General features: G+C 44.7%; 1 protein-coding gene across 1 annotated transcript; it reads right to left on the bottom strand.

Annotated features, from left to right (window-relative positions):
- Window positions 1–24,415: 24,415 nt before the first annotated feature.
- Window positions 24,416–141,111, bottom strand: LOC126176046 (CD151 antigen-like). The gene is made up of 6 exons (XM_049923177.1): window positions 140,957–141,111; window positions 96,567–96,680; window positions 53,869–54,060; window positions 31,101–31,274; window positions 24,979–25,134; window positions 24,416–24,806 (listed from the first exon to the last, which is right to left on the bottom strand). Exons 1-6 carry the CDS (start codon window positions 140,996–140,998, stop codon window positions 24,657–24,659), a joined length of 828 nt encoding a protein of 275 aa, XP_049779134.1. The 5' UTR covers window positions 140,999–141,111; the 3' UTR covers window positions 24,416–24,656.
- Between the last annotated feature and the right edge of the window lie 3,068 nt (window positions 141,112–144,179).

Below are 144,179 nucleotides of genomic sequence, written 5' to 3'. Positions count from 1 at the left end.
CCTAGACCGCTCGGCTAGTTGCGCGCGGCGTAAAAGAGCAGTCAAGTCTTGTGTTTGGTTAAAGTGCAAATTAAATATCTGAAGATTGACACAAAACTGTTTTCTTGATGATGTGACAATTAAGAAGAAGTATATGTGAATTTACAAGAAGTTTAATAAACATGTAGATCGTGAACAGCAAGTCAAAAATTATTTCTACCATACCATTGTTCTGATTTGGGATTGTTTGACCATTAAGAATTTCCTGAAAAACGCATTTCTTAGGCCTTCAAATATTGCTAAAATACAGATCTGGACCTTCTAGCAGTCGAAGTGGAATTACCCTAGAATCAACAAGATGAGCCATTACAACTTCGACGAAATCTACGTGGGAATCCATTCAAGATAAGCGCCAAAATTAATGACTTTTTTACAGTGACTTCATTATTTCCATTCTGACGATACCATCCACAGTCAATAACTTTGTTGTTGCCCGATAAAGCGAACTTATGCTGCGTGAGCAACATTATTAATCTAATTTCTAACCTACTTTCCAAATGGTGGTATTGTTAGATTGTATTGTCATGCTAGCTGACTTGGAATATTGACCCTGGCTCCTTGACATCAGAATCCGAGGCTTGGAATACGAGCACTAGCCTAACTGTGATGTCGGAATCCAATATGGATGACCTGCAATACCAGATGGCTATCGAACATGGCGACCGGGGCACAGCTCTATGACTTCACAATTCAACCCAGACCTGTCAGGCTATCTATAACAGTGTAGAATTCCAGCATACTGGTCCAGACTTGAGGTACTGGGGCATTTTGGAATACTGATCCTGGCTCTATGATGTCACAATACAGCTCAGACTGGTTGGGCTATTTTTGTAACAGTGTGGAATTCCAGCACACTGGCTCAGACTTCCTCTACTTGCTTTTAGCATCTGCAAATGAAAATGTAAAGCATAAGAGTACTAGAGGACCATGAATTTAGGAAGACAGTGTAATGGTTCAGATCCATTTGAACTGATGAATGATCATAGTCGAGATAATCACCTAGGCTAATATATACAAGTATTTGTATGGAGTGTAGCCATGTATGGAAGTGAAACATGGATGATAAATACACTCCTGGAAATTGAAATAAGAACACCGTGAATTCATTGTCCCAGGAAGGGGAAACTTTATTGACACATTCCTGGGGTCATATACATCACATGATCACACTGACAGAACCACAGGCACATAGACACAGGCAACAGAGCATGCACAATGTCGGCACTAGTACAGTGTATATCCACCTTTCGCAGCAATGCAGGCTGCTATTCTCCCATGGAGACGATCGTAGAGATGCTGGATGTAGTCCTGTGGAACGGCTTGCCATGCCATTTCCACCTGGCGCCTCAGTTGGACCAGCGTTCGTGCTGGACGTGCAGACCGCGTGAGACGACGCTTCATCCAGTCCCAAACATGCTCAATGGGGGACAGATCCGGAGATCTTGCTGGCCAGGGTAGTTGACTTACACCTTCTAGAGCACGTTGGGTGGCACGGGATACATGCGGACGTGCATTGTCCTGTTGGAACAGCAGGTTCCCTTGCTGGTGTAGGAATGGTAGAACGATGGGTTCGATGACGATTTGGATGTGCACTATTCAGTGTCCCCTCGACGATCACCAGTGGTGTACGGCCAGTGTAGGAGATCGCTCCCCACACCATGATGCCGGGTGTTGGCCCTGTGTGCCCCGGTCGTATGCAGTCCTGATTGTGGCGCTTACCTGCACGGCGCCAAACACGCATACGACCATCATTGGCACCAAGGCAGAAGCGACTCTCATCGCTGAAGACGACACGTCTCCATTCGTCCCTCCATTCACGCCTGTCGCGACACCACTGGAGGCGGGTTGCACGATGTTGGGGCGTGAGCGGAAGACGGCCTAACGGTGTGCGGGACCGTAGCCCAGCTCCATGGAGACGGTTGCGAATGGTCCTCGCCGATACCCCAGGAGCAACAGTGTCCCTAATTTGCTGGGAAGTGGCGGTGCGGTCCCCTACGGCACTGCGTAGGATCCTACGGTCTTGGCGTGCATCCGTGCGTCGCTGCGGTCCGGTCCCAGGTCGACGGGCACGTGCACCTTCCGCCGACCACTGGCGACAACATCGATGTACTGTGGAGACCTCACGCCCCACGTGTTGAGCAATTCGGCGGTACGTCCACCCGGCCTCCCGCATGCCCACTATACGCCCTCGCTCAAAGTCCGTCAACTGCACATACGGTTCACGTCCACGCTGTCGCGGCATGCTACCAGTGTTAAAGACTGCGATGGAGCTCCGTATGCCACGGCAAACTGGCTGACACTGACGGCGGCGGTGCACAAATGCTGCGCAGCTAGCGCCATTCGACGGCCAACACCGCGGTTCCTGGTGTGTCCGCTGTGCCGTGCGTGTGATCATTGCTTGTACAGCCCTCTCGCAGTGTCCGGAGCAAGTATGGTGGGTCTGACACACCGGTGTCAATGTGTTCTTTTTTCCATTTCCAGGAGTGTAGTTTGGACAAGAAGAGAATAGAAGCTTCCGAAATGTGGTGCTACAGAAGAATGCTGAAGATTAGATGCGTAGATTACATAACTAATGAGGAGGTATTGAATAGAATTGGGGAGAAGAGGAGTTAGTGGCACAACTTGACTAGAAGAAGGGATCAGTTGGTAGGGCATGTTCTGAGGCATCAAGGGATCACCAATTTAGTATTGGAGGGCAGTGTGGAGAGTAAAAATCGTAGAGGGAGACCAAGAGATGAATACACTAAGCAGATTCAGAAGGATGTAGGCTGCACTACATACTGGGAGATGAAGCACCTTGCACAGGATAGAGTAGCATGGAGAGCTGCATCAAACCAGTGACAGGACTGAAGACCACAGTAACAACAACATACAAGTCACGACATAAGGACAGTTGACTGACCGAGAGACCATTCACAACTATTGTTACCTTCACGTGACGAGTGTGCCGTAATATGTCTTTGGAAGGATGGCATACCAGTGTACCTTAGATACAATTTTCACCAAAGAGGTCAGAGTTCTCCAGTGGTTTGGTCGAATATAGCGACCGAACACTGGCTCGATCCTACAATAAGCTACTGCTCACTTGCAAGTGACTGGTCATGACTTCCCTTAACACTAAGTTTGGATCTCTCCCCGTGCATCTTTTAAATAAAAACAGGGAGGGACAACAACTTCCAGATACATTTATTCCACCAAATTAAAGTCCAAACCGTATGCTGTCTAGTAGGAACACTTCTTCAAAACAAAGACCTTCCCAGGAAGAACTGTCTATTCCGCAGCTGTAAAGTTCATGATCACCTGACAGTCGAGAAGCCTGCCACCACCCCACCTACAATGCCCCCGCTAAGAGACAAATCTCCTTTGAGTCGTACCACCATGCACTGGTGAAGGCTCTGTTAAGAGAGAAACATACATACTACCGACTAGATAATCAGATAGGAAATGCACTATGCAAGGGGTTTCACAATTCATGTTACACAATTCTAGAGGTCGTAGAGGGGACTTCATAGATCAAGTTTTACATAGGAACCCAGGTCCGGAATGGTCATCCAACCCTGCTACAGAGTGTCAAAGTTACAGGCACCATGGCCTGTAAATGTATCTATATACAGGCTGATTCCATGATGATGTTACAGACTTTATGGTTGATGGAGAAGGATAAATGTATAGTTTGAGGTAAGGGTTCCTTTACCACAAACGAACGAATCGAATGTTATAAGCCTCTTACAGTGGAATACTTGTTCCAGTACTGTTTTTGCTAAGACTGCAGAGTAGTCAAATTTCAGAGGTGGTAATATGGACCAATACAAGAAAAAATATCTAATGAACAAGGACTCTAAAACGAATACCTTAAGGGCTATGAACACTTGTTCGATAGAGGAGATGTGTTTCAGACTAGCGAAGATCAACAAGTGCCTATAGCTCCTCATGTATGCATTTTAGAACTAATATTTACTGAACACTCTTTATTGTCTTGGCCCATAATACCACTTCTGAAGGTTGCATACCCCATATTCTTAGCAACAACAGTACCAGTACAAACACACATAAAAAAAGTTTTGCGTCACCTCGGATCCGAGCATTCTGGAACTCATACAGAAAATTGGAATAGAGATCGACATAAACATCATTTACGCCCTTTTTATTGGTCATGAAAACCACACATTGCATGTTGTACCACCATACAGTGAGACCTTTAGAGGTGGTGGTCCAGATTGCTGTACATACCGGTACCTCTAATACCCAGCAGCACTTCCTCTTGCATTGACGATGGCCTGTATTCATCATGGCATACTATCCACGAGTTCATCAAGGCTCTGTTGGTCCAGATTGTATCATTCCTCAACGGCGATTCGGCGTAGATTCCTGAGAGTGGTTGGTGGGCCACATCGTCCACATACAGCCCTTTTCAATCTATCCCAGGCGTGTTCGATAGGGTTAATGTCTGGAGAACATGCTGGCCACTCTAGTCGAGTGATGTCGTTATCCTGAAGGAAACCATTCACAAGATGTGCACGATTTGGGCGCGAATTGTCGTCCATGAAGACGAATGTCTCGCCAATGTGCTGCCGATATGGTTGCACTATCAGTCGGAGGACGGATTCAAGTATCGTACAGCCGTTACGGCGCCTTTCATGGCCACCAGCGGCGTACGTCGGCTCTTATAATGCCACCCCAAAACATCAGGGAACCTCCACCTTGCTGCACTCGCTGGACAGTGTGACTAAGGCGTTCAGCCTGACAGGGTTGCCTCCAAACATGTCTCAGATGATAGTCTGGTTGAAGGCATATGCGATACTCATCGGTGAAGAGAACGTGATGCCAATCGTGAGCGGTCCATTCGGCATGTTGTTGGGCCCATCTGTACCGCGCTGCATGATGTGGTTGCAAAGGTGGACCTCGCCATGGACGTCGGGAGTGAAGTTGCGCGTAATGCAGCACACAGGTTGAGTTGTAACACTACGTCCTGTGGCTGCACGTAAAGCATTATTAAACATGGTGGCGCTGCTGTCATTGTCCCTCCGAGCGATAATGTGTAGTTAGCGGTCATCCAGTGCAGTAGTTGCAATTGAGCGGCCTGAGCGAGGCATGTAGTCGACAGTACCTGTCTCTCTGTATTTCCTCCATGTCCGAACAACATCGCATTGGTTCACTCCGAGATGCCTGGACACTTCCCTAGTTGAGAGGCCTTCCTGGCACAAAGTAACAAAAAAATGGTTCAAATAGCTCTGAGCACTATGGGACTTTAACATCAGAGGTCATCAGTCCCCTAGAACTTGTTGTTGTTGTTGTGGTCTTCAGTCCTGAGACTGGTTTGATGCAGCTCTCCATGCTAGTCTATCCTGTGCAAGCTTCTTCATCTCCCAGTACCTACTGCAACCTACATCCTTCTGAATCTGCTTAGTGTATTCATCTCTTGGTCTCCCCCTACGATTTTTACCCTCCACGCTGCCCTCCAATACTAAATTGGTGATCCCTTGATGCCTCAGAACATGTCCTACCAACCGATCCCTTCTTCTGGTCAAGTTGTGCCACAAACTTCTCTTCTCCCCAATCCTATTCAATACTTCCTCATTAGTTATGTGATCTACCCATCTAATCTTCAGCATTCTTCTGTAGCACCACATTTCGAAAGCTTCTATTCTCTTCTTGTCCAAACTATTTACCGTCCATGTTTCACTTCCATACATGGCTACACTCCATACAAATACTTTCAGAAATGACTTCCTGACACTTAAATCTATACTCGATGTTAACAAATTTCTCTTCTTCAGAAACGCTTTCCTTGCCATTGCCAGTGTACATTTTATATCCTCTCTACTTCGACCATCATCAGTTATTTTGCTCCCCAAATAGCAAAACTCCTTTACTACTTTAAGTGTCTCATTTCCTAATCTAATACCCTCAACATCACCCGACTTAATTCGACTACATTCCATTATTCTCGTTTTGCTTTTGTTGATGTTCATCTTATATCCTCCCTTCAAGACACTATCCATTCCGTTCAACTGCTCTTCCAAGTCCTTTGCTGTCTCTGACAGAATTACAATGTCATCGGCGAACCTCAACGTTTTTATTTCTTCTCCATGGATTTTAATACCTACTCCGAATTTTTCTTTTGTTTCCTTTACTGCTTTCTCAATATACAGATTGAATAGCATCGGGGAGAGGCTACAACCCTGTCTTACTCCCTTCCCAACCACTGCTTCTCTTTCATGCCCCTCGACTTTTATAACTGCCATCTGGTTTCTATACAAATTGTAAATAGCCTTTCGCTCCCTGTATTTTACCCCTGCCACCTTTAGAATTTGAAACAGAGTATTTCAGTCAACATTGTCAAAAGCTTTCTCTAAGTCTACAAATGCTAGGAACGTAGGTTTGCCTTTCCTTAATCTTTCTTCTAAGATAAGTCGTAAGGTCAGTATTGCCTCACGTGTTCCACTATTTCTACGGAATCCAAACTGATCTTCCCCGAGGTCGGCTTCTACTAGTTTTTCCATTCGTCTGTAAAGAATTCGTGTTAGTATTTTGCAGCTGTGGCTTATTAAACTGATTGTTCTGTAATTTTCACATCTGTCCACACCTTCTTTCTTTGGGATTGGAATTATTATATTCTTCTTGAAGTCTGAGGGTATTTCACCTGTTTCATACATCTTGCTCACCAGATGGTAGAGTTTTGTCAGGACTGGGTCTCCCAAGGCCGTCAGTAGTTCCCATGGAACGTTGTCTACTCCGAGGGCCTTGTTTCGACTCAGGTCTGTCAGTGCTCTGTCAAACTCTTCACGCAGTATCGTATCTCCCATTTCATCTTCATCTACATCCTCTTCCATTTCCATAATATTGTCCTCAAGTGCATCGCCCTTGTATAGACCCTCTATATACTCCTTCCACCTTTCTGCTTTCCCTTCTTTGCTTAGAACTGGGTTTCCATCTGAGCTCTTGATGTTCATACAAGTGGTTCTCTTATCTCCAAAGGTCTCTTTAATTTTCCTGTAGGCAGTATCTATCTTACCCCTAGTGAGATAAGCCTCCACATCCTTACATTTGTCCTCTAGCCATGCCTGCTTAGCCATTTTGCACTTCCTCTCGATCTCATTTTTTAGACGTTTGTATTCCTTGTTGCCTGCTTCACTTACTGCATTTTTATATTTTCTCCTTTCATCAATTAAATTCAATATTTCTTCTGTTACCCAAGGATTTCTACTAGCCCTCTTCTTTTTACCTACTTGATCCTCTGCTGCCTTCACTACTTCATCCCTCAAAGCTACCCATTCTTCTTCTACTGTATTTCTTTCCCCCATTCCTGTCAATTGTTCCCTTATGCTCTCCCTGAAACTCTATACAACCTCTGGTTCTTTCAGTTTATCCAGGTCCCATCTCCTTACATTCCCAACTTTTTGCAGTTTCTTCAGTTTTAATCTACAGGTCATATCCAATAAATTGTGGTCAGAGTCCACATCTGCCCCTGGAAATGTCTTACAATTTAAAACCTGGTTCCTAAATCTCTGTCTTACCATTATATAATCTATCTGATACCTTTTAGTATCTCCAGGGTTCTTCCATGTATACAACCTTCTATCATGATTCTAAAACCAAGAGTTAGCTATGATTAAGTTGTGCTCTGTGAAAAATTCTACCAGGTGGCTTCCTCTTTCATTTCTTAGCCCCAATCCATATTCACCTACTACGTTTTCTTCTCTCCCTTTTCCTACACTCAAATTCCAGTCACCCATCACTATTAAATTTTCTCCTCCCTTCACTGTCTGAATAATTTCTTTTATTTCATCATACATTTCTTCAATTCCTTCGTCATCTGCAGAGCTAGTTGGCATATAAACTTGTACTACTGTAGTAGGTGTGGGCTTCGTATCTATCTTGGCCACAATAATGCGTTCACTATGCTGTTTGTAGTAGCTTACCCGCATTCCTATTTTCCTATTCATTATTAAACCTACTCCTGCATTACCCCTATTTGACTTTGTGTTTATAACCCTGTAGTCACCTGACCAGAAGTCTTGTTCCTCCTGCCACCGAACTTCACCAATTCCCACTATATCTTACTTTAACCTATCCATTTCCATTTTTAAATTTTCTAACATACCTGCCCGATTAAGGGATCTGACATTCCACGCTCCGATCCGTAGAACGCCAGTTTTCTTTCTCCTGATAACGACATCCTCTTGAGTAGTCCCCGCCCGGAGATCCGAATGGGGGACTATTTTACCTCCGGAATATTTTACCCAAGAGGACGCCATCGTCATTTAATCATACAGTAAAGCTGCATGCCCTCGGGAAAAATTACGGCCGTAGTTTCCCCTTGCTTTCAGCCGTTCGCAGTACCAGCACAGCAAGGCCGTTTTGGTTATTGTTACAAGGCCAGATCAGTCAATCATCCAGACTGTTGCCCTTGCAACTACTGAAAATGCTGCTGCCCCTCTTCAGGAACCACACGTTTGTCTGGCCTCTCAACAGATACCCCTCCGTTGTGGTTGTACCTACGGTACGGCTATCTGTATCGCTGAGTCACACAAGCCTCCCCACCAACGGCAAGGTCCATGGTTCATGGGGGGGCCCTAGAACTTAGAGCTACTTAAACCTAACTAACCTAAGGACATCACAAACATCCATACCCGAGGCAGTATTCGAACCTGCGACCGTAGTGGTCGCGCGGTTCCAGACTGAAGCGCCTAGAACCGCTCGGCCACATCGGCCGGCGCAAAGTAACAATGCAGACGCGATCGAACCGCCGTATTGACCGCGTAGGCATTTTTGAACTACAGACAACACGAGCCATGTACTTCCTTCTCGGTGGAATGACTGGAACTGATAGGCTGTCGGACTCCTCCGTGTAATATGCACTGCTCATGCATGGTTGTTTACATCTTTGGGCGGGTTTAGTGACATCTCGGAACAGTCAAAGGGACTGTGTCTGTGATACAATATCCACAGTCCACGTCTGTCTTCAGGAGTTCTGGGAACAGGGGTGATGCAAATTTGTTTTTGATGTGTGTATATTCCACTGTCAGAGGTATCACAATAATTTTCGCTTGTAACTTTAACTCATTCATTTACATATCAGGGACTCGAATTGATACATTAATCCGTCTACATTTTATCAGACTACATTATCCTTGAATGTTTGGAACATCATCGCCCTGTATATTTACACCCGGCGGCACCTATAACATTGACGCTCTGAAGCATCGTTGGATGACATTTCCGGGCATGTGTTCCTATGTAAAACTTGAGGTACTAAACTTCCTCTACAACCTCTAGAAGTCTGTAACATGAATTGTGAAATATCCTGTCAAAGTTCCCGTTCCCAAATCCAGGATGCTATTGTGACAGCACTGCTACCTTAGCCTGTATGACTAGAGTTAAAACGATGGGAAACATGAAAACTGCACGAAATACATTTATAGTTTAATCCAAATGACGTAAATTGAAATAACCTATAACACACATGTACATTCTGCATGGAAATTAAAAGTTCTAGGGATGCACATTCGTCTCCTGATGATGGGGACTTGTGCGGTGCCTATGAAGCACAAATAAATAAATAAATAAAAATAATGATAATAACAAATATAAAATACGCTGCCACAAAAATTAGTACATCTGGAGAGACGACGACGATTTTTACTCAATGGCGGCATATGCTGCGTGGGGCTTAATAGATGGACTGATAATAATTTCAGTCTCGTCCACCAGCAGACAGCGTAGTGGTAAAGCTACCTGGGCGCCATCTGTGGCTACCGATTAATAAGGAATGCTCCCAGCCAGAAGGCTCATTGTGGTGCAATCGTGTGAAGCAAGCAGGACCCATGCCACAGAGATGCACTCGTGCTTCCTACAGCCAACTTGACCCAATTTGAAAGGGATCAAATTGTGGTCTTCTGAGTGGCGGGACGGCCCCTTCGAAGAACTACTATGCAAATTGGACGTGCTGCATCAGTTTTGCAAAGATTCTGGTATCAGTGGTCATGTGAATGTTCTCTTACCCACAGAAGAGGGTTTGTACGCCCAGTGGTGTCAACACGAACTGTTGTGAACCAGTTACTAACAGTTGGACTACGGGCGTGCACACCCCTAGCCCATCTCCCACTCACGTCACAACATCAATGTGCACAGCTCGTCTGGTGCCGTCAGAGAATCAGTTGGAAAAGGAATGATACGCCATGGTCATCGTCAGTGAAAGTAAATTTCTCCTGCATGCAAGTAATGATTGTTTGTGTGTAAGACGTAGACCTGATGAGTGCTGTCTTATAGAGTGCATTCATCCAAGACACACTGGCCCTACCCTAGGACCTTTGGTGTGGGGTGTGATAAGCTAAAGCTCTCGTTCACTTTTGGTGTTTCTGGAGGGGACTGCAAACAGCACTCGGTATGGTTCAAATGGCTCTGAGCACTATGGGACTTAACATCTGAGGTCATCAGCCCCCTAGAACTTAGAACTACTTAAACCTAACTAACCTAAGGACATCACACACATCCATGCCCGAGGCAGGATTTGAACCTGCGACTGTAGCGGTCACGCGGTTCCAGACTGAAGCGCCTAGAACTGCTCGGCCACACCGGCCGGTGCACTCGGTATGTTCAGTGTGTTGTTAGACCTGTACTTCTGCCATTCTTACAACAGCAAGGTGACGTGTTGTTGCAGAAGGATAATGGCCACCCACACACTGCCCATAAAACTCGGTGTCCTCTGCAGGATGTGCAGCAACCTCCCTGGCTAACACAATGTCTGGACTTGACTCCTATCGACCACGCATTGAATATGGTGGAACGAGAAGTGACTTGTGTGACTCATGAACCAACAACTCTTGACAGAATACATGAACAGATCGAAGAGGCCAGGAAAGTATTCGCCATCTGTATAAATGACTGGATCTCATTACTGCTTGTGGAGGCTACGCCATGTACTAATATGGGTGTTTTAGTATGGGTCAATACCTAGTACCTCAGAAATGCTTGTACTATTGATCTGTAAATGTTATAATTTCATGTCCTCCATTTGCACTGTTGCAACAACAGAACTTGAGTGAATTGGAAACCTCTAAAAGTATGTACTAATTATTTTTCTGGTAGTGTAGTTTGAGGTAATATGCTTGTAAAATTCATGACAGAAAGTTATGTGGTGAAATGGATAATGGAAATTTCACAACAGTACCATAACCATAGTATTGGGACAAGACTGATTCTAGCCCACTCTGCATTGTTGATAGATATATCCAAGATGGTGGTGATGACGTCATCCAAGATTTCAGCATGTAGATTTGGCAACAGCACATGACACAATACAGGATGGCGGCCATGACATCACTGATGACATACGTGCCACACCCCCTGCCATGCCCCCCCCCCCCTGGTGGGAAGTTTGAATTTTGGCAGGAAGGTAGGACAATTGGGCTACGTCCACTGACTTAACCCGCACCCTAGAAAAATGGCGGATTTTGGCGGGAGTTTGAATTTTGGTGGGAAGATGTGGAAACTGGGCTACCTCCACAAACCTAACCCCCTCCCTCCCCTAACCCAGAAAAATGGCTGGAAGTTCAAATTCCAACAGGATAATGCAACATGACATGGTTATCTCTACTAACGTATGAAAATTGCAGGAAGATAGGTCACTTGGGCTACCTCCACTAACCTAAGTCACCTGAGTGCCACCTCTTCCAAGGCACTGGCGTCAAGTTTGAATTTTGGTGGTAAAGGAAGGTCAATTCGCGTATCTCTACTAACCTAAGAAAATGGTGTGATAGAAAGGACACTTGGACTACTTCCACTAATCTAAGTCACTCGACCGCCACCTCCTTCTAGGTATTCGTGGGAAAAGGACGTGACCAGTGCTGGACATAAGTCTTTATTATTTTGCATGCACTATTTTATTTAAACAATTAGAGGAACTACCACCATACAGTGTGTTCGCCAAGGGATCTGGACTCAAACTGGCCTAGTACACAGTACCACCACCAGAATGACCTCTCATTGCGACATAACCCAAGATGGTGGGGGAAAATGTGTGACAGACGGTGTCTCCACCAAGAGATCTAGAGTCCAACTGATCTAGTAAACAGTACTGCCATCAGAGGGTGCTGTCATTCCTCCTGTGATGTAATCCAAGATGGTGGTCTGGAGAGCGAAAATGGCTGTAAAATGACTCAGCCTGCACTGGGCTGCTAGAGAGAGTAAGTAAGGAGTGTACTTTATTTATTTTGGAACAATTTATTTAAGGATGGAGTACATTTATCACACTGATACAAAACACATGCTTGGGCTCACAATACACAGTCTGCGGACCTGTAAACTACTACTAAAGAATGCTCTGCAGACATGAAAACAACTTCTAACTTACTGAAATAATTTCAGTACAGACCTGCAAACTGCTCCTAAATAATGCAGCACCGTGATGTGTAGGCACACTCAGTACTTGTAAACTGATCAAATAGCGCATAGCACAGCCTACAGACCCACTTGCAAAATAATGCAACAGACACACGCAGACACCGTCCGCTGCCCCCTGTCCATTGGACCGCACACACTCCCAGAAGTCGGGATGCACCGGCAGCCCCGCGAAGTGATGTGGCCGTCAGCTGTCAAATCACACATCTGGGTCCCTCACGTATGAGGGGGCAGCATCCCTTTCACACTCAACACCTGAGAAATTCCTCTTGAGATATGTGCTCATCTAGGCGCCGTTGATGACAAGATTGGATGGGAGCAAAGATGTATATACAAAGTGCAGACGCTCCACGGTGGTCCACACACACGTTTTCACCACTGCTGGCATGAACCCTTCCTCTACCTGTGGTCGGGCGAAGAGCTTATTGCCAAGCAACACTGCAGAAATCCGTTCCAGAATAGCACAAGATGCTTTCTCCCTAGAAATTGCAACAGACCATACGTGACATGCGACTGACGCATCACTGTGAGTAGCTACATACCATCATTGCAAGTGCATCTAGGAACATTCTCAGTGTAAACTGAAGCCACATGGCTATCTAAAATAATAACCAAGTCGAACTCTAGCAAACTGCATAGTGTCCCAGAAATACTTAACGTGCACTTTTGTAGGAGTTTTCATGATGTCTCAGCTTGTATGCACGGAAATTTTTTCCCTAACAGAACCTGTTTACGAAAATAGCGCAGAATAACATCGAATGCCCTCTTCCCAGCGGTCCTAACATGATACCCTTCCTGCTCTCAACATACGCAAACGTTTTCACCGCTGTGTAGAGACTCCTATACCCCAGCACAAAGGATGTCTTGTGAATGAATTGAGCATTACGATTAGCTCTTATCAAATTTACCCGCTGAATTACTGATGCCGTCAGTATTGAAGCACCATCCACCTTTTCTTTCTTCCTGCAGATGGGACTTTCAGCAGTAAAATTATTTTGCACAGATCACTAAATTGCATTGACAGTTAAACCCGCAAAGTTGTCTACAGATCATCAAATACATATGAGACTCACAAGAATATTGGAAGCCAGGAACATATTACCAGAGTAATTACAATTAAATATTACGATTGCTGCTACAGTCTGACACCGATCTTGACGCCTGTGGTTCTGGAACAAATCTCAGTATCTATAGCACACATAATTTTCCACGTAAAAAATCTCTCTCAAACCCTCGCGGTTATTGATGTGCTGAATCTATACGTCCCTCACGATAGGACACACAGTCATCTTCTCTAGGCATGCCACAACATAAACCACAGTAACTTTACGATGGAGTATATACACATTTTACACAGCATAAGCCACAGTAACTTTACAATGCAGTGTATGAGGTACAACAATAAAGTAATGAGACTGATGTGAAAAAAAATGTTACGTTTTTAGTCAAGTTTATTATTGTCTCCTTCAAAGTAGTACGCTTTTTCCAGCTCTTCTGCCATTGATGGTAACATTTCTGGAATTTATTTTCTGTAATATCCTCCAAGACCCTACCCACAGCTTTTTGGACATTTTGTGTTGTTTGAAAATGGTGTCCCTAGACCGCCGTTTTGACTTTTGAAAATAGAAAAAAGTCGCATGGAGCGATATCTGGTGAATAAGGTGGCTGTGGTAGAACTGAAATTTGATTTGAGGTTAAAAATTGCTATACTGACAGAGCAATATGGGATGGCGCATTATCATGATGCAGAATCCAATTATCAGCAATGTTGGCACAGACACAAAGAACTCTTCTACGAAGTCATTCTAAAACTTCTTTGTAGTAATATTGGTTAACTGTTTGTCCAGGAGGTACCCACTCAGTATGAACAATTCCCTTGGAATCAAAGAAGCAGCAAGCATGCATTTCACTTTTGAATTTGACATGAGAGTTTTTTGTAGTATGTGTGATCCCTTTGAGCATCGTTGCGAACTTTCGCGTTTTGTTTCTGGATCGTACAGAAAAAAACAACTTTCATCACCAGTGATAATATGGCTAAACAATTCTAGATTGATTCCCGTTTGCTCTAACAGATCGGCTGCCACATTTTTCCATGTTTCTCGCTATTGTGGTGTGAGATTTTTGGGGACTATTTTTGCACAAATCTTTCTCATACCAAGATCTTCAGTTATTATTAGACGAACCGTTTCTCGATTGACGTTCAGTTCTTCTGCAATCATTTTCACGTATAATCTTTGATCAGATCGTGTGAGTTCACACACCCTGGCCCAGTTGACATTCGTCCATTAGGTTGATGGTCGTCCACTGCAGTCTTCATCTTCAACATTCGTTCTGCCTTCACTAAACATTTTATGCCCATGAAAAACTTGAGCTCTTGACATAACTTCCTCTCCAAAAGCCTACTGAAGCTTACTGTAAGTTGTCGTCGCGTTTTCACCCAATTTAACGCAAAAAGAAATGGCATACTGTTGCGGAATATTATGTGGTTCCATTTCCGTGATGAGAGACACAAACACGTGTCAGCTTATTACAGCACAACTCACGATGGAACAGTTGCATCGATGAGCTGCTTGGACTAGAAGCAGCTTATAGACCAAGGTTAAAGATATTGTGCCTACGCAAGCCTGCAGGGTTGCCACACCTTGCAAAGACAATCAGTCTCATTACTTTATTGTCGCACCTCGTATACGCATTGTACACAAACAGTGCAGATTCCTTTCATATCTGTACAGCACTCTAAAAAAACTGATCGCCATATTGCACTGACAACTAAACCTACATATCGTCAAATACAGAAAGACTTTTACTCAATTACACTGCTCTCCCACTGAGGACAGGAGATTGAATAGTGAAGCATGAAACCGATATCCAATCCAGAAATATATCACCTTATATCGTGTCGATGTAGTAAACATACAATTCATATCCTTTGCCATACAAAATCATCCCTCTTACATCAGAAAGCTGTCAGTGGATCGAGGTCACTCTCAGAACTGTTCTACAAATTCGGCCTTGTTACCCCTTCCGCACAAACGCATTACTGTTCCTGGTCCAGTCAGTTACTAACAATGCCGGCCCAAACATTGACAGAAAACCTTTGTTGATGACTTGCTTCAACAGTTACGTGAGGACTGTTGTCTACCCATACACGCCGATTGTGAAAATTTTAAAATCTGATCTCACCGGAATGATGCCTCATCTGCGAACAGCACAGTTACACTAAAATTAGGATTGACACTTTGTTGATTAAACCATCCACAGAAGAGTACTTATGCAGGAAAATCAGGAGCTGATAGTGCCTGCACACACTGTAGATGGTATGGATACAGCTGGTCCTTGTGTAACACTTGCCAAATAGTCACGTGATCAACAGTCCCTGTTTCAGCTATGCGTCTTGTACTGACACTGGGGTCATCGTGAGCTGCATGAAGAACTGCCACCTCTTGTTGCAGTGTCCTCGTCCTGCTAGGCCTCCCCCAGTCGCGAGTGCAGGCTTAAATGCCCCATGTTCCCCAAGACGAAAATCAATGGCTTCAAACGTTTTCCTGTCATTGAAATATCTTCAGTACAAATGTTGAGTGTGAACGGTATTGCTATCAGCTAATCCATACATTAAATGGGCATCTGCCATCTCTGCATTTGTGTACACAGGCATTGCATAAGCCAAGTCTGAGATTAACTCTATGTAATAACCAGTGTGCTTGCAATGATTGTACTGATCGCTGGAACAGTTGATGTTAACTGTACCTAAGCAATGACATAGGGACATGTAAAACAAAAAACAGGCAGTGCCCAATGTAACCAGACGTCACCAAGAGTGCATCTTCCCCATGCTTCTAACGTTCTTTTCTTGTGTGTTTTACGTTTAATGAGTTGGAGAAAATGAGTTGAAACATGGAAACAAAGTGTTTCCAGACCCAGATCCATGTTCATATAATATAATTTCTTCGTCTACATGTGAGGAATGTGTCCTGCAATTTCTGCCATACATTTTTGTTACACCCTATGTTAGACAAACCTTTAAATATTTATAATGAGTAAAGTAAAACGTTGTAAGCAATGCAGCCACTTCTTGAAAAAAGTTGACTGTTCATGATAAAGATTATGAATGAACTATGCAAATACTTCTTACATGGAAATTGGTATTAGCATGTACATGGGTGTCCATTCATGATAAAGATTATGAATGAACTATGCAAATACTTCTTACATGGAAATTGGTATTAGCATGTACATGGGTATCCACTTTTCAAACCAAAATCGAAATACATTTTTACATTCTTGCTATATGATATGATGTGATGCATTGTCCACACATATCCACATAATACTCCGCAAGCCAGCTGATGGATTGTTGTTGAAGGTACTAAGTGTCTCATTGCCCCTTCCCCACTTCCCTGTTCCTGTCACAAAGGTTTCATGGTAAGGATGGTTGCTGCTAAGTCTCCTTATGAACTCGAATCTTTCTTATTTTACCTTCATGGTCTTTTCTCCATGTATACGTAGGATGAAGCGATATATTGATCGACACTTCTAGGAACGTACAGGGGTTGACAAAAATATGGAATCATAAAAGAACATAGCACATAGCACATTGCCATGCCTAATAAGGTGTAGGAAAACAGCTCGAATTCAAAATAGCTCCCAGTCGCCTCATTTGCTAGAATCTCATACCATTTTCGCAGTACTTCTCGATATCAAACACAATATCAATATCGCTTGCATAGCAGTACCGCTCAGGCGATATAATTCCGAAGATATAGACCAGAAATTATTTCTCTGGTAACCCGAAACTTTAGCTAGGTGGGGCGTGCTGTAAACCACTAACTAACTAGAAACCTGTCATGTCTGCGAAGACATTTACTCAGCAACTCGAAGCAAATAGAGGAAGCTGTTATTTCCACTCTCGAATACCGATGTTGGTGATGTTTAGATTCCAAATCATCCCTGTAATTTACAAGGTCAACTAAAGTGTTTCTCATGGCTAGAGAACCGGCAAAAGTGTCTTCCACATGCTTGATGCACACACCACAATCGATCTTCCCTCAACTAAATAAAGGCGTGAAATGTGCAGAAGTGTCAACCGAACAATTTACATGGCTGGGAAAAACTTTCCAGCAGAAACGCACGTCCATATCCAATCGTATCAAATTTACACGCAACCATGAAAGCTATCCAACACACACTAAGTATTAGTTCGCTATTAGATCGTCTAGAGGACAACATGGTTAGTTCATCTACATTCCTACACACCAGCAGGCCTCTCCATTCTGACAGCTCCTACTGTTAACGGGAAACGTGAATCACCTGTGTACAGGTCAGCTAGCCCAAATGCTCTGATCAGGAGATGTAATATAGCACTGTACTCGACTGTATCCAGTCACCTCCACATTTGCAGGGCGTTTGCTCTGCTTTCTGTACGTCGGTGTATATTCATGTCTTGTGGAAGGTTCAAATGGTTCAAATGGCTCTGAGCACTATGGGACTCAACATCTTAGGTCATAAGTCCCCTAGAACTTAGAACTACTTAAACCTAACTAACCTAAGGACATCACACACACCCATGCCCGAGGCAGGATTCGAACCTGCGACCGTAGCCGTCCCGTGGTTCCGGACTGCAGCGCCAGAACCGCTAGACCACCGCGGCCGGCCTTGTGGAAGGCTCCCAGGACCCGTAGTAGACTCGAGTTAGTGTTCAATTGAGAATCTGCTGTGCATTATATCTGGAGCCATGTTGAGATGCGGATCCACAGTATGCCACGCACCCGATAGGGTTTGAAGGTTGATCCACCATGTGCAATGTACGAAGCAGTGCTGGGATGCAGATCCACAATTACCACATCTGAGTTAACGTTCGAGTCTGGATCTGCTGCGGACAATGAATCTGGACCAATGTTCAGAGGCAGATCCACCACATGTCACATCTGTGATAGGGTTTGCGGGTGGACCAACCATTCATTACGTCTGGACACGTATTCTGTGTACGATGTTTGGTCCACCAGAGGAGGGGACTCGGTCCGGGGAGCCGTCCACGAGGCACGCATATACACAAACATACAGAAAACAGAGCACTCTATATTACACCTCCTGATCAGGGGATTTGGGCTAGGTGTAGGCAGCTGTGCTACATTAATGGCACTTTTAGAACACCGAACGAGAGGTTATGTCATCATCGCATGGATAGATCTGACATAAAATCGATAGAATTGCGAAACATGACGAGGGAATAGGTATAAATTGACTGAGTATACATCGAAATGCTGGGGAAATTAAGGAAGTACTTGCGTATCTTCTGGTTCACACAAACTCAACCGACAAAGTTATAATATTGTAGAGAATGTTCTACCTGATCTGCTAGCAGATGTGCCTTTATCTGTGTGACGAAACATGTACTTCATGCATAATGGAGCACCTACTCATTTTAATGTTAATATCTGTCAGCTTCTGAATAACAGACTTAGTAATAGATGGAGAAGTTGAGATGGACCAATTGCCTGGCCTCCACACTGTCTGGACCTACACCCATTGGTCTTTATTTGCAGGAGCATTTAAAGCTCTTGTGTGTGGAATGCTAGTACAGGATATTCAGAGTCTCCTTGCCCATATTGTGGAAGGCTGCAAAACGATACGCAATTTCTCCTGAGATACGTCAGCGCATCTGAGATTAACTACAATGGCGGATTGATGCATGTATCAGTGCCCATGGGGGGCATACTGAACATCTCGTGTGAAGCAGAGTTGCATTTGGAATGCTGGTGCTTTCTGTTCATGTGTGTTTCCCATGATTAATGTGTTGGAGAAAATGAGTTGTAACATGGAAACAAATTTCTTCCTCTACGTGTGAGGAACATGTCCTGCAATTTGTGCCATACATTCTTGTTACACCCTGTATAGTAACTAATGTTAGAATACAGTACTCGTAGTGTACTATTTGACACAGCCACGTAGATTAAATGTCTGGGCATAGCACTGCAAACTGTTAGGAAATAGAAATAGCACAAAAGGTGTGTTACAGGGAAGGGAAATGGTCGAACTGTAGGAAAGTTTAGCTCATCTATAAAGATGACCCACTCATGCAAAATTAGTCTACCTATTCTTGAGTACTGCTTATGTGGTTGGTGTCCTCATCAGGTCGGATTAAAAGAACACAGTGAAACCAATTCAGAGGCAAGCTGCTAATTTGTTACCAGTCGGTTTGATCAACATGTGAGTATTACAGAAATGCTCCTTGAAGTGAAATGGAAATCCCTGCACAGAAGATGGATTTCTTCTCTTTAGAAAATGTTCAACTCTGTGTGAATTCCTGACGGACCAAACTGCTGAGGTCATCAGTCCCTAGACTTACACACTACTTAAGCTAACTTACGCTTAGGACAGCACACACACCCATCCCCATGCTTGAGGGAGGACTCGGCCCTCCAGTGAGATGGTTAAGAGAACCAGCATCTGTGGCTTTCTGCAGAGCAATTCTACTGCCACCAATGTACATTCCTCATGAGGAGTGGACTGCGAAGACGAAATCAGTGATGTTAGGGTTGTACAGAGGCATTTAGAAAGTAGTTTTACCCTCCATATGGCTGCTTGCAGAATATGGATGGAGATGTAGATATTGATTCTATTTAGTGTCATGCAGTTCTTTTGCACGACAATGGAATGCATGGATAAAGTACAAGTGAAATAAAGTAGAATCCGGCTCCTGACCAGCCTGTCTATGTACTTATTACACTAATGTTTTGAAATGCTACACCAGAACCGACATAATTCTTTGTCAGTTGGGTTTAAAACAATTCATTTTATTCTTCAAAGAAGTCTGGACATTCAAAGTAATAGTGCTATGTATAGAAACATAAACAGAAATCATTGGCTTCTGTATTCTACTAACACTTCATACAGGGTGTTTCAAAAATGACCGGTATATTTGAAACGGCAATAAAAACTAAACGAGCAGCGATAGAAATACACCGTTTGTTGCAATATGCTTCGGACAACACTACATTTTCAGGCGGACAAACTTTCGAAATTACAGTAGTTACAATTTTCAACAACAGTTGGCGCTGCAAGTGATGTGAAAGATATAGAAGACAACGCAGTCTGTGGGTGCGCCATTCTGTACGTCGTCTTTCTGCTGTAAGTGTGTGCTGTTCACAACGTGCAAGTGTGCTGTAGACAACATGGTTTATTCCTTAGAACAGAGGATTTTTCTGGTGTTGGAATTCCACCGCCTAGAACACAGTGTTGTTGCAACAAGACGAAGTTTTCAACGGATGTTTAATGTAACCAAAGGACCGAAAAGCGATACAATAAAGGATCTGTTTGAAAAATTTCAACGGACTGGGAACGTGACGGATGAACGTGCTGGAAAGGTAGGGCGACCGCGTACGGCAACCACAGAGGGCAATGCGCAGCTAGTGCAGCAGGTGATCCAACAGCGGCCTCGGGTTTCTGTTCGCCGTGTTGCAGCTGCGGTCCAAATGACGCCAACGTCCACGTATCGTCTCATGCGCCAGAGTTTACACCTCTATCCATACAAAATTCAAACACGGCATCCCCTCAGCGCCGCTACCATTGCTGCACGAGAGACATTCGCTAACGATATAGTGCACAGGATTGATGACGGCGATATGCATGTGGGCAGCATTTGGTTTACTGACGAAGCTTATTTTTACCTGGACGGCTTCGTCAATAAACAGAACTGGTGCATATGGGGAACCGAAAAGCCCCATGTTGCAGTCCCATCGTCCCTGCATCCTCAAAAAGTGCTGGTCTGGGCCGCCATTTCTTCCAAAGGAATCATTGGCCCATTTTTCAGATCCGAAACGATTACTGCATCACACTATCTGGACATTCTTCATGAATTTGTGGCGGTACAAACTGCCTTAGACGACACTGCGAACACCTCGTGGTTTATGCAAGATGGTGCCCGGCCACATCGCACGGCCGACGTCTTTAATTTCCTGAATGAATATTTTGATGATCGTGTGATTGCTTTGGGCTATCCGAAACATACAGGAGGCGGCGTGGATTGGCCTCCCTATTCGCCAGACATGAACCCCTGTGACTTCTTTCTGTGGGGACACTTGAAAGACCAGGTGTACCGCCAGAATCCAGAAACAATTGAACAGCTGAAGCAGTACATCTCATCTGCATGTAAAGCCATTCCGCCAGACACGTTGTCAAAGGTTTCGGGTAATTTCATTCAGAGACTACGCCATATTATTGCTACGCTTGGTGGATATGTGGAAAATATCGTACTATAGAGTTTCCCAGACCGCAGCGCCATCTGTTGTTGAAAATTGTAACTACTGTAATTTCGAAAGTTTGTCTGCCTGAAAATGTACTGTTGTCCCAAGCATATTGCAACAAACGGTGTATTTCTATCGCTGCTCGTTTAGTTTTTATTGCCGTTTCAAATATACCGGTCATTTTTGAAACACCCTGTAGTTGCCATGCTGTAGTTAGGCAAGAAATGAAGTTGCACTACCATCATACACTGTTAAAGGGAAAAACCAATAAAAAGGTGAATATAATGGTGGTTATAACTATCACCCTTACCAAGTGGCCCTCAATTAGATTTCATAGAGGTAAAAGGTATATGGCCAGTGTGTCTACGTTAGTGTCCTCAGTGTTACCTGGGTTTAGTAAGAGCAAATATATAGCAATCATATTTTCAGATGTCTCAAAAGCCTACGATAATGTTCAGATAAACATCTCATTAGATACACGTTGTTACAGTTAGGAGCACCACTTTAGTTTGTAGAAGAAATGTTGACATTAATAAGTGAACGAACTATATATATTAGAAAGTGTACAATGGACAGTGGTGTACCATAAGGATCAATACTCAGTCCATTACAATATGCAATATATGCCTGCAATATGCAAGTGTGTTAACTCAGTTAGTATTGCTCAGTTGACATGTGTGTGTTTACTTGTGGCTGTGTAATCTGATGATGGTGCTGGAGAAACCTTCGGTAGTCATATTCATTATGAAGAGTGACTACCAAGAAATTGTTTAACGCATGTGGATGATAAGATAACGCAGGTGAAGGCACATATTCGATTTTTAGGAATAACTCTGAATAGTAAGCTTACTTGAGCAGTGCATGTCAATACCTTGATTTAAAATAGCGAATAGATGCTGAATATTATCAGATTCCTTACCAGAACATGGATGGGGACACATTCTTCAGTTCTGTCACTACTGTACTGCTCTCTTCCGATCCAGATTGGTTTAGGGATGTATAGTCTACAAGTACATGAGCAGCAAGCTGTTAGAGAAGTTAGATAGATTTCAGTGCTGTTGTAGATGCACCTGCTTAGGACCAATGAAATCCACACTGATAAATGTACTGTGGTGGAAGGACCTTTATATAAGGAGATAGATGTTCATCATCAAATACACCAAATTCTGCAACTGTGCTGTACACCCCAAGGAAATCGGAACAAAAAGCCAAATGATTTCATTTCGACATATAACAATTTGGCAGGTATGTGCAGAGATATTGCTTCGAACATACAGTGGCCAGTCTACCAATACAGCTATTTCAGGAATCACATTTCATTCCAAACGATGAAACATGATTTTTTGGAGATGACTGCACCATTGAGAATGTGACTGGACAAACAGGAAACTGTGTAATCTACATATACACACACAGTTCAAAATGCACACAGCGTAAAAATTAAGTTACTAGCAATACCTCTAACTACCTGACTGAGACTATTGTAGTTTTAAAGGCAATACAGTGTTGTATAAACCAGAAGTACTCATCTTTTGCAATATTATCAGCCTCTGTTAGTATGCTATGAGAGAAATCTAGTATAAAAGTCTCAAAAATTATGAATGAATACCTATCCCAAGTTGGCTTCTGGTATGATGAATACCTAAGAAGGCAGACCTACATCACATTTATGTAGAAGAAAGCCTACTGGGGATTCCTGGACAGCGAAAAAAACAGATGAATTGGCAAAACAGATTGCAAGTGACAGGACATCACTAGACATAATACTAAACCATGGGGAACTCCCAGAGCACTTCAACTCCACCTTATCCAAACATCTGTCTTTGATGGTATCATTCCTGGAGACACATACCAAATCTTACTACAATGCCCAAAATAGAAGGTAATAAGGAAAATGTTGTTAACATACCTCATCAATAATACAGTACCATAAACAATGTCAAGTAAGTTGTTGCTAGAGTCAAGCAATATAAGAACCTACAACATCATAATCAAATTCTTATTTGATGCAAAATGTAAAGATTTAAATGTTGATAATAAACTGTAATGGGCATTCAAGATTCATCTGCACCGAAGGAAGTGAATATTGTGTGTACAGAGTAATAATTATCATGTAGTTATTAATGAATGGCTGGTATACTGAGGCAGCTACATTTTGACGTCTAGTTCAGGAGGAGGTAGCCAGATACCTCACTTACCACTTGGCACTGTTGTTCCTGGCAATGGCTGTACACAGTGTGGTCTGATAAATCTAGTTGCTGTACATTCAGCTCATTATACTTGCAAGGAAATGAAGACTAAAGTGAAAATAAAAGAATCTGTCATGCAGACAATGATAAATAGTTTAACATTTAAGTAAGACATCAGTTCAGTTTTAATTGTTAGTAGCTGCACTGTAATATTGCTGATACAGTAATGGAATGAAGGATGGGTAGCAGTCACCACATACTCAGTATAAAGATAATTTGTTAGCTATGCTCTACAACAGAATAATGTTGAGATATCTCTCAAATATTTGCTTTTCAGGAACACATTAACTTAACTTAAGAGTCATTAGAGGAAGAGGATTAGGCAGATTGTCACAACATTAAATCTCTCATTAGCCAAACCTTAATCTATTAATATTATTTTATTATGTAACTTTAGGTATATTATTTACAGTAATAACTTTATAATATAATTTAATAATATTGTAAATCTTGTCAATATATATGATGTATATATATATATATATATATATATATATGTTTTTTACAGTTATGTTGATATGATTAGTAGGTTGTTTGTTTGTGATTTTGATGTGAAATGCACTTCATTTCAGTTCAAGAAGTAATGACATGTAATGAAACATAAAAAATATAAATACAGTCTTCTAATAAATATGCATATTTACACACACACACACACACACACACACACTGTGAATACTGCTAACACAGTCCAGAAAGTGTAGCACTATCATCTACAATTGTGTCAGTCCATGTTATCAACATCCTTCAGCTTTATATAAAGCCAGCAACTTAGGATCATGCCAAAAATTTGAATTACGCATATTCCCAGTCCAACAGCGCCTAAAATTAACAAATGAGCTTGTATCTCCTCTGCCAAGCGGTATATACATCCCTGTAAAAAAATAAATCATGTATACACATTTCCAACACTGAATTGAGGCTGATTTCAAAATTATCTAATTAAGTTATGTGCTCTCTCTAAACGAATTTGAAAATATTCAGGGATACCCACATAGTATTCTCAGTCAATATGGTACAGCTGACTTCTGTATTAAAAAACTTACATTGTAGTAAATGTTGCTCGGGTGATCACGTTTCCCACATAGGGCAGAAGGTGTTTTGCAGCATGAGTCAGGAACTTTGCTTGGTGTATCAGGATTATTTTTTAACCATGTGCTGTACTGCCAGTCCTCAAACCTTACAGCTCCACAGCACTTGAACTGCAACAGAAAGAAAGATGCAATGCATTCGCATATGAGTTCTGTGCATCAGTAAAACTTTCTGCAATACTCCTCTACATGTATAATTACTGTGTATAATTACACACACGTGTGTGTGTGTGTGTGTGTATGTGTGTTTGTGTGTGTGTGTATTTTATGCTGATTTCTTGAAACATCTGTGTCTTACAGTCATGTAGTAAATGAATATAAAATTATGAATGGCTGTAGAGCAAATCGTTATTAACATTCAGAGTGCAGATAGTGCAACACAAGTTGTGGAGTTTACTTATATACGTACTCAGAACGTTAATATTATCTGGTCATAATTTTAAGTACTGTAAATGTTTATAGAATCAGACTTAATACTGAACTGTTTTCACGCTTGTGCTCAGCACATCAGTCCTTCACCTTGGAGTAAGAGTTAATATGAAACAATATTTCAGTATGAATTATTATTGAATATTATGATTATGAGACATTAGTACTGTAAATAGAAATACACTCCTGGAAATTGAAATAAGAACACCGTGAATTCATTGTTCCAGGAAGGGGAAACTTTATTGACACATTCCTGGGGTCAGATACATCACATGATCACACTGACAGAACCACAGGCACATAGACACAGGCAACAGAGCATGCACAATGTCGGCACTAGTACAGTGTATATCCACCTTTTGCAGCAATGCAGGCTGCTATTCTCCCATGGAGACGATCGTAGAGATGCTGGATGTAGTCCTGTGGAACGGCTTGCCATGCCATTTCCACCTGGCGCCTCAGTTGGACCAGCGTTCGTGCTGGACGTGCAGACCGCGTGAGACGACGCTTCATCCAGTCCCAAACATGCTCAATGGGGGACAGATCCGGAGATCTTGCTGGCCAGGGTAGTTGACTTACACCTTCTAGAGCACGTTGGGTGGCACGGGATACATGCGGACGTGCATTGTCCTGTTGGAACAGCAAGTTCCCTTGCCGGTCTAGGAATGGTAGAACGATGGGTTCGATGACGGTTTGGATGTACCGTGCACTATTCAGTGTCCCCTCGACGATCACCAGTGGTGTACGGCCAGTGTAGGAGATTGCTCCCCACACCATGATGCCGGGTGTTGGCCCTGTGTGCCTCGGTCGTATGCAGTCCTGATTGTGGCGCTCACCTGCACGGCGCCAAACACGCATACGACCATCATTGGCACCAAGGCAGAAGCGATTCTCATCGCTGAAGACGACACGTCTCCATTCGTCCCTCCATTCACGCCTGTCGCGACACCACTGGAGGCGGGCTGCACGATGTTGGGGCGTGAGCGGAAGACGGCCTAACGGTGTGCGGGACCGTAGCCCAGCTTCATGGAGACGGTTGCGAATGGTCCTCGCCGATACCCCAGGAGCAACAGTGTCCCTAATTTGCTGGGAAGTGGCGGTGCGGTCCCCTACGGCACTGCGTAGGATCCTACGGTCTTGGCGTGCATCCGTGCGTCGCTGCGGTCCGGTCCCAGGTCGACGGGCACGTGCACCTTCCGCCGACCACTGGCGACAACATCGATGTACTGTGGAGACCTCACGCCCCACGTGTTGAGCAATTCGGCGGTACGTCCAACCGGCCTCCCGCATGCCCACTATACGCCCTCGCTCAAAGTCCGTCAACTGCACATACGGTTCACGTCCACGCTGTCGCGGCATGCTACCAGTGTTAAAGACTGCGATGGAGCTCCGTATGCCACGGCAAACTGGCTGACACTGACGGCGGCGGTGCACAAATGCTGCGCAGCTAGCGCCATTCGACGGCCAACACCGCGGTTCCTGGTGTGTCCGCTGTGCCGTGCGTGTGATCATTGCTTGTACAGCCCTCTCGCAGTGTCCGGAGCAAGTATGGTGGGTCTGACACACCGGTGTCAATGTGTTCTTTTTTCCATTTCCAGGAGTGTATATCTAGGCAGTTTTGTAGGGGACTACAAGTTGTTGGTGTCTGTAGACTTTATTTTGATCGTTTATAGCGCCAATTAATTTCATTTTTGAAATGAATATAGTAGCACTTTGACATTCCATACATCCAATATTTAAACCATAAAACATTTAGTCTCAAGCTTTTGAAACATTACGTTCTTGTTAGAACGAATCTTTCATTTTGCTGCAAACTTCATTAAAAAGTCCTTTGACATTAAAGTTCAACAGTTGTCTTCTGGTATATAATGCTAATACAAACTGATTGTTCAAAACACAACCCACTGCCCAACTCAAGGCTTCAGTCTGCCAGTACTTCTCGTGTATTGTTTGTATTTCAGACTGGCTTCCTTGCGTACCATAATGGAGTAGTAAGCATGAAAGGAAAGACAACAAAGGTCATGGCAGATAGAAACTTGTAGTTGGGCTGAGGAGTGTTTCTGGATACTTGATTTGCTTTGAGCACAGAAAAAAGGGCTGAGTGTCGAGAATCCTGGATGCACATTCAAACGATGTTTATAAATCCCTTCCCATGAAGTTGATGAAAAGGAGCAGAGAAGAAGCAAACTGTAGCAACCTCGCAGCGATTTTGCAAGATCATGAGTCAACCGACATTGATGCACTGGTGTTGAGGGAAGAACTAAAAGTGCTTTCAACGTTGTTGAAACCTGGAATAGGTCCAAAAGAGACTCTGAAGTTTATAGACAGACATAATTTTTGCCCTAATGTTAACACTGCTCTGGGAATTCTCCTAACACTCCCAGTGACAATTGCGAGTGGAGAAAGAAGTTTCTCAAAACTGAAAGTGATAAAGACATACCTCCGATCAACGATGAGCCAAACTCGCTTGAATGATCTTGCAACAATATCGATTGAGCACGAGCTTCCAGAGGACTTAAATTACACAGATCATATGAAGGAGTTTGCACAAGCAAGGGCCAGAAAAGTTCGATTTGTCTAGTATTTTTTAAAAATTTTATATTATGATCAGTGTCTTGGTTATTTACTGTGTTGTTTCTTATTTTGTTCAACATTAGTTATTGCAAATATTATTGTTCAAACCAAATTATCGTTAATTTGTAAATATATTTTGTTTTCCGTTGAATACATTATCTGTTCACAACCATCGAAAAATGTTTATTTACGTTAACTGGAAGTTCATGCCACGCGGGATTGGCCAAGCGGTCTAAGGCGCTGCATTCATGGACTGTGCAGCTGGTCCCGGCGGAGGTTCGAGTCCTCCATAGGGCATGGGTGTGTGTTTGTCCTTAGGATAATTTAGGTTAAGTAGTGTGTAAGCTTAGGGATTGATGACCTTAGCAGTTACGTCCCATAAGATTTCACACACATTTGTTCAAATGTGTGTAAATTCACAAGGCTTATTAAAATTAGCTAGATTTCTTCAATCAAGTTTGACTCCATTTTTGAGCTGGTGCCCAGCGACTGTTTTGTACAAATCTGTAGAGAATGTCACCAATCAGTCGCGTTTTTGTTTTTATTTTCCAGATCTCCATATATTTCGGGCACAGTGTGGCTATTCTCAATGCTTTGAGTTATGTTTACATCTATACCGTCATGCTGAACGTAACTGTCAACATGACGGTTTGGATGTAAACACATATTAAAAGCTTAAAGACTGGCCACTCAGTGGCCGAAACGTAGGTAGAACTGAAAAGTAAAAACAAAAATTGCAATTGTTTGCTGACATTTCCTACTGATTTAGTTAAATACAATTCCACAAACGGTTTGAAAAAAAAAAAAAAAAAAAGAAAAACGGAGGGGGAGGGGGGGCGGCAATTTAGCACCTCGCACGGGGCGGCACTTGGGCTTGCGCCGGCCCGGTGTACGAGGGTCACTCCAAAAGAAATACATACTATTTTTTTTAAAATCCATCTTTTATTCTACATGTTTGAAAGTTTTACAGTGTGTAAATACATACTTTAGGAACAATATTTTCATTTCTCTACATAATTTCCATCCCTCTCAACTGCCTTACGGCAACTTGGAACCAACGCCTGTATACCCGCACGGTAAAACTATGGACCAACCTGTTGGAGCCACTGTTCGGCAGCGTGCACAAGGGTGTCATCATCTTCAAACCTTGTTCCACGAAGAGAGTCTTTCAGTTTCCCAAAGAGATGATAGTCGCACGGAGCCAGGTCAGGACTGTAAGGCGGGTGTTTCAATGTTGTCCATCCGAGTTTTGTGACCGCTTCCATGGTTTTTTGTCCGACATGGTGCCGTGCATTGTCGTGCAACAGCAAAACATCCTGCTTTTGGCGATGTGGTCGAACACGACTCAGTCGAGCTTGAAGTTTCTTCAGTGTCGTCACATATGCATCAGAATTTATGGTGGTTCCATTAGGCATGATGTCCACAAGCAAGAGTCCTTCAGAATCGAAAAACACCGTAAAGTTTCAGCAGATGGTGCGGTTTTGAATTTTTTTTCTTGGGTGAATTTGCATGATGCCACTCCATCGATTGCCTCTTCGTCTCTGGTGAAAAATGATGGGGCCATGTTTCATCACTTGTCACAATTCTTCCAAGAAATTCATCTCCACCATTCCCGTACTGTTCCAAAAGTTCGCTGCATGCCGTTTTTCTTGTTTGTTTGTGAGCCACTGTCAACACCCTGGGAACCCACCTGGCACAAACCTTTTTTTAACACCAACACTTGCAGTATTCTGCAAACACTTCCTTCCCCTATCCCAACGTAGCGTGACAATTCGTTCACTGTGATGCATCTGTCAGCAGTCACCGATTCGTTAACTCTCTGCACATTGTTTGGAGTGTGTGCAGTACGAGGCCTGCCGCTGCGAGGACAATCCTGAATATTGCCGTGCCCGCTTTCATCACGTAACCTGCTTGCCCACCGACTTACTGTACTGCGATCGACAGCATCTCCATACACCTTTTTCAAACTCTTGTGGATGTTTTACATTGTCTCGTCTTCACAGCACAGGAATTCTATGACAGCACGTTGCTTCTGACGAACGTCAAATGTAGCAGCCATCTTGAAGGCATGCTGTGACGGCGCCACTCACGGGAAGAGGTTGAACTAATTTTGAAAACAAGCGGGAAGGATGTATCTACACACTGTAAAACTTTCACACATGCAGAATGAAACTGTATTTTTACAAAAATACTGTGCATGTCTTTTGGATTGACCTTCTTATGTATGTGCATGTATTAAACCGGGGACCTAGAAACAACCGGAGAGGCTTTGTCCTGCTGTAGCCCTCAGTGGTTCACAAGCCCACATCAGGCCACAGCAGGCCACCTAACCCCCCCCCCCCCCCCCACCGAACCCAGGGTTATTGTGCAGTTCGGCCCCCAGTGGACCCCCCCCCCCCCGGGAATATCTCATACCAGACGAGTGTAGCCCCAGGACTTTGGATGGTAGAATAATAATGGTGTACGCATACATGGAAATGGTGTTTGCGCAGCAATCGCCGACACAGTGTAACTGAGGTAGAATAGGGGGAATCAGCCCGCATTAGCCGAGGTAGATGGAAAACCGCCTAAAAACCATCCACAGGCTGGCCGGCACACCGGACCGCGACACGAATCCGCCCGACGGATTCGTGCCAGGGACCGGCACGCCTTCCCCCTCGGGAATCAGGGCGCTAGACCGCGCGGCTAGCCGGGCGGACTATCGTGAATGAAGTCGTTCGACGTCGTATTTATTTTTACAGGTATGGTGAATAAATGTCTGTTAGTCTGGTGCGGCATATACGTTGAGAATTAATGTCTCAGCTAGCAAAGCACTGAGCAAGTTTCTTCATAAAAGTGTTACACTGATTTCTGCTCTGGGGCTTCATGATTTAAGTGTCGTCGTAGATCGTGAAACTGACAGTGGTTTGGCCATTTGTGACATAAAGCATCTCAGGATATTTACAATTATTTTTGAGTGCTCAACGAAATATTAAACCTGGATCACAATACTCTTTATCTGAATTTTATTTTTAAGGCAGACACTTACAGTACCCAACATGGTACTAGTATCTCTCACTAATTTATAACCTTACCTGTTGCTGCATCTGATCAATGGCTGCTGTTTTGTCCGTGTCGACGTTGTACGACTGAATAAATGTGCTGTTCAGATTCGCTGATAGCTCATCGTGCACTCTGCTCTCGTATACGTACGCCAGGACGCCGACCATCGCCTCGAGCAGGAAAATGAGCAGCAGCAAGTACGTGTACTGAAACAACCAAAAATTAATCGAGTACTGTAGGAGGAAGACGGCTGCGGCTTTAGAAATAAAATTCATAATATCATACGAGCATCCGGACAGAAGAGCCTTCTTTTTTCTCAATTGAATTTCGATTCCCCCCCAAAGGGGGCGGGCTGGCAGCAGCTTAGTATGCCGCTCTTCAGCCTACAGACTTTCTTTTAAAAAGATGAAGATACTAAATAATAAAAGCAGGCGATAAAATCGGTGACTTAAATGGTAAAATGGCGGAAAATTGTGGAACTTAAAAGATAAAACAAAGGGTTGGCGATGCTAATAAAATATACAAGAAGCAAACGGGTAAAATAAGAGACAGACAATTAAAAAACACTGCGACAGTCTGGTTTCTGTTCGCAAGAGATATAAAAATCACACTCAGTGATAGCGGTTCAATCCCGCGTCCGGCCATCCTGATTTAGGTTTTCTGTGATTTCCCTAAATCGCTCCGGGCAAATGTCGGGATGGTTCCTTTGAAAGGGCACGGCCAACTTCCTTCCCCGTCCTTCCCTAATCCGATGAGACCGATGACCTCGCCGTTTGGTCTCTTCCGCGAAACAACCCAACCAACCCAGCGATAGCATGATTTCTGTTCGCAACACTTTGGAAAAGATGCACGAACACTGAACACTCACTTGAATACTGCACTAAAAGGTTGGCACAAATATGACACACCACAGCCTAGGGCAGATGGGGGGAACCTGGACAGATGATGGGAAAGAAAAGGAGGAAGGAGAGGAAAAACGAAGTGGGGGGGGGAGGTGGGGAAGGAGCTGACAGAGGACGAGGACGTGGACTCGTAAGAGCGGGGGAGGGGCTGGGTAGATGCGAGAGGGAGTGGGGAAAGGCAGAGAAGGGGAATGCCAAGGGACTCGGGAGGGGGGAGGGAGAAGGGAGGCAGAGAGAGGGTTAGTGGTGAAAAAACAGGATGTAACAGAGGGGGAGAGGGAGCCCGGGGAAAGGACAGAGGAAAGGAGGGGGAGGTGAGGATCAGAGTTGATAGGAGGGATAAATGGAGGTAGAGAGGGCATCATCCAGGAGGGGGAGTTGACGGAAGCCACCTCAGGAAAGGAGATGAAGGGTGTAGAGGTGGAAGGTAGGGGGGACACAACGGTGAAGGCACGGCAGAGGGTAGAGATTGGAGAGGAGAGGAGCAGCCAGGGCATGAAGGAGATCAAGGCTGTGGGAGGTGTAGAGTATGCGGATATGTTCGAGGAATAGGAGCAGATGGGGGAAAGCAATCACGTCTTAGAGGATCCGCATGGGGGACGGGAGGCACAGAAGAGCCGGTACTATGTGATGATAGTTTTAAACTTTTTTAAACGGAACTACCGAGTATATTCTCCTTCCAGCCCATAGAATTAAGTACTGGAGAGAATTTATATCTTTCGTTTAGTTAGGCAAAGTGTATGAATTATACGAATGCGCGGTGTCTGTTCTTTCGGACGTGTACACATTCCTATAACTGATTCACCTAGATGGGCAATGGATCTGCCATCTTCAGCGTGGATGTACGAATACGTCCGACCTCCTGCGGGAATCTCAGAGTAGCGGGGGTGGAGGAAATGGACAGGGGCTGTGGGCAGGTGGCGCTCAGTGGGAATGTGGATCGGCCGCGAAGCGTGCTGGGATAGTCCGCGCAGTTGCGGTAAAAACTGTGTCCGGGTGGCGCAGTGGTTGACGCATCTGCATACTAAGTTCCCGGCACGGTAGCTCAGCGTACCTGGTCAGAGAGCTGTTCTCTATAATAAAGAAAACTGAGTGAAGGGATCAACGATCAACTTCAATCGGTGGTCATTTGACGTCCGACACGACCGAATGCATCGAACAATAACAAAGAAATTAAGCAGGGAATCCCGGGTCCGAATATCGGTCCGGCACACATTTTCACTCGTCGCTGCTGATTCCGTGTAATATCCAGATGTAGCTGACATCAGTAATCCCTTTCCTTTCCTTTCCCCCGTCTTCCACCTTCAATTCACAAATAAAGTGAAACTTCCTGGCGGATTAAAACTGTGTGCCCGACCGAGACTCGAACTCGGGACCTTTGCCTTTCGCGGGCAAGAGCTCTACCATCTGAACTACCGAAGCACGACTCACGCCCGGTCTCACAGCTTTACTTCTGCCAGTATCTCGTCTCCTACCTTCCAAACTTTACAGAAGCTCTCCTGCGAACCTTGCAGAACTAGCACTCCTGAAAGAAAGGATATTGCGGAGACATGGCTTAGCCACAGCCTGGGGGATGTTTCCACAATGAGATTTTCACTCTGCAGCGGAGTGTGCGCTGATATGAAACTTTCTGGCAGATTAAAACTGTGTGCCCGACCGAGACTCGAACTCGGGACCTTTGCCTTTGTCCGCGAAAGGCAAAGGTCCCGAGTTCGAGTCTCGGTCGGGCACACAGTTTTAATCTGCCACGAAGTTTCATATCAGCGCACACTCCGCTGCAGAGTGAAAGTCTCATTCTGTTCACATATAAAGTGTTTGAACTTAACATTTTACTGTCAGCTGCTGTTTTAGAAGAATTGGGATACATCATTTTCGAGTCTGTGGAGGCTATTATCCGATTTATATTTTTTTTGGCGTCGTCATTTCCGACCAGTCTTGAGATGTGCATGAGTGTCCACTACAAAAAACCGTGACGTAGTGATTGCTACAGTATATTTACGTACGTTTTTCGGCTCCACATTTTCATTACAGTGTTGAGAACTGTGCCATGTATCGCCGAAACAGAGAGGGTGAGACATTTCCAGACCACTTGGCCTAAGAGCAAGAGTAGTTTGTAAGGGGGGGGGGGGTAAACTTGGGGTGGGGGATATGAAGTATTTTTAATATTTTGGAAGACAAAAGCCGTCTTCTAACTAGCCACAATAAAGGACCAGTTGCAACACTATCATAAACCTGCGTAATACCAACTTTGAAATCATTTTCTGAAAGAAAAACACATGCAAACACTATATTTTTTTCTTTCCCTGAGAGATAGGGGGAAGGGCTCCGCAACCCCCTCCCCCTTACCTCTTGGCCCCGAATATGGGCACTCTTGGCTAGGGGGGGCTTCCTTTTGTCTGCAGCCAGAAACTGGTTTTGCTTAATCTGCTTGAGTTTGCTGTGGGAGGTTCACAGTGCATGGTGAGTGCTTTAGTGCGAGCCTATTCTGTCTCCGTTTTGTTTGTGGAGGTTTAGAGCTTTGTCTTTAATTATGCTGGAATCAGTGTTCCGTGCACGGTTCACAAGGCCTTCACAGCACAACGTATTCATAGCACCACATGTAGTTTAATTTTTGAATGCGAAAATTGTGGTATAAGTTTAACTGCAACTTATGAATGTTAACCGAAATACATAAACATCTGCACGCAAACAGTTTTCCTAGCGACTGACTGCAGATATTTGGGGATTGATTTAATTTTCAGTTCTTAAAAATACGATTCTTTTACATTTTATTAATGAAATAAAACTATTTTTTGATCTCATAATCATAGGTGAAACTTGCTAAACAATAAACAAACAAGTAAGTGAAAAAGTTGTTTATTACTAAGGACGTATTTAGGTATTCACCAGTTGAAACTCCTCAACCGCTGGTTTCTGAGACTTTTACGAATTTCCATGAAAATACATTTTAAGTGGCCAAAAGATTCATTTGGAAACTAACACTTCAGACGCTGTTCCAGTTGATGAAATTGATTTACCGAAGGCCTTGCACTGAAACTATTGGATTCCCTTCATGTGTCGGGAACAGGATAGTGACTTCACTTATCTCCCTCTCTCCAAACGCAAATTGTAGATACTTTAAGAGCTTCTTGGACATTAAAAATATTTTTAGTAACACACACTGCTTTTCAGTTTCTCATATTTGGGTATACGAGCGTATTCGACGTTATTCCTAGCTTGTGGTGGTTGGGTTTCAAACAGCAAATTATTTGTAAGGGATTTTAATTTGGGTCGTGGCTTAAGTGCATTATGTTTGTAACCCAAGAAAAAGGTGGCCATTTCGTATAATAAATAGAAAAAATGTATGGTAACAAAAAATGTTGAATGTTACTTTACTTCTGTATATAATTATCATCGTTACTTAAAGAAAATTATGATATCGATCCACGATGTTTCGAATTTCCGTGTCGTACTCATCTGCTGCAACTATTAAACCATTGGTTCACTGTTTTTTCATCCCGGCATCGTTTCCAAAACGCTTTCAGACCAGAACCTCTTTGACCTTCGTTAAAAAATGTTAACACGATTTCATCGTTCACTTGAGTGTTAAAAACATCTGCGATGAATAACTGAAGTCCCAGTCGAGTTTGTTCGTTGATGGCTATTTAACACCATTTTCAACAGGTTTCAACATCTGAGCACTCAAAAATCGACTAACACATATTCAGGCTTCACTTTCTATCGAACAGTCTTATTAAACTTTCACAGAATGGACGGTGACAAGATGTTTCGACTGCTTCTCACACAACGATGAGACAAGATGTCGAGGAAACCGTTCGTCCTTGGACTCTGCACAATGGAAATGCGCATTAGGTAGATAGGTCGTTACATTCTGAACAACCCTTCTACACGCAACACGCGAGGCCACTGTAATTACGTAGGAGCGAAAATAAGACTCTAGTAATTGCGCAATGAGTTTTTGTCCGAATTTCCATATTGAAACTAGGAGTAGGAAATGGACAAATGGGGTAGCAAACTGATCAGCATGAGATCTAGTTTCGTACAGAACGATTTAATTGCTTGAAAGTAACCAGGATAATAAGAAAAAATTAATTAATGATTTGAGAGGAAAATTTTGTCAAAATTTTGACAGCCAGACGAAGTGTTGTAAATGGACAAAATGGATATCAAATTGATCTGTTAAGAAAAATAAATATTTAAGTACTTGAAAATAATCGGGGTAGTTAAGAAAAACATAATTACTGATCTGAGAGAAAATTGAAATACTTCATGAATAGCTGTCGCTATCTGTGTAAATGAAGTGTCAAGAAATTGATCTCTTCAAGGCCTAGCTATCTGAGAATAAAATGTTACATTGGTGCAGACATTGTGGAATTCTTCCTTCCATTTTGAAAAAATAAAATACACTCTAAGTCAAAAAGCGACGCACCACGAAAGAATTATCCGAATGGGACGGATATCGGTAGATGTGATGTAATTGTACAGACAAACAAATTAATACAGTTGCAGAAAAATTGGATGGTTTATTCAAGAGAAATAGCTTCGACAACTGAGCAAGTCAGTAATGGGTTGGTCCGCCTCTAGCCCTCACGCAAACACTTATTTGGCTTGGTACTGATCGATAGAGCTATCAGATGTCTTCCTGAGGGATATCGTGCCAAATTCTGTCCGCCTGGTGCGTCAGATTGTCAAAATCCGGAGCTGGTTGAAGGATTCTCCCCATAACGACCAAAACGTTCTCAATTAGGGATGGATACTCCGACCTTGCTGGACAAGGTAGGGTCTGGTAAGCAGGAAGACAAGCAGTAGAAACTCTCGTCGTGACCGGGCAGGCATTACCTTGCTGAAATGTAAGCCCAGAATGGCTTTGCTACGAAGGGCAGCAAAACGGACGTAGAGTATCGTCGACGTACCGCTGTGATGTAGGGTGGCTCGGATAACAACCAAAGTGCTATAAAATGAAATGTCACCCCAGACAGCACTCCTGGTTGTCGGGCTGTATGGTGGACAACAGCCAGGCAAGAGAGGGGAAGAAAACCAATGTGCACTCCGTGTGCATACCGGGGGGAGTCATTCCAGATGTGGAAAGGGTCCTTCCGGATGCCTTGAAGGGTACAGGGTGCACCCATCTGCAGGTGGTCGCTCATGTCGGCACCAATGATGTGTGTCGCTATGGATCGGAGGAAATCCTCTCTGGCTTCCGGCGGCTATCTGATTTGGTAAAGACTGCCAGTCTCGCTAGCGGGATGAAAGCAGAGCTCACCATCTGCAGCATCGTCGACAGGACTGACTGCGGACCTTTGGTACAGAGCCGAGTGGAGGGTCTGAATCAGAGGCTGAGACGGTTCTGCAGATTCCTCGACTTGCGCCATAGGGTGGTGGGGTTTCGGGTTCCGCTGGACAGGTCAGGAGTCCACTACACGCAGCAAGCGGCTACACGGGTAGCAGGGGTTGTGTGGCGTGGACTGGGCGGTTTTTTAGGTTAGATGGCCTCGGGCAAGTACAGAAAGGGCAACAGCCTCAAAGGGTGCGGGGCGAAGTCAGGACATGCGGGGGCCAAGCAGCAATCGGTATTGTAATTGTAAACTGCCGAAGCTGCATTGGTAAAGTACCGGAACTTCAAGCGCTAATAGAAAGCACCGAAGCTGAAATCGTTATAGGTACAGAAAGCTGGCTGAAGCCAGAGATAAATTCTGCCGAAATTTTTACAAAGGCACAGACGGGTTTAGAAAGGATAGATTGCATGCAACCGGTGGTGGCGTGTTTGTCGCTGTTAGTAGTAGTTTATCCTGTAGTGAGGTAGAAGTGGATAGTTCCTGTGAAGTATTATGGGTGGAGGTTACACTCAACAACCGAGCTAGGTTAATAATTGGCTCCTTTTACTGACTCCCCGACTCAGCAGCATTAGTGGCAGAACAGCTGAGAGAAAATTTGGAATACATTTCACATAAATTTTCTCAGCATGTTATAGTCTTAGGTGGAGATTTCAATTTACCAGATATAGACAGGGACACTCAGATGTTTAGGACGGGTGGTAGGAACAGAGCATCGAGTGACATTATACTGAGTGCACTATCCGAAAATTACCTCGAACAATTAAACAGAGAACCGACTCGTGGAGATAACATCTTGGACCTACTGATAACAAACAGACCCGAACTTTTCGACTCTGTAAGTGTAGAACAGGGAATCAGTGATCACAAGGCCGTTGCAGCATCCCTGAATATGGAAGTTAATAGGAATATAAAAAAAGCAGGAAGGTTTATCTGATTATCAAGAGTAATAGAAGGCAGATTTCAGACTACCTAACAGATCAAAACGAAAATTTCTGTTCCGACACTGACAATGTTGAGTGTTTATGGAAAAAGTTCTAGGCAATCGTAAAATGCGTTTGAGACAGGTACGTGCCGAGAAAAACTATGATGGACGGGAAAAACTCACCGTGGTTCAACAACAAAGTTAGGAAACTACTGCGAAAGCAAAGAGAGCTTCACTGCAAGTTTAAACGCAGCCAAAACCTTTCAGACAAACAGAAGCTAAACGACGTCAAAGTTAGCGTAAGGAGGGCTATGCGTGAAGTGTTCAGTGAATTCGAAAGTAAAATTCTATGTACCGACTTGACAGAAAATCCTAGGAAGTTCTGGTCTTACGTTAAATCAGTAAGTGGGTCGAAACAGCATATCCAGACACTCCGGGATGATGATGGCATTGAAACAGAGGATGACACGCGTAAAGCTGAAATACTAAACACCTTTTTCCAAAGCTGTTTCACACAGGAAGACCGCACGGCAGTTCCTTCTCTAAATCCTCGCACAAACGAAAAAATGGCTGACATCGAAATAAGTGTCCAAGGAATAGAAAAGCAACTGGAATCACTCAACAGAGGAAAGTCCACTGGACCTGACGGGATACCAATTCGATTCTACACAGAGTACGCAAAAGAACTTGCCCCCCTTCTAACAGCCGTGTACCGCAAGTCTCTAGAGGAACGGAAGGTTCCAAATGATTGGAAAAGAGCACAGGTAGCCCCAGTCTTCAAGAAGGGTCGTCGAGCAGATGCGCAAAACTATAGACCAATATCTCTGACGTCGATCTGTTGTAGAATTTTAGAACCTGTTTTTTGCTCGCGTATCATGTCGTTTTTGGAAACCCAGAATCAACATGGACTCCGGAAACAGCGATCGTGTGAGACCCAACTCGCTTTATTTGTTCATGAGACCCAGAAAATATTAGATACAGGGTACCAGGTAGATGCTATTTTCCTTGACTTCCGGAAGGCGTTCGATACAGTTCCGCACTGTCGCCTGATAAACAAAGTAAGAGCCCACGGAATATCAGACCAGCTGTGTGGCTGGATTTAAGAGTTTTTAGCAAACAGAACACAGCATGTTGTTATCAATGGAGAGACGTCTACAGACGTTAAAGTAACCTCTGGCGTGCCACAGGGGAGTGTTATGGGACCATTACTTTTCACAATATATATAAATGACCTAGTAGATAGTGTCGGACGTTCCACGCAGCTGTAGTATACAGAGTATACAGAGAAGTTTCAGCATTAGAAAATTATAGCGAAATGCAGGAAGATCTGCAGCGGATAGGCACTTGGTGCAGGGAGTGGCAACTGACCCTCAACATAGACAAATGTAATGTATTGCGAATACATAGTAAGAAGGATCCTTTATTGTATGATTATATGATAGCGGAACAAACACTGATAGCAGTTACTTCTGTAAAATATCTGGGAGTATGCGTGCGGAACGATTTGAAGTGGAATGATCATATAAAATTAATTGTTGGTAAGGCGGGTACCAGGTTGAGATTAATTGGGAGAGTCCTTAGAAAACGTAGTCCATCAACAAAGGAGGTGGTTTACAAAACACTCGTTCGACCTATACTTGAGTATTGCTCATCAGTGTGGGAACCGTACCAGATCGGGTTGACAGAGGAGATAGAGAAGATCCAAAGAAGAGCGGCGCGTTTCGTCACAGGGTTATTTGGTGACCGTGATAGCGTTACGGAGATGTTTAGCAAACTCAAGTGGCAGAGTCTGCAAGAGAGGCGCTCTGCATCGCTGTGAAGCTTGCTCGCCAGGTTTCCAGAGGGTGCGTTTCTGGATGAGGTATCGAATATATTGCTTCCCCCTACTTATACCTCCCGAGGAGATCACGAATGTAAAATTAGAGGGATTCGAGCGCGCACGGAGGCTTTCAGACGGTCGTTCTTCCCGCGAACCATACGCGACTGGAACAGAAAAGGGAGGTAATGACAGTGGCACGTAAAGTGCCCTCCGCGACAAACCGTTGGGTGGCTTGCGGAGTATAAATGTAGATGTAGATGTAGATAGATGCCATCCCACCACTACCTGGGGCCTCTCCAGACATGTTTTTGCCGGTCATCAGGTCTCAGTTTAAAGCAGGACTCATCACTGAAGACAAATCTACTCCAGTCAATAAGACTCCAGGCAGAAGACGTGTCTGGAGGCGCCCCGGACAGTGGTAGGATACCAACGTGAGGGTCGCCCCCTATATGGCCTGACAACCAGGACTGACGGTCGGTGGTGGCATTTATTTTTGTAGCAGGAACCGTATGGTTGTTATCGGTAACAACCAACCGAGAATCGAACCCGGGGCCAAAGGGTCATACTGACCACTCAGCTACCGGGGGCGGACATCCTTAAAGTAACGTGATTCAATATTTCCGCGATCCAGCTGTCCACCATGTTCAGGAGAATGCTGCTGCTGCTAAGTCGCGGTGAACACTGATGCGAAGGCTGTCGTCCTATATATCCAGGTCTCCTTACCGTACGCGGTGACTGCACTGCCCGCGGTGACTGCACTGCCCTCGAAGACTGGGCTGGTGGCGCCCCCCTGGTAGAACACTGGCGGTAACGATGCGTAGCACTCAAAGGCTATTTTCATACACTCGGGCTGGCCTCATCGAAGAACGTTCTGTTTTCAGGGGGGATACTACAGGGTTCCACGTTCTGGTTAGAAGAAAACCATGATCTGTATTAATCAAACTGTCTGCCAAACTAATTTCAATTGCCTCTTTGTGAACATTGTTCCAAAAACCGGAAGTGTTAGCAACTATCACAGTATCTTCAAATTTCATCCTGCGCCCCTCGTTTAAGCAGTGTTCTGTTACCGCCGATTTTTCTCGTATGACGGCGAAGTTCCACGCAGCTGTCCTGAAGTGTGCGAATCGAACGGCCGATGTAAGCCTTCTCACAAGGACGTGGAAGTTTATATATGCCTGGCTTCTTCTGACAATGACACGGAAGTTTATACACTCCTGGAAATCGAAATAAGAACACCGTGAATTCATTGTCCCAGGAAGGGGAAACTTTATTGACACATTCCTGGGGTCAGATACATCACATGATCACACTGACAGAACCACAGGCACCTAGACACAGGCAACAGAGCATGCACAATGTCGGCACTAGTACAGTGTATATCCACCTTTCGCAGCAATGCAGGCTGCTATTCTCCCATGGAGACGATCGTAGAGATGCTGGATGTAGTCCTGTGGAACGGCTTGCCATGCCATTTCCACCTGGCGCCTCAGTTGGACCAGCGTTCGTGCTGGACGTGCAGACCGCGTGAGACGACGCTTCATCCAGTCCCAAACATGCTCAATGGGGGACAGATCCGGAGATCTTGCTGGCCAGGGTAGTTGACTTACACCTTCTAGAGCACGTTGGGTGGCACGGGATACATGCGGACGTGCATTGTCCTGTTGGAACAGCAAGTTCCCTTGCCGGTCTAGGAATGGTAGAACGATGGGTTCGATGACGGTTTGGATGTACCGTGCACGATCACCAGTGGTGTACGGCCAGTGTAGGAGATCGCTCCCCACACCATGATGCCGGGTGTTGGCCCTGTGTGCCTCGGTCGTATGCAGTCCTGATTGTGGCGCTCACCTGCACGGCGCCAAACACGCATACGACCATCATTGGCACCAAGGCAGAAGCGACTCTCATCGCTGAAGACGACACGTCTCCATTCGTCCCTCCATTCACGCCTGTCGCGACACCACTGGAGGCGGGTTGCACGATGTTGGGGCGTGAGCGGAAGACGGCCTAACGGTGTGCGGGACCGTAGCCCAGCTTCATGGAGACGGTTGCGAATGGTCCTCGCCGATACCCCAGGAGCAACAGTGTCCCTAATTTGCTGGGAAGTGGCGGTGCGGTCCCCTACGGCACTGCGTAGGATCCTACGGTCTTGGCGTGCATCCGTGCGTCGCTGCGGTCCGGTCCCAGGTCGACGGGTACGTGCACCTTCCGCCGACCACTGGCGACAACATCGATGTACCGTGGAGACCTCACGCCCCACGTGTTGAGCAATTCGGCGGTACGTCCACCCGGCCTCCCGCATGCCCACTATACGCCCTCGCTCAAAGTCCGTCAACTGCACATACGGTTCACGTCCACGCTGTCGCAGCATGCTACCAGTGTTAAAGACTGCGATGGAGCTCCGTATGCCACGGCAAACTGGCTGACACTGACGGCGGCGGTGCACAAATGCTGCGCAGCTAGCGCCATTCGACGGCCAACACCGCGGTTCCTGGTGTGTCCGCTGTGCCGTGCGTGTGATCATTGCTTGTACAGCCCTCTCGCAGTGTCCGGAGCAAGTATGGTGGGTCTGACACACCGGTGTCAATGTGTTCTTTTTTCCATTTCCTGGAGTGTATATGCCGGGCTTCCTAAGCCCCAAATCATCTTTTACAGAGTCGAGTAATGCCCTAGTCTTGGAAGGTGGGCCGAACACTCTCTTAATGTTAAAACTTATTAAAATCATTCCACTCTTAAATGATATGCTCCCAAGATAAGGAACAAAGGTCACAGACCTATACTCCTCTTCATACCCCTCCGGCAAAACTGCACCACCGAAAAAAATGGGTGGTAGCAGAACACTGCTCAAACAAGAGACGCAGCATGAAATTTGATGAGAAAGTGATTGTTGCCAATACTCCCGGTTTTTAGAACGGTGTTTATAAAGAGGCAATTGATATTAGGTTGGCAGACAATAATAGAGAGTGTGGCTTTCCTCTTAGCAGGACGTCAACACTGCACTATCCCGCATTGAATGGCTGGTTCAAATGGCTCTGAGCACTATGGGACTCAACTTCTGAGGTCATCAGTCCCCTAGACTTAGAACTACTTAAACCTAACTAACCTAAGGACATCACACACATCCATGCCCGAGGCAGGATTAGAACCTGCGACTGTAGCAGCAGCGCGGTTCCGGACTGGAGCGCCTAGAACCGCTCGGCCACCGCGGCCGGCCTATATCCCCCATTGAAACAGAACGTTCTCAGGTGCTGCTAACCGGAGTGTTAGTAAACAGTCTCTGGGTGCGATACATCGTTGCCACCAGTGAACTACGAAGGGTGGCGTCACCAGTTCAGTCTTCGAGGACAGCAACTGTGATGAGAGGCGCATGCGCCGTGTACGATACGCGGGCCTATGTAGGAAGATGACTTGCAGTCATGGCTCCAGGTTTCAGCGGTACACAGCGGCAGCTGCGTTCTCCTGAAGATAACGGACAGCTGGCTCTCCGAAATATTGTATTACGTTGATTTCAGTAGCCGGCACCAAATCCTAAGAGGCTTTCAACCCAATGAACAACTCCCCAAAGCGTGCTGCTGATGCTGCACCTTTCCGGACAGCAGCAGCGCCGGCCGGGGTGGCCAAGCGGTTAAAGGCGCTACAGTCTGGAACCGCGGGACCGCTACGGTCGCAGGTTCGAATCCTGCCTCGGGCATGGATGTGTGTGATGCCCTTAGGTTAGTTACGTTTAAGTAGTTCTAAGTTCTAGGGGACTGATGACCTCAGAAGTTAAGTCCCATAGTGCTCAGAGCCATTTGAACCATTTGACAGCAGCAGCTGCAGCGACTGGAATGAATCGCACGCAGCTATTGACATTCGCTGCATTACAAACGATGCCCGTATTGAGAACCTGCAATATGGGTAAAAAACTTGGAGAGATGAAACTTCCTGGCAGATTAAAACTATGTGCCCGACCGAGACTCGAACTCGGGACCTTTCCCTTTCCCGGGCAAGTGCTCTACCATGTGAGCTACCGAAGCACGACTCACGCCCGGTCTCACAGCTTTACTTTTGCCAGTATTTCGTCTCCTACCTTCCAAACTTTACAGAAGCTCTCCTGCGAACCTTGCAGAACTAGCACTCCTGAAAGAAAGGTCGGGCACACAGTTTTAATCTGCCAGGAAGTTTCATATCAGCGCACACTCCGCTGCAGAGTGAAAATCTCATTCTGGAAACATTCCACAGGCTGTGGCTAAGCCAAGTCTCCGCAATATCCTTTCTTTCAGGAGTGCTAGTTCTGCAAGGTTCGCAGGAGAGCTTCTGTAAAGTTTGGAAGGTAGGAGACGAGATACTGGCAGAAGTAAAGCTGTGAGACCGGGAGTGAGTCGTGCTTCGGTAGCTCAGATGGTAGAGCACTTGCCCGCGAAAGGCAAAGGTCCCGAGTTCGAGTCTCGGTCGGGCACACAGTTTTAATCTACCAGGAAGTTTCATATCAGCGCACACTCCGCTGCAGAGTGAAAATCTCATTCTGGAAACTTGGAGAGATGTTTTATCCACTGTTACTTGTGATTTTCTGTATGTCTTGTAGTTTTTCTTCTGCGGTCTTCTGAAACCGCAGAGGTACTTATGAACAACCGTGTGTATGCACACTCTTAAAACATCAACTGCCCCGTCGCTTGCGTCCTACACTTGTGAACGTATGGAGCAGATTCCTCCATGCCAGCAGCTCCAAACAGCTCGATGAAACTGCTTTAATGTCCATGCCTTTCATCTAACCAAAGTTAGCAGTAAAATGCAAGCACGTCATTGGTCGCTGCCAGCTTCCAAGAACAGCGGTCCTCTACAAAATGCTTCTTACTGACTGGACTTTTCAAAACTTTCTTCCCTCCAAGTGCTGGATATCACCTGCCGTCCTGGTAAAGTCACCAGCCCTTCAGCTAGCACAGTAGCCCGTCAGGTCAATCCATTTACAAGCATTATGGAAAGACGGACCTATGATATCCAGATTGGACCAAATCGCTCCCTCTTCCTGCAGATAATGCAAACCGGCTCTGCTGGAGGACAAGCCCAAGGGGAGGCCAGGAGTAATACACTAATCAGTCAGAATATTGTGACCCCCTACCTAATAGCCGGCAGGTCCACCTTTGGCACGGATAACAGCGGCGACGCGTCGTGGCATGGAAGCAATGAGGCGTTCGTAGGTCACTGAACACGCAAGTCATGTAACTCCTGTAAATTCCGGGAGTGGGGGTGATGAGCTCTGGTGCCACTTTCAATCACATCCCGGATGTGTTCGATCAGATTCATATCTGGCGAGTTGGGGGCCGAAGACATCAACTGCAACTCGTCACTATGTTCCTTGAACCAATCCATCACATTCCTGGTCTTGTAACATAATGCATTATCTCGTATAAAAATGCCACATGATCGTCATGAAGGGATGCTCTGCTATCAGTGTACTATACTCCTTGGCCCTCATGGCGCCTTGAACGAGCTCCACTGGACCCATGTACGCCCACGTGAAAGTTGCCCAGAGCATGATGGAGCCATCACCAGTTGCTAAAGTATACGTTCCAAGGAGCTTCTCCCTGGAAGACGACGAACTCGCGCCCTACCATCGGGACGATGAAGAAGGTATTGGGAGTCATCAGACCATGCAACACCCTGGAACTTCGTCAACGCCCAGTGGCGAAGGTCACTTGCCCACTTCAGTCTTAGTACCCGGTGTCGTGGTGTTAACATTGGCACATGCATGGGTCGTCGGTTGCGGAGGCCGTGGTTAGGAGTGTTCGTTGCACTGTGTGTTCAGGCATACTTGTAGTCTATCCAGCATTAAGTCTGAAGTTAGTTCCGCCACAGTTTGCCGTCTGTCCTGCTTTACCAGTCTACCCAGCTTGGACCATCTGACATCTGTTAAGATAGGTGGCCGCCCAACACCATCACCTCTCAACTAGAGATGGGCAAAGTCGTTCATCCTTGGGAACTAGTTCACTGGTGATCGTTCTTTTTTTGGGAACCGTTCACTTTTACTCGTTCACCGTTCATTGTGCTTGGTATACGGTTCTTATGAAAAATAAAAGTTAGCAGTGTAGGTGACTGAAGATGGAAGGCGCCAAGAGGGGTACTTGCCTCCCCCCTGGAGTACAGAGTTTTTATTCATAACACTTGTAATTTTCGTGATTCTGTAAAACATCTCGTTTAGCCAACTGCAGCGTTATGTGTCTGATCGCAGTGAAATAATATAAGGTGGCGCACACAAAACCGGCCCCGGGTACAGACTGCTCACCATTTATGCACGATTTGTTGGCCGCTACGAGCAATATAGATAAAGATGTAATAATTAGGCAGTGAACAAATAACAAATAAGCTAATGCAAACAACTTCGAAACAATATATGACGATTGGTAAGCGACAATGAGCAGTCTAGTTCCCGGGGCCGATTTTTCGTGCGCCTCCCTGTACCACTGAAATAATATTGTAGGACTTATCATATTCTCTTTACAAAATGTGACACCATACACTCGATTACGAAGCACGGGCTTTATTTGGTTGTAAGTCAGTCTGCCTTCCATAACAATGAACAAGCTCTTTTACTTTGGATAAAAATAACGGAAAATGGCCACTCGTGTGTGCCGTGCCGAAGTCCTTTGCATGTGTAATAACAAAAAATCTTGCCTTTTTACAAGTATTTCCTCTGCTGTTTATCGAAATAGTGAAGTATATATTACATACCACGTAATTTTTTTGTAATTGACGTAATTACAAAATACATTTTAATTATCGGTCGTGGACGGTGAAGAGAATACGAAAAGAACCAGAAGTTCAAAGTTGAAAAAAGGTTTGAAACTGATCTAGAATGGACGCGCGCAGCCAACGAAACGAGTAAGTCGATAAGGAATTAACCACAAGCAGTCAGCAGTGTTACTGCGACGAGTGGCCACGCGAAGAAGGACGAGTCTGCCCGAGCGAGACTGAGACAGATGGGTACGGGACCGAGGCTGGAACGAGACTGGCCGACGAGCCGTTGTGGGAACGAGACCGACCGTTTCCCGTTCCTAGAAACTACAAGTAGAAAGCCGCGACTGAAGTGAACTATGAAAGACCGTTCCTTAGAATTCGTTCCTTTGGACCCGTTAGTTCGCGAACGACCCATGTCCAGTCTGAACGTGTTTTCACCTTGGTTTCGCCACGGTTGAAGATACTCACCACAGCACTCCTCGAACACCCGGCAATTCGTGCAGTTTCGGAAATGCTCGTGCCGAGCCTCCGGGCCACCACAATCTGCCCTCTGTCAAACTTAGATAGATAGCACGCCTTAGCCATTCTACACAAGGAGAGCACGCTTACTGATACTACACGCTCCGTGTGTCTGACTCGCAACCATTCTTCGGTAGGTTACGCTCCTATCCCCTGGACGGGTTTATTTCGATAGTAGGTCGGTGGTGATAATGTTCCAGATGATCAGTGTACATTACATCTTGCACGTACATTGTAGAGAGGAGGTTCATACAGGGTGTTTCAAAAATGACCGGTATATTTGAAATGGCAATACAAACTAAACGAGCAGCGACAGAAATACACCGTTTGTTGCAATATGCTTGGGACAACAGTACATTTTCAGGCAGACAAACTTTCGAAATTACAGTAGTTACAATTGTCAACAACAGATGGCGTTACGGTCTGGGAAACTCTATAGTACGATATTTTCCACATATCCACCATGCGTAGCAGTAATATGGCGTAGTCTCTGAATGAAATTACCCGAAACCTTTGACAACGTGTCTGGCGGAATGGCTTCACATGCAGATGAGATGTACTGCTTCAGCTGTTCAATTGTTTCTGGATTTTGGCGGTACACCTGGTCTTTCAAGTGTCCCCACAGAAAGAAGTCACAGGGGGTTCATGTCTGGCGAATAGGGAGGCCAATCCACGCCGCCTCCTGTATGTTTCGGATAGCCCAAAGCAATCACACGATCATCGAAATATTCATTCAGGAAATTAAAGACGTCGGCCGTGCGATGTGGCCGGGCACCATCTTGCATAAACCACGAGGTGTTCGCAGTGTCGTCTAAGGCAGTTTGTACCGCCACAAATTCACGAAGAATGTCCAGATAGCGTGATGCAGTAATCGTTTCGGATCTGAAAAATGGGCCAATGATTCCTTTGGAAGAAATGGCGGCCCAGACCAGTACTTTTTGAGGATGCAGGGACGAGGGGACTGCAACATGGGGCTTTTCGGTTCCCCATATGCGCCAGTTCTGTTTATTGACGAAGCCGTCCAGGTAAAAATAAGCTTCGTCAGTAAACCAAATGCTGCCCACATGCATATCGCCATCATTAATCCTGTGCACTATATCGTTAGCGAATGTCTCTCGTGCAGCAATGGTAGCGGCGCTGAGGGGTTGCTGCGTTTGAATTTAGTATGGATAGAGGTGTAAACTCTGGCGCATGAGACGATACGTGGACCTTGGCGTCATTTGGACCGCAGCTGCAACACGGCGAACGGAAACCCGAGGCCGCCGTTGGATCACCTGCTGCACTAGCTGCGCGTTGCCCTCTGTGGTTGCCGTATGCGGTCGCCCTACCTTTCCAGCACGTTCATCCGTCACGTTCCCAGTCCGTTGAAATTTTTCAAACAGATCCTTTATTGTATCGCTTTTCGGTCCTTTGGTTACATTAAACCTCCGTTGAAAACTTCGTCTTGTTGCAACAACACTGTGTTCTAGGCGGTGGAATTCCAACACCAGAAAAATCCTCTGTTCTAAGGAATAAACCATGTTGTCCACAGCACACTTGCACGTTGTGAACAGCACACGCTTACAGCAGAAAGACGATGTACAGAATGGCGCACCCACAGACTGCATTGTTTTCTATATCTTTCACATCACTTGCAGCGCCATCTGTTGTGGAAAATTGTAACTACAGTAATTTCGAAAGTTTGTCCGCCTGAAAATGTACTGTTGTCCCAAGCATATTGCAACATACGGTGTATTTCTATCGCTGCTCGTTTAGTTTTTATTGCCGTTTCAAATATACCGGTCATTTTTGAAACACCCTGTAGATCTATACATTTTCTATGTAATGTCTATCTGCTCTCTTGTGCAGGAGAACAATTACAACACTGTTCCAGTTTTAGGAAATTGTCTCGGCGCGCGGAGTAGCCACTTGATCCAAGGAGCCTTGCCACGGTTCGTGCGGCTCCCCCGTCGGAGGTTCGAGTCCTCCCTCGGGCATGGGTGTGTGCGTTCTCCTTAGCGTAAGTTCGTTTAAGATGGATTAAGTAGACCGGTAATCTCAGCAGTTTTGTCCCATAGAAACTTACCACAAATTTCCAAAATATTGTCTTCAATCGAAAGATACGTTAACGTGGAAATAAACCAGATTGTTTCTGCAAAATTATAGTGCATGATTTTGTCTTATTGTTTCGAATTTTGTACTTTTCCAACACTATCCCAGAGCTTTACCTCTTGGGGAAGATTCCAAGGTTACCAGTTTTACCGATTAAGTTGAAGAAAAAGGGAAAAATAAGGGTCGTCGGCTGCGGAGGGCCATCGTCAGGAGTGTTCGGTGCACAGACACACTTGTGCTCTGCCCACCATTACAGTCTGAAGTTAGTTCCGCTACAGTTGGCCGCCTGTAGTGTTTTACCAGTCTGTCCCATTAGAGACAGAGCTTCAGCTCGGACTGTTTCAAGGATGGGGAAGAAAATCGACCGTGCCCTTTCAAAGGAACTGTCCCGGCAATTGCCCGGAGTGATTTAGGGAAATCACGGAAAATCTAAACCTGGGTGCCAGATTATTCACAGTGCGTGATTTCTGGCCCTCTTGTCAGATCTTGGAACCGGTCTCAGAGCAAACGCATTGCTACTGAGCTCGTGTAAGAGGACAAGAAATTAATGGAAGATTAGTGAGATTGTAACACAAGAGCTCCATAGCTGTACTGACATAAATTTTTCTTTTTACTAACACGAATTCTTTACAGACGAATGAAAAAACTAGTAGAAGCCGACCTCGGGGAAGATCAGTTTGGATTCCGTAGAAATACTGGAACACGTGAGGCAATACTGACCTTACGACTTATCTTAGATGAAAGATTAAGGAAAGGCAAACCTACGTTTCTAGCGTTTGTAGACTTAGAGAAAGCTTTTGACAATGTTGACTGGAATACTCTCTCTCAAATTCTAAAGGTGGCAGGGGTAAAATAAAGGGAGCGAAAGGCTATTTACAATTTGTACAGAAACCAGATGGCAGTTGTAAAGAGTCGAGGGGCATGAAAGGGAAGCAGTGGTTGTGAAGGGAGTGAGACAGGGTTGTAGCCTCTCCCCGATGTTATTCAATCTGTATATTGAGCAAGCAGTAAAGGAAACAAAAGAAAAATTCGGAGTAGGTATTAAAATCCATGGAGAAGAAATAAAAACTTTGAGGTTCGCCGATGACATTGTAATTCTGTCAGAGACAGCAAAGGACTTGGAAGAGCAGTTGAACGGAATGGATGGTGTCTTGAAGGGAGGATATAAGATGAACATCAACAAAAGCAAAACGAGGATAATGGAATGTAGTCGAATTAAGTCGGGTGATGTTGAGGGTATTAGATTAGGAAATGAGACACTTAAAGTAGTAAAGGAGTTTTGCTATTTGGGGAGCAAAATAACTGATGATGGTCGAAGTAGAGAGGATATAAAATGTAGACTGGCAATGGCAAGGAAAGCGTTTCTGAAGAAGAGAAATTTGTTAACATCGAATATAGATTTAAGTGTCAGGAAGTCATTTCTGAAAGTATTTGTATGGAGTGTAGCCATGTATGGAAGCGAAACATGGACGGTAAATAGTTTGGACAATAAGAGAATAGAAGCTTTCGAAATGTGGTGCTACAGAAGAATGCTGAAGATTAGATGGGTAGATCACGTAACTAATGAGGAAGTATTGAATAGGATTGGGGAGAAGAGAAGTTTGTGGCACAACTTGACCAGAAGAAGGGATCGGTTGGTGGGACATGTTCTGAGGCAGCAAGGGATCACCAATTTAGTATTGGAGGGCAGCGTGGAGGGTAAAAATCGTAGGGTGAGACCAAGAGATGAATACACTAAGCAGATTCAGAAGGATGTAGGTTGCAGTAGGTACTGGGAGATGAAGAAGCTTGCACAGGATAGAGTAGCGTGGAGAGCTGCATCAAACCAGTCTCAGGACTGAAGACCACAACAACAACAACAACAACAACAACATTGTAAATATTATTTGATTGTATTGATACCACAAGAGTGTTCGCTTTTTCCTTTGTAAATACTTTGATGTCATGGTTTATTCCTATACGATGTAGTGTCTCTGTTATTTAAATTCTTTGCCTCATTTGGAGTGGACAAAACTTACTGTATATAATTGTAATTTCTGTGTGAATAATTTTTTGTAGAAATGTCAATATGTGCAAATGTTCGCTGGCCGGTGTGGCCGAGCGGTTCTAGGCGCTTCAGTCCGGAACGGCGAGACCGTTACGGTCGCTGGTTCGAATCCTGCCTCGAGCATGGACGTGTGTAATGTCCTTAGGTTAGTTAGGTTTAAGTAGTTCTAAGTTCTAGGGGACTGACGACGTCAGCTGTTAAGTCCCATAGTGCTCAGAGCCATTTGAACCATTTTGCAAATGTCCCGTTTTATTTAATATGTTTGGTTGGTGTTACGTAACTGCTGATCCTCACTTGGGGCTCTTAGTTCTTTATATGTATAAAATGTGTTGTGGTTCCCCTCGGGAACGGAATCGTGCAGCGCGCGCAAAATGTGGTTGGCGTGAATGAAAAGGTGAACCAAGAGTTAGTCGGGGACGAGTTACCAAAGTGTCAACAGCTTATGTAAAGATCGTGTATTGTGTTGGTGCCGAGAGAGGCTTTTTGTGCCGTATTTCATTGTGCCAAAGCCTCGGATGGATGGATTTGTAAGCTAGGTCTGTTTTGAAAGTGGTATCTGTCATCGTCACCAACAAAATTGAAGGATCAGCTCATTGGATGTTTTAGTGTGCTCAAATATAAGGTAACTTATAGCTGAATCTATGTACTTACCTTGATTTATCCCCTGTGACATACCCACTTAGGGTCCTTCCCATTTTAAAGTCTTAACCGAGTGTCCTTACTGAAAAAATGTTAAAGTCCAGTGTTTTACTAATTAATGCCTCTTGAACATAGTAAAAAGAAAGTTAAAGTTAATGTGGCAAAAGAGTGTGCTAAAGTAGATAATGTTTGCTGAAAGTAATTTTGCAATTAAAACTGCTTCTTAAAAGTTTGTGGGCTTGCTAAAAAACTAAAGTGAAAAACAGAATTTAAAGTAATAAAGTAGTACAAACAGTTATTAAAATAGTTTGCTGTCAACTTCAAAATTAAAAGTTCTTAAAACCGAGGCTTATAAAGTTTAGCTTAGTAAATGATCAAAGTGCTGTCTGTTCTAAATTGCAAAAGGTGAGTCAATATCTTACGAATATGTCAACTTTGTGTCTCACTGCAGTAAAGGTTGGGAACTGTAACTATGGGAAATTATATACTCATGCTTGCTAAGTGCTTGTTCCTCTTGTATATTGAAAGTGCATATTAATAATGTAATAGGATCGACAGTTTGTCTATTATGCTCATGATAGTTAACAATTAACAGAAATACTACTATCTATGGAAACAGTAACTTCTTTTATTCAGAGGACAGTGAGAAATAGTTTGCTAGTGAAATTTTTTTTATTCCCATGTCAGTTAGAAAAGTAATTGGTAAAAGAAACACTAAACCTATGCCCAATTTATAATTCTGCAGTGAACTTTATTCACATCTCATGTCAGATAGGAAATTGTATGAAAAGTGATACTAAATCTATGTCCAATTTATGATTCTAAAGTGCACTTTAATAGTAATATTATTGAAACCATTCAGTTTGACAAAGCCTTGAAGGCAAAAGTGTATGTCATTGTCTGTCATACTTAAGCGAATAGCTTTGTTGTTCTATAATTGTTAGAATTTCTTTAACGTCAACCTCTGCTAGTGACAGAGTTCATTGCACTTTCGTGTGATAAACTATAGGCTATGTCTGTCCATTAAAGTTATTCATATCTATTTTCTTGAACAAGAATGTCAATCATACTCATGCCCAATTAGGCTGACGACCGTTTCCTTTTTTTTATTCTTTGAACAGTGTGGATAGGTAAAATACTGTTTGTTACTGTTAAAATATTTACGTAATTCTGACTTTCACTTCCGATGTCACCTCCGTTAGGTATATCACGGTCAACACGACAAAATTCTTTTCAGAGGGTAACACTGCACTGCTTCTTTATACTGTAATTGTTTCAATAAAAATAATTTCATTATACGAACTGCGTCCAGCTTTGAGGTTATAGTATAATAGTAGGAGCGGTAGTGTTACAGAACTATAGATGAACTACGGGTTCGACAAGATTGTAACAAATAACTGCCTTTGTTGAAAGGAACAATCCCAACATTTATGACTTACGAACATCACTTGAAACCTAGAATGGGATGACACGACGGCCGGCCGGAGTGGCCGTGCGATTCTAGGCGCTGCAGTCTGGAGCCGTACGACCGCTACGGTCGTAGGTTCGAATCCTGCCTCGGGCATGGATGTGTGTGATGTCCTTAGGTTAGTTAGGTTTAATTAGTTCTAAGTTCTAGGCGACTGATGACCTCAGAAGTTAAGTCGCATAGTGCTCAGAGCCATTTGAACCATTTTTTTGATGACACGACACAGGTTTGAAAACACCTCCTCCTGAACCGAGTCCAGAGCGTTACCTACTGCACCACCTCGCCCGGTCGCAACGAGACGAGGAAGCGCCACATGGCAGTACATGATTGGGTCTCTACTACTCACGATGAGCAGGAGGCAGCGGTTCTCGCGCCACACCCCGCAGCAGCCGAGGAAGGCTACGGCCAGGGTCACGGCTCCGGCGACCACCAGCACCCAGGCGGCGACCACGTACGTGGCGGAGCTGAGCAGCGAGATGTACGTCTGCTTGTCCACCAGCGTCCACACGCCCACGGCGAACACCGCCGCGCCGGCCAGCTGCAACACGACAGATTCGTTTCACTCAGACTCGTCCGGGACATGTGGAGCTGGATGGGGTTAGCAAATTTATCAACCAATTTTTCAAACTACACAATTTTCTGATTCTGTTACGGTTTAATTCGTGCAAGAACTATCTAACCCCCACTGACACACACTAAAACAACAAATACATAATACATCACATTTGTGGTACATCTAGTCACACACAATGTAACACGCCCGGGAGTACGAATGGGTGGGAGGGGGGGGGGGGTACCTTATACTGACTTCTCGTTTCGTGATAAGTCCACACCACGTACCTGGTAACCCCGCCGCGGTCGTGCTGTTCTGCTCCACAGCTGGCTGTTGGCTTGCCAGAAATTATCAATCAAAAAAATGCAAGCGGGTTTAGGGGAGCCACTAAACGTTTAAACACAGCACTGTCCTATGTCTGGTATGAACGTCTATATTCTGAGACGTTATGGAAACCACAGGTTGCATTGTTTACACTCTAAATCGTAAATGTTTATCCCAATGTACAATCTTGATGATTAACAGTCCAAAATATAATTCAGACGAGCGTACGCGTAACCGACACGACGCGGGTGATTGTTGATGATCCGGAAGCCGAATGATCGAACGAACAGGGTGTCTACGTGAACAAGAAAAAAAAATTTCCAGATTTTTCCCGGATTTCCCGGTTAAAAACACAATTTCTCCCGGATGAAATTACGTATAAAGCGGTTGAAAATACATCCGTGTTAAGTAACAGTATACTTTCCCTCGGAGCTGTAAAACCTATCAGTCCTTTGAACCGTAAAGGTCTTATACCGGCGGAGGACGTCCCAGCACTTTAAGAAACGAAATCCAGGAAAAACAATGCGTTTGGAAAGTTGTTTGATGCGAGACAATATGCACAGAGTTTATTTTCGTATTGCTATAAACAATGCGTTTGGAAAGTTGTTTGATGCGAGACAATATGCACAGAGTTTATTTTCGTATTGCTAAAGTATATACAAAAATTCCACAAATTACAGCACGGTAGCTTCCGAAACTCTAAAATAGAGATTGCGTTGAGCGATGCACTTTTGTCAGCCAGTCATAGCTTACGTCACATGATCTCGCTAGCGAATGACGGCAGTTATTCAGAGCACGAGGCCTACGAGAAGAAAGACAAGCCGCGGCGCGTACACGAAGGTAGGCCGAGGTCGCTCAACTCAGCAAGGTGCGTTTCTACACCGGTTAACTCGTAAATAGATGTGTATGTACGAACGAGAATTGCATCGTCTATTGGCATCCACTGTTATTAGTCCTACAATGATAGGAAGTCCGTAGGCCTACTAACAGGCTCTAATTTGGCAATTAAAATCGTGCCAAAATGATTATCAGTTGCTTAGAAAAGTCTAAGTGTTCTGGCATGAAGGGACTTGTGACATTGCTCAGTAACACATTATGCACATTTTTTTGAAGGTCAATTAAACTTTTTGCCATCGATTGCATAATTTTTATCTATGAAAGAACAACATTAAATATGAAAACTAACTTGAAGCTCGGTCTTTTTTTAGCCTGTGTTACACGTTAAGTCATATCAAATACAAATGTGCCGGTAAAATTTTAAATAGTGGCATAAATGACTTATCTTCTGGGCCTGACATTTTTCAAATGGCTGATCCTCAAACTGTTACGTTTTGAATGAGAGTTATAACGCCCTGTGATTTAAGAAATGCACTGCACATTCTCACACGTAACATAAATCATCTTGCGTGGAAATTTACTTTGAAAGTAACGCATCTCAAGCCACTATTCGTAATATTTTCTGGTGATCTGTTAGAAAGGTAAACAATTGTGACGTCACACACATCGAATGCATGTAAATTGTTACGGACGTACTGCATAATCTTCGACCTAAATCCTCTGACACTATTTACCCATTTTCTATGCAACTAAACTTTTATTTTGGTGTTATTCTCTGATATATGTTTCATTGCTGCAATATTATTCAGCAGTAGTGGACTAAAGTTCTTTGTCAGCGTATCAGATTTTACACGTCAAACCTACAAAACTTTAACTGAAATCTAAAACAACGAAAAATCCCGGAATTCTAAAAAATTCCCGGGTTTTTCCCGGATGAAAAAATTCCCGGGTTTTTCCCGGGATTCCCGGATATCACGGGCCGTATACACCCTGAACGAAAGTTCTTATGCTCGTCACACATACAGATATCTGGTTATAGTCCTCCTTGTCACTAGTAATGATATAACAATGTTCGTAGAGTTAATTTTTCAGTTCTCAGTTCTCACTTGTACGAGCGAGCGGCTGATTGTTGATAAATGCGGAAACGCGAGGATCGAACGCACGTTCTCACGCTCGCTACAAGACACTGGCACTTGACTGCACTCTTTTGTGGTAAATAGTATTACTGAGTCACATTTGTTCGTTCTTGGAGGCCGAACACGGCGCGGATGATCGATGCTAGGAACACGAAACGAGAGGATACACAAATACGTTATTAACGCCACTGCTCATTTTCAATTACTTCTTGACGCACTTTCCTCTGAATCATTTCCATATGTCATCACTTTACTATAATAGCACTTGCGGCAACACTTCAACCTAAATACTAACAATGCTTCTACATGCAGAGCTACACGCTACACAACATAACAGTTTCGTGTCCCGTGCTCGACTCAGTACAGACGCGGCTGCCCGCAAAGATACTCCACAACTAAGCCAGCGATATGACAATACGCTTACAACAATAATACGCTGAAGCGCCAAAGAAACTGGTATAGGCGTGCGTATTCAAATACAGAGGTATGTAAACAGGCAGAATACGGCGCTACGGTCGGCAATGCCTATGTAATTACTGTTAACCATGGCTGCTCCGCTGTCTGCACCAAAGAAGAGCAACATTCAGTGATCAGTTTTTTTGGTCGCAAGGCGTATTAGGGGCCGAAATTCATCGAAGACTTTCGGTACAGTATCGGAACAGTGTTTCGCCACAACGGAGTGTCTACGGATAGATTGAAAAATTTCGAAATGGTCGCACTCGTGTAACGCACGATAAAGAAGTCGGAAGATCGTTTACCGCCACAAATGAAGAAAACTTTGAGCGTTCACGTGAAATGATTCTTTTCGACAGGCGATTAACTATTGACAAAGTGGCACATCGTCTGCAAATTAGTCACGGCTCTGCCTACGAAATTATCCACAGCAGACTTGGTTTCATAAAGTTTTTGCAAGATGGGTCCCAAAACAACTCGGACAGTTGCATAAACAAACGCGCTTGGCATCTGTAAAAAACATTTGGATCGCTATGGTAACGAAGAGGTCAACTTCTTAGACAGAATCATTACTGGTGACGAAACATGGATCCATCATTACAAGCCGGAGAGCAAACGGCAGAGTATGGAATGGAAACATCCAAATTCGGCGTGCAAGAAAAAGTTCAAGACCCAACCGTCCGCAGGAAAACTGAAGCTTACTGTACTTTTGGGACACACAAGGTCCAGTACTCGAACACTATGGGAAAACGGGCAAAACAATAAACAGCGTATGTTACAGTGAGATGCTTTCTGCAAGACTAAAACCTGCAATTCGAAGCAAACGCCGAGGATTGCTGTCGAAAGGTGTTGTGTTGTTGCAGACAATGCCCGTCTGCATACTGCTGCCCACACTGCTGAAACGCTCCAGAAGCTCAAATATGAAGTACTGGGTCATTCTCCATAGAGTCCCGATCTTCCCCCTTCATCTTGCGCCTTCTGACTATCACTTGTTTGGTCCATTCAAACAGGCATTAAGGGGCCGTCGATTTACCTCGGACGAAGCAGGGAAATAACCATTCCTGGCTCGCAGCTCAACCCGAGAACCTTCTTTTATGAGGGCATCTGGAAGCTTGTACAACGATGGACCAAGGGAGTTGAAACGCAAGGAGACTATGTCGAAAAATGATGTTCTTGTAAGTTTCCTATTTGATTACAATAAAATTTTATAACTACTTTGCGGATAATAATTGACTTAACCTCGTATATCAAATTTGCGGTTGAGTTACCTCCTCCGATAACTACAATCTATTGTAGATCCCTCAAACAAAAATATGTGTCCAGAAGTTGGAAGAAAGCACAGGTTACAGCCGTCTACAACAACGGTGCTGCTGTAGGTGACCCACAAAACTAGCAAAGGTAGTACAAGGGATCCACAAAACTACAGTCCAGTACCCTCGACATCCACTTGCTGTAGAATCTTAGAAGATATTCAGAAGTCAAACGTAATGATGTATATGGAACAGAATGACCTCCTCCATGTCAACCAGCACAGATTCCATGAACATCGATCATGTGAAACCCAATTCGTACTATCCTCACAAGACATACTGAAAGGCACGATTCGAGGCAGTCGAGTAGTTGCAGTATTTTTCGATTTCCGAAAAGCATCTGGCTCAGTGCCTCTTATTATCAAAAGTGCGATCGTATGGGGTACAAAGTGAATTTTGTGACTGGATTGAGGATTTTTTGGCGGGAGGACTTAGCAAGTTGTCTTTGATGTATATTCATCGATAGATGTAGAAGAAACCTCGTGCGTGCCCCAGGGAAGTGTAATGGTTCCCTTGTTGTTCATGTTGTATAACGGCGACCTTACGGAGAATATTAATGGTAACTTCAGACTTTTCGCAGATACGCAGTTATCTATCTGCACAGATATTCAGTCAGATCTCGCTAAGATTTCTAAGTGGAGCACAAATTGTTAACTTGCTGAAGTGGCTTTAAATATTCAGAAATGTAAAACTGTACACTTCACAAAACGAAAAAACTATTACTATAGTATTATATAGCTTTGTAGAGATATGAGGAAGAATGATCATACAGGTACAGTCGTGGATACAGTAGGTGGGAGACTACTGGTTATGGGTAGAATATTGAGGATGAGACTGCTTGCAAATCATTCGTGCGACCCATCATGATACTGCTCAAGAGTGTGGGACTCCCACTGAAAAGGACTAGCAATGGTTTCAGCATATACAGGAAAACGCAGAACGAATGGTCACAGGTTCATATGACCCGCGGGAGATGAGTCACAGAGTTGTTTGAAAGAACCGAACTGGCAGAATCTTGAAGACAGAGAGACCTGACTACCCCGAGAAAGCTTACTTACAAAGTTTAGTGGCCCAGCTTTGAATGATGATTTTATGTATACGGGGTGAAAAGTATTTAAACCGACAAACTCTGGGAGGTTGTAGGGGACATCAAAACAAATATTTTTCCCTAATGTCATTTTTTCCTACGAGTAGTATTTAAACCGGTAGAGGGAGATTTCTCTGGCGGCAAATTAATTAAACAAACAAACACTTTTCCATTTTTTTTTATCACCAAGAGACAACAAATTAACACAACCCAATTTCAATTACTGTAGATTTTCAAAAATTCCTCCATTGACACGTAAACAAAAGTTATACTGTCTTATAATGTTCTGTCTGACACGGGCAAAAGCCCCAGGAGTATCCTGAATTGTTCCTGCTGCTCCTGCTACTATCCGGGCAACCAGATCCTCTTCTGATGCAACAGGAGTTGCACAAACAAGGTTGCGCATCTCTCCCCACACAAAAAAGTCCAGAGAGGACACATCTGGGGATCGAGCAGGCCATGGTACAGGACCACCTCTGCCAATCCACGTTCCTGGGAGCCGTCGGTCCAGGAATCGACGCACACGACGACTGAAATGTGCCGGCGCCCCGTCATGTTGGAACCACATGCGTTGTCTTGTAGGGAGCTGGACGTCTTCCAGCAATTCTGGCAATGCTCTGGAGAGAAAATTGTAAAAGTGCCTGCCATTTAATGGCCTAGGTAGCAGATACGGCCCAATTAAACAGTCTCCAACAACACCGACCCACACATTAACGAAGAGTCGCACTTGATGAGCGCTAGTAACTGTGGCATGTGGGTTATCCTCACTCCAAACATGTGCATTGTGCATGGTGAAGACTCCATCACGCCCGAACGTTGCTTCATTGGAAAACAACAAAGAGGGTGGATATGTAGGATGCATTTCACACTGTTCCAGGTACCACTGCGAAATCTGTGCTCTTGGTGGATAATCAAGTGGTTCCAGGTTGTGGACACGCTGTAAGTGAAATGGTCGCAAGAATTGCTCCCGAGGGACTGTTCTTACATTCGTCTGATTCGTCCCCATGTTACGTGCAATTTCACGAGCGCTGATTGAAGGATACCGCTCCACATGCTGCAAGAGAGCTTCCTAATATTGCAGTGTTCTTAACGTGCGACGGCCTCCCTGTCCAGGTAATCTGCCAAGTAACCCGGTCTCACGCAGACGTTGGTACACAGCAGCAAAGGTCGTATGATGCGGGATACGGCGATTAGGATATTGCTGTTGATAAACCCGCTGTGCAGCTCGTCCGTTGTGGTGCGCTACGTAGTACGCACCAACCATATCAGTGTCCTCACTTCAGGTGTATCGCTCCATTAGTAAACAGAGACAATGCACTACTACACTGGTGGACAGCAGTTGCCTACAACTGAAGAGCGTAATACGCCAACTAACAACTGAAGATCGTAATGCGGCCTCTAACAACTTGTAAGTAGGCTGTTTAGGTTTTTATGTTGGTAACGCCATGTAGCGCTCTACATGAAAATCACTGACTGTGATGTGCTATTGTGGTGTTGAGTAGTTGGCTGTTAACAGCGCGTAGCGTTGCGCGGTTGGAGGTGAGCCGCCAGCAGTGGTGGATGTGAGGAGAGAGATGGCGTAGTTTTGAGAGCGGATGATCTGGACGTGTGTCCATCAGAGACAGTAAATTTGTAAGACTGGATGTCGTGAACTGATATATATATATATATATATATATATATATATATATATATATATATTATGACTTTTGAACACTATTAAGGTAAATACATTGTTTGTTCTTTATTAAAATCTTTCATTTGCTAACTATGCCTATCAGTAGTTAGTGATTTCAGTAGTTAGAATCTTTTATTTAGCTGGCAGTATTGGGGCTCGCTGAATTGCAGTAGTTTGAGTAACGAAGACTTTTATGAGGTAAGTGATTCGTGAAAGGTATAGGTTATTGTTAGTCAGGGCCATTCTTTTGAAGGGATTATTGAAAGTCAGATTGCGTTGCGCTAAAAATATTGTGTGTCAGTTTAGTGTCGAACAGAATAAGTAAAGAGAGTAATGTCTGAGTACGTTCAGTTTTGCTCAGCTGTTTGAAAAGCAAATATAGTAAGGGGCTTATCAGCACAGTCATTCAATAATTTTTCTAAGCGGACGTCGCAAACTGAAGAGCGTAATACGGCCTCCACCGGTTTAAATAATCCTCATAGGAAAAAATGACATTAGGGAAAAATATTTGTTTTGATGTCCCCTACAACCTCCCAGCGTTTGTCGGTTTAAATACTTTTCACCCTGTATAGGCCTACTACAGCCCTCTAGGTATCCCTCCAGTACAGATCGTGAGGACAAGATTAGATTAATAGCAGCGCGCAGAGTCATTTAGACAATCATTCTTCCCGCACTCCATACGAAGTAACTTGTACCGTGGGACGTACTCTCCCTTACGACTTCACACTGGTTTGCAGAATATATACTACTGGCCATTAAAATTGCTACACCAAGAAGAAATGCAGATGATAAACGGGTATTCATTTACAAATATATTACTGAACTGACATGTGATTACATTTTCACGCAGTTTGGGTGCATAGATACTGAGAAATCAGTACCCAGAACAACCACCTATGGCCGTAATAACGGCCTTGATACGCCTGGGCATTGAGTCAAACAGAGCTTGGATGGCGTGTACAGGTACAGTTGCCCATGCAGCTTCAACACGATACCACAGTTCATCAGGAGTAGTGACTGGCGTATTGTCACGAGCCAGTTGCTCCGCCACCACTGACCAGACGTTATCAGCTGGTGAGATATCTGGAGAATGTGCTGGCCAAGGCAGCAGTCGAAGATTTTCTGTATCCAGAAAGGCCCGTACAGGACCTGCAACATGCGGTCGTGCAGTATCCTGCTGAAATGTAGGGTTTCGCAGGGATCGAATGAAGGGTAGAGCGAGGGGTCGTAACACATCTGAAATGTAACGCCCACCGTCCAAAGTGCCGTTAATGCGAACAAGAGGTGAGCGAGACGTGTAACCAATAGCACCCCATACCATCACGCCGCGTGATACGCCAGTATGGCGATGACCAATACACGCTTCCAATGTGCGTTCACCGCGATGTCGCCAAACACGGATGCGACCATCACGATGCTGTAAACAGAACCTGGATTCATCCGAAAAAATGACGTTTTTCCATTCGTGCACCCAGGTTCGTCGTTGAGTACTCCATCGCAGGCGCTGCTGTCTGTGATGCAGCGACAAGGGTAACCGCAGCCGTGGTCTCCGAGCTGAAAGTCCATGCTGCTGCAAACGTCGTCGAACTGTTCGTGCAGATGGTTGTTGTCTTGCAATCGTCCCCATCTGTCGACTCATGGATCGAGACGTGGCTGCACGATCCGTTACAGCCATGCGGATAAGATGCCTGTCATCTCGACTGCTAGTGATACGAGGCCGTTGGGATCCAGCACGGCGTTCCATATTACCCTCCTGAACCCACAGATTCCATATTCTGCTAACAGTCATTGGATCTCGATCAACGCGAGCAGCCATGTCGCGATAAATCGCAATCGCGATAGGCTACAATCCGACCTTTATCAGAGTCGGAAACGTGATGGTACGCATTTCTCCTCCTCACACGAGGCATCACAACGACGTTTCACCAGGCAACGCCAGTCACCTGCTGTTTGTGTATGAGAAATCGGTTGGAAACTTTCCTCATGTCAGCACGTTGTACGTGTCGCCAACCGCGCCAACCTTGTGTGAATGTTTTGAAAAGCTAATCATTTTGATATCAGAGCATCTTCTTCCTGTCGGTTAAATTTCGCGTCTGTAGATCACATAACTAATGAGGAGGTATTGAATACGATTGGGGGAAAGAGGAGTTTGTGGCAGAACTTGACAAGAAGAAGGGACCGGTTGGTAGGACATGTTCTGAGGCATCAAGGGATCACAAATTTAGCATTGGAGGGCAGCGTGGAGGGTAAAAATGGTAGAGGGAGACCAAGAGACGAATGCACTAAGCAGATTCAGAAGGATGTAGGTTGCAAGAAGTACTGGGAGATGAAGAAGCTTGCACAGGGTAGAGTAGCATGGAGAGCTGCACCAAACCAGTCTCAGGACTGAAGACAACAACAACAACAACAGAACGTCATCTTCGTGGTGTAGCAATTTTAATGGGCAGCAGTGTAGATGTAGACGTACAGGTAGATTTCAAGGATACAGAAAGTGGAGAATGAGTGTGACGTCCGGTCGTGATAACTGGAGCACCTGCAACACTGAATAGTTATCCAGAGCCGTGGTCTTTGTCGGCTGCCTCGGAGGCGGCGGCGGCGGCGGCGGCGGTGATTAGAGGGGGCCCGTGAGCCGAGACAGTGACACACGGGCCGGGTCCTCCCGGGAGCGGCGCGGACACCCAGGCGAGGTGATTTGTCTGCGGCGGTCTGCCAGGTACGGAGGGCACAAAGCTGCGGGCCCGGCGCCGCCCACCCCTACCTGGGCCGGCCGCCAGGGCTGTCCACAGTGGGCCCGAATTCCAGCGCAGCCAGTTCCTCAAAAACCTGACACCTACAGGGACTACCTACCGCAGCTGTGGCGCTACGATTACCCACACGTAACAAGTAGCACGAGCTGGGAAATACACTTAAGAGCCAAAGAACCTGGTACACCTGCCTAAGAGCGACCGTGAGAGCACGCAGAAGTGCCCCAATACGACATAGCATTGACTCGACTTATGTCTGAAGTAGTGCTGGAGGGAACTGACATAATGAATCCTTCAGGACTGTCCATAAATCCGTAAGAGTACGAGGGGGAACAGCACGTTGCAAGGCATGCCCAATAATGGTAATGCCTCAGGAGTTTGGTGGCCAGCTGAAGTGTTTAAACTCAGAAGAATGTTACTGGAGGCACTCTGTAGCAATTCTGGACGTATCCGGTGTCGCACAGTCCTGCTGGGATTGCCCAAATCTGTCGGAATGCACAATGGACATGAATGGATGCAGGTGATCAGACGGGATGCCTACGCTACGTGTAATCTGTTAGAGTCGTATCTATATTATATGGGGTCCCATATCACTCCAACTGCACACGACCCACACCATTACAGAGCCTCCACCAGCTTGAACAGTCCCCTGCTGACATGCAGAGTCCATGGATTCATGAGGTTGTCTCCGTATCCTCATACCTCCATTTGAACGATACAATTTGAAGCGAGACTCGTCGGACCAGGCAACATGTTTGCAGTCATCAACAGTCCAATGTTGGTGTTGACGAGCTCAGACGAGGCGAGCCGGCCGTTGTGACCGGGCGGTTCTAGGCGCTGCATTCCGGATCCGCGTGACTGCTACGGCGCAGGTTCGAATCCTGCCTCGGGCATCGATGTGTGTGATGTCCTTAGGTTAATTAGGTTTAAGTAGTTCTAAGTTCTAGGGTATCAAATAGATTATATAATGGTAAGACAGAGATTTAGGAACCAGGTTTTAAAATGTAAGACATTTCCAGGGGCAGATGTGGACTCTGACCACAATCTATTGGTTATGACCAGTGGATTAAAACTTAAGAAACTGCAAAAAGGTGGGAATTTAAAGAGATGGGACCTGTATAAACTGAAAGAACCAGAGGTTGTACAGGGTTTCAGGGAGAGCATAAGGGAACAATTGACAGGAATGGGGGAAAGAAATACAGTAGAAGAAGAATGGGAAGCTTTGAGGGATGAAGTAGTGAAGATAGCAGAGGATCAAGTAGGTAAAAAGACGAGGGCTGGTAGAAATCCTTGGGTAACAGAAGAAATATTGAATTTAATTGATGAAAGGAGAAAATATAAAAATGCAGTAAATGAAGCAGGCAAAAAGGAATACAAACGTCTCAAAAATGAGATCGACAGGAAGTGCAAAATGGCTAAGCAGGGATGGCTAGAGGACAAATGTAAGGATGTAGAGGCTTATCTCACTAGGGGTAAGATAGATACTGCCTACAGGAAAATTGAAGAGACCTTTGGAGAAAGGATAACCACTTGCATGAATATCAAGAGCTTTGATGGAAACCCAGTTCTAATCAAAGAAGGGAAAGCAGAAAGGTGGAAGGAGTATATAGAGGGTCTATACAAGGGCGATGTTCTTGAGGACAATATTATAGAAATGGAAGAGATTGTACATGAATACGAAATGGTAGATACCATACTCCGTGAAGAGTTTGACAGAGCAGTGAAAGATCTAAGTCGAAACAAGACCCCGGGAGTAGACAACATTTCATCAGAACTAATGACAGCCTTGGGAGAGTCAGGCCTAACAAAACTCTACCATTTAGTGAGCAAGATGTGTCAGACAGGCGAAATGCCCTCAGACTTCAAGAAGAATGTAATAATTCCAATCCCAAAGAAAGCAGGTGTTGACAGATGTGAAAATTACCGAACTATCGGTTTAATAAGCCACGGCTGCAATATACTAACACGAATTCTTTACAGACGAATGGAAAAACTGGTAGAAGCCGACCTCGGGGAAGATCAGTTTGGATTGCGCAGAAATGTTCGAACACGTGAAGCAATACTGACCCTACGACTTATGTTAGAAAATAGATTAAGGTAAGGCAAACCTACGTTTCTAGCATTTGTGGACTTAGAGAAAGCTTTTGACAATGTTGACTGGAATACTCTCTTTCAAATTCTGAAGGTGCCAGGGGTAAAATACAGGGAACAAAAGGCTATTGACAATTTGTACAGGAACCAGATGGCAGTTACAAGAATCGAGGGGCATGAAAGGGAAGCGGTGGTTGGGAAGGTAGTGAGACAGGGTTGTAGCCTATCCGCCATGTTATTCAATCTGTATATTGACAAACAAGCAGTAAAGGAAACAAAATAAAAATACGGAGTAGGTATTAAAATCCATGGAGAAGAAATAAAAACTTTGAGGTTCGCCGATGACATTGTAATTCTGTCAGAGGCAGCAAAAGAGCAGTTGAACGGAATGAAGAGTGTCTTGAAAGGAAGATATAAGATGAACATCAACAAAAGCAAAACGAGGATAATGGAATGTAGTCGAATTAAGTAGGGTGCTGCTGAGGGAATTAGATTAGGAAATGAGACACTTAAAGTAGTAAAGGAGTTTTGCTATTTGGGGAGCAAAATAACTGATGATGGTCGAAGTAGAGAGGATATAAAATGTAGAGTGGCAATGGCAAGGAAAGCGTTTCTGAAGAAGAGAAATTTGTTAACATCGAGTATATACACTCCTGGAAATTGAAATAAGAACACCGTGAATTCATTGTCCCAGGAAGGGGAAACTTTATTGACACATTCCTGGGGTCAGATACATCACATGATCACACTGACAGAACCACAGGCACATACACACAGGCAACAGAGCATGCACAATGTCGGCACTAGTACAGTGTATATCCACCTTTCGCAGCAATGCAGGCTGCTATTCTCCCATGGAGACGATCGTAGAGATGCTGGATGTAGTCCTGTGGAACGGCTTGCCATGCCATTTCCACCTGGCGCCTCAGTTGGACCAGCGTTCGTACTGGACGTGCAGACCGCGTGAGACGACGCTTCATCCAGTCCCAAACATGCTCAATAGGGGACAGATCCGGAGATCTTGCTGGCCAGGGTAGTTGACTTACACCTTCTAGAGCACGTTGGGTGGCACGGGATACATGCGGACGTGCATTGTCCTGTTGGAACAGCACGTTCCCTTGCCGGTCTAGGAATGGTAGAACGATGGGTTCGATGACGGTTTGGATGTACCGTGCACTATTCAGTGTCCCCTCGACGATCACCAGTGGTGTAAGGCCAGTGTAGGAGATCGCTCCCCACACCATGATGCTGGGTGTTGGCCCTGTGTGCCTCGGTCGTATGCAGTCCTGATTGTGGCGCTCACCTGCACGGCGCCAAACACGCATACGACCATCATTGGCACCAAGGCAGAAGCGACTCTCATCGCTGAAGACGACACGTCTCCATTCGTCCCTCCATTCACGCCTGTCGCGACACCACTGGAGGCGGGCTGCACGATGTTGGGGCGTGAGCGGAAGACGGCCTAACGGTGTGCGGGACCATAGCCCAGCTTCATGGAGACGGTTGCGAATGGTCCTCGCCGATACCCCAGGAGCAACAGTGTCCCTAATTTGCTGGGAAGTGGTCCCCTACGGCATTGCGTAGGATCCTACGGTCTTGGCGTGCATCCGTGCGTCGCTGCGGTCCGGTCCCAGGTCGACGGGCACGTGCACCTTCCGCCGACCACTGGCGACAACATCGATGTACTGTGGAGACCTTACGCCCGACGTGTTGAGCAATTCGGCGGTACGTCCACCCGGCCTCCCGCATGCCCACTATACGCCCTCGCTCAAAGTCCGTCAACTGCACATACGGTTCACGTCCACGCTGTCGCGGCATGCTACCAGTGTTAAAGACTGCGATGGAGCTCCGTATGCCACGGCAAACTGGCTGACACTGACGACGGCGGTGCACAAATGCTGCGCAGCTAGCGCCATTCGACGGCCAACACCGCGGTTCCTGGTGTGTCCGCTGTGCCGTGCGTGTGATCATTGCTTGTACAGCCCTCTCGCAGTGTCCGGAGCAAGTATGGTGGGTCTGACACACCGGTGTCAATGTGTTCTTTTTTCCATTTCCAGGAGTGTATTTAAGTGTCAGGGAGTCTTTTCTGAAAGTATTTGTATGGAGTGTAGCCATGTATGGAAGTGAAACATGGACCATAAATAGTTTGGACAAGAAGAGAATAGAAGCTTTCGAATTGTGGTGCTACAGAAGAATGCTGATTAGATGGGTAGATCACATAGCTAATGAGGAGGTATTAAATAGAATTGAAGAGATGAGAAATTTGTGGCACAACTTGACTAGAAGAAGGGATCTGTTGGTAGGGCATATTCTGAGGCATCAAGGGATCACCAATTTTGTAATGGAGGGCAGCGTGGAGGGTAAAACTCGTAGAGGGAGACCAAGGGATGAGTACACTAAACAGATTCAGAAGGATGTAAGTTGCAGTAGATAGTGGGAGATGAAGAAGCTTGCACAGGATAGGCAATACGACTCGACTAATGTCTGAAGTAGTGCTGGAGGGAATTGACATAATGAATCCTTCAGGACTGTCCATAAATTCATATGAGTACGAGGGGTAAGAGCACGTTGCAAGGCATGCACAGTAATGCTCATGCCTGGGGGGGTTTGATGGCCAGCTGAAGTGTTTAAACGCAGAAGAATGTTACTGAAGCCACTCTGTAGTAATTCTGGACGTGTGGGAGTGTCGCATAGTCCTGCTGAAATTGCCCAAGTCTGTCGGAATGCACAATGGACATGAATGGATGCAGGTGATTAGACGGGATGCCTACGCTACGTGTAACCTGTCAGAGTCGCCTCTATACTCTATTGGGTCCCATATCACTCCAACTGCACACGCCCCACACCATTACAGAGCCTCCACCAGCTTGAACACTCCCCTGCTGACACGCAGGGTCCATTGATTCATGAGCTTTTCTCCATACCCGTACACGTACATTCGCTCGATATAATGTGAAACGAGACTCGTCCGACCAGGCAACATGTTTCCAGTCATCAAAAGTCCAATGTCGGTGTTGACGGGACCAGGCGAGGCGTAAAGCTCAGTGTCCTGCAGTTATCAAGGGTACACGAGTGGGCCTTCGGTTCCGAAAGCTCGAACCGATGATGTTTCGTTGAATGGTTCGCACGCTGACAGTTGTTGATGGCACAGCATTGAAACCTGCAGCAGTTTGCGAAAGGGTTGCACTTCTGTCACGTTGAACGATTCTCTTCAGTCGTCTTTGGCCCCGTTCTTGCAGAATCTTTTTCCGGCCGCAGCGATATCGGAGTATTGATGTTTTGTCTGGACCTAAGGTTCGCGTTTTCAATAACCCAACAGAAAAAAGTTCCGGAACGTGCCATTGTTAACACATTCTAAGACAAAAAAAAAAAAAAAAAAAAAAAAAAGAAAAGAAAAGGAAACGACGCACCGCGAAGGAATTATAAGAATGGGACGGAAATGGGCAGAAGTTATGTTCATGTACAGACAAAGAAATGATTACAATTTCAGAAAAAATGGATGACTGATTCAAGAGAACCGGAAAGGGCTTTACGAACTGAGAAGGTCAATAATGCACTGGTCCATCTCTGGCCCATATGCAAGCAGTTGACAGATGGTCGAGCGGCTGCTCATAAGCCAAACATCACGCCGGTAAATGCCAAAAGACACCCCGCTTGCAGCGCGGGGTAGCCGCGCCGTCTAATACGCCATATCAAGGCCCGCCCCCCCCCCCCCCCCCCCTCAGAATTTCGAGTGCTGCCTCGGTTTGTGTTGTCCTTAGCGTAAGTTAGATTAAGTAGTGCGTGAGCTTGGAGACCGATGACCTCAGCAGTTTGGTCCCATAAGACCTTACCACAAATTTCCAAATTTTTTGCCTCGCTTGGCGTGGAGTGACGAATCACGGTACACAATGTGGCGATCCGATGACAGGGTGTGGGTATGGTCAATGTCCAGTGAACGTCACCTACCTGCTTGCATGGTGTAAACAGTAAAATTCGGAGGCAGTGGTGTTAAGGTGTGGTCGTGTTTTTCATCGCGGAGACTTGCATCCCTTGTTGTTTTGCGTGGCACTATCACAGCACAGGCCTACGTTGATGTTTTAAGCACCTTGTTGCTTCCCACTGTCGAAGAGTATTGCGGGGATGGTGATTGCATCTTTCAACACGATCGAGCACTTGTTCATAGCCCGCATCTCGTGGTCGTGCGGTAGCGTTCTCGCTTCCCACGCCTGGGTTCCCGGGTTCGATTCCCGGCGGGGTCAGGGATTTTCTCTGCCTCGTGATGGCTGGGTGTTGTGTTCTGTCCTTAGGTTAGTAATGCACCTAACCTTAGGTTAGTTAGGTTTAAGTAGTTCTTAGTTCTAGGGGACTTATGACCACAGCAGTTGAGTCCCATAGTGCTCAGAGCCATTTGAACCATTTGAACTTGTTCATAATGCACGGCCTGTGGCGGTGTGGTTACACGACAATAACATCCTTGTAATGGACTAGCCTGCAGACAGTCCTGACCTGAAGCCTACAGAACACCTTTAGGATGTTTTGGTACACCGACTTCGTGCCAGGCCTCACCGACCGATATCGATACCTCTCCTCAGTGCAGCCCTCCGTGAAGAATGGGCTGCCATTCCCCAAGGAGCCTTCCAGCACCTGATTGAATGTATAACGTGGAAGTGAAAGCTGTCATCAAGCCTAAGGGTGGGCCAACACCATACTGAATTCTAGCATTACCGATGGAGGGCGCCACGAACTTATAAGTCATTTTCAGCCGGGCGTCCGGATACTTTTGATCACATAGTGTAGATAACTTTGTGAATCACGATATTAAAAAAAAACGAACAGTGTGTACAGACATAAATGTTATCCGGTTGTCCTGAACGATTCACCTGGCACAAATCAAGGGGAATAAAAGTGCTGTATTAAAAACTAGTTGATTTCAAGAGACTAGTCATCGTCATAAGTAGAATACATATCCTGGCAGTGGGCGTGAACTTTGTCTTTAACAAACGTTGGCATCAGTCAACAAAATGCCGGAATGGATTTCGCTCGAGAAGACGTTTTCTAGACCACTGAATGCGATTACCAGTGCCAAGGTGTTTACCCTGGACGGACAGGATTAATTTCAATATTGGTGACGACTCTGTACAGAAGGCCACGTTCAAATGAGTAAATATTTGAAACTCAGTTATCTGGACAACATTCTGCACACAAGATAAATTAAACCTGACAAGAGTGTGCAGCAGTATGACTTCCGTTTTTTACATAGACATGCTGGAAAGGAAGTTGATCAGATATATGATTAAATTTGTGACAGCCGAATTATTCGCGAAGATAATGCTGTCATTAGCGTGTCGATTGAGGCGAAGGAAGGGGGGGGGGGGGTCGGTTGCAGCATAAAGGAACCGCACTTGTGAGATAGTCCCGTTTTTAGTCATTAGAGAGTTTTGGGAAGGGATGGGCGATTAAACACAGTGGAAAACAATTGTATAGCTACACCGTGCTGTGTAACATTTAGTTTTATTTTTTGTACAATGCAGTAAGATCTTTATACTCATTCCCAGCCTGAAACGGTGTTTCTTCCATTCCATCTCATACAGAGATCTGACTAAAGAGAATGTCGTACGTCTTCTACTATATTCCTAGGTTCTTTGTGTAATATTTGCCACATCTGTGAACAAGTAAATATGTTGACTGCACTAAATAATGTATGACCATTTCACCTTTTCGTCATGCACAAAGAAATCCAGAAAATCGTCTAATCATGTGTAGTGACACGAAAAAACTATGGCTCACGTTCAACAGCTTTGTCGCGCATTATTTTTCAGTCGCAGATTTCACACAACAGTCAATTTTCGACAATTATAAAAAGAAAACACTGACTGGGAAGAAACACCACAAACGTATAGATCGGAAATTTATTACGATCCATTATTAAGATACACGCATTCTCCATGTTTTCGTACGGAGTCACGGTTATTCCCCAAACGGTTTTGTAATATTTAAAATCACTTTATCTAATACTGTGGTGGGAAACATTACGATTAATGAGAATATAAGGTGATTTCTCACAGAAACTTAATAATTTCTGTTATCAGTTACCGTACTTTTTAATTATTGATTTATTAAGCTTTGTAGACATGTGAAGCAGGGAACCGCAGACATAATTTGTAAAATGTTTTTCACGTATACCGCAATTAGAGCTAAGCCATTCCATTTTAAATAATCTGTGGGATTACATATATGCAACTCACTTTTGTAGTCATGATAGTAATTTCTGTTCATAACAGATCGCTGGTGTATTTATCTATTATCTATGAAACAACCATTTGTTTCCTGTGATATTTACATCTCTACAAAAAAAAAGTGTGTGTTCGAATGAGTTCCTACAGCACGAGATGTTGTAAGTAAGTGCCATCATAGTTTTAGCTGCCGACTTGCTTAATTTTTAAATATTGTACTTAGTTCCTTATTTTAGTTTACAGTAAAATAAAAGACGGAATATAAAATGCACATCTTACTTGGTAAAACTGCTCACGTCACCCGCCTAGAGCGAATGTGTAAAATTGCAAGCACTTGACAATTTCGGAACGTGTCACATTTAGCACAAAAAATCAGTAATTGAATAGCGACTGGTAACAGAAATCGTCATTCTTTATGAAAATGCAACCATATTAAGATCTAAAAACACAGTGCTTTGAATTACAACATTGAGATTTCGTTCAATCCATTGTTGCAGTCTTGATCACCTTAATGATTTTTCACAGCGTTCAAAGGCTTGACATTCCTTGAGCTGATTGCAAGTTCCAGTCTCAAAGAAAAGTCTTCGAGTAGTTCCCGATCGGAATTTTGGCTCTGGCGAAGTGTAGCTGCGTATTGCCAGTAAAAATGGAAATTGCAAATTTCCGCCATCCATATCATTGATTCTGAATGGCGTATCTCAGTTTCAGAAGGATTTGAAAGTAACACTCTTTTGTCATCAATGTTACCTGTTTTAAGAAACCATGAAGCGTGCACTTTTTTGATTGCAGGTGATACATTTTTATAACAGTTTGTAGCTTAAGTTCTTTGCTAAATGCTCGCTCTATACGTCTCATGGAATGTCGTTTTCCCCTGCCTGCGAGAGGAGGGTAATCTTCAGGCTTGCTACGTGGCGCAAGAACGTTTCATTAGCGAGCGTTGACGGCCCGAACGAACGAACACATTGAGCAGTTTGTGATATTCTGGTACTACATTATTAATAATAGCCTGTTAAATTACATAATAGAAAGGGTGATGAGTAAAACACGCATTATCACGATAAAGTTACTATTTGATAAAACTCATTACAATCACAGCTACTATATGCGAACAATAATTTCACGGGGACAGCTGAAAGTGGAGGAATCGATAAAAGTCGATTGGTACTTACTTGTTCGGTTGAGTACCGATCTGCCAACGATACTGTTAGCAGCAGCATTGTTTAGTAGTATTTTGTTTGTGTGGCAAGCAATAAGACTTCAGTGTTGACTGTACAAAACATTTAAGAGGTCATTACACCAGTGCAACACTTCTGCTTACTAAGACACACAGGTGTCAGTTTGGTTTATACGCTGCTTGTCCTGCATAACTAATTTAAGTGCGCAGCCAAGATCGCGTGTATAGTTCTCATAAAAGAAAGAAGAAAGTTGGAACATCCGGTGCCACAACTGTCATTTTAGGGCGGTGTGATATCAGCTTCGAATGAAGTGGCTTGGTATACGCGCTCTTTTGAACGAAAGTGAGAACGCCTCTACGTTCAGCAAGAGGCAGAACAGAAGCACAAATTGTGTACATTGAATCCAGTAAAAAATGAATTTAGTATTTTCATCCCAGACAGACGTTAGCAAGATCAGTGCTGTACGGCTGTAATAATAACTCAGCCTACTATATCTTTCCTTTTTAATTTATTTTTGTATTGGCTTTTAGTCAGACCACGTAGCTAACCCATTCGTACGTTTCTTTTCACACATCACGTTTTAAGGTTAAATATCGTTAGAAACGTATATATGCGCTTTACTTTAAATGTGATTGGCAGCCGGCATATCTATGTTCCAAGAGGTAACCAAGGATCTGAGCTAGGGGAACAGGCACTCAAATTACTTTCGTGGAAAGGTGAAATGAACCATAATGTCTTACAAAATAAAACTCAAAATTTTCTTTACTAATCGCCAAACAGAATAATGCTACCTTTTTATTATAGGTACTGATATTTCTCTCTCTCTTTTCTCCTAGTGCGTATCCCATGTGTTTTCGTATTTTATGATGCCGAGATAAGGGACCAACTCAGCATTTGCCTAAATGAGCGATAACCGCGTAAAAACCACACCCAGACTACACGCACCCGGCATTTGAGAACGACAGAACTATACGACTTACAACAAACGTTACAAATAATTACATTTTCTAACCCAAACGAAACTTCCCCTTGTTGACGTTGCCCTCCTTCCTCCAACACAAAATAACAGAAGAAAAAAACTTTTCGCTTACTACAGTTTCACTGTTATACAGTAAAACTTTAGCATCAGACATGACGTTCAATTTATCACGTATCTACTGCTATTCTATTCGCCACACATTTATTTGCCAATATATCCACATATACCATTGAATGTACCCGAAAAATTATATGACACATTATTGGGGAAGACATGAAATTTTATACACGGGAGTTTGATTATCAGAAGAATCGGGTTGGGGGTTTTGGCACTTTCTATATTGGTAGTTTAGTAGTTCTTGCCACGTGGTGGTAATAACGCGAAAAAATCGTTGTGAATTGAAGGTACAGCGCTACTGAGAGCTTTTAGAACTTAAAAGCAACTGTGTTTTATAGTTGCGAGGAGAACAGCGCGAAAGCTGAAGCAGTTTCGAGATTTCACATGCGTGTGCACCTCCTACTATTCAATAGCCGTTACGTATTCTGAACAGAGGTGGTTTGTGCATGTATCACATGCTGCTGACTTATTCGTTAGCAGTTTTGGATTGAAAACAGTAATACTACGTAGGATTATGTTCGCATGACTGTGCATACTGTTAAAAGCTCTAGAAATGTAGCTCACTGATGTAAAATAATGTGTTTTTCCATACACTGACGAATCAGTTCGCCGTAGTGCGAACTTGCGTCATTATCTTTTCGACATTGTTTCCTTTATACTGTCAACAATGCTCAGCTTCAAATTGTTTGCTGATATATCCTGGCATCAGACGATGTCGAGCGCTAAGCGAAGCACTTTGACAACCAATCGTTTGAATTCAGGTTAGTGATAATTTAGCTTACGTAGTACCGTTTGTACGATGCAGCTTTACGTACTTATAACGATCTTCTAGTTCAACCACTTTTCGTCGGGACGCTCTGAGACAGGGGTGTAGAAATGTAACAAAATTAATGAATATAATTACTTTTTATTTAGAACACAATTATAGGAAAGTTGTTGGGGCAGAAGTAGTTGGTAGACCATATTTTTCGGAAGATTTAACCATTTTCATCAAGTTTTTTAAATCCCTTTTACGTGTTTATAAAACTCCATGCAGGTCAGCTTGTAGTTAAACTGGTAATGTAAGACTGACTCCACAGTCCCAGACAGCAGTCGATTTCTTTCGTCAGTCCACTGGGGCGGCGTTAGCGAAAATAATTTTTCCACAGTGGCATTGTATGCGGGATTAGAAAACAAATATTCGCATAATTTTTAGCAGTTGGCGTTTTCGTTCAGGATTTTCGGCTTCCTCACCTTTCTTCCACGGAGTGTTTAGACCTCCATTATTCCGAGTCACGCTCAGTTTCTAAAAAGCTCTTCAGATACATATATTCCTGAAAACAACCGTCACCTGAAATCTTCACACCATTTTTAGTCGGGTATTTAATAGCAATTCTTCCTGCGTGTCTCTTTTGTCATGAATGTATAAATAGGTTTTAATGTCGATGCTACTGCAAATTTATTTGTATGGTATTTCGTAGAAATGTGATACCACACGTCTGCCTTACCTCCGTGTTACTGGGATGAAACAGCTCAAACTCTCACACAACGCTTCCTGGTCCGTACGTCCTTTCTTGACTAAACATCATTTAGTGTAATCATCTGAAAAGTGACACGTTTAGAAAGACTCGTTTTATTAGATAGTTATTCAAATGGAAACTGCCCGATTCTTTCGCGTGGCGGTGCTTAAATAGTTTCAGACCCGTACTACTAAAGGAGTCTTTTTGAGTTAATTAGATGATACAACATTTTCATAGTTTCAATCAACCATAACAAACTAGATGGGAAAAATCACGTAAGACATTTCTATTAACACACAATAATATATAATATTGGTTTGTACTGAAAATTAAAAAGGTAACAACAGAGAAAATTCCGCTGGATAACAGTAAAAATAACCAACAAAAATGCCCTGATTAAAACTCTTCCGTGTGGAGGAACAGGAAATAAACTTTAAAAACGCTTATATAACTTTGATGCCATTTGTAACATTCTGCTTATAAAACATCACATGTGACCATGTTAATCGATGTATTGCATTATTTTAATGGCATTTGTTTTTTCTTAGTACAGGGTGTCGTAATTACAATTCAGTATATTGTTTTTTGAAAAGTATTTTTGTTTGTTTGGATAACGAGTTACACCGGCGCAGGATCGCCTTAATTAGTCAATGCTCAACCTGCGGCTAGATCTGTTTCTGGATACGGACCGCCTTGTGAAAAATACAATTTTTATTTTTGTTTATATTCCCCTGACATATTTCATCTTTCGCGGAAGTTTCAGCATTATCAGCGGGTTTTTATATTATGTTCCATAAAACAAGAAAAAATCTTTTTACTACTTGTACACACATAAATTTGAGTTTTTAAGACAGTATATACATATCTGAAAAACAGACAAAATTTTGTATATATACCTGTTTTCCACATTGTTTCCTGGATAGCGAAATATGTCTGGCGAATAAAAATAAAAATTGTTTTGTCAAGACGGACCCTCTCCAAAAACAAATCTATTTGCATGCAAACACAGACGGAAGAACTTCAACCTCAAGATGACTGAATTTGCGGTTTAGTGGACTTGCAGAAAAATCAGTTTTAGAAATGCGTGAAGATTCTGAAACGAATTAGTAGTCCCTTGTGGATGGCTATGTATCGACCTTTCTCCCCGTCGCGCTTTATCCCAAGTTAATGGAAAGATACAAACAAATATGGTACTGAATAGGTGAGTCTGCGAAGCGAGTCCGCCTGTCCTTTAGCTGGAAAAGACGAGCAGTCGCCAAACCTGGAGAACTGATATATTCAGCGTTAACGAACTGCTTCCTGCAATTTGAAAAACACGATATTTGCAATTGGTTCTACGTGGTATGGAGATGAACATAAGCAGAGACCCAAGTGTCTAATACCGGGAGATTTTGTATTAAGTCTAGGCGATGGTGCCAAGTAAAATGAGAATGTTAAGAAAGGAATAATTGTTATGTAGCGGATTATTTTGAGCGTCTTTTGGAGTCACAAAATAAAATATTTCACGCATTAGTAAAATACATTTTATTATCTGTCAAAGTGAATGCATGCTTCATGTTGTCACAAGGCCACATACTGAAAAGGCTCTGCAGATACAGGCATCACAGCATCTGTAATAGATGAGGTCTCAAAACAATAAAAACTGTCTGTCATTTGACACTCAATATAGTTAGGCCGATATAACCGGTTCCTATCCTTCGTTTTTGACCTCGCTCGACAAGCGACTAGAGTTTAGAAGAATGTACCAATATTGTGTATTATTATCGATATGTTTACGCTCTTTGTCGCAGAAACTGATAACGATCTGACCTCTGAGTTGCTATGATTATATTTTCCCCTTACATTACTTGTCTTATAAGTAGCTTGGAGAATTTTCAGTATCATGGTACCTGCTGCGCATGGTTTCTCCACTACTGCAAGTGCTGAGACGTCACTAGGGATAGAACATTGAAAGATAAATATCCAATACTATAGCACTCTGTTGAAGGGAATATCGACATAGACTATAAATCGAACGTAAAATATCAATATTTGGATATATCGGTGGGAATCTGTTACTTTTAAAATTTAGATTATAAACTACGATTGTATGTGCAGTGTGAGATTTATGAATTAACAAAAAATTAGGGGACAGCAAACTTCATTATACACTGAAAGCGGTTGCGATACCTCCCTGCGTACAACTTTAGGAAGCAGCTAACGAAGTCGTAGTAACTGCTGGACTAGAAATGGAGCTGGGAGATCTGCTGTCAGGAGGCATGGCCAGTATTCAAAGACAAGACAGGAACGATCAATCGAAGCAAGAAACTCTAGTAAACATGGGCACTAAAACGCATACCTTAAGAGCTATAAACTCTTCTTTATCTTCGCAATCGTAAAACAAATCTCTTCGGCTCCAAACTCTTTGCTTTCCATATTTTGAGAGGTAGTAGTGTCAACCAAACAAGAAAAAAATGTTTAGTGAACGTGGCCTCGAAAGTGCTTTCCTTAAGAGCTGTGAGCACTTGATCAGCTTCGCTACTGTAAACACGTCCATTCTACTGAACATATACTCATATCTCTTAAGGTATACATTTAAGAGGCCATGTTTGCTTGACTACTTCTTCTTGTTTTGGTTTACTATCTCCTCCCAAAATATGGAAAGCAAAGAGCTTGCAGTAAAAGAGATTTTGTCACATTATCGAAGTTGAGGAAGTGATCATAGCTCTTAAATGTGCATTTTTGGAGCCCACGTTTACTACACTTTTTTTCCTTCGAATGATCGCTCTTGTCATATCGCTGAATACTGATCATCCATCTTGAGACACCCTTACATCAACACTATCAGGGTTTGACTTTGATGCCGTTTTCCTCAGCGAGCCCTTGGCCGTCCATCCTGATCGAAAGTTTTCGGATGCTGGAACCTTAGATGAACTTTTAAGTTTGTGGTGTTACCACTTGTTCCAAGCTCCTTCGTGTAATAATTTCACTTCGCACTACTGTCGTTTGATTTGAAATTCTTCCGCGGATCACTTTGGGGATGCATTTCCTTTTATTTATCTTCACAATGCAAAATCATTAATATAAACACGCAACTACAATGAACAACATAAACAGGAGAGGTTTTGAAAAGTACATTTCAAAAATTTCTGCCGACCGTAGCTTCACGTGAGAGGAGGTTACGAAAATACGCAGTTGACATCGGTCAAAATGTCTCTAAGACCTTCGAAGTAAAAATATTTAAATACCGTTGTGATGTTGTAAATTATTTCAGTACCGACAAGAAAGTAGAGTTGAGTTTTCTCTATTATGAGTTAGATGGTGGTGATAATAAAAATAATATTTGATTATATCGTTTCAAGATATATCGAAGTTACTAATATAACGTCTGGACAATTATCGATTAGTAATACCAAATAATCAATTCTTATATATCGATATTCGGATCAATCGCTGTCCAATATCCCAGCCCAAGACGTCACACGTGACCCATATCGAATTCACGCACCCGCGCGTGTTGCACTCAATCGTCTACAGTCGTTAATTCTTTGTTAATATGCCAAACTGTGCTGTTTACAGGTGTAAAATTACGAACAAAATGAGGAATGGTACATCGGTAAAGTGCTGTAGCTTCAGCAATCTCGCCGGCCCTCAAAGACAACTAGCTTTTCTTTTTGCTGATACCTCCCAATAACTGAAAATTACCAGGAAACGTGTCTGAGCCCGTAAAAGTCACAAATTCAGACTGTTGGAATGGTGCATCACGCACAAAGAGGCAATTTAGTAGCGGCATTCGACTTACAGGACAATCATTTCTTCGTGAACGACTTGCTGTTACATGTTCCGGCTTTCTTCAAAGTGACACAGATTTGAGATGTCTGTCTGTCTGTCAAGGCGAAATGCGTGTTTAGGTTGTGTAGATTTTTTTCTAGGGAGGGGTTTCTGGGTTTGTGCTGCTCCTCGTTGGATACGCCCTCGTTACCTGACTGGAAAAAAAAAACAGTGAGTATGTCCTCGAGAACTTCTCACACATCAGAAGTAATGATCGAACCTATGATGATCCTGATACATTACAATTCATGTTCAGACTACATTGGTAAATAATGGGTAGCCATTCGTCGGTGCCATCTACTGTAGGAAGGAAATAAGAAACGCTCGTATTTCATGTTTCCTCGTTAATTGCCTATTGGTGACTAGAGATAGACGACCAGCTCTGTCATTACGAAGAACATTCGTCCTTCCTTTTTTAAACAAACGACGCCACTGATACCATCGATATACAATCACTTTCACTCATCACATTCGATGTACAGCACAAAATTCGCGACTTTGATACTGTACTAAAATACGTGTTATAGAACGGATTTCACGTTTGGAGGTATTTTTAATAGCAACGCTCATTTTGAACGGCTTCTGTAGGCGACTGTGAAGTAAAGTGGGTTCCTCGCTAAGGCAGCTGTAAGCACACTGGCCTATCACGTGATTATCCCCCCACCCCTACTACTTCCACTATGTATCATGCTACTGGAAACGGAGGTTATTTTCTGGACTGACCCAGTATTTGTTGAATTTATTAATAGTATTGGCTTGCGTCTTTTGTTTATTTTTAGGTTTTATGTTCTACTCTTGTATGATGTCAGGAAGAACTCCGCTTACAACCGATAAAAATTGTTGTTTATTAAAACACAACCGGTTTCGCGGTTTAAAACCGCATCACCAGGTGCAACCTACACGATAAAAATCAAAGTACACATTTCGTGGATATTAAAAATAATAAAGGAATGCCTAAAATATACTCAAAACCTTAAAAGATCTTAGGCATACCCACCGCTCCTAGTCAAAATTTACTGCTCAGAGCATATCGTCAATACTATGTCAAGATAAGGACGTGCTCCACTCTTTAAAATTTGACTGCATCTAAAAAGAAAAAAGAAAATATTTTATATTGAGCGGACGCTAAAAGTTTTAAAAACGGGCCGCACTGGCGATAGAAAATTGTCACTGCGGCATTATACAAACTGCTATGTGGGATGTATCAGGTGGCAATGTCTTAACGACGTGAACAGCAGGGCAGCTTGGTGAAGGGCAAAGCAAAAGCGTTTTCGTTTCATGTCTGAAAATTTCCACTTCCTCTAATATGTTGAAATACGACTTTTTTCTTTTTTAAGACGTATTTTTAAGTTTTCAGGAGGGCTTGTGATGTTGTGCCCGTCGTCACGTAAGTGCGCTGTTAATGCAGATAGCGAGTTATTTAAGTTAAGGTGTTCCTGAAATCTTATTCAGAATGACCTACGCTTTGTCCTATACATTTCTTAGTGCAGTCATTACATGTAATGCAATATACACCGGCTTGATTATATTTAATTTACCACAGCTTTTTTTTTGTTCTTGTAACTGAGTTTTTTGCCTAGATCTGAAAATCTAAAATAGCTGGAATAATGTTTCTATATCTCACACGTCTGCCAGTTTTTTCGCATATTGCACCCACATATAGTATTCTGCAAAAAAAATAGAGTGTTCCTTTGTCTGCTCGGCTGGTCTAAGCGTTGTAAAATCTGCCTCATTATAAAATATTTTCTTTTGCTTTGTAGATACAGGCAAATTTTACAGAATGGAGCACATCCTCTTTACGTTTCTCTCGAGGTAGTATTGATGATAGTCTTTGAACAGTAAATTTTGATTAGGAGCTATGATCTTTTAACATAGTAAGTACATTTTAGACATTCTTTATTAATTTTAATATAGACAAAATGTGGTGACACGGTACTTTGCTTTTTACCGTGTAGGTTGCACCTTTATGATGTAGCTTTAAGCCGCGAAACCGTCTCTTGTTTTACAAACGGTTTTACCCGCTGTAACCGCAATTCTTCCAACAATTACGCCTTGCAACAGGTGCGAGTGCCCGGAATATAAAACAGTCTACTCGAGTAGTCTAACCCAGTGTTTGAAAATAGAACAAAAATGTAATCAGTATTTATATACACCGCGCGGTTTAAGGTGTCTTGTCACGGTCCGCGCGGCTCCCTCCGTCGGAGTTTCGAGTCTTGCCTCGGGCATGGGAGTGTGTGTTGTCGTTAACGTAAGTTAGTTTAAGTTAGATTGAGTAGTGCGTAAACTTAGGGACCGATGACCTCAGCAGTTTGGTCCTATAAGACCTTATCACAACTTTCCAGCTTATTCATATAGGTAAGCGGTTGGTGCTAATTGTTTATGGAATTTCTCCTGACCGCTGTGTTCCGTAGTTGTGAATCGGTAGCGGTCACAAGACGTCAAATCTGTGCCTGGCCATTGCCAACGTGACAAATCTAACAATAAAAATATTACGCGTAGAGTCTGATTAAAATTACCTGATAGTTGATTTTTCACACATAGGGGCTGCCTTCCTCCAGTCATAGCACACAACATCATGACCAAACTGTTTCCCGTTGCCAAACTGCCACTACAGACGACCACTTCATCCCTAATTCCTTGCCTGGCTTTCTTCTTTTCTTTCCTGTTTTTTATGTATTCTGACCCTGAATCCTAGGTGTGTCTCTTTTATTTCGTATTTCATCAGACATGTTAGTACCAAAAACAACACACACACAAAACGGTGGTAACGAAATATACAGGTTTTGTACGCACCACTAGCCAAACACTACTGAATCCTTCCGCACAAGACGCGATTCGGCGTCGCATATTGAGTTATCACCACGACAGAGATCTGGCTACAGTAGATCAGCTTCATACGACATTGCATGAGGGCAATCTTTCTGAAAGCACCAAATCATCGTCACAACTGGCTGTGTAGACGAATAAATACAACACTATTACTTGACGTGATGCTGTACGCAGTGGTTAAGGTAGAATCCTTCCAGGGAGAAGGCCGTGGGTTCGAATTTCGTTAGGTAATATAACTTTTTTCATTATAAATCTTTACCAAATTCACTCTGATTATTATTCTTTTCAGTTAACTGATCTAATGCAATTTTGTTTTACTTTTCACCTTTTGACACATCATTTTCACCATCGTACTGACTTCTTTTAATTGCCCTATTTTTTCCTCCTATAATTCATTTTTCTTTTGCAACCTGGTCGTGTCGTCTATAACCTGCCACCGAGTGCCAACCATGACTGCTCAGCGGTTTGTATCGCGTCAGCTAGTGTAGCCCGTATCAGGATTTTTCAGGTAACCGATGAAAGCGAGAAGTTACAGTTTGATTTTAGAGCGGAAACTGAAAATTTTCTTTCTTCAAATTTCGCGAAGAGTTCAGCCTTAATCGCCGTGAACAAAGCGAGCGCGATTAATAGTTCTGCCGTAGGCTGTTGACCTCCATTTCCTCGGATGTATTGCACATCACGAAATTGTGGTTAGGTAAGGATAAGAGTGTAAATTCCGGTCTGCAAAACGCATTATCTGCCGCAGTTCTTCATCGATCAATTACGTGGTGCATTCGAGTTCTAAGGCCTCCGATTTTTTTTCTAATTAACTACTCACCCGAAATCGATGAAACTGGCGTTACTTCTTGACGTAATCGCCCTGCAGACGTACACATTTTTCACATCGCTGACGCCATGATTCCATGGCAGCGGCGAAGGCCTCTTTAGGAGTCTGTTTTGACCACTGGAAAATCGCTGAGGCAATAGCAGCACGGCTGGTGAATGTGCGGCCACGGAGAGTGTCTTTCATTGTTGGAAAAAGCCCACTAGGAGCCAGGTCAGGTGAGTAGGGAGCATGAGGAATCACTTCAAAGTTGTTATCACGAAGCAACTGTTGCGTAAGGTTAGCTCGATTGTCTTGGTGAAACAGCACACGCGCAGCCCTTCCCGGACGTTTTTGTTGCAGTGCAGGAATGAATTTGTTCTTCAAAACATTTTCGTAGGATGCACCTGTTACCGTAGTGCCCTTTGGAACGCAATGGGTAAGGATTACGCCCTCGCTGTCCCAGAACATGGACACCATCATTTTTTCAGCACTGTCCGTTACCCGAAATTTATTTGGTGGCGGTGAATCTGTGTGCTTCCATTGAGCTGACTGGCGCTTTGTTTATGGATTGAAAAATGGCGTCCACGTCTCATCCATTGTCACAACCGACGAAAAGAATGTCCCATTCCTGCTGTCGTTGCACGTGAACATTGCTCGGCAACATGCCACACGGGCAGCCATGTAGTCGTTCGTCAGCATTCGTGGCACCCACCTGGATGACACTTTCGCATTTTCAGGTCGTCATGCAGGATTGTGTGCACAGAACCCACAGAAATGCCAACTCTGGAGGCGATCTGTTTAACAGTCATTCGGCGATCTCCCAAAACAATTCTCTCCACTTTCTCGATCGTGTCGTCAGACCAGCTTGTGCGAGCCCGAGGTTGTTTCGGTTTGTTGTCACACGATGTTCTGCCTTCATTAAACTGTCGCACCCACAAACGCAATTTTGACACATCCATAACTCCATCACCACATGTCTCCTTCAACTGTCGATGAATTTCAATTGGTTTCACACCACGCAAATTCAGAAAACGAATGATTGCACGCTGTTCAAGTAAGGAAAACGTCGCCATTTTAAGTATTTAAAACAGTTCTCATTCTCGCCGCTGGCGGTAAAATTCCACCTGCCGTACGGTGCTGCCATCTCTGGGACGTATTGACAATGAACGCAGCCTCATGTTAAAACAATGCGCATGTTTCTATCTCTTTCCAGTCTGGAGAAAAAAAATCGGAGACCTTAGAACTTGAATGCACCTCGTAGAATCAGCTGTGGACAGATCATCTCGCGTTCCCGCCATACCTGACGGCAGCACTTCAGCACCTGTGGAGTGACCCCCTCCGTGTATGCTTGTCGCCTTTAAACGAGCGGTGGTGACGCTGTAGGTAGCGCCAAGAGACAGACGCCAACTGACAAGTAACTTTAATCGGACTCAAAAAATGGCTCTGAGCACTATGGGACTTAACAGCTATGGTTATCAGTCCCCTAGAACTCAGAACTACTTCAACCTAACTAACCTAAGGACAGCACACAACACCCAGCCATCACGAGGCAGAGAAAATCCCTGACCCCGCCGGGAATCGAACCCGGGAACCCGGGCGTGGGAAGCGAGAACGCTACCGCACGACCACTTTAATCGGACTGTAGCATTGTAGTCGCTATTATAGCGGACAGTGTAATGTCGCAGGTGCTATTGGGCTTATTTGTTTGAAACTGAGTGATGTCGTACCTCGGAAGCCACCTGCGCCTGCTCGGAGGTGGTTTGCTACACTATGTGATCAAAAGTATCCGGACACCCCCAGAAACATACATTTTTCATATTAGGTGCATTGTACTGCCACCTGTTGTCAGGTCCTCCATATCAGCCACCTCAGCAGTCTTTAGACATCGTGAGAGAGCAGAATGGGGCGCTCCGCGGAACTCACGGACTTCGAACGTGGTGAAGTAATTGGGTGTCACTTGTGTCATACGTCTGCACGCGAGATTGCTACGGTCGCAGGTTCGAATCCTGCCTCAGGCATGAATGTGTGTGATGTCCTTAGGGTAGTTAGGTTTAAGTAGTTCTAAGTTCTAGGGGACTCATGACCTTAGCAGTTAAGTCCTATAGTGCTCAGAGCCATTTGAACCATTTTTTTGTGCGAGATTTCCACACTGCTAAACATCCCTAGGTGCACTGTTTCCGACGTGATAGTGAAGTGGAAACGTGAAGGGACACGTACAGCACAAAAGCGTACTGACTGACCTCGTCTGTTGACTGACAGAGACCGTCGATAGTTGAAGAGGGTCGTAATGTGTAATAGGCAGACATCTATCCAGACCATCACAGAGGAATTGCAAACTGCATCAGGATCCACTGCAAGTACTATGACAGTAAGGCGGCAGATGAGAAAACTTGGATTTCATGGTCGAGCGGCTGCCACACATCATGCCGGTAAATGCCAAACGAAACCTCGCTTGGTGTAAGGAGCGTAAACATTGGACGAGTGAACAATGGAAAAACGCTGTGTGGAGTGACGAATCACGGCACACAATGTGGCGATCCGAAGGCACTGTGTGGATATGGCTAATGCCCGGTGAACGTCATCTGCCAGTGTGTGTAGTGCCAACAGTAAAATTCGGAGGTGGTGGTGTTATGGTGTGGTCGTGTTTTTCATGGAGGGGGTTTGCACCCCTTGTTGTTTTGCGTGGCGCTATCACAGCACAGGCCTACATCGGTGTTTTAAGCAATTTCTTGCTTCCCACTGTTGAAGGGCAATTCGGGGATGGCGACTGCATCTTTCAACACGATCGAGCGCCTGTTCATAATACACGGCCTGTAGCGGAGTGGTTGCACAATAACATCCCTGTAGTGGATTGGCATGCACAGAATCATTACCTGCATAAAAAAAATGGTTCAAAGGACTCTAATTGGTTTCACACCATGCAAATTCAGAAAACGAATGATTGCACGCTGTTCAAGGGCAGATTTGAACCAAGGACCTCTCGTTCCGCAGCTGTTCACGCTAACCACGGGACCACGGCGCTACTCGCCTCATATTGCCCTTAATGTTGCCTATCTTACGCATGGACGACCCAGTTTGTATATTTTGCTTATTTTTTCGTAGTTCCACACAACTTCTTCCTGTTTTCTCGATTGATCTGTGTTCAGTTTTTCAAGGCCTATCCACTGTGCCAACTTATAACTAAATCTGAGGGGGGTGCGATGGGGATGTTCCCGAGAGAGGATACGTCGGCACCCCATGTTGTACCAGCCAGTTTCTTTACGGTGTCGTTTCGAAACTAGCTGGTACAACATGGGGTGCCGACACAGCGACCCTACGTACTACAGTACTTACGCTGGTGTATTCATATTGTTGTTATTCATATTATCATTATTATAGTTCATTACTGTTATTATTTGTTATGGTAATTGTAATTATCCTCCTTATATTATCTCCGATGCATACATAAGTGAGCTACACGTTCACTCAGATATTGAGAAACTTGGCCAAAAACTGGTCATGTAAAATTTTGTGAAATGTATAGTTCCTGATCCGATATTAGAGAGGACGTGAAGACCGTAACCTGCCCAGGCTAAACAAAACAATAAATAAATACATCGAGTCAACTGTTACTCTTTCCAACATACAAATCTTCGAACGTAGCTGCTAAGGTTCAGTGACCGTGTCAGAATTCTACAGGGCTATTACAAATGATTGAAGCGATTTCATAAATTCACTGTAGCTCCATTCATTGACATATGGTCACGACACACTACAGATACGTAGAAAAACTCATAAAGTTTTGTTCGGCTGAAGCCGCACTTCAGGTTTCTGCCGCCAGAGCGCTCGAGAGCGCAGTGAGACAAAATGGCGACAGGAGCCGAGAAAGCGTACGTCGTGCTTGAAATGCACTCACATCAGTCAGTCATAACAGTGCGACGACACTTCAGGACGAAGTTCAACAAAGATCCACCAACTGCTAACTCCATTCGGCGATGGTATGCGCAGTTTAAAGCTTCTGGATGCCTCTGTAAGGGGAAATCAACGGGTCGGCCTGCAGTGAGCGAAGAAACGGTTGAACGCGTGTGGGCAAGTTTCACGCGTAGCCCGCGGAAAATTGGCTCATGCCACAACTGGAGACCGACAGCGCCGACTTCATCTTTCAACAGGATGGTGCTCCACCGCACTTCCATCATGATGTTCGGCATTTCTTAAACAGGAGATTGGAAAACTGATGGATCGGTCGTGGTGGAGATCATGATCAGCAATTCATGTCATGGCCTCCACGCTCTCCCGACTTAACCCCATGCGATTTCTTTCTGTGGGGCTATGTGAAAGATTCAGTGTTTAAACCTCCTCTACCAAGAAACGTGCCAGAACTGCGAGCTCGCATCAACGATGCTTTCGAACTCATTGATGGGGACATGCTGCGCCAAGTGTGGGAGGAACTTGATTATCGGCTTGATGTCTGCCGAATCACTAAAGGGGCACATATCGAACATTTGTGAAAGCCTAAAAAACTTTTTGAGATTTTGTATGTGTGTGCAAAGCATTGTGAAAATATCTCAAATAATAAAGTTATTGTAGAGCTCTGAAATCGCTTCAATCATTTTTAATAACCCTGTATTAGAACAAATACGCCCTCGGTCACAAATATTAAGTCAAAACTGACCAGGTTTCGTCGCTACAATGAGCGTCGTCTTCAGAATTAGACTAACTGTTCTAAAACATATTAGGTATATAATAAATTAATGAAATTAAAGTTTGTACTGGATGTAAAAAGATGCAGTACTTACAAGTCACATATTAAAAAAGATCTAAGCTGGAAACGAGACGTCATGAATAATTGTAAGTGAGAGAGCGAGCCGCTAAGGGCTGCTCGTACTGTGAACAGTCTTGTTGCAACCCTTGTTCACAGTACGAGCAGCCCTTAGCGGCTCGCCATCTCACAACTGTTCATGACGTCGCCTTTCCGGCTCAGATCTTTTTTAATATGTGACTTGTAAGTACTGCATCTTTTCCAGTCAGTACAAACTTTAACTTTATTAATGTACTAAATACCTAATATGTTTTAGAACAGTTAGTCTAATTCTGAAGATGACGCTCATAGTAGCGTCGAAACCAGGTCAATTTTGACTTAATATTTGTGACCGAGGGCTTATTTGTTCTAATACAAAACATAAATGATACAGGAGAGATTGTCTATAATCTCTGCTGCTGTTAACTGTGCAATGCTGCCACCAGAAAACGGCAACTACGCCCAGAGCGACGTGGAGAGAACCAGGATCTCATGCAGTGACAGACGGCTGACTGTAAATATTGGTGAACAGAATCTCATAACAACTGCATCACATTGAACTGTGAGATTTACAGTAAATTAAGAAAAATTGAAGCTGTAAAATATTTAGTATTCCAGAAGCTAAAAGCAACATAATTATGTCTCTGGGTGAGAGAAAGTGTCACACTACATTTGAATGGATCTCGAAAAGGAAATACATTGTTACGAAAATACTTATGGTAAATGTAGACTTATACACTACTGGCCATAAAAATTGCTACACCATGAAGATGACGTGCTACAGACGCGAAATGTAACTGACAGGAAGAAGATGCTGTGGTATGCAAATGATTTGCTTTTCAGAGCATTCACACAAGGTTGGCGCCGGTGGCGACATCCACAACGTGCTGACATGAGGAAAGTTTACAACCGATTTCTCATACACAAACAGGAGTTGACCGGCGTTGCCTGGTGAAACGTTGTTGTGATGACTCGTGTAAGGAGGAGAAATGCGTAACATCACGTTTCCGACTTTGATGAAGGTCGGATTGTAGCCTATCGCGATTACGGTTTCTCGTATCAGCGACATTGCTACTCGCGTTGGTTGAGATCCAATGACTGTTAGCAGAACATGGAATCGGTGGGTTCAGGAGGGTAGTACGGAACGGCGCGCTGGATCCCAACGGCCTCGAATCACTAGCAGTCGTGATGACAGGCATCTTATCCGCATGGCTGTAACGGATCGTGCAGCCACGTCTCGATCCCCGAGTCAACAGTTGGGGACGTTTGCAAGACAGCAACCATCTGCACGATCAGTTCGACGATGTTTGCAGCAGCATCGACTATCAGCTCGGAGACCGTGGCTGCGGTTACCCTTAACGCTGCATCACAGACAGCAGCGCCGGCGATGGTGTACTCAACGACGAACCTGGGTGCACGAATGGCAAAACATCATTTTTTCGGATGAATCATGTTCTGTTTACAGCATCATGATGGTCGCATCCGTGTTTGGCGAGATCGTGGTGGACGCACATTGGAAACGTGTATTCGTCATCGCCATACTGGCGTATCACCCGGCGTGATGGTATGGGGTGCCATTGGTTACACGTCTCGGTCACCTCTTGTTCGCATTGACGGCATTTTGGACAGTGGACGTAACATTTCAGATGTGTTACGTCCTGTGGCTCTACCCTTCATTCGATCCCTGCGAAACCCTACATTTCAGCAGGATAATACACGACCGCATGTTGCAGGTCCTGTACGGGCCTTTCTGGATACAGAATATGTTCGACTGCTGCCTTGGCTAGCACATTCTCCAGATCTCTCACCAATTCAATACGTCTGGTCAATGGTGTGCGAGCAACTGGCTCGTCACAATACGCCAATCACTACTCTTGATGAACTGTGGTATCTTGTTGAAGCTGCATGGGCGGCTGTACCTGTACACGCCATCCAAGCTCTGTTTGACTTAATGCCCAGGCGTATCAAGGCCGTTATTACGGCCAGAGGTGGTTGTTCTGGGTACTGATTTCTGAGGATCTATGCACCGAAATTGCGTGAAACTGTAATCACATGTCAATTCTAGTATAATATATTTGTCCAATGAATACCCGTTTATCATGTGCATTTCTCCTTGGTGTAGCAATTTTTATGGCCAGTAGTGTACTTATGGGAAATGTAGACTTATACTTATGCGGTTACTGGACAGTGGAAAAGTCTGGTTGGTGAAAGACAGATTTTTTTTTGCGCACGATGGTAGCTGAGAAGAACAGTACGAATTCCATTTCTAAGTACGAAGCGATTGTCTGGTATTTTCCCTTCTCTGGAACCAAGCTGTTTCCAGTGCATCCTCAACTTTCATTAAATGGCAGTCCTGGTGACACCTAAATGAAGTATCGGGACAGGCTACTTTTTCGGTGGAGTGACGTCTCCTACGTGTTTGCGAGTTCCCCCGTTCTTGCAGACTCGAGGTAGTCCTCATCGGAGAGTCCTCTTCCAGCTCGAGACCTGGATAACGAGCTCAGACGGCTGCACGCGCTTCAGATTGGGCCACGATTGCGCGGGGACCAGGTATTTTAATTAGGCGCCCGGTGGCGCCGGATTCCGCGCTGCCATTTGCATGTCGCCACGCGAGACCCTGCACTAACTCCTCATTTACCCGTACGCCGGCCTCAACTGCTTTCTTCCTGTTAACCTCATCGCTTTATCTTGTGTTGTGACGATTGCTCATTTTCCCCGAATGCCAGTCTGAGATTTGCTGACGGAAATTAACGTGTAAACTCGGAGAACATTTACTTGTTGAAAATGAGCACATACATGACCGTTTTACGCTAGCTTTGACAGTGACCGAGACAGTTTTAATTGTTTTCTCCCAACTTTCGTATGAGATGTAACAACTCTTTCTATATTTATGAATCTGAGATAATGTTTAGTCCCTTTTCACAGCCACTGTTATTGGGAAGTAAAGGTCTCAGAATCTTCTACATTTACATGTATACTCCGCAATTCAGAATATAGCGCATGGCACATGGTACTTGTTACCACCTTTAGTCAGTTTGTGTTCTCAAATATTTTTTATTCCAGTCTTTGACCACAATATCAATTCTTTTGACGATGAGCGGTTTCAGTCCATAATGACCATCCTCAGACCTTTTCCACACCATGTCCTAAAGTGATAAGGCCATAATGGCATCGTCAAAACATATAAATATAGTCAGCACAATATAGTCACATAGATCTATATTTATATGTTTTGACGATGGAATTATGGCCTTATAAATTTAGGACATGGTGTGGAAAAGGTCTGAGGATGTTCATTACGGACTGAAACCGGTCATCGTCAAAAGAATTGATTTTGTGATCAAAGACTGGAATAAAAAAACATTTGACAGTGTTGGATCACTGTTCGTGTACGGGACTATGTCGCAGCTGGTGAAAGTTTGTGTACTAATCCATTCGAGGATTCAGAGAAGCCGGCCGCGGTGGTCTCGCGGTTCTAAGCGCTCAGTCCGGAACCGCGCGACTGCTACGGTCGCAGGTTCGAATCCTGCCTCGAGCATGGATGTGTGTGATGTCCTTAGGTTAGTTAGGTTAAAGTAGATCTAAGTTCTAGGGGACTGATGACCTAAGATGTTAAGTCCCATAGTGCTCAGAGCCATTTGAACCATTTTTTGATTCAGAGAAGGAAAACGATCCATTTCGAGCCCTGAACTCCCTTACTTTATCCTCAAGGTACCTTAGCAAGATTTTCAGTGGTGGCAGCATAATGGGGGACTGATAACCTCAGAGTGCTCTTCGAATACATGAGGTTCTTTAAATGTATCCAACAAGGTATCCTAAGAACAACACAGCGCAGCGTGTCATGAAATACGCGACGTCTACTGCCATTCTTTCTCCATAAGGACCTCAGACGCTGAAACAGTTCTCTACACTAGATCGTATAGGGGCTTGTATGCCTTAGACATGCAGTTAGTTACCTAGAATCCTTCCAACCAACCTAGTTTACCATTCGCCACTTGTTTCATACCGATTGTTAGCATTGCCCCTAAATATTTAAACTGTGTGATGGCTCTAGCAATTTACACTATTCTTGAAATCGGAAACCAACATGTTCTTTCCATTAGATACGGGCATAAGCCGCAAAGCAAGGTGGATTTCGAGCGGATATGGTCAGTTCGTTTAACTTGCGCTTCAGACTGTTAATACATAGCCCATCGTATGTAATAAATACGTGCCTTTGTTTGCCAGTGATATTCTTCTACAGTTTGGTTGGAAAATGGCTCTGAGCGCTATGGGACTTAACATCTGAGGTTATCAGTCCCCTAGAACTTAGAACTACTTAAACCTAAATAACCTAAGGGCATCATACACATCCATGCCCGAGGCAGGATTCGAACCTGCGACCATAGCGGTCACGCGGTTCCAGACTGTAGCGCCTAGAACCGCTCGGCCAAACGACCGGCTTTGGTTGGAACTTTTCGTTCTCAGATCGAGTGATCAGTGGGGCTGTTTGAGATACTACGAATGTTTGTGACGGGATTTCTTGTTCAGGTATGTGCCTTAGAACCAACAAAAGCCTTCCGATCATCTTCGTCGAAACCGGAGTACGCAGGCTGGTTTTATTTGGTTTCCGGGACAATACGTTCCATTCTATGGTATTAAGGGCTTTTGTACGTATCTGTATCTACTACAGAGTGTGTGTGTGTGTGTGTGTGTGTGTGTGTGTGTGTGTGTGTGTCTGTGTCTGTCAGAGTGTGTGTGTGTGTGTGTGTAGCCTGTTACAGTAGAGGATTTGTTCGAAACTTACAGCTGTGTGCCTTTGCTGCAACATTATGTATTAAAAACAACGTTCCTACCATGTCAGCCCTGTAAATGGACGTGAGAGAAAAGTTATCAGAGAGGGGGCAAGTTAATAAAACTGCCATTTTTTATGTTACTGGCCCGTTGAGTTTGAGAAATGGCCATACCCCATAACTGAGTTTAACAGAGAGACGCAAAACGTATCGAATGTCATACTATTGGTAGTTTCAAGTTATTTTTTTAACCAAAATTACTTCGATACGTAAAAGGTAAGTATACTTCATTAGCATATGCGAAGTAGACTACCTCTTTTCGTATTACCTTTACGAATACGGAGCTACCTGTGATTTAGCTATCGGAAATTACATCCCCATACGATCAACGCAAAGCGTTAGGAAATAATGTTAGGTAAATAGCGAAAATATTAAATCTGAAAGAAAAAAATCTGAATACTTAAGAAAATCCTGATTTTTGTTAACGAAAATTACCAGCGATAATGGCAGTGACTGACGCTCCTCAAAGCGGACGAATAGAGTTTAAAAACGCTTATTCAAATATTATGCCATGTATGACACTTTGTTTGCTAAAAATCTTAACATCTGACCATGTTAATGGATTTATTGTATTATTTTAATCCAACAGATCGGACTTTTCTTTCGACAGGAGCAAATCGAAACCAGGTCGTAGAGTTCGGATTGGCTGATCAAATATGGCTTTTTAATGTCATTCTCGGGATCATTCGTGTATTCCATAGCTCCGATGTCACTAACATTACCTTCAGTATCACTTTCTTCGTTGTTCATTGCATTGGATGAAAGAGGTATTGGTACTGGGTAATCTGTATCATGCTCCACAGACTTTAGAGCAGACTGACAATCTGGATCACGATATTTTTACTTGTTCTTCTTGCTGTACCTGGATATATCTTGGTCAAACAGAAATATCAATCCGAGTGGTGATCTTCCTGCTCCCACCAAATCATGGGAACAGCAAAAGGCATTTTTGATTCCGCGTACCGTTTAACCAATTGGTTAGGCCAGAATAACAGACGGTGCAACAGAGATGAGGAGCCCAGGATTTTGTGTGGTCTCCGATTTCACATCGGACGTACAGTTTGTAAACTACGAGTGTACGTAGCTTTCTGGTCACGCAGCTCTTGCGCTGATCGGACATCGCACACTAGCCACAAATGTTGCAAAAGCAGTCCGGACAATTCACTCAACTGGGCCTAATCACCTTTCGTTTACTGAATCATCATCTACTGAGTCACTTAAATGCGTGTTACTGCGACTGTTGATTAATAAAACACAGAACCAAATTAGGACGAACTTTTCTCTAGTCACCTCACAATCAGAAAATTTTGGAAATTTGTGGTTAGGTCTTACGGGACCAAACTGCTGAGGTCATCGGTCCCTACACTACTTAATGTAACTTAAACTAACTTACGCTAAGGACGACTCACACACCCATGCCCGAGGGAGGACTCGAACCACCGACGGAGGGAGCCGCTCTCTGAGTCAGACTGATGGACGAATAAGACAAATTGCACTGGAACTGATTTTATAAAACATGCTGAAACCCGACTGCATGTTGTAGCTCGTGGACAAGTTAGAACTTGTAGCGAACTAGTTAGAACTTGTCCAAGTCTGCCTGTTTGTTTTTACTACTACATGCTTATCTTTCCACAGGCGCATAAACTAGAGCAACCTTGAGAACGTACACATCTACACACACATTCACACAATCATACATCATCAGACACAGCTCGTTGATGCAGCTACGTATTAACCCACATACAAGCTTTTAACGTCATGTGACTTTCAGCTATTACTTTAAATCCAGACGTTATACAACATTTCTGATTGCAAAACGGAAAACAGCACACTCTGTTACACAACACTCACGTTATTTTCACCCTGTAGCAAATTCATTGTTGCGTATTGTTATTGGGTTATAATGTCTTATTTTTACATGAGAGGGAGTCTTTGTTATACGTGTTTTTGATGAGTGAGAGGCCAATTCACTTTACTACTTCTAGATTCCATTGCCTTTCTGTCGAAGCATTCCAACCTAATCCGTTCTTCAAGATATTTGAATTGTTTATTATTTTTTTTTGCGAACATCAGACGTCAATTATTTTTGTTACGATGTTTCAAAGACTTCAGTATCGATACTGAAACATCGATGTTTGTTCCAGCATCGATATATTGCAAATATACACTCCTGGAAATGGAAAAAAGAACACATTGACACCGGTGTGTCAGACCCACCATACTTGCTCCGGACACTGCGAGAGGGCTGTACAAGCAATGATCACACGCACGGCACAGCGGACACACCAGGAACCGCGGTGTTGGCCGTCGAATGGCGCTAGCTGCGCAGCATTTGTGCACCGCCGCCGTCAGTGTCAGCCAGTTTGCCGTGGCATACGGAGCTCCATCGCAGTCTTTAACACTGGTAGCATGCCGCGACAGCGTGGACGTGAACCGTATGTGCAGTTGACGGACTTTGAGCGAGGGCGTATAGTGGGCATGCGGGAGGCCGGGTGGACGTACCGCCGAATTGCTCAACACGTGGGGCGTGAGGTCTCCACAGTACATCGATGTTGTCGCCAGTGGTCGGCGGAAGGTGCACGTGCCCGTCGACCTGGGACCGGACCGCAGCGACGCACGGATGCACGCCAAGACCGTAGGATCCTACGCAGTGCCGTAGGGGACCGCACCGCCACTTCCCAGCAAATTAGGGACACTGTTGCTCCTGGGGTATCGGCGAGGACCATTCGCAACCGTCTCCATGAAGCTGGGCTACGGTCCCGCACACCGTTAGGCCGTCTTCCGCTCACGCCCCAACATCGTGCAGCCCGCCTCCAGTGGTGTCGCGACAGGCGTGAATGGAGGGACGAATGGACACGTGTCGTCTTCAGCGATGAGAGTCGCTTCTGCGTTGGTGCCAATGATGGTCGTATGCGTGTTTGGCGCCGTGCAAGTGAGCGCCACAATCAGGACTGCATACGACCGAGGCACACAGGGCCAACACCCGGCATCATGGTGTGTGGAGCGATCTCCTACACTGGCCGTACACCACTGGTGATCGTCGAGGGGACACTGAATAGTGCACGGTACATCCAAACCGTCATCGAACCCATCGTTCTACCATTCCTAGACCGGCAAGGGAACTTGCTGTTCCAACAGGACAATGCACGTCCGCATGTATCCCGTGCCACCCAACGTGCTCTAGAAGGTGTAAGTCAACTACCCTGGCCAGCAAGATCTCCGGATCTGTCCCCCATTGAGCATGTTTGGGACTGGATGAAGCGTCGTCTCACGCGGTCTGCACGTCCAGCACGAACGCTGGTCCAACTGAGGCGCCAGGTGGAAATGGCATTGCAAGCCGTTCCACAGGACTACATCCAGCATCTCTACGATCGTTTCCATGGGAGAATAGCAGCCTGCATTGCTGCGAAAGGTGGATATACACTGTACTAGTGCCGACATTGTGCATGCTCTGTTGCCTGTGTCATGTGCCTGTGGTTCTGTCAGTGTGATCATGTGATGTATCTGACCCCAGGAATGTGTCAATAAAGTTTCCCTTTCCTGGGACAATGAATTCACGGTGTTCTTATTTCAATTCCCAGAGTGTAGCAGAGTGTAGCATATACATAGTCAAGTGTCTTGACCACTGCGCAATCTGGTTCGGTACTGAACGAGAGATCATGAGAGCATGTGGTGATGTCTTATCGCCTAATAGATAGTTTATACGCACACACACACACACACACACACACACACACACACACACACACACACAACAGAACTTATCGCCCTCCAATACGGCTGTCGTACTCACCAGGAAGACGACGTTGAAGATGTGTAGGACGTACTTGAGGAAGTTGATGCTGCAGCAGTCGGAGTCCCTGCTCTTGCGTGGCGCCGGGCCCCGAGCTGCGCTCCCCGACCCTCCCTGCAACACGCCACAGCCCGCGGTCACCAACCAGTGCACACAGCTACATGATGATGATGCTGATGTCTGGTTTGTGGGACGTTCAACTGCACGGTCATCAGCGACTGTACACATTCCCAATCTGTACACAGTCCAGACTAGCCATTTTCACGAATGCTGATGGAATGATGAGGACACCACAAACACCCAGTCCCCAGGCAGACAAAATCCCCAACGCGGCCGGGAATCGAACCCAGGACCCCGTGATCCAAAGGTAGCAACGCTAGCCACTAGACCACGAGCTGCGGACTCAGTTTTACGGTCGGTTCAGCTCCATGTTTGAGCGCCAGGAACAGTGCCGGCTGAGGACATTGGACCCTCCTCCGTTGGCGAAATCGCTAACGAAAGCTTGTGCGGTGGCTCGACTCGGAAGTACGCCGGTTCGAATCCTGGTAGTGGAAAATTTTCACTGTCCGTATAGTCCGCATCTCGTGGTCGTGCGGTAGCGTTCTCGCTTCCCACGCCCGGGTTCCCGGGTTCGATTCCCGGCGGGGTCAGGGATTTTCTCTGTCCGGTGATGACTGGGTGTTGTGTGCTGTCCTTAGGTTAGTTAGGTTTAAGTAGTTCTAAGTTCTAGGGGACTGATGACCGTAGATGTTAAGTCCCATAGTGCTCAGAGCCATTTGAACCATTTGATCACTGTCCGTATTTGACCGGACAGGGGGAGGTAGGTGGTGGCGTAATGTTTCTGATCACGAATGTTTGCACCAATGTTCTGGATTGAATTCTAGACATCTCTACAGCGTCTCAAGCGAGGGCATATGACACTGTCGATAGTGACCCGCCCGTCGGATGCAGACGTCCAATTCGGCGCAGTTTTGGTACTGTTCGAAAGAAGTAGTCTATGTACCGACAGTGAGTTTCACCCTCTTCCTTCCCTTTATACATAACAACGAAACCCAACACTATGCCCCCTACAAGCATTCGTCATAATCATCCACATGACACAGGTACACACTTGACACTTCATAACAGACCGGGGGAAAGGAATGCCAACCACCCAGAACAACGAAGCAGCATTCCTCCGTCTGCTCACCTACGCTCGTTCTCTGGCTGTGGTACTACTTTGACTTGAGAACACTGGGCGTCACAGAAAATGGGGGAGAGATGGGAAGGGGGGGGGGACATCTGCTCGCATTCAAAGAGACGAAGTAGAGTGGTCACAATGGCCGAAACTGTACGCCAAACATCGATGATTATGATGAAAATTTCCTGATGCATAATGGTGCGTGTCCTCTAACCTCAAATAACCGAAGAGACTCAAGGAGGCCTAATCTGAAGAAATGAGACTGTTAGAGCCAAGATCATAAGGAAGGAACGGGATGGATTGTTGAAGAGCTCTCATATTACTTAAGTGGGAAAGGGAGGAACCAAGAAACGAAATGCATTTTCTTAAAAAATAAAACACAAAATTATCGAAAAACCGTATTAATTAATCACCAAACACTCTAACGTTGCGACTTTATAATAGATACCTACAGTGATCCTACCTGAGAAAGAGCACAGTCTGTATGAAATTTGTAGTTGTTACCTAGTTGTCAAGGAGGTAACATTCAGATAAGTGCGAAGACTTTCTATGTTTACAGTTAAGTAGTTTGCAAAAAAGAGAAAAACCACCACAGATGGGAGGTACAACTATAACGTAAATTTTTGGAACCCAGAGTCATTTGGCATTTTAAGTTTGCAAGGAAGGTAGGTGAATGTCGATAGTTCTGAGATTTCACTACGAAAGGCGTTGGTTTCACTGGGTACCACTAGTCCATGCGCAGTGCCCTGCACTGTATCTTCCGGCGCTTGGACTCGTTTCGGTGTGTTTCCCGATGATCTCTTTGACATTCAAATTACGTTGTCTGGAAATTACGCTCTGTATACAATGTATGATGTGCTATAGGAAAGCAGAGTGAAGGTGTGGAGGTTAAGAACATCTGGAAATCTGAAAAATATATTATGGATTTCTTGTAGCCCGGGTACATACGAGAATGGTGTTTTCTACACAAACAGCAATGGAATTTTATGAAATAATTCTTCGTCGTGCACATCCATTGAAGCGACGGTTCCAAAAACACAGAGTATTTTAAGCATCTTCAGTATCTTCCTGAAGCACTTAAGGGATTGGCAGTCGTAGTTGCGAGTTGATCTCACTATAGTGCCAGTCAGCCTTGTAAGTCACTCAGCCTGTAGAGGAAGTTCAAACTGCGCGTGTACGGGAATGCTCGATGATACTGTTTGAATATGAGTCCTGCCATACCCAGAAAGAACACTTAAGTATACACTGATGGGAAAAAAAATCACAAGATAATTGATGTAGATAAAGTAAATTTCGGGAATACATTTGTCTAGGTAACATATCTACGTGATCGACATTGCAGTATCACAGGTTAATACAAGCACGAAATAAGCCATTGCAAATGTGAAATGGTGGTACATTAATGAACGGTGTAGCCCCCAGAATACTGAATGAAAGCATGCAAGCGTGCATGCATTGTTTTCTACAGGTGCGGAATGTCACTTTATGGGCTGTAGCATTCGGTCGGTCAATACAAGCACGGTTAATGCTGATTGTGGATGACGCTGGAATTGTCATCCGATGATGTCCCGTATGTGATCGACTGGAGATTGGTCTGGTGATGGAGCAGGCCAAGACACATATCGACACTCTGTAGAGCATGTCGGGTTACAACAGCGACATGTGTGCGAGCGTTATCCTGTTCGAAAACACCCTCTGGAGTGCTGTTCATGAATGACAGCACAGCAGTTCGAATCACCAGATTGCCGTGTAAATTTGCAGTCAGGGTGCGTGGGATAACCGCGAGAGCGCTTCTGCTGTCATTAGAAATCACACCCCAGAGCATAAGTCAAGGTGTAGTTTCACTGTGTGTAGCAGGCAGACAGTTGGTTGCAGACCCGAAACTGGCCTCCTCCTTACCAACACACGGCCATCACTGGCACCGAGGCAGAACCAGCTTTCGTCAGAAAACACAACAGATAAGCACTCTGCTCTCCAGTGAGCTCTCGATTGACTCCACCGAAGACGCAGTACCACATGTCGTCGTAACTGCCGTCTGCGTCACGTCTGCTGTGCAGCGAGCTACGTTAATTTAAGTATTAACTGTATTTTTCTTACTTGTCACTTCTTCTTCCGTGTGTTTTTGCTTTTAGGAAGCCTTAATTGTCGAGTGCTAGAAATAGTGTTCCATAGATTTCGTGTTTGTTTTAGATACAGTCAGAGAGAGTCCCTTTAGTCAGCCACAGTGCCAGTAGTGCTAGTGTTTGTTTTGAATACAGTGCAGAGACAGGTAGTGCTATTTTCACTGTTTTCTACAAGAAGTGTCTAGTAACCACAGTTTAGTCAGATAACAGCCGCCTTTAGTGAATTAGCAGTCTAGTTAAAAGTTGATTATTCAACTCTCTACAGTAAATTGTTGATTTCTTAGGATGAATAGGATGTGTGACTGCTGTGTACGGACGCAGGAGGAGCTGGCCACTGTTCGCGAACAGCTGAACGTGTTGATGGCCGCGGTCAGCCGTCTTCAGGCTGCTGCCTCGGAGTGTAGCGGCAGTGGGGAGTCTGGTGCGTCGCATGGTACACCCCAGGTGTTACATGCTTCACCCACTGTCCCTGCTGTCGAGACATCTTCGCGGGTACCGGGCGCAGTTGGGCCACCCTCTCCCCAAGGGGAGTGGCGGGTTCAGCGGCGTTCGCGGCGCACGAGGCGGAGAGTCAATGTGGAGGCTGGCCGTGTGGCATCGCCCGCTCTGCCTCTGAGTGGACATGTGGCCGCCCCTTCAGCAAGGTCCGGGCAGGCACACGCGGGGAGGGGTTTATTAGTTATTGGGAGCTCCAACTTTAGGCGGGTGATGGAGCCGCTAAGGGAAATAGCGGAAAGGTCGGGGAAGAAGGCCAGTGTTCACTCTGTCTGCTTGCCGGGGGGTCTCATCCGAGATGTGGAGGAGGCCCTGCCGGCGGCGATAGAGAGCACTGGGTGCACCCGACTGCAAATTGTTGCTCATGTCGGCACCAATGACTCCTGCCGTCTGGGTTCAGAGGTCATCCTCAGTTCGTACAGGCGGTTTGCGGAGTTGGTGAAGGCGAAAAGCCTCGCTCGCGGGGTGCAATCTGAGCTAACTATTTGCAGTATCGTTCCCAGAACCGATCGCGGTCCTCTGGTTTAGAGACGAGTGGAAGGCTTAAACCAGAGGCTCAGACGATTCTGCGGAGATCTGGGGTGCAAATTTTTCGATCTTCGCTATCGGGTGGAGAAAAGTAGGGTCCCCCTGAATAGGTCAGGCGTGCAATAAACGCAGGAAGCGGCTACAAGGGTAGCGGAGTACGTGTGGAGTGCACATGCGGGTTTTTTAGGTTTGAGAATTCCCTCCCTAGGCCCGACAAGACGCCTCATGAGACGCGGCAAAGTAGGAGTAGGCAAAATGCAACAGGGAATAACAAAATTAATGTGCTAATAGTAAGCTGCAGGAGCGTCTATAGAAAGGTCCCAGAACTGCTCTCATTAATAAACGGTCACAATGCCCACATAGTACTAGGGACAGAAATTTGGCTGAAACCAGATGTAAACAGTAATGAAATCCTAAACTCAGATTGGAATGTATACCGCAGAGACAGGCTGGACAGTGAAGGGGGAGGCGTGTTTATAGCGATAATAAGTGCAATAGTATCGAAGGAAATTGACGGAGATCCGACATGTGGAACAATTTGGGTGAAGGTCACGGTTAGAGCAGGCTCAGACATGGTAATTGGATGTCTCTATAGGCCCCCTGGCTCAGCAGCTGTTGTGGCAGAGCACCTGGAGTATAATTTGGAAAATATTTCGAGTAGATTTCCCCACCATGTTATAGTTCTGGGTGGAGATTTTAATTTGCCGGATATAGACTGGGAGACTCAAACGTTCATAACGGGTGGCAGGGACAAAGAATCCAGTGAAATTTTTTTAAGTGCTTTATCTGAAAACTATCTTGAGCAGTTAAACAGAGAACCGACTCGTGGAGATAACATATTAGACCTTCTGGTGACTGCATCGATGATTTCAGCCGTAAATAGAAATATTAAAAAAGGTAGGAAGATTTTTTCTGTTTAGAAAAAGTGACAAAAAGCAGATTTCAGAGTACCTGACGGCTCAACACAAAAGTTTTGTCTCCAGTACAGATAGTGTTGAGGATCAGTGGACAAAGTTCAAAACCATCGTACAATATGTGTTAGATGAGTATGTGTCAAGCAAGATCGTAAGAGATGGAAAAGAGTCACCGTGGTACAACAACCGAGTTAGAAAACTGCTGCAGAAGCAAAGGGAACTTCACAGTAAACATAAACATAGCCAAACCCTTGCAGACAAACAAAAATTACGCGAAGCGAAATGTAGTCTGAGGAGTGCTATGTGAGAGGCGTTCAATGAATTCGAAAGTAAAGTTCTATGTACTGACTTGGCAGAAAATACTAAGAAATTTTGGTCTTATGTCAAAGCGGTAGGTGGATCAAAACAAACTGTCCAGACACTCTGTGACCAAAATGGTACTGAAACAGAGGATGACAGACTAAAGGCCGAAATACTACATGTCTTGTTCCAAAGCTGTTTCACAGAGGAAGACTGCACTGTAGTTCCTGCTCTAGATTGTAGCACAGATGACAAAATGGTAGATATCGAAATAGACGACAGAAGGATAGAGAAACAATTAAAATCGCTCAAAAGAGGAAAGGCCGCTGGACCTGATGGGATACCAGTTTGATTTTACACAGAGTACGCGAAGGAACTTGCCCCCCTTCTTGCAGCGGTGTACCGTAGGTCTCTAGCAGAGTGTTGCGTTCCAAAGGATTGGAAAAGGGCACAGGTCATCCCCGTTTTCAAGAAGGGACGTCGAACAGATGTGCAGAACTATAGACTTATATCTCTAACGTCGATCAGTTGTAGAATTTTGGACACGTATTATGTTCGAGTATAATGACTTTTCTGGAGACTAGAAATCTACTCCGTAGGAATCAGCATGGATTTCGAAAAAGACGGTCTTGTGAAACCGAGCTCGCGCTATTCGTCCACGAGACTCAGAGGGCCACAGACACGGGTTCCCAGGTAGATGCCGTGTTTCTTGACTTCCGCAAGGCGTTCGATACAGTTCCCCACAGTCGTTTAATGAACAAAGTAAGAGCATGTGGACTATCAGACCAATTGTGTGATTGGATTGAAGAGTTCCTAGATAACAGAACGCAGCATGTCATTCTCAATGGAGAGAAGTCTTCCGAAGTAAGAGTGATTTCAGGTGTGCCGCAGGGGAGTGTCGTAGGACCGTTGCTATTCACAATATACATAAATGACCTTGTGGATGACATCGGAAGTTCACTGAGGCTTTTTGCGGATGATGCTATGGTATATCGAGAGGTTGTAACAATGGAAAATTGTACTGAAATGCAGGAGGATTGCAGCGAATTGACGCATGTTGCAGGGAATGGCAATTGAATCTCAAGCGTAATGTGCTGCGAATACATAGAAAGAAAGATCCCTTATCATTTAGCTACAATATAGCAGGTCAGCAACTGGAAGCAGTTAATTACATAAATTATCTGGTAGTACGCATTAGGAGTGATTTAAAATGGATGATCATATTAAGTTGATCGTCGGTAAAGCAGATGCCAGACTGAGATTCATTGGAAGAATCCTAAGGAAATGCAATCCGAAAACAAAGGAAGTAGGTTACAGTACACTCGTTCGCCCACTGCTTGAATACTGCTCACCGGTGTGGGATCCGTACCAGATAGGGTTGATAGAAGAGATAGAGAAGATCCAACGGAGAGCAGCGCGCTTCGTTACAGGATCATTTAGTAATCGTGAAAGCGTTACGGAGATGATAGATAAACTCCAGTGGAAGACTCTGCAGGAGAGACGCTCAGTAGCTCGGTACGGGCTTTTGTCGAAGTTTCTGAGAACATACCTTCACCGAGGAGTCAAGCAGTATATTGCTCCCTCCTACGTATATCTCGCGAAGAGACCATGAGGATAAAATCTGAGAGATTAGAGCCCACACAGAGGCATACCGACAGTCCTTCTTCCCACGAACAATACGAGACTGGAATAGAAGGGAGAACCGATAGAGGTACTCAAGGTACCCCCGCCACACACCGTCAGGTGGCTTGCGGAGTATGGATGTAGATGTAGACGCTAATGGCGGTGGTATGAGGTCATTGGGATGTACGCTACAGGGCTTGTGTCTTGGAGCTGTCCCTGAAGTAACTGATTTGTAACAGTTCGTTGTGTCACTGCGGTTCCAAGTGCTGCTCAGATTGCTGCTGCAGATGCAGTACGGTGCGCCAGACACATACGCGGAACACAATGGCTATCCCTCACGGCACTGCCACGTGGCCGTTCGGTGCCCAGTCTTCTTGCGACCCTACATACTCTTGACCACCGCTGCCAGCAATCATGTACGGTGGCTACATTCCTGCCAAGTCTTTCTGCAATATCAGAGAAGTAACATCCAGCTTTTCGTATTCCTATTACAAGACCTTGTTCAAACTCAGTGAGGGATTGATAATAGCGTCTTTGTCCCCTTAAAGGCCAGCTCAGGTAACATCAACTCACCACGTCCAATCTCAAAGGCAACGAACGCTCACGACCGTTGCAGCCTCATAGTGGCGCCACTATTATGCGATTGTCGTGAAATCTGAATCGACATCACTTTTCCAGATGTAGAAATGCGCCTACCGGTTTTCGTTTATGTCGCGAGACTCCTTCTTGGTGTTGCGACTTTTCTCCGTCAGTGTATTTCTCAGCGAAAAGCCGTAAGGAAAAATCTGTGGCCTTCTGCAAGCCGTGAACCAAGTCGAATCAGGTACATTGGCGAGCTGGAGGAAATGCGCAACGGAAATATCGTATGAAACTTCCTGGCAGATTAAAACTGTGTGCCGGACCGAGACTCGAACTCGGGACCTTTGCCTTTCGCGGGCAAGTGCTCTACCACTGAGCTACCCAAGCACGACTCACGGACCGTCCTCACAGCTTTACTTCTGCCAGTACCTCGTCTCCTACCTTCCAAACTCTGCTGCAGAGTGAAAATCTCATTCTGGAGATACCGTTTGCTTGATGAGAGTCAATACCTTCTGCGGACATAAAAGACGTCGTTCAGATGGTGGCCAGCAGACGGTGTCTAAGGCTTCTCGCTGCTGTTCCCAGTGGAGCATACAACTGGACAGGTCAATAAAAAAATGGAGGGATGTAGTCTGCGAGTATCTGGTGGCTGAGTGCAAGAAGCAGATCACAGTCGAAATGACTTGCAGAGGCGTGCGGTGAGAGTAGAGTTATGGTGACGACAGACAGGATTATCACACAGAGCTTAATTGGCACTGCCGCAAAGAAATGGTTTTTTGGTTGAGTTGAGCGCACTGCGCCGGCCGCGGTGGCCGAGCGGTTCTAGGCGCTTCAGACCGGAACCGCGCGACTGATACGGCGGCAGGTTCGAATCCTGCCTCGGGCGTGGACGTGTGTGATGTCCTTAGGTTAGTTAGGTTTAAGTAGTTCTGAGTTTTAGGGGACTGATGACCACAGATGTTTTAAGTCCCATAGTGCTCAGAGCCATTTGAACCATTTTTTGAGCGCACTGCAGCGTCTCATTGCTATGGTACAGAAAGCCGAAGTATGATTTGTAGGATGTCCGAAACATTCTCGCGAGGTATCGGGGATGCGGCAGTGTGAGTTAAATGGTACCAGTTGGACCCGCTCATAAGTCAAGAGAGCTGTGACTGTGCGTAGTGTGACTCTCTCTCATAACGTTAAATACCTATTGTTGCAACACAGTAGCATACCCGAACGTTGCTCCTGCTTTACTTTGAAGTTCCCTCTCAGAGAGATTCCTTTCAGGCTCGTTGCACAATATTGTACAAACCTTCTGCCTGAGATCAGCTTGTGAGGCAGACAGTTTCAAAATCTTACCCATGGTAAGAAGTGGCTGTCTTAACGCGACCTGTCAGTAGGAACATTTCATCAGGGGTACATCATAACGGTTTCATCATCTTCGGTTGCTGATTTGGTGATGATTGTAGGCTATTTTGTTACTGTCGATTTGCGTAGTTTCTGTTTACTGGTAACGCCAGAACGCCATTTATTATGTTTTAGTATGAGGTCCGTTGTTACGTATGATACTAACTGGTTAAGTCATGCACAACGACTGTCTGGAACGTAGCCTCCAGTAGTGCACAGAAAAATTCTGGAACAGTTAAAGCAAATACACTAGAAAAATGTTAACACTACGTCTTTGCTACTTCTCTGCATAATTACTAATTCTGATTCAAGTATGTCTACCATTTAACTGGTGAAACGGAAACTTCTCCGGTACATTGTCGACTTGCTTTCGGATCGACGAGGCCCTTAAAGCAAGAGCGAAGAGGAAACAGGTCGTAGAATACCGTAGCCACTGAGGTTACACAAGCTCACTCAATCTTTGTTTTATTTTCCTTTCTATTCTTCTTTCCATTCCCTCTTACTCCTTATTACTGTTATTATTAGATTCCTTTTATTATTTATTTTTTTGTTATAATAATACAGGGTGGCGCACGAAATGTGTTACCTTGTTGTTTTTGAATATAAACTTTATTGTCAATACAATCTGGAAGGAACATATACTACAATGAAGAGCCGTCCATGGAGATTTGTTCTAACTCAGCACATGCTCAATATGTCCACCATTTCGTTTCCTAACTTCCTTCAAACGAACACTGAAATTAGTGATTACCCTACGGCACATGTCTTCCGTAATTTCACTGCAAGGTTGAAGAATAAGTCTTCTGAGCTCCATTAAATTACGTGGACTTTTCGGGAAATTTTTTTTCCTTTAGGTACCCCCCAAAGAAAAAAGTCACATGGATTGAGGTCTGGACTATTGGGGGGCCAATTTTGTCCGTCATTGAAGCGACCTGGAAACGTGAGTGAAATGATCCGCAAGTCGAAATGTTCGTGTAAAAACTCCAACACAGAGTTTGCAGTATGTGGTCTTGCTCCATCTTGCATGAACCACTGCGTCTTGAAGGGCAAGGCAGTAGCAAGAAGCTGTGGATTGAAGCTATTGCGAAGCATCCTCAAATAACGCTCGCTGTTCACAGTTTCTTCAAAGAAAAAGGGTCCAATAAGTCCGTGACTGGAAATTGCTGCCCACGCTGTAATCCTCGGAGCATAATGTTGTCGTTCATGAAGCATTTGTGGGTTTTCAGTGACCCAAAAGCGTACATTTTGTTTGTTAACCAAACCGTCTAAATGAAAATGCGCCTCGTCTGGAAACCAAACGTTGTTGAGAGTTTCTTCCCTATCCTCCGCCCACTGAACAAACAGTAGTCTCTGCTGCTTGTGTTCTTCAGTGAGCTCCTGTGCACATCTTGTATGGGTACATATGGAGGTCACTTTTAAGAATGCGTTGAACGGAGCGTCTGGATATTCCCAGTTGCACTGCTGCCTTTCTACACAATTTCCCGGGACTTCTCTGTACAGCAACCCGTACCGCTTCAATATTTTCCTGCGAACAAACAGGCTTAGGCCGAGGTCGCTTCGCTTCCAATACTGTTCCTTCCTGTACAAATTTATCGCACAACTTATGGATGGTCTTCTTGCAAGGGACCCATCGTATATTAAACTGTTGTCGAAAACGCCTCTGAGTCACAACAAGGCTTTTCGTTTCATGAAAAAGTAACACAATTTCCGATCGTTGCTGTGTCGTCAGTCTTCCATTGTCAGCCATTGCTGCTTACTAGTCTCCTAGCGGCAGTATCGTGAAATACACGTCATTTCGTAACTCATTTGTTTTTCCAAGCTCTGCTGGTACTGCTGTAGAGATCCCAGTGGGATATCTAATGTGCGTCGTAAATTGTGAAAGAAACAAAACGGTAACACATTTCGTGCGCCACCCTGTAGATGGAGGGCGGTTTACTGGGTAGTTGTAATGGATCAGCGAGTAATAATTAACTTAGAGTTAACTCTTACAAGTAACAGCTGCAGCGTATTGCAGTATCCTAGAATGGTCGTCCGTCGACAGCTTGTCACAAGTGCAATCCAGGTACTTTAAGAAATAAGAATAAAAATGTTTATGGTTTTCCATATCTTGTTTCAAAAAGTGATATAAACGATGCATTTAGTTAGCTAGGTGATGGACCATCAATAAAGATACATAATTATAAAATGTTCAAGGGACGACGCGGACAATCTTTTGATGTGGTCGATCGAACCCGTGCAGAATCTAAATCAGCTGTCTCCCACACGAGATTGGTGCTTTAAACGTAGCACCGGGTGGTGCCATTTTAGTGCTCATCTCGACGTCGGAAATTAACCGCACGTGTAAATACCGTCCCACCAGCACACGAGTAATCTCGTCCGAGGCATTTATAGAGCAACTGCGAAGTCTAATCGCGCGGAGTGATGGGCCCAGCTGCGTCTGCCTTGTAATGATTCCTGGAAGGAAGACGTTCCTTATTATGTCTATACGTGGTAAGCGGAGAGGACGGGAATCTGTTCTGCTGTAGTCTGTAATTACGTCATTAATGAGGCAGCTAATACAGCTTGTTTTCTCCTTGTTTTTTGTGTGTTTGGGCGGCGCTGGGAGACAAATACCTGGAGATAATTATCTGTCGTACCGTTCCAGCTGCAGTAATACCGTCAGTCACAGACAGAAAAAGAGGAGCGCGCGGCACAGGTACAACTGGGTTACAATCCAGAGGGGACTTTTAAGCTACTGTTTCTTATTTGTCTCGCAATGGAAGGAAGTTAAACGCACGTTCCTAACATTTGTAGAGTTAGAGAAAACTTTTGACAATGTTGAGTGGTGCACACCGTTTGAAATTATGAAAGTAAGTGGGATGAAATACGCGGAGTGAAAGGTTATTTGCAATTTGCCCAGAAAGCAGACTGCTCTCACAGGTGCATTCTGTTTTAATGCTGCTCGCTTAACATCTGTTGATAAAAAGCAAGGTTACAGTCAGTCATCTTGCAGGCGATCATTGTAGGCAAAACGACCCCTTCCTTCCGCCTCCTTGATTTCTATCTCACCATCTATGGACGTCCTATCGCCCTCACTCCCACCCTTAAGTACCTTGGCGTCACCCTCGACCGTCGCCTCTCCTGGACCCCCCATCTCCGGACAATCCAAGCCAAGGCACGCTCCCGACTCCGTCTCCTCAAGCTCCTTTCCGGCCGCACGTGGGGTCTGGACCCCTCCACCATACTCCACACCTATAAATCCCTCATCCGCCCTATCCTTTGTTACGCCCATCCGGCCTGGATCTCCGCCCCCACCCTACCTTTTATAAATCCCTCCAAATCCTTGAACGCCATGCTCTCCGCCTCCCCTATCGCATCCGTCTCCCCTCCCCCACGCGGATCCTGTACGATCTCATCCCCTTCCCCCACCTCCTCCTTTTCCTTGAAAGGATACGGATCCTGTACACCTCCCACAAACTCGATCCTCCTCATCCGCTTGTCTCACCCATCCTCTCCCACCCCCGCCCGCTGCCGGCACCTGTATTCCCACGTCCCACCCGGTCTCCATCTCTCCACCCTCCTTAGCCTCTCTCAAGGTGGCTTCCGCCAACTCCCCCTCCCTGATGATGTCCTCCTCCCCTCCATCTACCCCTCCTATAAACTTTGATCCTCCCCCCACTTCCTGTGTCCTTTCCTTTAGGCACCCTCCCTCCCTTTCTTTTCCTTTTCCCCTGTCCCCTCCCTCCACCCCTCTTCCCCCGGGCTTCCCCTCCCCCTTCCTCCCTTCCCCCTGTCTCCCCTGCCCGTGGCATCTGCTCTCCCCTCTCCCTCCCTCCCCCACTCCTCCTCTCTTGGCAGGTCCCCGGACTTGTACACGGTTAGTGAACATTCGCGCGCCGGAGATCAACGCCTCGTGTTCTGTGTGTGCCGTCGTTTTGTGCTTAAGTGGTTCAGTGTTATTCGTTTTGTGCAGTTCTCGTTTCTGTGTCCAAGTGTTTGAACAATTTTATCTTGGACTCTACGCCCGTGAACGGCACCTTGTATTTTAAACAGTGTTTGTCTCCGTTTATATGTCCACCATGTTTTTTCTCTAAATGTCTTCATTTGTATATCTGTGTTTCTCTGCGGCCAAAGAGCGGCGTCGTATGCTGCTGCAGGCCTGCCTGTACTGCAGGTTTCAAAATAACAATAAAGAAAAAAAAAATCAGACATCTTGTCGAGGTTTGGGACGGTGTGCTGAAAACTGCGCCCACTGAAATTTGAGTCCATTCAAATTTGCGCCCAGGAAGGGTCGAGGAAGGGTCCACTGATCCCCTGGCCCGGCAGGTAGAAGGGCTGAGGGACGCTACCCAGAACGTTCCGAGCTCGCAGTTTGAAGCCATACTATACAGAACGCTGCGAACTGAGAAGGGCATTGTTAAGAGTGCACCGGCAGCTTTCTACAAGAAAAAACCATCGAAGGTATATTAGATGCTGTTCCAGATCCCAGATCCAGATTTGATTCAAAATCCAGAAACGAAACTTCCCTCGATTACACAAAAATCAGTTGAAAATTGTTATGAGGTTCCTGAAGACGGTTTCCTTGCACAAATTTCACGACTAAGAAGAGTTTTTCGTAAACTGTACCAAACCTTATCTCGGCGGTACGATAGTGTTTCGACGGCGTTATGTATCAGAATTTTTTCTTTAAAGAGTGAGATTAATTACGAATTATCTTTGATCCACTGTGAGTAAAGGACGACTGTCTAATTTAGCAGTCAATAAAAAAGTGGAGTAGCCAAAGATATCGATACTGATGAGGCTATTTCAAAATTTGTAACCGAAAAAGAATGAAGAAATTCTGAGCTAAATGCTAGTCACCTGCCACCAAGGAGGTCGTCGGTTATTTGTTCTGCTTTCTTGATAATAAGTGTGTGTGTGTGTGTGTTTTTTAATGCGTTATACTTATTCGTTTTCATCCACAAAAACTGTTTGCGAAGTAGTTAACCGTTATACTTTGATCACTTAGTCACGCATATGAAAAACTGCTACACACAAACGTTGTATTTTATACGTTCGGGAGGTTGCCAATTAGGGGGTGAGGGTGGGGAAGGCGATTTTCTCTGCCTCGTGATGACTGGGTGTTGTGTGATGTCCTTAGGTTAGTTAGGTTTAAGTAGTTCTAAGTTCTAGGTGACTGACGGCCATAGATGTTAAGTCCCATAGTGCTCAGAGCCGTTTGAACCATTTTTTTGGGGAAGGCGAGGAATGACAAATTAAAGTCGGCCGGAGTGGCCGAGCGGTTCTAGGCGCTACAGTCTGGAACCGCGCGACCGCTACGGTCGCAGGTTCGAATCCTGCCTCGGGCATGGATGTGTGTGATGTCCTTAGGCTAGTTAGGTTTAGGTATTTCTAAGTTCTAGGGGACTGATGACCTCAGAAGTTAAGTCCCATAGTGCTCAGAGCCATTTGAACCATTTTTGACAAATTAAAAGTCTGCACCAGGTACCAAACTGTCTAGCTGCACCACTGCGTAAATGTCAGTCTGAATGGTCGTTGAAACTTCCATATCGGAATTATTGTGAAAGAAACACACAAGTCGCATGATGTCAGCTGTACGACAGCTAGAGTGGTAATAGGGCTGTTTGTTCTGACAGTGGTAGAGGAGTTTATCGGGACGCAGTTCGGCCGTGTCTGGGGAGCAGGTAGTTCAGAGAGATTACGATGGTCTAGGCACAGGTAAGCCGTGATACAAAGGGAGCAATTATTCGGCGCAGATTTCACAGATTTATTGTCGGACGCAAATTTCACTGGACGCAGTTTTCATGGATTCGTTTGAGACAGAGGGGCGATAAGTCAGACTGAGGGAGGATAGGACTCTGCAGTGGCACTTTTATCGATGCCATCCGCACGAGAGCAGGACATGTAACGTGCCTAGAAAACGCTCACAAGCAACTGAACTGATGCACCTACCTAACAGCTTGTATTACAGACTTACACGTCGACGCACCATAGCGTAGACTTGACAACAAACCAAGAGCGTTGGGAGCCATCTTCATCCATGACCTCGGAAGTGACACCCACAACTCACTGAGATTAATCGAAGCTGGATCCAACGCGCACAACGGCGTCAAAGCGAAACGTTCCGCCTAGTGTCCTTCAGCGTACGGAGCCGTGTTTGCTGCTGAAGGGGTTGCCTAGCGGCAGGCGCCGGCCCCTATAACGCTCTGTAGACTCGTTGGATGCAGTTTCCGGACACGGGTACCTATCCTCGATTTGTCCCTCAAGATACACTGTATAATCCTTTGAAGTCTGTCACAACATTGCTGGGACACCCTGTAGATTGTCACTTACCCCTCCCTCAATAAAATGGAATTGGAAACCAATCTGTAGTCCTGGAACGATGCGCGCTTCGTCATGCATTGTGCAGTCACTTGTCGAGTGTATATGCAGACATAGACAGCCAGTACGAGTTTGACACCGCAATCTCGTGATGCGCCGAACCATTTCATTCCCTTCATTAAAATGGTATCTCTACCGGTTTCGACTTATTACTCAGTCTACGTCAACTGCTCTACCAGAAAAAGAATAAAGGGGATTAGTAAAATACTAGGAAACTAAATTACAAAACAATTTAAATTCTTTAACCCTTTGACTATAATTTTATTTCTAAAACAGTAATGTATGGGTATTTTAAATAATGCCTAGTCAGAAGTAAGAATATGACAAGAATATTTCCTGCCTTTTCATTTTCAAAATGGGTTGGGGGTGGGGGGCAAGATATACGCGGTTATTCATAAGTACCTCCAGGGTTTCAGAAGACGTCTGTGCAGATGCTATAAGACATACTGAAAACTGACAATCATCAGCGTGCAGAGCATTTCTCTAAGTTTGCAACTCACACTGCAGGATCTCAGTATGGGCTTCGTTTGTGATGTGACAAACATCAATTCGTGGAAGCAAGTCGTTAACCCGATGTGTTCGGGAAGGTGCAAAGACAGCCGGCTTTGCGATTCTGGCAATTGGGTTGCCTACCTGCAGGTGCGAACTAATTCGATGTGACAGTACGGTGACAAGGGTTAACTGTGGAATTTGGCAACAGCAAGACCTACAGATCCAACCTGTAACTATAAGAATTCCGCTAATCATTAAGAGGTTTCCCTTTACCAGCGGGACATTGATACATAACAACAAAAAGCAACAAATTCCAATCGGTTCTCTGGTAACCAATCGTGGTACACAAACGTCCCATTGGTAGCCAAAGGGTTAAGCTACTATACAGAGTAATTAAAAATGTTGCACACAGATTGAGGGAGCTGACAGGGGAGTCGAAATAGTGTGGCAGTGAGAGCTTTGGGGTGCCAGGAGCAGCCGGCCGCGGTGGTCTCACGGTTCTAGGCGCTCAGTCCGGAACCGCGTGACTGCTACGGTCGCAGGTTCGAATCCTGCCTCGGGCATGGATGTGTGTGATGTCCTTAGGTTAGTTAGGTTTAAGTAGTTCTAAGTTCTGGGGGACTGATGACCACAGATGTGCTTCCCTTTACCAGCGGGACATTGATACATAACAACAAAAAGCAACAAATTCCAATCGGTTCTCTGGTAACCAATCGTGGTACACAAACGTCCCATTGGTAGCCAAAGGGTTGAGCTACTATACAGAGTAATTAAAAATGTTGCACACAGATTGAGGGAGCTGACAGGGGAGTCGAAATAGTGTGGCAGTGAGAGCTTTGGGGTGCCAGGAGCAGCCGGCCGCGGTGGTCTCGCGGTTCTAGGCGCTCAGTCCGGAACCGCGTGACTGCTACGGTCGCAGGTTCGAATCCTGCCTCGGGCATGGATGTGTGTGATGTCCTTAGGTTAGTTAGGTTTAAGTAGTTCTAAGTTCTGGGGGACTGATGACCACAGATGTTAAGTCCCATAGTGCTCAGAGCCATTTGAACAATTTTTTTTTGCCAGGAGCAACAAGGACAGTCAAGACACCCGCATCTTAAGTCCAGCACAGGTACTGTGCTGTTTTGTGGTCAGTTGTTAGATCGGTTGCTGCTGCTACAATAGCAGCTTATCAAGCTTTAAGTGAGTTTGAAACTGGTGTTATAGTCGGCGTACGAGGGATGGGACACAGCATCTACGCGGTAGTCATGAAGTGGAAATTTTCACATACGACCATTTCACGAGTGTATCGTGAATACCAGGAATCCGGTAAGACATCAAACCTCCGACATCGCTGCGGTCGGAAAAAGATCCTGCAATAACGGGACCAACGATGACTGAAGAGAATCGTGCAACGTGACAAAAGTGCAACTCCTCCGCAAGCTGCTGCAGATTTTAATGCTGGGCCATCAAGAAGTGTCAGCGTGCGAACCATTCAACGAAACATCATCGATATGGGCTTTCGGAGCCTTGTTGACTGCACGACACGCCTCGCCTGGGCCCATCAACACCAACATTGGACTGTTGATGACTGGAAACATGTTGACTGCTCGGACGAGTCTCGTGTCAAATTTTATCGAGTGGATGGACGTGTACGGCTACGGAGACAACCTCATGAATCCATGGCCCTGCATGAAACAGGGGACTGTTGAAGCTGGTGGAGGCTCTGTAATGGTATGTAGCGTGTGCAGTTGGAGTGATATGGGACCCCTGATACGTCTACGAATGACTCCGCCAGGTAACACGTACGTCTGATCACCTGCATCCATTCACGTCCATTGTGCATTCCGACGGTCTTGGGCAATTGCAGCAGGACAATGCGACACGCCACACGTCCAGAACTGTTACAGAGTAGCTCCAGGAACACTCTTCTATGTTTTAACACTTCCGCTGCCGACCAGTCTCCCCAGACATGAACATTATTGAGCATATCTGGGATGCCTTGCAACGTGCTGTTCAGGAGAGATCTCCACCCCCTCGTACTCTTACGGATTTATGGACAGCCCTGCAGGATTCATGGTATGAATGCCCTTCAGTACTACTTTAGACATCAGTCGAGTCCATGCCACGTTATGTTGCGGCACTTCTGCGTGCTAGCGGGCCCTACACGATATTAAACCGTCGGCACACGGACCGTGCATCCGAACGTTGAGCGTTGAGCGTGCCGAGTGTCTGACGTCACAGCATGGAATAGCACGCTCGGGAGTCTTTCGGAACGTGCAGACCAATATCTGGCATGTCAGATATTCTGAGCGTGCTTCTGACCGTTGACCAGTGACATGACACAACGCCACCTACGTCACAAGCACACCCTCTCCCTTCAGTACAGAGTTCTGAGGCGCCATATTGGCATTCATTTCAAGCCTATATGTATATATGCCGTTCCGATCACCAATAAATTGAGTATCACTGTAAAACCCGTTGTTAACTGTGTGATTCGTTCCAATAAAATAATGAGAAACATCATATTCGTGGCAAAAGAATTATTGTAACTTGCGTATAATGAGAGTAGGCTATTTGAAGGCAGCGACACACTGAAGATCCACCCAAAACGCAGTGTTGTTGGTACAACGTGTTATAATTAAATTTCAGTAAGTAACATATCTACGATTAAGGTTTTTAGCGAGAGGTAAGATGGGCAACATACTATAATTAGGTACGAAAGCAGTAATGTTGGTTTAGCGTAATGAATAGCGTCACTGTCACTTAATAAGTTCTTTTGTTGGGGCAGTGGTTCGCGTCCTGACGCAACCAATTTTTTTTCCCTAGCATTCGCGTTTATATTAGGTTCTGATACTTTATTATTAGCTTAATATAAGTATAGACTATAATATTTGATGTTATGTAAATACAAGTTCACCTTTTTTTGAGGGGTGACTTTGTTCGATTGGCTTAATCTAAAGGACAGCTTACGCTACTTGTATAAAGATATTTTGCTCCTTCCTCTTTTACGCTTCGTAATTCACATGTTGCAAAGATTATGCTACTGGGTAGGAACAGTGATCAAGTAAGACTGACCTTGGGGTTTTACTAAAATATGGGAATGATGAAATAATGTTTATCTTATGCGGAGAAGTATTCCAAATTTGTACCGCAAGGTTGGTAATGGAACTTTTATAAGCCCGTGACGTTATTGACTGGACATGGTACTTTCCTTTTCGTGGACGATCGAAGAAATGTGCGTTTTAATAGAGCTAACGTGGGAATTTTACGCGCGCCTGTTGAGTAAACAGTGTGATTAACGAACTAGAAACATCCCTCAACTGTCGCTGGAGTGCGTTGCGATCGCGTATACCACGTTGGGGTCCACGTACCGATGCAGCAGTCGCGTTCAGCAGCACGTTTAACTTGGCACGCTCAACGTTAACGTTCGACAGCACGGTCCGTGTGCCGACGGCTTTAGGCGGGTGTAACAGTTGACAAGAATGGGGGAAAGAAATACAGTAGAAGAAGAATGGGTAGCTTTGAGGGATGAAGTGGTGAAGGCAGCAGAGGATCAAGTTGGTAAAAAGACGACGGCTAGTAGAAATCCTTGGGTGACAGAAGAAATACTGAATTTAATTGATGAAAGAAGAAAATATAAAAATGCAGTAAATGAAGCAGGCAAAAAGGAATACAAACGTCTCAAAAATGAGATCGACAGGAAGTGCAAAATAGCTAAGCAGGCATGGCTAGAGGGCAAATGTAAGGATGTAGAGGCTTACCTCACTAGGGGTAAGATAGATACTGCCTACAGGAAAATTAAAGAGACCTTTGGAGAAAAGAGAACCACTTGTATGAATATCAAGGGCTCAGATGGAAACCCAGTTCTAAGCAAAAAAGGGAAAGCAGAAAGGTGGAAGGAGTATATAGAGGGACTATACAAGGGCGATGTACTTGAGGACAGTATTATGGAAATGGAAGAGGATGTAGATGAAGATGAAATGGGAGATATGATACTGCGTGTAGAATTTGATAAAGCACTGAAAGACCTAAGTCGAAACAAAGCCCCGGGAGTAGACAACATTCAATTAGGACTACTGACAGCCTTGGGAGAGCCAGTCCTGACAAAACTCTACCATCTGGTGAGCAAAATATATGAGACAGGCGAAATACCCTCAGACTTCAAGAAGAATACAATAATTCCAATCCCAAAGAAAGCAGGCGTTGACAGATGTGAAAATTACCGAACTGTCAGTTTAATAAGTCACGGCTGCAAAATACTAACGCGAATTCTGTACAGACGAATGGAAAAACTGGTAGAAGCCGACCTCGGGGAAGATTAGTTTGGATTCCGTAGAAATATGGGAACACGTGAGGCAATACTGACCCTACGACTTATCTTAGAAGCTAGATTAAGAAAAGGCAAACCTACGTTTCTAGCATTTGTAGACTTGGAGAAAGCTTTTGACAATGTTGACTGGAACAATCTCTTTCAAATTTTGAAGGTGGCAGGGGTAAAATACAGGGAGCGAAAGGCTATTTACAATTTGCAAAGAAACCAGATGGCAGTTATAAGAGTCGAGGGACATGAAAGGGAAGTAGTGGTTGGGATGGAGTGAGACAGGGTTGTAGCCTAACACCGATGTTATTCAGTCTGTATATTGAGCAAGCAGTAAAGGTAACAAGAAAAATTCGGAATAGGTATTAAAATCCATGGAGAAGAAATAAAATCTTTGAGGTTCGCCGATGACATTGTAATTCTGTCAGAGACGACAAAGGACCTCGAAGAGCAGTTGAACGGAATGGACAGTGTCTTGAAAGGTTGATATAAGATGAACATCAACAAAAGCAAAACGAGGATAATGGAATGTAGTCGAATTAAGTCGGGTGATGCTGAGGGAATTAGATTAGGAAATGAGACGCTTAAATAGTAAAGGTGTTTTGCTATTTGGGAGCAAAATATCTGATGATGGTCGAAGTAGAGAAGATATAAAACGTAGACTGGCAGTGGCAAGGAAAGCGTTTCTGAAGAAGAGAAATTTGTTAACATTGAGTATAGATTTAAATGTCAGGAAGTCGTTTCTGAAAGTATTTTTATGGAGTGTAGCCATGTATGGAAGTGAAATATGGACGATAAATAGTTTGGACAAGAAGAGAATGGAAGCTTTCGAAATGTGTTGCTACAGAAGAATGCTGAAGATTAGATGGGTAGATCATATAACTAATGAGGAAGTATTGAATAGGATTGGGGAGAAGAGGAGTTTGTGGCACAACTTGACAAGAAGAAGGGATGGGTTGGTAGTACATGTTCTGAGGCATCAAGGGATCACCAATTTAGTATTGGAGGGCAGCGTGGAGGGTAAAAATCGTAGAGGGAGACCAAGAGATGGATACACTAAACAGATTCAGAAGGATGTAGGCTGCAGCACGTATTGGGAGATGAAGAAGCTTGCACAGGATAGAGTAGCATGGAGAGCTGCATCAAACCAGTCTCAGGACTGAAGAGCACAACAACAACAACCACCAGTTTCTTTGGCCCTTCAGAGTAGAATTTCTTTTTAAATTCAGGATCCGACCATGCGAGTAGCTCTCCGTGCGTCACTGCCGCGTTTGATGACAGCCGATACTCCGAACTACGACGCGTCAGGTCATCGGCCACTAGCGGAGGCGTTTCGAGTTCGTGGCGTCAGTGCTGGGCGGCGGGTACGCTACGCCTGCGCCGCTGGGCTGCCATTCCAGGCGCCACGTGTCCTTTGCCTACCAGTTCTCGCAAAGGCCGTAACCGCCGAGCGCTGCCTACGTGGTGCGGCTCTCAAATGGCACAAGTGAGTGGCGCGAGCGTAGACCGAGCCGCAAGCGGCAGCGGCGACGACTCTGTCGTTCCGGTCGACCGGCGCAGCACCTTGTACACAATCGCGACCCGTGAAACACGGCATTTTTTAAATTCTGGCTTGTGGCCAGTTTTATGCCGTTCTCCATCTATCTATATTATTTTACCACTCCTATATTGGAATGAGATTTTCACTCTGCAGCGGAGCGTGTGCTGATATGAAACTTCCTGGCAGATTAAACTTCTCTTCTTCCTTCCTTGGCTCTGCGAACGTCAAGGAGTGCGGACGCATAGCTCTGGGTGTCTCGCTGGGCGTTGGCTTGCTACGTTCTGTTGTGTTAACGTGCCACAGCAATGCCTCTGCGACGTGCATGGCGTCGTCGCTGGCGGCGCAGTGTACCTGTGTATCGCAGTTTGAAGGCGATTGATATTGACTTGGCTGGGCAGTTTAATAAACAGCAATTGATTGGATGTCCAAATGTTTTTCGTGGACTCCATCTGAACCTTACCTGTGATGTACAAGCAGTGTTTGGAGGTAGTACCTGGCTGACACTGGCTGTTGTATGGGGCAATCATGCGGATTATGGTGGCCTTGAAGCATTTCCAGATGCTAACATTTTGGCTTGGAAGACATGGAGTATAGCTGAGACTACAGGACTCTCGGCTAAACAGCCTTATGGTACTCTTGTTCCAAACATGCCATTTGTTTTGACTACGAGAAGGAAGAAGAAGTTAAATGCTGATAAGTACCTCTTTATATGGGCGAAAGTCGGCAATGGCTCGAACTCGGGAAATGCAAAGATCCCCAGTTCGAGTCTCGGTACGGCACACAGTTTTAATCTGCCAGGAAGTTTCATATCAGCGCACACTCCGCTGCAGGGTGAAAATCTCATTCTGGAAACATCCCCCAGGCTGTGGCTAAGCCATGTCTCCGCAATATCCCTTCTTTCAGGAGTGCTAGTTCTGCAAGGTTCGCATGAGAGCTTCTGTAAAGTTTGGAAGGTAGGAGACGAGGTACTGGCAGAAGTAAAGCTGTGAGGACGGGGCGTGAGTCGTGCTTGGGTAGCTCAGTTGGTAGAGCACTTGACCACGAAAGACAAAGGTCCCCAGTTCGAGTCTCGGTGCGGCGCACAGTTTTAATCTGCCAGGAAGTTTCATATCAGCGCACACTCCGCTGCAGGGTGAAAATCTCATTCTGGAAACATCTCCCAGGCTGCGGCTAAGCCATGTCTCCGCAATATCCTTTTTTACAGGAGTGCTAGTTCTGCAAGGTTCGCAGAAGAGCTTCTGTGAAGTTTGGAAGGTAGGAGACGAGATACTGGCAGAAGTGAAGCTGTGACGATGGGGTGTGAGTCGTGTTTGGGTAGCTCAGATGGTAGAGCACTTGCCCACAAAAGGCAAAGTTCCCGAGTTCGAATCTCTGTCCGGCACACAGTTTTAATCTGCCAGGAAGTTTCACTTCTATATTACTTATGCACCCACGTAACTCTCCATAATTTGTTCTGAATATTCTAATCTTTGCGGACCTTTAAATTTTCTATACTCTAATGCCTACTTCCAGGACAATTTACTGGCGCCAAACCTTCTTTTCTCGCAGCTTGCATTGCTTAAAGACGAAAACATGTAATTCTTTTCGGCTATAGCTTTTGGGTGGCACAGCACAGTTGAAAAACTATAAAATTTTACATTGATTCACTGTTCCGTCGGTCCTTGGTAGAATATTTTGTACATAATGAAACGCACACAGCACTGGTGCAATATTCTACAATATTTATTATTTATTACCTGAATCGTTTTTCGGCTGTTACGTCATCGTCAGGTACAAAGACAAGTATGTGGTCCAGCGAAATTTTGTTGGGTCAAAGATTTTAAACTAGAGCATGTACAGAGTATCTTCATTTCCAGAGATGAAAATGTTAATGTTAGAACAGGAATTAAACCAGAGACGTTATTTCAGTGTAAATGCGAAGTAAGATTATTTGACTAATATAAAATAGGCGACACATTAACAATAGAAAAATTACAACATTAGAAAAACAATTGAAGAATAGGCTTTGGTGACAATTCCAAAGATATGGCTGAACAAATTAATCTTGTATTTAATAGATCATAAATTACAAACAGAGGAGAGATAATAGTGTGAGTCTTACAGCTGTGATTATACAAAGTAAATTTATTTAACACAACAAGAGAAATTATATTAACTGAAATAAAGGAAGTGGCGATGTTAGGAAGAGGGGTAATTTACAACATGGGCTGTATGGGATTATGGGCAGTATTTGCAGTTAGAAGTTGTGAGTAGAGGAACTGTTTCTAGTCATTCAGTACAACGCTTGGGCTGATCCACATGTGTTTCTTAATTTCCATAATTTCTAGACGGTTCATCTCTATTTGTGGATGTGGTGTAATACTTAATGTTTCACCTTGTAACTATGGCCTTCTTTAAGCAGGCGGTCTGCAAAAGTAGAGTCTCCTTTTCTCAGTTTCCAGCTTTTGCAGTGTTCTGCCCTGCCAGATAGACCTATATAGAATTTGCCACAATTACAAGTAATTTTATATATTCAACTCTTTTCCAAAGCTGGGGTGCTGTATTTCCCATTGTGCAAAAAGTGTCGAACAGTGTTGTGCACATAAAATGATGTTTTTATATTCCTGGATTTAAGCTTTCTTGTTACATCCAGTGAGACATTTCCGAGGTATGGAATAGTGCATCATTTATTGCATTCTTGAGTTGATGAGTTAAGAGCGTTATAATATCTCATCTGTTTATAATTTATGATCTATTAAAGACAAGATTATTTTGTTCAGTCACATCTTTGGGTATATCACCAAAGCTTATTGTTCAATTTTGTTCTTGTATGTACGACTGTTGTAATTTGTCTATAGTTCATTCGTTAAAGTGTTACATATTTTATCTTAGTTAAATAATATTACTTCGCATTTACACTGAAATAACCTCACTTGTTTTATTCCTGTTCTAACATCAACATTTTCATCTCTGGAAATGAAGACACTCTGTACCTGCATTAATTTAAAATCTTTGACACAACAAAATTTCGCTGCACCACAAATCTCTCTTTGTAGGTGATGATGGCGTAACAGCCGAAAACTGGTTCGTGTAGCAAATAATAACTAATGTAGAATATTACACCATTGCTGTGTCAGTTTCAGTCATAATATAAAATTTTATGTTAGTAAGAAAAAAACTACAGTTCCTAGAAATGATTACCTAAATACTCACTACTGGCTTTGATTGCAAACTAGTTACTTGCAGTTGAGGTGATATTGTGCTGCAACATAGCAGCAGCAGCATCCAGTATTCTCTTGACGGAGCAAATGGCAGTATTTCCGATCAAAAATCACTTAAAACACTGACATCCCATCAATTCTTGAAAGTAGTTGCAGTTAGTCTGAACTACTGCAAGGTCAGACACGCACGCAAGGGTATCTAGGACAAAGTCCCTTCAGAAAGTTGGGTGGTGAATGTTTATCTACACGTAGTAGCTATGCTGCTCGTGCCGATCCTCTGACTCTACTTGCGTCCTGCTGATGTGAATTTATAGGTCAGAAATGGTCCATTTCCTGCAAAACGCGTTCGGTTTGGAGAGATTCATATCATACAGTTTTCTGGGAGTAACATGTAGAGATATGAGTAGGAACGACCACATTGGCTCAGCTCTAGGTAAAGCAGCTGAGGGGTAACGACAGGTTATGATTCTTCGGTAGGACAGAAACAGCAGTTTGTCTACAGAAGAGATTGCTTAGAAACACTCTCGAGAGCGCTGATAAAATAAGGCAAATAACAGTTCACACAGAGGCGTTAAAGCACTCTTCTCATGCTGCTTGTGTGAATGGTATTGGCAGAAACAATATGTGGTCCATAAAAAGTACTTTGCCACGCATTTCGCAGTGATTTGCAAAGCATAGATGTAGATATCAAGACTGTATACCAGTTAGATTGCGTTCCAAGTATGCTGATGAAATAGCTCCATATTTAACATTCATATAGAACTGCTCGCTCGACGAATGATTCGTACCAGAGGACTGCAAAATTGTATAGGTCACATCAGTCGCCAACAAAGGAAGTAAAAGCAGTCCGCAGAATGACAGACACTTATCAATGACATCAATCTGCAGTACGATTTTGGAACAAATACTGTGTAACATCAATATGAAATATCTCGAAGACAACGGATCCAGAAAATATTGTTCTAGTAAATCTAAAATGCTCCTTTATTTACACGAAGAAGTAATGAATGCTATTGACAGAGTATCTCAGGTTGATTCCATATTTCTAGATTTCCAGAAGGCTTTCGCTACCGTTCCTCCTAGGTTGCTTCTACTCCAATTGGGCGCCTATGAAGTAACGTCTCAATTGCACGGCTGCATTCATTATCTCCGGTCACAAAGGTCTCAGTTCGTAGTAACTGAAGGGAAGTCTTCCAATGAAACAGTAATGCTGTCTGGTGTTCCACAAGGAAGCGTTGTAGGTCCTCTGCTGTTTCTAATCTATGTACACTATTTGGGAGAGAATCTGAACAGCCCTCTTATATTGTTTACAGATGATGCAGTCGTTTATCATTTAATAAAGTCATCAGGAAATCAATAAGAATCACAAAATGTTTTCAACAAGATATCTGTATAGTGCGGAAAGTGGCAATTGACCCTGAACAACAGATGCGTGAAGTCGCCTATATGAGTACTAAAAAGAATAAGTTAAATTACTTTTTTACACGATAAACAATACAAATTTAAAAGTTGCAGATTCAGCTAAATAGGTAGGGATTACAATTACGAAGAACTTAAATTGCAACCATCACACAGAAAATGTTTTGAGCAAGGGGAACCAAAGACTGCATTTTACTTACAAGACGCAACAAATCTATTACAGAGACTGCGTACACTATGCTTATCCGTGCTCTTATGGAGTATTGCTGCGCGGTAAAGCATCCTTAGCAGGTAGGGTTGACGGACGCCGTCGATAAAAGTTCAAAGAAGGGCAGTTCGTTTCGTATTATCGAAGTTGGGGAGAGAGTGTCATCGCGTGACCCGGGGTAGCAATCATTAAAACAAGGCGCTTTTCTTTGTGGCGAGATCTTTTCACGAAAATTCAGCCACTAACTTTCTCTTTCGAATGCGATCATAATTTATTGACTCCTATCTACACAGAGAGAAACGACCATCTTACTAAAATAGGACAAATCGCAGTTCGCTCTGGAAGATTTAGGTGTTCATTTTTCCTACGTACCACTCGAGAGTGGAGCGGTCGCGAAATAGTCTGAAAGTAATTCTGTGTAGCCCCTGCCAAGCATTTGCAGAGTATTCATATGGCTGTAGATATGAGTAGAGACCAGTGAGCAAAGATTCAGATAACAGTTGTAGACAAATTGAGCAAACGGAGGGCGTGTACGCACTTGCGTTCACATTTCTATCCACTTACGTAACACTTGGCGTCGGCAAAGCTAAACGAATTAAATTATCAAATCGCGACTTTCCGAGCAACATTACTACAGACGCCAAAATACATGTTATAAACGAAGACATTTTGAAAAGAAACCGAGTGCACAGCGGTAGATTTCAATTCCTTTTGAGCAAATGTGCAGTACTTGATGAAATGCCGAGCCTTAAGCCGCGTGAAACATAAGCGCATGGCGAATTCGTGTTCTGACTTCAGCTTTTGGTGGACTCCGTTGTTGTACAGCGTGCACTCACCCCTGGGAGCCATTGCGTTGTTGTTTGTGGCGCGGAAAAAAAAAAAAAAACCGAGGGACAGTGCTTTCGTCGCGCACACTTGCCCGATTTGGCAGCAGCAGAACTCTGCCTTATTCCCCAAGATTAAAATAGCCTTGAAGGGGACGAGGTAGTCAGCTATCCAAGGGATTCATTATACCGAGGTACAGCAGCTGAATACACTTCTAAAAGACAACAATTTTCAAACGCTTTCCAGTTACTGTGCAGGAGAATCACAATATCTTTCGGTCTGACGTGCAGATGCCAATGGACTGTTATTAGTTTGGTTGACAACTTACAAGAAAGCTATTGCTTCGTTTTCAACAGTTAAGAAATGGGTGGATGAGCTCAAATTTCCCGTGTTCTCTTGAAGATAGACCACGCGAAGAACGTACCAAAATTGCAATTATGGACGAAAACAACGAGAAAGCGTTCAGCACCTAAGATGCCTGCCGTGATAAGCTAAACGCTTCCCTCCTCTGCAAGTCTTCGATTCACCACTGCGGATATTAAAATTTTATAAATCACTATAAGCCGTTCCATTTGTCGGAGCACAAACAAAATGTAAAGAAGAAAGATTAGGGTTTAAAGTCTCGTTGAAGGCTCTGAGCACTATGCGACTTAACTTCTGAGGTCATCAGTCGCCTAGAACTTAGAACTAATTAAACCTAACTAACCTAAGGACATCACACACATCCATGCCCGAGGCAGGATTCGAACCTGCGACCGTAGCAGTCCCGCGGTTCCGGACTGAGCGCCTAGAACCGCTAGACCACCGCGGCCGGCATCTCGTTGATGATAACTTCATTACACACGGAGCATAAACTCGAATTGGGAAAGCTTGATGAAGGAAATCGGCCATGTCCTTTTCAAAGCAACCTTGAGCGATTTATGGAAACCGTCGAAAACATAGGTCTGGATAGCTGGACGGGGATTTGAACCGCCATTCTCCCGAATGGAAGTCCAGTGTGTTGCCACCGCATCGCCTCGCTCGGTACGGAGCGCTAACGGTAGGCTACATCCGGCCTGAATTGTTTTGGTCGACTGTCTGTCAATAATTGCTGGATGTAAAAGGCTTCAGATAAAGATTTATTTCTTTCCGCGCACTGACACACATAAATTTTTCTGTTTATTTACGTTTAAGGCATTGCCACGATTAGAAATTTCGTATCCGACTTTGATATTGTATCTTAGATTATCTACTTGCCATCACAAACATAACCAAATTTCGCCATACCTGACGCTTTCTTTGTGACGAACGGTGATGATCGACCTTCATTTATTGTAAATATCGCGTACAAACAGTGAAATTTACAGGAACTTAAAGTCAACAAATCGCGAAGCTAACACGCTATCTCACAACTACAAATGACTGATTAATTGCGTTTTTGCGCTCAAAGATGAAGTTTTCAAAGCGTTGCCTGGTAGACAGAAGGCAACTAATGACTCGCTGTATGACGTAACTCACCACGGAAGAGAACAGAAAAAGTCAAACTATAAGAAAAAACCGCGCTAATGACGAGTCATCCCTGCAACTCTTTTGAGGATAAAGAAGGCAGCGTTTACATTAAGGAGGGCTAAACAAACGTCATACTGTTTTCTGCAGCCACGGATCAATCGGGAGAAGATCTTAAATACACAATGACAGCCCGAGCACTGATGGTAAAATCAACTATGTTGTTAGGTTGCATCACGTTCCTCTTCAGATTTCTTCTTCACCATAAACCTGTGGACTTTCCTGCTCGGATCTTCATCGGGATCTCCTGGTGTCCATGGCTAGCTGAACGCAGACGGAAACTAGTGTCGCCTTCACTTACAAAACGGAGTCATTCCGTGCTTTTCTGACGAAGCGGAGGTACTGAGTGAAACTTTTCCTGGTGCTATTGGTGGGCCTTTGTCATTGGTTAACCAGAAATGACAAGAAGAGAAATAGTGGGAAAATATTACAAAGACGACATTTTTCAGTCAGGCCAAAATACGAGGTGCATTCAAGTTCTAAGGCCGCCGACTTTTTTTCTCCGGACTGGAAAGAGATAGAAACATGCGAATTGTTTTAAAATGAGGACGCGTTCATTGTCAATACGTCCCAGAGATGGCAGCACCGCACGGCAGATGGAATTTTACCGCCAGCGGCGAGAATGAGAACTGTTTTAAATACTTAAAATGGCGACGTTTTCCTTACTTGAACAGCGTGCAATCATTCGTTTTCTGAATTTGCGTGGTGTGAAACCAATTCAAATTCATCGACAGTTGAAAGAGACATGTGGTGATGGAGTTATGGATGTGTCGAAAGTGCGTTCGTGGGTGCGACAGTTTAATGAAGGCAGAACATCGTGTGACAACAAACCAAAACAATCTCGGGCTTGCACAAGCCGGTCTGACGAAATGATCGAGAAAGTGGAGAGAATTGCTTTGGGGTATCGCCGAATGACTGTTGAACAGATCGCCTCCAGAGTTGGCATTTCTGTGGGTTCTGTGCACACAATCCTGCATGACGACCTGAAAATGCGAAAAGTGTCATCCAGGTGGGTGCCACGAATGGTGACGGACGACCACACGGCTGCCCATGTGGCATGTTGCCGAGCAATGTTGACGCGCAACGACAGCACGAATGGGACTTCCTTTTCGTCGGTTGTAACAATGGATGAGACGTGGATGCCATTTTTCAATCCAGAAACAAAGCGCCAGTCAGCTCAATGGAAGCACACAGATTCACCGCCACCAAAAAAATTTTGGGTAACCGCCAGTGCTGAAAAAATGATGGTGTCCATGTTCTGGGACAGCGAGGGCGTAATCCTTACCCATTGCGTTCCAAAGGGCACTACGGTAACAGGTGCATCCTACGAAAACGTTTTGAAGAACAAATTCCTTCCTGCACTGCAACAAAAACGTCCGGGAAGGGCTGCGCGTGTGCTGTTTCACCGAGACAACGCACCCGCACATCGAGCTAACGTTACGCAACAGTTTCTTCGTGATAACAACTTTGAAGTGATTCCTCATGCTCCCTATTCACCTGACCTGGCTCCTAGTGACTTTTGGCTTTTTCCAACAATGAAAGACACTCTCCGTGGCCGCAGATTCACCAGCCGTGGTGCTATTGCCTCAGCGATTTTCCAGTGGTCAAAACAGACTCATAAAGAAGCCTTCGCCGCTGCCATGGAATCATGGCGTCAGCGTTGTGAAAAATGTGTACGTCTGCAGGGCGATTACGTCGAGAAGTAACGCCAGTTTCATCGATTTCGGGTGAGTAGTTAATTAGAAAAAAAAATCGGAGGCCTTAGAACTTGAATGCACCTCGTAGAAACGTCTCATGCTAAACGGGCGCGACTGATCACAGTCTGGAAGTCTGTGAAGTGACGTGTGGCTGTTGCAAAAAGTATAGAGGCGAAACTGGGAGAACCAGAAAAGAACGGGTTAAAGTGAACGAACGCCACATGCGTATAAAATAAAGTGTGACATCCTGCGGTAGCGGAACATCGAGAGAAATACGATCAGGATATAGATTTCAACGACGTAGGAGTATTACACAAAGATTGCAAGATTTATAGAGGGAAAGTTCGAAGGCGGTTAATAACTCCAAGAACGAAAGCTATTTAAATAGAGTTGACGGATGAGGTCTTCCTCTTTGGTGGCATCACGTCGTCAAGGAAGTGAACACTGAGTTACAGTGTGTGGGGAATTCATGCAGTTCGCGGAAAACCACTTCTGGGTGCAGTAAGACGTTTTTCAGAGAAGCGCGGGAAAGATCCATTGTATAAGTGAACGCGATACTGGCCTTCAGCAGTGATCTGCTAACCGGCGACACCAGGAGATCCTGAAATAGATCCCAATAAAGGTGCCGAAACGTCAGTTGTAAAGAAGAAATTTGATGAGGAACTTTACCTGGCTTAACTACCTAGAAGATTTTACATTTAGTGGCAACAGTCAAGGAAGCCAGCAAACTTGTATAGTCCGAGTTGTTCCGAATTAATGTGAATCAAATTTATTAATTCAGTTTCTTATTAGGAGAGATGGATCTGAACTTGAAGAAAAACGTACAACTCGAACCGGAATCACGCAGTCCAGTTTGTCTTGCCTTCAGTTGTCCAATATCCAGTCAGCAACAACATCGTTTGAACCAAAATATAGCAGCAATGCAACAAATATAAGGCAAAATCAACAAAACACGCAAGGCACTGAAGTTGCGCGCCATCAAATGGCTTGGATCTGTCTGGGGCCCATGTGACATTTATTTATTTATGCTCCCTTCACTACAGTAATTTAGGGAAACACTGGGATATGTTGGGAGTTACGTGAATCTGTAAGAATGCGTAACACTCATGTCCTAGATGCACTCAGTAATTGTTTTTGTACAAGTACAGAACATCCACTTCTGCTATTATCGGAAAAGATATACATAAACACGTTTCTTGTAGTGGCCATTTTCGCAGCAGCTATATATAAATTGCAGTTTTTTCAAAGAAAAAGGCATTTACTTTGAAAAAACAGCAATTTGTATACATAAACAATACGTTCCAAGCAAAAGAACCATACTTTTTCTGATTACTTTACAGATGACAAGTTGATCACAGAGGCATTTAGACAGTCGTATTTTCCTCGCTCTGTTTGCGAGCGGAACAGGAAGGGGAAAGACTAGTAGTGGTGGAACGTGCCCTCAGCCACGCACCGCATGGCTTGCGGAGTATGTATGTCGATATAACTTTGCTCAGCCGAACCGTTAAACCGATGCAGCATCACATGAACAATCAGGACAAAATATTTCCCCATATTATGGTTTTTGACCGAACAGAGAGAGCCAAACGAAAAGTATGTATAATACTTTACAGAATTAAAAACGAACACTTTCGCGTAGCTGTCTAAATACATATGGGTAAATAATAATATGTTGGTTGCCCAGAAAGTAATGCACCGCATTTTTTTTTTCTCTGCCGGCAACAATTCTAAGCTGCAGGACAATTTGAAAGTGGCGTCTGTAGATGATGTACGTCACAAGCAACGTGCTGTCATTGAATTTCTCACAACAGAGAAAGAAACTGAGAGGAATATTCACAAACGCATGAGCAAAGTCTACGGAGCATCTGCTGTCGGCAGAAGTACAGTTGCCGGCCAGAGTGGTCGTGCGGTTATAGGCGCTGCAGTCTGGAGCCGAGCGACCTCTACGGTCGCAGGTTCGAATCCTGCCTCGGGCATGGATGTGTGTGATGTCCTTAGGTTAGTTAGGTTTAATTAGTTCTAAGTTCTAGGCGACTGATGACCTCAGAAGTTAAGTCGCATAGTGCTCAGAGCCATTTGAGCCAGATGTACAGTTAGTCGCTGGGCACGGAGGGTGAGGTCATCAGAAGGTGGTTCGGCGGAGCTGCAAGATTTGCAGCGGTCGAAGAGACCATCCACGGCTGTCACACCCGACACACCTGACGTAGCCTTGCGCCATTAAAGGGTGCCATTCCTTGAAGACATTTTGAGGAAGATGAGGAAGTGAGTCACTCAGTGAAGCACCGGCTCCGCCACGAGGACAAGGATTGGTACCAACAGGGCACACACGCCGTTGTTTCGCCTGGAGAAAGGCCATAGAACAGGATGGAGATTACGTGCAAAAATAGAGTGTGTAGATAAAACACCGTTCTTTCGTGTGTATAATTCTCACTATTTCAATAAAGAACTATGGGAAAAAAATGCCGCGCATTACGAGGTGCATTCAAGTTCTAAGGCCTCCGATTTTTTTTCTCCGGACTGGAAAGAGATAGAAACATGCGCATTGTTTTAAAATGAGGCCGCGTTCATTGTCAATACGTCCCAGAGATGGCAGCACCGTACGGCAGATGGAATTTTACCGCCAGCGGCGAGAATGAGAACTGTTTTAAATACTTAAAATGGCGACGTTTTACTTACTTGAACAGCGTGCAAACATTCGTTTTCTGAATTTGCGTGGTGTGAAACCAATTCAAATTCATTGACAGTTGAAGGAGACATGTGGTGATGGAGTTATGGATGTTTCGAAAGTGCGTTCGTGGGTGCGACAGTTTAATGAAGGCAGAACATCGTGTGACAACAAACCGAAACAACCTCGGGCTCTCACAAGCCGGTCTGACAATATGATCAAGAAAGTGGAGAGAATTGTTTTGGGGGATCGCCGAATGACTGTTGAACAGATCGCCTCAAGAGTTGGTATTTCTGTGGGTTCTGTGCACACAATCCTGCATGACGACCTGAAAATGCGAAAAGTGTCATCCAGGTGGGTGCCACGAATGCTGACAAATGACCACACGGCTGCCCATGTGGCATGTTGCCGAGCAATGTTGACGCGCAACAACAGCATGAATGGGACATTCTTTTCGTCACGAAAAAAATTTCGGGTAACCGCCAGTGCTGAAAAAATGATGGTGTCCATGTTCTGAGACAGCGAGGGCGTAATGCTTACCCACTGCGTTCCAAAGGGCACTACGGTAACAGGTGCATCCTACGAAAATGTTTTGAAGAACAAATTCCTTCCTGCACTGCAACAAAAACGTCCGGGAAGGGCTGCGCGTGTGCTGTTTCGCACCCGCACATCGAGCTAAAGTTACGCAACAGTTTCTTCGTGATAACAACTTTGAAGTGATTCCTCATGCTCCCTACTCACCTGACCTGGCTCCTAGTGACTTTTGGCTTTTTCCAACAATGAAAGACACTCTCCGTGGGCGCACATTCACCAGCCGTGCTGCTATTGCCTCAGCGATTTTCCAGTGGTCAAAACAGACTACTAAAGAAGCCTTCGCCGCTGCCATGGAATCATGGCGTCAGCGTTGTGAAAAATGTGTACGTCTGCAGGGCGAATACGTCGAGAAGTAATGCCAGTTTCATCGATTTCGGGTGAGTAGTTAATTAGAAAAAAAATCGGAGGCCTTAGAACTTGAATGCACCTCGTACTTTCCGGGCAATCGTCGTAAAAAGGAAACACTGCATTTTACAGAAGGCTGAGTTTATAAAAAAACTAAATTTAATTCATAGAAACTGAGGTTCATTGCGGGGGGGCGGGGGGGGGGGGGGAGTTCTTTAAGAACCAAATTTAGTTCGTAAACACCATGGTTCATGGGGAAGTATAGAGAGACATTTTTCCAGCAGCATATGTGTAACGGCTAATGACGCTGATGATGAACGTCATACAGTCTCCCTGATACTAAGTACAGCCAGAGAGCTCTAATAAAGAGTGGGTACTCAGGGAATCTTTTGAAGACAACAGTGCTTAACACAGGGAAATCCACCCAATCTGTTAATGTTGGCTCTCAAAGAAAGCATTTCGGCATAGGGAATGCCTCAGAACACAACGAGCAACGTTTCGACTGATAATTATGCCCCTCCTACGGTTGTCTCCCGTGTCAAAATTTGTATAAAATAACTCATCTAATTAAAAGTCGGCTCCAATAGTTCACTGCTGAGAATACTCAATCCGACTTGTAAAAAACAAATTACAGGCAAGAGCTGCAAACTGCTAGAGCACCTGCTCGGCACACAGTGTCATTCTGTCCCGAGAATAGAAACAGGTGAATTCTACGGCGGTAACTTACTGGCTAGAAAGTAGATTCCTAAACAGAACGGAAACTGAAAGAATTTTAGAGTTTCACGTCTTTCTGTGGTTCAGGTTGTAAGAAACTGAGCACTTGCGCAGTTGAATAGAGACAGGGAAATTACATAATCCTCGTCCAATATCTCATCTCAGATGGCTGAAATGAATTGACGGAAACCTGAGTCTGGGGGGCTCGTCGGTGTATCAATCTGCTGCTGTCAATACAAGTATCTCTTAAAGGTGCTCGAGTATACAACAGAACAGCTGTTCGCTATTTAGAAAGATTGGTCTTCAGTTTCCCGTCGATGACTAATCGTTAGAGAGTGAAGACAAGCTCACATTGGGGAAGACTAACAAAGATGGTTGGCCGTCTACTCGTCAGTGGAACCATCCGAGCTTTTGTCTTAAGTCATTTAGGAGAACGCGGAAAATGTAAAGCTGGATAGTCGGTTAGATATTTGCAACAACATCCTCCCGACTCAAGGGGTGGGTAGTGCAGGCGCTTGTGCTGTGATCAAATACGTCTGAATGGCGTACGAGGTGCATTCAAGTTCTAAGGCCTCCGATTTTTTATCTAATTAACTACTCACCCGAAATCGATGAAACTGGCGTTACTTCTGGACGTAATCGCACTGCAGACGTACACATTTTTCACAACGCTGACGCCATGATTCCATGGCAGCGGCGAAGGCTTCTTTATGAGTCTGTTTTGACCACTGGAAAATCGCTGAGGCAATAGCAGCACGGCTGGTGAATTTGCGGCCACGGAGAGTGTCTTTCATTGTTGGAAAAAGCCAAAATTCACTAGGAGCCAGGTCAGGTGAGTAGGGAGCATGAGGAATCACTTCAAAGTTGTTATCACGAAGATACTGTTGCGTAACGTTAGCTCGATGTGCGGGTGCGTTGTCTTGGTGAAACAGCACACGCGCAGCCCTTCCCGGACGTTTTTGTTGCAGTGCAGGAAGGAATTTGTTCTTCAAAACATTTTCGTAGGATGCACCTGTTACCGTAGTGCCCTTTGGAACGCAATGGGTAAAGATTACGCCCTCGCTGTCCCAGAACATGGACACCACCATTTTTTCAGGACTGGCGGTTACCCGAAATTTTTTTGGTGGCGGTGTATCTGTGTGCTTCCATTGAGCTGACTGGCGCTTTGTTTCTGGATTGAAAAATGGCATCCACGTCTCATCCATTGTCACAACTGACGAAAAGAAAGTCCCATTCGTGCTGTCGTTGCGTGTCAACATTGCTCGGCAACATGCCACACGAGCAGCCGTGTGGTCGTCCGTCAGCATTCGTGGCACCCACCTGGATGACACTTTTCGCATTTTCAGGTCGTCATGCAGGATTGTGTGCACAGAAGCCACAGAAATGCCAACTCTGGAGGCGATCTGTTCTACAGTCATTTGGCGATCCCCCAAAACAATTCTCTCCACTTTCTCGATCATGTCGTCAGACCGGCTTGTGCGAGCCCGAGGTTGTTTCGGTTTGTTGTCACACGATGTTCTGCCTTCATTAAACTGTCGCACCCACGAACGCACTTTCGACACATCCATAACTCCATCACCACATGTCTCCTTCAACTGTCGATGAATTTCAATTGGTTTCACACCACGCAAATTCAGAAAACGATTGATTGCACGATGTTCAAGTAAGGGAAACGTCGCCATTTTAAGTATTTAAAACAGTTCTCATTCTCGCCGCTGGCGGTAATATTCCATCTGCCGTACGGTGCTGCCATCTCTGGGACGTGTTGACAATGAACGCGGCCTCATTTTAAAACAATGCGCATGTTTCTATCTCTTTCCAGTCTGGAGAAAAAAAATCGGCGGCCTTAGAACTTGAATGCACCTCGTAACAGACCACCTGTACGCGAAGAATCACGAATCGCAACAGATGCGGGTGCCCTGGTGCTGGAATACCGGCACTTCAAAATCGAGGCGATAGCTGGGAAAGTGAAACTTAGTCGTCGATCGAACTTCCTTCACGACATTTCGAACATGAGGAAGGTTGCCGCGCGCTAGGTTCTGCGGCTGCTCACATACTGCTCTCTCTCTCTCTCTCTCTTCCAACACACACCCATGACACACGCTGCTTCTTTGTGCTGTCTAATTTTGCCTGACATTCCCCTTTTCTCCTGACATGGCGTCCAGAGACTTATACTTCTTTCCTCAGACGAAGAGACAATTGCGAGGCAGGTATTTGGAAAATGACGACGAAATTATTTTGGAACTGGAACGTTTCCTCAGCAGCCAGAGCGTAAAACACTACAACCAAGGTCTCCGTCAAGTCATCCATCGCTGGGAAAAAATGTGTCAGATTGGAAGGTGAATATGCAGAAGAAGGACCGACTCAACCGTTAAGTTTCATGTCAGGGCTGGATTTTTTTAGAAGAGATAATTAAAACTTCGTGACTACCTTTCGTGTCTACAACACGAAGCATGTAAGGTGAAAGACGACTCACGAGTGGCGATGAGAACATCTCTCGTAATCTGTCAGCCAGTAAGCTGCCCTACCGTCGCCCCGTCACGCCGGAAGCCCTTTACACAGGCCAGTCCGCTATCCATCAATATTTGACGTTTGGAATCGACGCCGTTTAAACTTCGATTCACACTTGATGGAACGAAATGACCTCAAAACATTCCACACAGCGTTACAAATCGCGGTATTCACACAGCTCTATAGCAGAATGGAACAGGTCGTCAACGTTAAGGTTTCTCAGGAAGAAACTTGCGACGTCATCGTCAGTGGGGGGAACCGTTCATCGGAAGTTCACCTCTTCTTGCGGCGCTCATACGCGTTACAGGAGTATTTAATACTTTCGCGTCTCCTTAGCCTTTGACGTAGAGTTCACTTTGTCTCGATGACACTCTGCAAATCTTCACGATAGTTTGGATGTTTTTCTGTGAATGTTTCTCCACAAAACGAGTCAGATATCTGACAGCGAAACTGATTTAGGTTCTGCAGCACCTCAGAAAGGAAAAAGCCTGCACTGACCATAAATAAGCAGAAAATCCTTTTTTGTTTTTATTGGTCTTATCCCGTACTGTTACTTGATTAGAAAGTTAACTGGCTTTGGCAATGTTAGAGGGTGGCCGGATGCCCTACGTGCCTGCAAGTTCGGCAGTACCCTGGGCGTCACCCGGGCACCTCAGTTGAGCACGTTACGAATGTACCGGTCTGGAACCTCGGCATGCATTCTAATTTCGGGCTGCTCCAGCGCCAAAAGAAAGGCAAACACCAACTGAATGGTTTCGAAGGAGTTGCCTAACGCCAAGGAGCTACAACAGCCACCGCACATAACGTGTATGGTTTCAGACAGATACAATATTGGCCATTAAAATTGCTACACCGAGAAGAAATGCAGATGATAAACGGGTATTCATTGGACAGATATATTATGCTAGAACTGACATGTGATTACATTTTCACGCAATTTGGGTGCATAGATCCTGAGAAATCAGCACCCAGAACAACCACCTCTGGCCGTAATAACGGCCTTGATACGCCCGGGCATTGAGTCAAACAAGGCTTGGATGGCGTGTACAGGTACAGCTGCCAATGCAGCTTCAACACGATACCACAGTTCATCAACAATAGTAACTGGCGTATTGTGACGAGCCAGTTGCTCGGCCACCATTGACCAGATGTTTTCAATTGGTGAGAGATCTGGATGCGTTGGCCAGGGCAGCAGTCGAACATATTCTGTATCCAGAAAGGCCTGTACAGCACCTGCAACATGCGGTCGTGCATTATCCTGCTGAAATGTAGGGTTTCGCAGGGATCGAATGAAGGGTAGAGCCACGTGTCGTAACACATCTGAAATGTAACGTCCACTGTTCAAAGTGCCGTCAATGCGAACGAGAGGTGACCGAGACGTGTAACCAATGGCACCCCATACCATCACGCCGGGTGATACGCCATCATGGCGATGACGAATACGCACATCCAATGTGCGTTCACCGCGATGTCGCCAAACACGGATGCGACCATCATGATGCTGTAAACAGAACCTGGATTCATCAGAAAAAATGACGTTTTGCCATTCGTGCACCCAGGTTCGTCGTTGAGTACACCATCGCAGGCGCTCCTGTCTGTGATGTAGCGTCAAGGGTAACCGCAGCCACGGTATCCGAGCTGCCGAGCTGATAGTCCATGCTGCTGCAAACGTCGTCGAACTGTTCGTGCAGACGGCTGTTGTCTTGCAAACGTCCCCATCTGTTGACTCAGGGATCGAGACGTGGCTGCACGATCCGTTACAGCCATGCGGATAAGATGCCTGTCATCTCGACTGCTATTGATACGAGGCCGTTGGGATCCAGCACAGCGTTCCGTATTACCCTCCTGAACGCACCAATTCCATATTCTGCTAACAGTCATTGGATCTCGACCAACGCGAGCAGCAACGTCGCGATACGATAAACCGCAATCGCGATAGGCTACAATCCGACCCCTATCAATGTCGGAAACGTGATGGTACGCATTTCTTCTCCTTAGACGAGGCATCACAACAACGTTTCACCAGGCAACGCCGGTCAACTGCTGTTTGTGTATGAGAAATCGGTTGGAAACTTTCCTCATGTCAGAACGTTGTAGGTGTCGCCACCGGCGCCAACCTTGTGTGAATGCATGAAAAGCTAATCTTTTGCATATCGCAGCATCTTCTTCCTGTCGGTTAAATTTCGTGTCTGTAGCACGCCATCTTCGTGGTGTAGCAATTTTAATGGCCAGTAGTGTACATCTGTAACGTGCGTAACTAAGCTGCATGATTGGAAACTAGGTTTTTTCTGAACTGCGGGGGCGGGCGGAGGTCGTAAGGAAACACTTTGCCGTTCTATTTACAAACATGTACATGGGTACCCTGCAAATCACATTTAACTGCCTGGAAGGGGTTCACCCGAACCACCTTCACAATTTTCTATTATTCCAATTTCGTGCAGCACGCGGAAAGAACGAACACCTATATCTTTCCGTACGAGCTCTGATTTCCCTTATTTTATCATGGTGATCGTTTCTCGCTATGCAGGTCGACGTCAACAATATACTCTCGCATTCGGAAGAGAAAGTTGGTTATTGCAATTTCGCGAGAAGATTCTGCGGCTACGAAAAACGCCTGTGGTTTAATGATGTCCAGCCAAATCCTGTCTTTTCTGTGACACTCTCTTCCATACTTCGCGATAATACAAAATTCGCTGCCGTTCTTCGAACTTTTTCGGTAGAGTCCGTCAGTCCTATCTGGTAAGGATTCGACAACGCGCAGCAGTATTCTAAAAGAGGGCGAACAAGCGTGGTGTAGGCAGTCTGCTTAGTAGGTCTGTTACATTTTCTAAGTGTCCTGCCAAAAAAACGCAGTCTCTGGTTAGCCTTCCCCACAACATTTTCTATGTGCTCCTTCCAATTTAAGTTGTCCGTAATTGTAATTTCTAAGTATTTTCTTGAATTTACGGCCTTTAGATTTGACTAATTTATTGTGTAACCGAAGTTTAACGAGTTCCTTTTAGCACTCATGTGGATCACCTCACACTTTTCGTTATTTAGGGTCTGTCGTCAATTTTCGCACCACACAGATATATTTTCTAAATCGTTTTGGAATTTGTTCCGTTCTTATGATGACGTAACTAGTCAATAAACGACAGCATCATCTGCTAACAACGTAAGACGGCTGCTCAGATTGTCTCGAAATTCGTTTACATAGGTAAGGAAGAGCAAAGGGTCTATTAAACTACCTTGAGAAACGCCAGAAATCACTTCTGTTTTACTCGATGACTTTCCGTCAATTACTATGAATTGTGACCTCTCTGACAGGAAATCACGAATGCAGTCACATAACTCAGACGATATTCCATAAGCACGCAATTTCACTACAAGCCGCTTGTACGGTACAGTGTGAAAAGTCCTCCGAAAATCAAGAAATACGGAATCAATTTATGATCCCTTGTCAATAGCACTCAACACTTCATGCGAATAAAGAGCTAGTTGTGTTTCACAAGAACGATGTTTTCTAAATGCGTGTTGATTGTGTGTCAATAGACCGTTTTCTTCGAGGTAATTCATAATGTTGGAACACAATATATGTTCCAAAATCCTGCTGCATATCGACGTTAACGATATGGGCCTGTAAAGTAATGGACTACTCCTACTACCTTTCTTGTATATTGGCGTGACCTGCGCAACTTCCAGTTTTTGGGTACGGATCTTTCGTCGAGCGAACGGTTGTATATGATTGTTAAGTAGGGAGCTAATGCATCAGCATACTCTGAAAGGAACCTAATTGGTATACGTCTGAACACTGCACTCCCGACCCCCCGCGATTACACCATAGGAGAGGGATGAAAATGCATAAGTATCCTATCAGTTGGAGAAGAGTTGAAGAGTCCGAGAGTGTCAGCAGTGTAAAGGCTGTCAAGAACTTCTGCCTGTTGCTCATCGCATTGCAAACTGACATTTTCGACCGCGAAATGTGTGGGAACCGACGCCTCAGGGAAGAGGGTGGTTTCACTAACGGCCTTTATGCAAACCCCTTAGGCCTATTCGTCCCGATTCTGAACTTAGGTGTGTCCGGAACGCTTCCCTCGGACACTAAGAAGAAAATCGCGTGATTGCAACGCTGGGAGTCGTCTTTATAACCTTCACCGCAGGGGCATCAAGGGAAGGGGTGAAATGTGGGTAAAAGGTTCAAATGGCTCTGAGCACTATGGGACTCAGCTGCTGTGATCATAAGTCCCCTAGAACTTAGAACCACTTAAACCTAACTAACCTAAGGACAGCACACAACACCCAGCCATCACGAGGCAGAGAAAATCCCTGACCCCGCCGGGAATCGAACCCGGGAACCCGGGCGTGGGAAGCGAGAACGCTACCGCACGACCACGAGATGCGGGCGTGGGTAAAAGGGGCTGTGACGACCTTCCCAACGTGTGACACGTCGATAGTGGCGTTGGGCAGAATTGTGGTGAAGTTTGGTGCCAATGTCACACCTTTAACCCAACTTACACCTCACACCAAATTCTGAGCCATGGATTTTTTTCGCATTTGTCGACACCTTTCTGATTGAAAAGTCTTCGTGCCCGAGGGTGACGTCGCAGGGTACCACACCTTTGCACCGTTAGAGTGGGAGGTAGCACGCACCTTCAGACTTACGCTCCGTAACGGTGGGAGTTATGGGGTTTCGAAAAAGTGATCCTTGAAGTATGTTGCGCGATGTAGCTCCTTAATTTAGATACTATACAGACAAGAAGAGAATAGAGGCTTTTGAAATGTGGTGCTACTGAAGAATGCTGAAGACTAGACTAATGAGCTACTGAATCGAACTGAGGAAAACAAAATTGATGGCACAACTTGTCTAGAAAAGGAATCGATTGTTGGGGAACATCCTGAGGCACGAAGAAATCGTTAGTTTGGTAATGGAGGGAAGTGTACGGGGTAAATATTGTACACTGAGAGTTAGGTATAAATGCAGTAAGCAGGTTTGAATGGCTGTATGTCCCAGGAGTTATTCGGAGATGAAGAAAATGGAAGAAGGAAAGAAGAAAAAGAGGAAAGGCCGCTGGACCTGATGGGATACCAGTTCGATTTTACACAGAGTACGAGAAGGAACTTGCCCCCCCCCCCCCCCCCCCTTCTTGCAGCGGTGTACTGTAGGTCTATAGAAGAGCGTAGCGTTCCAAACGATTGGAAAAGGGCACAGCTCATTCTCGTTTTCAAGAAGGGACGTCGAACAGATGCGCAGAACTATAGACGTATAAATCTAACGTCGATCAGTTGTAGAGTTTTTGAACACGTATCATGTTTGAGTAAAATGATTTTTCTGGACACTAGAAATCTACTCCGTAGGAATCAGCATAGGTTTCGAAAAAGACGATCGTGTGGAACCCAGCTCGCGCTATTCGTCCACGAGACTCAGGGGGCCATAGACACGGGTTCCCAGGTAGATGCCGTGTTTCTTGACTTCCGCAAGGCGTTCGATACAGTTCCCCACAGTCGTTTAATGGACAAAGTAAGAGCATATGGACTATCAGACCAATTGTGTGATTGGATTGAAGAGTTCCTAGATAACAGAAGGCAGCATGTCATTCTCAATGGAGAGAAGTCTTCCGAAGTAAGAGCGATTTCAGGTGTGCCGCAGGGGAGTGTCGTAGGACCGTTGCTATTAACAATATACATAAATGACCTTGTGGACAACATCGGAAGTTCACTGAGGCTTTTTGTGGGTGATGCTGTGGTATATAGAGATGTTATAACAATGGAAAATTATACTGAAATGCAGGAGGATCTCAAGCGAATTGACGAAGGGTGCAGGGAATGGCAATTGAATCTCAATGTAGACAAGTGTAATGTGCTGGGAATACATAGAAAGAAAGAACCCTTATCATTTAGCTACAATATAGCAGGTCAGCAACTGTAAGCAGTTAATTCCATAAATTATCTGGGAGTAGGCATTAGGAGTGATTTAAAATGGAATGATCATATGAAGTTGATCGTCGGTAAAGCAGATGCCAGACTGAGATTCATTGGAAGAATCCTAAGGAAATGCAATCCGAAAACAAAGGAAGTAGGTTACAGTACACTTGTTCGCCCACTGCTTGAATACTGCTCACCAGTGTGCGATCCGTACCAGGTAGGGTTGGTAGAAGAGATAGAGAAGATCCAACGGAGAGCAGCGCGCTTCGTTACAGGATCATTTAGTGATCGCGAAAGCGTTACGGAGATGATAGATAAACTCCAGTGGAAGACTCTGCAAGAGAGACGCTCAGTAGCTCGGTACGGGCTTTCGTTGAAATTTCGAGAACATACCTTCACCGAGGAGTCAAGCAGTATATTGCTGCATTCTACATATATCTCGCGAGGAGTCCACGAGGATAAAATCGGAGAGATTAGAGCCCGCAGAGAGGCATACCGACAATCTTTCCTTCCACGAACAATAGGAGACTGGAATAGAAGGGACAACCGATAGAGGTACTCAAAGTACGCTCCGCCACATACCGTCAGGTGGGTAGCGGAGTATGGGTGTAGATGTAGATGATTGGGTTTGACGTCCCATCGACATAGAGGTAGTTAGAGACGGAGAACAAGCTCTAACTGTGTCAAAGATGGGGAAGGAAATCGGTGGTGTCCTTTCACAGGAGCCAGCCCAGCATTTGGCTGCAGGTATAGTGACGTGGAAAGCTGCATCTAACCAGTATTCGGACTGAAGGTCACAACAGCTACAACAGTAACAACAACAAAATTCAGATGTATTGTATTACGGATGATATTTCATAACCGCTCTTTCACCACTCGGTGTGACGTCCTGTTGACGCTCCGTTCCGTTACCGTCGGCCCTACTGCAGAGGGAAAGCCAACTTACTTGCAGTCGGTTCCAGGAGACCTCGTCTGACCTCCACGCCATGACTGTTCGCCTGCCGGATGTGGACGTGACCGACTGGCTGTGGGCGCCCCCGTGTAGCTGGCTCGCCGCACGCCGCTATTTCGGTAGCGGCCGCCCGTGACACACTGCCTGCGCTCAGTCGTCATCCGCCGCACGGCAGCACGACACGCCAAACAAGTGACGCCAGCCGGGCAAGAGGCCGCGAGGGCGTCCACTCGACAACCCGTCACAACAGAGCATCTCCGGCTCTTGCAGCCCTGACCACTGTGTAGTCATATAGAGCTTCGTGCGCACTTTAGCAGGCAGCTGATGTCACACGGAAGTATTGATCTGTGTTTGCGACCAACGTAAACTCCTTAGTGTAGGTTTCGATACGGTACTTTAATGCAGTAACTTCCTGCTTTCAGCTGACGTGGGAACTACGAAGCATACTACGCTCTGATTGGCTACTGTCGTACGGCTTATGCGCTAAACTTGAATACTATTTATTAATTAAACAAGACGTCAAATATGAATTTGCAAAAGGTTAAAAAGTCTCTTTTCGACCGAGCGAGGTGGCGCAGTGGCTAGCACACTGGACTCGTATTCGGGAGGACGACGGTTCAATCCCGCGTCCGGCCATCCTGATTTAGGTTTTCCGTGATTTCCCTAAATCGCTCCAGGCAAATGCCAGGATGGTTCCTTTGAAAGGGCACGGCCGACTTCCTTCCCCGTCCTACCCTAATCCGATGAGACCGATGACCTCGCTGTCTGGTCTCAACCCCCAAACATCCCAACCCTCTCTTTTCGATGAATTCATTACAACGTTCTTATTAAAATCAATTACCTAGAAGAACTAAACTCCGTCCGAACAGGCGAAGAAGGCCCAAAGGTACCGACCGGCCGTCGTGTCGTCCTCACCCCACAGGCGTCAATGGAAGCGGATTCGGAGGAGCATGTGGTCAGCACACCTCTCTCCCGGCCGTATGTCAGTTTACGAGAGCGGAGCAGCTACTTCTCAATCAAGTAGCTCCTCAGTTTGCCTCACAAGGGCTGAGTGCACCCCGCTCGCCAACAGCGCTCGGAAGGTCACCCACCCAACTGCTAGCCCATCCTGGCAGCGCTTAACATCGATGATCTGACGAGAACCGGTGTTACCACCGCGGCGAGACCGTTGGCAAAATATTTTAACTCTACACGTAAAACGTAAGCACCACTCGTGCTTTAGGCCTTGGTGTCCTGACTGGCCGATGCCGCTTACAGGGCAGTACGAGGATGTATGATTGTGATCGTGATCACAATGTCAACAAACAGTCCAGACGTTTTTGCCATTAGGTGGATCTTGATGATGCCGCTGCTTCTTTACTGAAGCACCTCCTCATTTGTCCTCGCAAGAACTGACCTGACCCCGTACCGCCGGCCGCTGTGACCGAGCGGTTCTAGATGCTTCAGTCCGGAACCGCGCTGCTGCTACGGTTGGAGGTTCGAATCCTGCCTCGGGCGTGGATGTGTGTGATGTCCGTAGGTTAGTTAGGTTTAAATAGCTCTAAGTCTAGGGGACTGATGACCTGAGATGTTAAGTCCCATAGTGCTTAGAGCCATTTGAACCATTTGACCCCATACCGAGAGACTCCGGCTGTCTCGCCCAGTGGTCCAGTGGACTGTGAACGTGGTTATACACTGTTCACAGCGAAGACAAGAAACAGACTTAACTCTGAAACTGAAGTACCAATGTGTGAATGTGAATAGCACTTCTACGAACCTGTTAAATACACTAAGACAAAAAAAAAAGACGCACCACGAACAAGTTATGCAGCCTGGTCACAAACTGATATCCAGGCAGATATCGACGGACAATGTAAAACTGTAAACTTGCGAGGTGCCGGGGCTAGCAGTGTATTTAACACTAAATTCTTCTAGAATCTACATATGTAAATGATGCTCTAAGCCCCCCCCTATTCTAACTCCGACTTTTGCTGTTGCACATGGATTAAAAAGATACGCGAACTGACTGTAATCAACCCTGCAAGTGGAGTAGAAAAGAGTTTGGCACCTGCAATAATTTAATTTGATAAATAAGTTAAATAAAGGAAGGTTTCATTAACGTAGTGAGAAATGATAGGGTTGCTCTACCGATTAACAGAATGAAAGTTCTGTCCAAAATAACAATATGATTTATTAAGACTAAACACAAAATAATAAACAAAACCACATGAAACATTTACAATACATCAAATTGACTCAAATTGGATACTCAAATAAACGCTGTGAAGGTGAAGTTGTCCCTAAACTAGATTGTGACGTTTATGACGAAGTGGTATGTGGAGCCAATTCCTTGCAACTCAAATCTTAAGAGAGACACACAGCTAACCCAACATTAATTGCTGCTACATTAGTGAGAACTCAGACAATGAACACCCAAGATAGAACAAAGTTAGAAAAGACGAACAGGCGCGCTCTGCTGAGCTCTGATTATGGCCTAGCAAAAATGCCTGCTTTGCCGGTGCTGCGGACGTACATTACCAAGCTGTCTTCTTAGCTGCAAGGACACGATCTGGCGTACTGGAAGCGATGGCTTGTTGCTTCGACGTCCCGTCGTGGTGATGATAATGTCGCAAGTATAGTCCGAAACAAATTTTCCTGGTCTGGTTGTTTCAGACTAAAGACTTCCTATCAATACAAACGCGCCTCTGAGGGAGACGAAGAAGGCTCGCCACACAATCACTGACGGTACAGTGATTGATTTTCACAAGCGAAGTCACGCAGTAACTCCGATACAGTCGACTTTAGCCAAAACTGCCCAAGACAGACAACATAGGCCGCTTGTACGCAGAACCGTCAATTGCCAACTGTACTCGGAAAGTTACGTTGAAGTCGAAACTCCAGCAACTTCGTTAAACAGTTACAATCAAATAAAAGTATATTAGACAGCCAACGGAAGGCAAGCTGTCCAGAGCAGCGAGAGCTCAGTGTTGTAACCTACTCCGACTAAAAGGCAAGAGCCGACTCTTCACAAGAGCACCCGTACAAACCGAACCCGAACACAGAACATTCCCGCCCCCACGACAGTGGCCGTGGTTAACCGTTCCAATCAGCAACTCGAAAACCGGCGATAAATTCCACTCTATTGCCGGAGCACTACCATTCCACCAATGGAGATTCTTGGCGCCAATTTCTGCGCCGATTTTGCTACGTGACGGAGCTATGCCCTGAGCAAGCCAAT

Source organism: Schistocerca cancellata, chromosome 3 (assembly GCF_023864275.1).
Source record: "Schistocerca cancellata isolate TAMUIC-IGC-003103 chromosome 3, iqSchCanc2.1, whole genome shotgun sequence".
NCBI classification, from domain to species: domain Eukaryota; kingdom Metazoa; phylum Arthropoda; class Insecta; order Orthoptera; family Acrididae; genus Schistocerca; species Schistocerca cancellata.
The sequence above is the reverse complement of the archived record's forward strand: the minus strand, read 5'-3'. Positions and strand labels throughout refer to the sequence as shown.

Coding starts and splice junctions, on each gene's coding strand:
- LOC126176046 (XM_049923177.1), bottom strand. CDS start 140,998: ATGGCGTGGAGGTCAGACGAGGTCTCCTGGAACCGACTGCAA. Junction 54,061..96,566: donor TCTTCAACGTCGTCTTCCTG/GTGAGTACGACA, acceptor GTCGTGTTGCAG/CTGGCCGGCGCGGCGGTGTT. Junction 24,807..24,978: donor CGAGCAACATTTACTACAAT/GTAAGTTTTTTA, acceptor ATTTTTTTACAG/GGATGTATATACCGCTTGGC.